The sequence below is a fragment of the Miscanthus floridulus genome, chromosome 1 (assembly GCF_019320115.1).
Source record: "Miscanthus floridulus cultivar M001 chromosome 1, ASM1932011v1, whole genome shotgun sequence".
NCBI lineage: Eukaryota > Viridiplantae > Streptophyta > Magnoliopsida > Poales > Poaceae > Miscanthus > Miscanthus floridulus.
In genome coordinates this window covers 16391149-16535327 of record NC_089580.1, presented here as the reverse complement: position 1 = coordinate 16535327, position 144179 = coordinate 16391149, and the positions used below count along the sequence as shown (strand labels likewise).

Here is a 144179-nt window from a genome sequence, read left to right as displayed (position 1 = left end):
TAGGTCAAGTAGCCTATTAGCAGTGAAAAAGGTAACTCTTCATTAAGTACAGGCTTAAGAGGTTGCACAGGGATGGGTAGTATGGATAGAGTCTAACAAGGTTCCTACTGGTTAATTGGAATTAACAACAGTTATAGATAAGGAGCCCCTATCCTCACAAAAAGAAGGAGACCCTAGGCCCAGGCACGCGTGATGATGTTTGCTCATACAGCTTCCACTAAACCCAGAAAACTTCAAAGATATGTAATAATTTTGTTAGAGGCTTGAAGCCATCAGCAAGGACATGCTTAGGCAGTTCATGACACATGTTATCTTTCATCTCCATTCATCAAACATCAGCATAAGAACAATGCCATACATTTAGAACCCTAAATAATGACACATATTTGGCACTCTTGATGCTTAAGCACCCAAGTCCATGTTTCAATTGATTTCTTAACAATACAACATGGACATTGGTTGATTAGTGATTCAATAAAAAAATGGCGTACCCAGTGCAGAGAGCTCCCGCTCTGTGCGGGGTCTGGGGAAGGGTGTCAGTGGCAAGCCTTACCCTCGCCTGTGCAATGCGAGGAGACCGCGACTCGAACCCGGGACCTTCCGGTCACAGGCGGTAAGACTCTACCGCTTGCACCAGGCCCGCTCTTCTGATTAATGATTCAATATAATCCAAAAATGAGTCAAACAATCATACCAACTCTGTTGTTAAAGAAGAAGATTACCTTTACAGTAATATAAGATGCTGGAATAAGACCAACTAGTGTTGCTGTGAAGAAAATATGGAAAGGTATGTCAACAATCGGTGACGCCATATTTATGAATGTATTGGGCAAAGTTGGAGTTATTCTCAGAAAAAGCATATAATTCAATAGCTTTTCTCTCCTCTTAGCAATCTGCATCAGAAACAATGGTATTTGTTACATAATAATAGTACATGACTATAGGTCATTTTTTATGAAATAAAGAAACGAACTTTGTGTTGCAGGAAGGATCTCAAGAAAATGTTAACCAACAGAACAGGCATAGCAGAAGATACCTCTGACTGGAAATATCTCAGTTTTTCAGGCCACAACCAACTAACCAAGGGTCTGCCAATCAGCTTGGAGACAAAATAGCAGGACGATCCACCGGCTGTGGCAGTGAAAACTACCAAAATGCCACCTTTAATCACTCCAAAAAGAGCCCCAGCAAGTAATGACATGAATATTGTTCCAGGGATCATGAATGTTTGCATGAAGATGTATATTGAGCAATAACCCAATATAAAATTTGTTTGATAATCTCTCGCGTAAACAGCAAGATTGTCTCTGCAAGTTTATAAAAACTTATTAGCAAACAGCAACAGATGTCTTATTCCCAAACTATATCCACTAATTTCATTCTCACTATACTCTACAAAGATTGCAGACATGAAAATTACTCACTCTGTTCCAAATTTTAAGTCGTTTTGGCTTTCCTAGGTCCATAACTTTTGATATGCACCTAGATACACGCTATGTCTAGATACTATAAAAGCATAAATGACTTCCAATTTTTTCATGTTATTATCCACCAATGGTAACAGAGTGTAAGTCTAGTAGAAAATCAGTTAAAACAAATTGGCTATGTGTTCAGTAACACCTGCGTTAAGATTGAAAATTCTGAGAATTCTATGGTTAATAAACTAGTACAAGTAAAATGTTCAAATAGGAAAATAGCATAGCATCAGATGCACTCAGCTTGTATCTTAGAAGAGGACTGTAATTGAAACGTAGGAGCACACCTCGGCATGCTAGATTTTGGTAAATACTCGCAGTGTCTCTTAGACACCAAATGAAATTGTTAAATTAGCCAAAACAAACAAAATGAGTGTCTGTGTTGTTGTAACAAGAAATGTAAGTAAATAACTGAATGTACTATGGTTTGGTGAGTAGTTCGCTGGTTGTAACAGAAATGCAAGGTCACATCCTAATTCATCAGAACAAATGACCAATTGGTAGTTATAACTAATTTTCAGTGAGTTCTTGTCTTGTTAAATTAGTAACCCAGAACTGAGGGATAGGCGAAACAATCCTACGACTTAGTTGATGGCGACAGAGATCAAATGTCTATTCTGTACTGTGAAAGGTGAGTACAATGCATAATAAAAGGGCGTACCCAGTGCAGAGAGCTCCCGCTCTGTGCGGGGTCTGGGGAAGGGTGTCAGTGGCAAGTCTTACCCTCGCCTGTGAAATGCGAGGAGACCGCGACTCGAACCCAGGACCTTCCGGTCACAGGCGGTAAGACTCTACCGCTTGCACCAGGCCCGCCCTTCGAGTACAATGCATAATAAACAACAAAAATTCAAATTGCTTGAATGTTCAGATTTACATTTAAAATAACTAAGTTAGGTTCAAATATCTATTTACAAGGTTAAATTGTGTTATCTTGATGGAAAACTACAAAATAAACCTAGCTCTTGAATCATATTAGGTCTAGGATCTTATATTAGTGCCAGTAACTTTACAAGATTCAATTTTTTGTATCGAATGCACAACAAAGCATACGCAACTTGTACCGAACTTCAACAAGAGGTATGGATAAAATGAAAATATTTACTTTATCTAACTAAATCGATATGGGTACAGTAGTCCAAAAAAACTGTAAATAATTAATTTGGTACCACACAGCATTGTCCAGTGTTTATATCTATAACTAAGTACTTCTCTAACATGTAGAACCCAACATAAATGTGGGTATCATCTTTCATCTTGTATGGATGATGGTAATGGGGAGCTTTGAAAAATTGACACGCAAGGCCAATATACTTGCAAACTTCCCCTGCTAATTAACCTGAGAAGAATTATAGTGGTACTGAGTACTGACTCCCGAGAGAGAAAATTTACAGCAAGAAAGAAAGCTAGTCGCTGTCCACGACAATTACAGCAAGATCGAAAGCAAGTTGCTGTCCACAACAACTATTGAAATTTGTACATCCAATGAGCGTCTAATCTTGCCTAATTCCTAACGAGGTTTTGACTTAGACAAAGTCTCTCATTGTTGCAGCCACTGCAAGATCAAATACGAAAGCAAGTCTCTTTTGTCCCCTTCCTTGAAATTAGTAACCAATATATCTGATGTTTAAATTTGCATCTACTAAAACATGTCTTGAGTATTATTTGATTACACCGCGTGTTCATCTTTGATGTTGAAGAACAGCCTAGTCCTCAGAAATCGGCATCCGAAATCACACCCAAACTAGCACTAGTGAATCAATAGATACCAAGCTTGTAGTACGCTACGCGTTTCAGATACCCGATTTACACTACGCGTCTCAGATACGCAATAGCTTCGATCCAAATAAAAATCGATCGGGGAAACAACGAGCAAGCGGGCAGAGATATGTTTACTTGAGAAGGCGGACGTCGGCGAGGCTGCGCGGGAGGCGGAGGATCTGCCCGAACTCGCCGCGTGGGGCGGTAAGGAAGACGCAGAAGATCCCGGCGGTGAAGAGCGCGAGCACGGCCGCGAACGCGAAGGCCTCGGACCTCGTCAAAGCCGGGCGCGCCCCTGCGAGCTCCGGCTTGCCCTTCTTAGCGGCAGGAGAGTCGTCGCTGCCGGGGCCGGCGCCGGCGCCCGCCGCCTCGATGTCGCGGCGCGCGAACGGCATGGCAATGCCGGCGACGGCGGCCGCGGCGGCGGGGCGGGGGACGCGACGCGGAGGGAGCGCCTGCTGCTGCTGCTGCTGCTAACGCCGGGGCTACGAGGCATGTCTCGGGGGCGGCCTCATGGGGTGGCGGGCGACGACACCGAACACGAGGTCGGGGGAGGCCGGTGGTGCGGTGCTATGTTCTTTGCCGCGTCGTGTTTTTTGTTCGGCTTTTCTTCGTTTTTTTATTTGGGTTGCCGTGTTTGATCCGGTGCGTCGATTGGTGAGTGTGGGATGTCACTTGACCTTTGACTTATTAAAAGGGCCGGACTTGGGCCGAGTTCTGTCCCGGGCCTTTGGTAACCAGGACTTGGACTCCTACTTATCCAAAAAAAGGACATGGACTCCTAGGCCCACAAGTATATTATTTTCATCTCTATCTTTATCTATAGGAAAAAAAAGTCCATTTTACCTCTCCCAACTATCATGAAAGTCAATTTTCTCCCTCAACTCTAAAACCATAAATAAATAGTTCCTCCCTCATCTCTCAAAACCAGCCACTTGACCTCCATGGCTATTTTCCTTGGTGGTTTTCCTTTTTTTCCTTTTATGTTTATTTTGGCTGAATCTTTAAAAAATCATAGTAAATCATAGAAAAATCATAAAATAAAAAATCCAATTATATTGGACTCCACATGAGTAGATCTACACAGTGAACATGTGATACACTATGCTTTAGCACAAAGTTTTTTTATGTAACTTTAGATTTGTGTTTTTCTGTAATTGGTTCATAAATGTGGTTTTTCTGGTCCAATTGTGGTGAAATTTATATGGTGGACTAATCATTACATGCTTGAGTTGTAGTAAAAATTTCATGCTCATTGAATCATGTATGATTGAGTTATAGATTTATCTAGGTTTATGTTTGTTAAACAGTTTTTAAATAAAATTAAATGTATAACTCAGTAATACATGATCCAATGAGCATGAAATTTTTGTATGGTGGGCTAATCATTACATGCTTGGGTTCTAGCTTTAGATCTAAACTTTTTTGTAATTAATTTATAGCTGCAGTTTCTGTTGTCCAATTATGGTGATTTTTTTACGGTGGGCTAATCATTGAACGCTTAAGATGTTGCAAAAATTTCATACTTATTGGATCATGTATGATCGAGTTATAGTTTTATCTAGATAAATCTATAAGTCAGTCATATATAATCTAATGAGCATGAAATGTTTCCTAAAGCTCAAGTAATCCACCATAAAAATTTCACCATAATTGGACCAGACAAACTGCAGATATAAATAAATTAGAAAAACAGAGATACAAAGTTATAGCAAAAACTTTGTTCAAAAGCATACCATAATTGGATTCTCTATTTTCTGATTTTTCTGTGATTTATTATGATTTTTCAAAGATTCAGCCGAAATATAAACATAAAAGAAAAAAATAAAACCCACCAAGGGAACAACCATGGAGGTCAAGTGTTGAGAGATGAGGGAGGAAGTATTTATGGTTTTAGAGTTGAGGGAGGAAAGACTGACTTTCGCGATAGTTAAGGGAGGGAAAATGGAGTTTTTTCTTATCTAGAGATATACTTGCCACTAATAAACTACATAATTGTCATGGGTTCCAACGGGTAGTGATGAGCAGACACACTGTTACTATCAATTTCACCTAACTTCTTGAGCCACACAATCTATAATCCGCAACATGTTGTAGTGCAATCGCATGATCTTCGGACCGATGTTGTTCGTCGCCACTAGCCTTCGTAGGAGGGTTAGAAGGCTGCTTCTCCCCCCTTGGGTAGGCGGGATGCCAAGGTGATGGAGTGTCGTCGCCCACAGTGAGCGACGATAGCCGTTGGGCAAAGCAGGGATGAGGAAGTTCACAGCGAGACTACCTTTAGGCCTAAAGATGTTGGTTGCCTACCATGCATGATGCATCTTTTACCATGCTGAGCCCTGGCCATGTCAGTGCCACGTCGCCAACCATGCCAACTAGGACCTCCTACCTCGGCGTCATGACCTATGGCGTCGAGACGTGTTACCTCGGCATCATAGGTCACCACGCCGAGCTTAGTGTCTAAAGATGGGCTTTTGACGCCCAGGAGTATAAATGTGGAATTTTGATAAAAAGGGATAAATTGAGAAAAAAACCATTATCTCGGAGATTCAAAACCCAAAATCAAAAGAAAAAAAGGGAACAAAAGAAAAAATATTATACGAGTTTTGTTTCAAGAGCCACCAAATCTGGTATGATTCCACCTTACACCACAAAATCTGGTAGGATTTCACCTTATATGAGCTTCCAATCTACTCCATTGGTCCCTTTTGGAGTGTTGCTATGGTATTTGTACTGGTCAATTGTTTTAAAGTTTGACTAGGTTTGTATAAAATGTTACCAACATTTATATCTCTAAATAAATTTATTATAAAAATAAATCCAACGATTTATCTAATGATACTAATTATGTACCATAAATATTGTTACTTTCTTGTATATATTTGGTCTAAGTTGAGTACTTTTAACTTATCGGGAAGTGAGAATGATAGTTAAAAAGTAATGGAGGGAATACATCTTAACACAGGCTTCTGACTCAAGTTACCATATTGCTATGGTTTGGTTTCCATTTCTTTCCACATGTACTCTCTCCATCTCCTAAAATAAATACATATGTCGCTTCTTGAAGGGTTAGACCTTTTAAGTTTCACTAAGTATGTACTCATATTAATTTTATATAATAAGTATCATTAGATTGATAGTAAAATATAATTTCATAACAAATTTATTTGGAAATATAAATATACATACTATTTTCAATACAATTTGTTAAACTTAAAATAATTTGACTTTTTAGAAAGCGAGGCATGCATTTATTTTAGAACAGAGAGAATACATCCTAATTTATGCTGGCCACGAATTTGAAGTCTTATACCTTTTCATTTATTCCTTTAGAACTAATAAACACTACTTGAGACATTTGGATAGTTGAAAACGCGAAGTGATATGGAAAATAAGTGATGAAAATTGACATTTGAGAGTGGGTTATAATAAACTGTTTTGGATCCCTTTGGAATGATTTTTTATGTCTCTTGCATTTTTCTATGAAAATGATCTGATTTCTGTAAAAATCTCTATATATTTCTGTAAAGTTGTTTGTTCTAAAGGGGCTCTTTACCTCTAATCTTTGGAAAACTCAACCGCGGGGATGTGGAATGGCATTGAAAACTAGAGACCACGTAAAACAATATCTTTGTCGTCTACTTACTCATTATTACTGCATCACCTCCCTCATCCCTTCCTACATTTTCCCTTCCCATCCTAGCACCACTTCTAAATGGCAAACACCACCTTCACACCCGTGAACCCATCGCGCAAAAGAAAAGTAGAAAAAGAAATGGGAAAGGAAGAGAGAGCTCCTCTTCCTACTCGAAAGCATCACTACCGTGGTCACCGCCGACACGTCGGGGTCCCCAGACACCTTCGATGTGCCCCCGCTAGATTTCTTCTTCGACTTTGTCATCGCCATCATGTCGGAGTCCTCCCTCCGTACCCTCATCGCTATTGCGGTGGGATACTCCAAATACCATTTCATCTCCACCACGGTGGGGTGCTCCCTTCACACACTCGTCGTCGTCGCGGAGGGATACTTCATCTATGGTAGGGTACTCAAAACCCCTCCTTTTCACCGCGGCAAGATCCTCCCTCAACATCCTCATCTCTGTCGCAGTGGGATACTCCATCTTCACCTCTATGGGGTACTCTCTGGAACCCATCCTCATCACCATGGCAGGGCACTCCCCAGAATCCCTCCTTGTTACCACAGTAGGATCCTCCCTCCTTGACAACCTCGTATCCATCGCAATAGTCTACAACGGATGATATATCGTCTTGACCATGTCAGGGTACTCAGGCGCCATCGCCTTGGTCGTCCCATTGCGGGGCCATGCCACAATTCCCATTCCCTCATTTGCTTCCGCTTCTACTAGCAAGGTTTGTCTCGTTCAAAGCATGCATATCTCATTTGCTTGTCATTCAACATTTTGGCAATTTCTTTCTAGAGTTTAGATCTTGTCCCTAAATTTCTGGCAATGTACCCCATCGACTGAAAAACATGCACCCCTAAGCTCAATAACAGTAGGCTGATAAACCGAATACATGCAAGGTGAGCACTAACTAGTGAAAGTCTATAGCCACTACAGGGTGTGATTAAAATATATGAAATTATATGCATAACTATATATATGCTTATGGTATATTAAATTATAATGTTGGAAAACTTTAGGAAACTCCTTTTGACATTTTATTGGATGATGTTGCAAATTCATTGTACAATGCATTGGAGGGTATCAAGGGGTTTTTAATTTAATTTAGAAGAATTATATGTCAAAAGGAAAGCTTGTAACCAAGACATAGGGCTATTTTATAATAAGTATTTTTTTCTCCAACAAATTTTTATCAAGAATCTAGTCTAGTCATTATATCTAGACACGTGATCTTTATCTAGATAGTGTATTCTCAAATAAGATGTGGTACCGATTTAAGGATCACCAAGCTATCTTACTCTCGAGATAGAGTCTGAAGGTTCAGTAAACTTGGACTTTGAGTCAAACTATGAAACCCTCAATTGTATTCTAGACCAGGAAGATCAAATAATGGTTGGGCTTTTAAAAGTAGTGGTGCATGCATAGACTTTGTAGCATCTAGCATTTAACTATAATTCTTATGTTGAGAAGTTAAAAGAAGCTTTTGTGTTGCTTATTTTGTTTACGAAGGCTTTGTGTTTTCCAAAATTTGAGAAATAGTTGCTGATTTGGGTATCAAAAAAAATGCAAGTATGTTCCCCTTGAGCACACTGTAATATTCCATGAATGGGGGAAGCTCTCCACTGTGTTTCATGATGGGAGGCATGAGTTTAGAAAGGCTAGTGAAATTGTGAAGTAGCATAGGCAAACATACGACAATGTCTGTGCACTGTCTAGAATAGTTAAAAAAATAAATCTATGAAAACAAACTAAAGCAACTAAGGGTAAGAAGAAGAACACTAGATGGGACGCAGAGAAAACTGATTCAAGTTTTGACAATAAAAGAGGAAAGTGTTACTAAATGTGGAGATCTGAGAGAATGAATGATTCCATTAGTAGAGATGACTATATATAGGAGCCATATAGGGCCATATGGGCCTATATTAGGTGGGCCTACTTATACTTAACACCCCCTTCAAACTCAAGGTGGAAGTGGAGGATATGAAGTGATGTTGCTCTTGTGTCTGTGCTTTACTAAAACAATCAGTTAACTACAACTCAGGAGGCATCGACACCAATGTGTTTGGTAAGTTCATGCTTCATAGGATCATTAGCGTTTTGGATGGCTCTTGTAATGTCACAAAGAAGAGGTGTGGCGGCATCACAAGAAATACCAAAATCAAAGCCATACAATCTCTACAATAGTAGTAGCAAGTGCTCAAAATTCTGCCTCTATACTAGAACAGAATACAACTGCTTGCTTCTTGGACTTTCAGGCAATAGGAGAAAAGCCAAGAAGAATATAGTATCCTATGATGGAGCGACGATCTGTTGGGTCACTCACCCAAGTGGAGTCCGAGTAAGCATAAAGCTGGAGTGGACTATCTCGAGCATATAACAAACATTTAGAGGATGTTCCACGTAAGTATCGCAGCACACGAAGTAAATGCCCAAAATGAATGTTAATTGGAGAACTGACTCAGAATATGGACTGCATGAGCAATATCAAGCCTAGTAACAATGAGACAAACAAGACTTCTGTTGGTATTTATTAATGACACTTAAAAAGAATATATATTAAGGAATTCTGCAAGCACCTAGATAATATACTATTGTAGTACTTCACCCAGGAGTATTTCAGGTATCGTTATTTATATTTTTATTTTAGAGAAGGACTAATAAAGAAAAATTATTGATAACTTATACCTATGATGGTGAAACCAACCATCTACTCTGAGCAGGGGTAAATCAAGAGATAGAATATAAGATAATAAATGATAGTTGATAAATGAACACATAGAGTACTCCTGATGATAGCAATAGCAAGAATAAGTAGATGCAATAGAGAAACTAATTTCTAAGTCATTCTTAATTATAAGTCAAAGCATACATTGATTAGTACAATTATACTTAATAATCATGGCAAGCGATTAACTTCATATCTACACATAAGGAATATTACCAAGAAAGATCAAGAATAGAGTTTGACTTCCTTCGCAACTAGATCCTACTTGGTGTAACACCCTAAATTTTGAATTTTTGGAAATAGAGCTAAAATGATTTAATTTGGAATTTTGTGCTCATGAAAATATAGGAAAATAAATTTTTTCATTAAATTAAAATTCATCATAAGGTAGCAACATATTTGAGCATATATGCCCTAGCATTTGATTTATTTGGTTGAGTGGTTTTGATTGAAAATTTAAAATGGTTCAAATTGCTTTTGGAAAAAAATTAGAAATGGCTTTGAAGTAGAAGAAAAGAAAATTTGAAAATAAAGGAATTTTTAATTTTGTAAAATTTATATTTGGGAGCATACCAAAATTTCTTATTTGTATTTGAATTAAAAAGGTGTATTTGAATTTAATTTGGTTTACATTTGAAGTTGGTTTTGAATTGAAAGCAAGATAGGAAAAACGATTTGGAAAATGGGAAGTCTTTTTCCACTTAATCTGGCCGCTCAGTCTTGTTTTTCTCGGCGGCCCATCTCTTTTTCTCTCATGAAGCCTGCAGCGCTACGTTGCCTGCTCTAGCTTCCGTAGGCCCATGTTGCATGCCCCACGGCCTAGCTTTGCAGCCCACCACTACAGCTGGCTGGCCTAGTCTCCTCCCCTCTCGCTCAGCCGCTCTTGCAGCCCAACCCCGCGGCCCAGCAAGCACACGCCCTCGCCGCCTCCCCTCTCCCGCATGTTGGCTCACTGACAGCCCGATCCACGCCCTGTGTCACTAACGTTGCGGCCCCACCAGTCAGCTCCATCTCCTACCTCCACCCATGAGCAACCCGGACTCCTCCGCCGCCGCGCCGAGTGTCTGCGTCCATCCCGTCGCTGCCTTGCCTTGCGACTCAAGTAGCATGGACTCATAAATACCAAATTCAAAGCCCCTGCACCACCTTGCCTGAGTCATAGCGCCACTGCAGAGCTGGGAGTCCACCGCTGCTCCAACTTTGCCCTGGTTCCCTCCGATTTGGCGTGACATCCATGTCAAGCTTCTTACAAAGCCTGTGACCCCTCTGCATCCATCTGCATCGTTGCTCTAGTCTTGGCTTCACATTGCCGCCATGTTTGGATCTCACCGAGTAGAGCATGTCCGCCCGTTGCCATGGAAGACGTCGTCCACTGCTGTGCTGATGTCCACGAGTTGTTGCCGAGTTTCGGGTATAGGTGAAGAAGCTACCAACGTCTTTTCCTCCTTCTCTCTTTCTCTCTGTGTTGTTCTCATCGCTGCTGTGGTACACATGCAAGCCATCATCCTCCTCTTTAAGCCTCGTGACGCCGCCAAGCCTTTTCTACCCATGGTAAACACCTAGGTGAGCACGCCGTCCTTCGCTTTGTCTTCCAGTGCTCTTAGTTTGGTTAACCATGGCCTCTGTGCTGTTTTTACTGAGCTCCGACGAGCTCTGGTCGTCACCGGCCATGGCACACGCATGCGCGACTCCGGCGTCGCCTGGCCGTGCGTTCTTTACTTGCTAGCTTATTGACATCATCGTGACATCACTCGTATTTATGGCAGTTTCCTTTAGAAAAATAAATCTAGAAATACAACTCCAAATACACCAATGTGGACCTGGTCCATGGTGGACTGCTCTAACCGCACCTCCACCGGTTCACGGCCCGGAGTCTCGGTCCACAGCATAGTGCACGTGCACTTTGCGTTCTAACCCCTGTACTTTTCCGTAATCGATATACTATTTTGTGAGTCTTGTATATCTTTCGAGCTAGCCCCTATCACCTACGGTTATTTCTATTTTAGCCCAGTCAGCAACCGTAGTCAGCCCAAGCCGCGCATGTTTTGCAGTTAAGACCCTCTGTGTTCGTAGTCTAGTTCAAAATAAATATAATTTAGTCCTGTTTTTATTTATTTAGGTCCCTGTGTTTTCCAAAAATAGTACCCGCAGTCCTGTAACCGTGTAAATTTATATTTTTAATTGTTTTAATTCAAAAATAAGTTCAGTTTATTTATAGAAATGCTATTACGCCTTATTTCTTGCGTAACTTCTCCGTTTTAACTCTGATTTGATCCGTTCAACTTGCGTTAGGTTCATAATTTCATAATCTACATATTCATACTACTATTAAATATGTTTTTAACTTTTAAAATTCAAGGTTATATTTAATCTATTATTTTATTAAAGGGAATCTTGTTTATTTCATATCTTCTGCGTTTTAACTCTGTTTTAGTCTATTCAAGTTGTGTTAGATTCATAGCGACGAGATCTTCGCATTAGTAACAGTGGTTACCATGTCTCTCTTTCTGGAATTTTATGGTTTAAATTCTAATTTGAATAATAATTATGCAACTGGGTTTTATAAATAAAATATGGTTTCTTTTACTTTAGTTTTATAATTCAAATCTAAATTTGACTTAAATTATAATCTCTATAAAATATCTTATATATGTTTTTATACCATTAAAACACTTGAAGCTAATAGTTTTATGAGTGGATCTGTCGATAGTTGTATCTTTTCAACCGTAGCTCTGATAAGCATGCCTCTCGCGTCTGTGTGATCGTAGCGATGCATAGAATCGTGTTTTAAACTCTTTTACTTATTTTTCTATGATTGGTGTACTATTCTAATTTAGATCTATTATTTGCTTCATATATGATTGTATGGATGTTTGTGTGGTGCTTTATGATTACGTCCAGTCGGTGAGATATACGTGGTGATCAAGAAGAAGAAGAACGTTGAAGATTAAAGCTTACCGAAGGATCGGTGTTTTAAGGCAAATATAGCATGGGATCTTCCTTGTTGTCCTATACACCTTTAATCATTTAATTCTTGCTGTATGTGTTTACCTTGACTGCCACTAAGGATTTCCTAGTACTTTGTACCTTGTACCTTGATACCTTTGGGTTATTGTATTAGGTAGTATGATGTTAGTGCTCAACTAAAGCCATGATCTTATAACTTGACTAATGGTATATGCAATAAACACTAAAAGATGCTTTTTAGCGACATGGAACAAGGGGCTAGAGCTTTAGGCTATTTTTATGGTGCTCTAGATTCCTCACCCTAAGAACTTATCTGTAAGTGATCATCCGGGACTTACAATATAACTGTGAGGGCTATATGGCTCTGGCTTTAGCTCAGTATGAGGACATTTTCTAGCTTGTTAGAGGTTACCTTTATGGTGCCAGAGGGGTGTGTTCTAGGTTGGATATAGTGCGGCCTCTGTCCATCAGTGTATAAGCTACGCGTCATTCTGCCTGTCGGAAGGGGAGCTCTACATTCATAGGCCACAGAAACCTAGCGGCCCTAACTTGTTAGATGAACCTTTGAAAGGCTTCATAGTAAACCCTGTCGACCTTCCTTAGTAGTGGGTCAAGAGGTTGGCCGCCTCGGGCGAAAGAGTAAATCATGACTCACAGTAAAAGTGTATAACCTCTGCAGAGTGTAAAACTGGTATATCAGCCATGCTCATAGTCACGAGCGGCCTTAGAACATTTATGGAATAGATGATGAACATAGATGATACTGATGATGAAAATGCTCACTAATGATTATTGTTTATGCTATTCATTATTCATGTTTACCTAATTATGTGTTTGTATGGGCTTGTGATAAACTTATTGCTACTCAATTGCTAAAATCATGACCCATTAAAAGCTATTTGCAGTTAACCAGTGTCAGCCTTTTGAGCCTCATGAACCCCATGTTATATTTGTTGAGTACGACATGTACTTATGCTTGCTATATTTTTTTCAATTGTTTGGATAAAAATCCCGGATGGGTACCAGATTGCTAGAGTTTTGAGGAATTAAGCTTGTGATCAACCAGTCAGTTGTCCTTATGGATTTGAAGTCTTCATCTAAAGATCAGAGTTACCTTTCCATTGTTTGCTATCTAAGGTTATATTCTTTATACTAAGTACGTTATATATTGAGCATTGTCTTTTAATATTACCCTTATTTATAGCTATATGTGAGATTTGACTTCCTAGGCTCACATATAGTATGTATCTAGTTTTGTTCTTAAAACCGGGTGCTACATTTGGCCTTTATTCAGGGAGTGGACTACAAAGGACTCAATGAGAGTGTCACACTCATGATCTACCACATGGCTCAAAATATAGGGTGTATCCATAGATAAACAACATATAAGCACCATGCTTACACAATATCGACCACTCACCCTGTGTACTTTAGAGCGAGCGCTTTGCGAACTTATGCATAAACATAATGATAATCTAGCTATACTAAGCATATAATCAAAGTAAACGATAAACATGATAACTAAGAACATAAATAATATCAAGAACAATGTCATAGCAAATGTAGCAAACATATGAATAATGAAAGATACAAGAGAGGATACAAAAGGCTTTACCAAGCCACGCTCTTGACAAGATCAAGAATCCAAGCATATGAATTGACTCTCTCTAGATCTAACTTATCTAGCTATGCCTAAATATTTGTAGAGCTCTGAGGTTCTTCTTGATGGAGGATGATCTCTCTTGATTTTTTATGATGCCCTAGGGGTTATGGGGGACTTATATAGGGGGAACCAAGAGTCCTATGGGCCCATGAATCCATGGCATCATCAAATCTGAGCCATCGAATCGAACCGACCTTGAGCAATAGTGTAAGATTGATCCTTAGAGGCGGTGGAGAACTGATGTTCAAGCAGAGGCTGACATGTGGACCCCACAGGTTGGCCAACCTATAGGTGGGGCTGGCTGGCCCCACATGGCAGTGTCCTACTGTGTGTCCTGGTGGTTTGCCTTTTGGAGTGTTCTAGAGTCTTCCTAAGTCGGTTTCATCGTGGATAAACATGATTTAATCTAATGATTGGGTCCACCTTGCTCATTTTCTAAATAAATCTTGCTAAAACTAAGATTTACTAAAACTCATGGAATTTGTCAGTTTAAACCCCTAAACCTATGTTGGTGATCATATTCATGCATCTATACATGTTATATTGATGGTTTATGATGAGTGTTAACTACCATCAAGAACTTCCCACTATATGCTGATATTGAGAGGAATCCTTAAGAGGTGTACCATCAGTGGGACATAACTGCAAGTGGAAATCCATAGGTGTGACAGTTGTGTGGTGATCAGTAATGCTAGAATGAGCAATAAGATCGTGTATGCATTTGGACTAAGAGATATAATATCCCTTGGTAGAGTGCAAAACCTCAATCCCTAGGAAATAACCGAGAGGACCCAAATCAGATGTCTATATATTGTCCTTGTACTATCCTTTGACATATATACTACAACCTATTGTGCAATCCAATGAGAATTAAAGCCATATTGCCACTTCCTCAGCTACTACATGATGGAGTGTGTTGTCATTAGCATGAGTGATATTGTCAATAGAAACAACAATGTTCTGTACAATATAATATGCACACATTTATACATGATGAAACTACACAAGATAGAAGATGAAGATTGAAGACCAAATGATAACCATACCTACGTTATTTGCTCTCTGTTGACTCCACAAACATCTTTGATCGTGATGTCATCATCATGCGCAAGTGCGAGCAACTTTTCTCTGGTTATGTCATGTGCTACAGTAGAGGGACAAACCATGGATGATGGTTGTGTCTTGGGATGGTGACAAATTCTCTTCCTGGTCTCCTTCTCCTATCATGCCAGATGGATCATCCATGGAGACGACAACATAAGGTCTAGCATTGGCCATTGGCAAGACACAATATAATCATGACGTGTGTGAGGAGCGAGCAGATGTGGACCAAGGAATCGAGATTACTTAGGATGGAGACAAGTCGACTGTTGAGCTCAATGTAGCATGGGAAGAGCCAAAGAGTTGATGAACCCAAGCTGAGCATCCATTCCTCATGAGCATCTGATTCGTTGTTGTCCATGCGTCGCACACTAAGGTTACGTACATAGTGGATGGAATCTATAGACATGTTGCAAGGAACTTTTTCCACTCCCACCACATTGGTGATTGAAGAAATAGCGCTACCATGCCCTTTCCTGCCTTCCTCTCATGGATCTCATCAATAATGCGACCATGTGCCCCAAAGATCCCCTCCCTTATCATTTCTTCTCCCAAACCATTCATGTGCCCTCCAATCAAGATGACATGTTTGGTCTTGATCTCAACTCGTTAGCAGCTCTTGATTTCCTGCACATGGGTTCCTACCAAGATATTCTTGAATCGACAACGGTTGTAAATGCAAGCAGAGGTGGTTGTGGTGCTTTTGGCACCCATGGCATTAGAGGTAGCCATGGAGGGTCCAACGAGCATGGAGGAACTAGGTTGTGGTGGCATTGGTGGATCAATGTAGGGTTTGCCAAACAAGTCCTAAACAATGACTAACCTTGGTGAGGAAAGCCACAGCGGGCACCATGGACCTGAAGGACGCTTGAAAGCCCTAGTTTGGTTTTGGATAATTAATGAAACCTAGAACCAACCTTTGATCTAAGTGTGTGAATTAGATAAGGTAGTCCAATCCAAGTGATGGATCTAGATGATGGTCATGGTGAAGGTGATGGCCACAAAAGAGATGATCAAGTGCTTCACATTTGGAAAAGAAGAAAGAGAAAAAAAATGAGTTCAAGGCAAAGGTATAATGATAGGAGCCATTTTTGGCTTGCACTCAATACACCATAGAGGGTATGAGTGGTTTAGGATTGATAGCCATACTATAAAGAGGGGAAATTGTTGGCTAAGTGGTTATCGAGTGCCACTAGGTGACATGATTCTTGCATATGCATTCAGGACCTAGTGTGCTAACATCTAACCCTTGTAAAATGCTTTTAAAAATCCTAACACACATGCACACAAGTTCTACACTTTGTGGTTAGCAACTTGGAAGCAAGGGTGAAGAGTTTGAGGAGTTAGAAAAAGAAAAGGGGATCACTGCACGTGATCAGACACGTCCGGCCAGTGTACTCTAGGTGGCGCGAGCGTTGGCCAAGAGAACCAAGTCCTAACCAGACATGGGACCTGACTCAATGTAGTCAATTAGGTCATGGCGCATAGAGAGAGTGTCGCTCAGTGGCACGATCAGACACGAGAGATGTCACGTGACCAGATGTGCAGGGGCTACGTCAGGTCAGCGCTGATGCAGGCATCGTATGCGAGCGAAGTGAAGACCGAATGCCAAGCGCATTAGGTCACCTCTTTGGTTGCTTACTAGACTCAACCAGATGTGCCTCGCTCATGAGTTCGGTCACTTCTTCGTCAAGTCCGAACACTTCTTCATCGAGTCTGGTCACACTTTAACAGCGTGAGTGATCGGCTAGTGACCATTGGAGATCAACACATGAGTTTCAAAGAGCGACACATGGATGGCCATGGGCAATCATACTCTAGCCGACTAGATGCTGTGGTGCATCCAATCAGTGCGTCTGGTTAAGCCCTAAGGCTCCAATGTCTCTCTAAGTCTTAGGACCTCTATAAACAGAAGTGCTTTTCTTTGGGCTCACTCTCTTAGACATTTTCACATGTGATACATCCTTGTGAGCCTAAGCAAACACCTCCCACTCATCTCCATCATTGATTCATCATCTTTGTGAGATTGGGAGTGATTCCTAGTGCATTTGCTTGAGTGATTGCATCTAGTGGCACTTGGGGATCATTGTTTCTTGTTACTCTTAGTGGTTGCCACCACCTAGATGGCTTGGAGCAGTGGAGGAGCATCAGCACGTGTTGGTGATTGTTCATGGCCATCTCCTAGTGATTGTGAGGGGTCTTGTACCTTCCCCGGTAGAGAGACAAAAGGTAACTCTAGTAAATTGCTTGTATCATTGAGTTACCTCACTTGTGGTTGGTTCTTGCAGCACCCTTGTGGTGGGCTAGGTGTGTGATACCTATTAGCCATCGAAATTTATTGGAAATTTAAATATGAGATGCAACTAATGAAATATGGTAAATAAATGCAATAGATAGAGAACTTACCTTTTTGATAGGCTCAAGGTCATTCGTCCTTGGGCGGAAGCATTTCCTCTTATTCCACATCGAAAGCCTTGTCAGGATTAGGGGATGATGAATTTGAGGATAGATCTTTCTTTTTACGGCACCTCTTTCTATTCTTCTTCTTCTTGATAGGCTTCTCTGGATATTCAATTAGCTTTGGTTTCTTCATCTTGATTCTCTTTGGATGCTTCTTATTTTTCTGTTTCTCATCAAAGAGGGGTTGTCTAGAGGCAAAAGCAAATATTTCTTTTCTTCCAGCAAAGTGGAATTAGATTTGCCCAGAAACCACATATATGCAAGCATTTGCAGTATTAAGGAAAGGACGACCAAGGATTAAAGGTATATCATCGGCGTTGCCCATGTCTAAGATCATAAAATCTATTGGAACATAAGCACTCCTAACTTTAACTAATAAATCAGTGGCTACTCCCTCGAGATAACGGGTGGATTGATCGGCTAGCTGTAAGTAAACTGAAGTTGGAGCTAAGGTAGTGTAAATGTGGCAGAACCACCCAAGTTATATGGCCCACATGTGCCTGACATTGTCCTTTAGACTTCAGACTACTATACATGGGAGCCAGACAACTCCGGTAGTCTATCGAGTGTCCTTGAGGAACCCCAAATCATCCACGTTTACCTTTTCAAGCAGGATAGATCATAGGAAGCATTGTAGTATTACAACAGTTGTACAAATATATTATATTAGAGTAAGTGGCGAAAGTCTTACAAACCATAAGTTTATAAACTATTTATTTAGTTATTACAACCCATAAGTTTTATCCATTCAGGCAGTAGGGTAGCAAAAGGGTATCACTTATACTACAATCAAAAGAAGTTCACCCTACCCAAGGGTGCACGACAACTGCTCTACTACTGAGACTCCTCTAGAACCATCATGCAACAAGGGCATAAGCCTACCTGCTCATGAGGCTTAGCTGCAACAAGGGTTTAACAAACCCTAAGTATAAGGTACTCAACAAGACGTAACCGACGAAAAGGAAAGACTCCAAGGATATGCAGGATTACGGAGAATCAAGGTAAGTCTATAGCAAAGAATTAAGATTAATTTTGCAGAAAAGCTTACTAACATTTGATCCTTACTTTCCATGTTTTAGCTCAAGTTAAATCATTATAAGTCTCCAATTTGCTCCTATTCTAACTCACTCACTTATTTAATAGTCTGTAACATGATCATAAGTAACATTGTTTCATTGATTAACTACGATGTAGAGCAGAGAGTCGAGTCTTCTTCTCCATGGAGCAATAGGGATTCGAATAGATTTGGCCCAGCTAGGGTTTCCTTACCACATGACATATGTAGGTCTAGGACTGGTCCTGAACCTACATATATCAACCCTCACTCGGATCCTCCAAAACATGAACAGGTCCAGCGCTACATGAGAGCACAGTACTCTACCTCCCTACGCCACTCCTGGTGGATTCATAGGATGGGTACATGCTACTCTCGCCATCTCTCCACTCCCAGTGCGTGGTTGGCCTTTCACATAATGGAATAGCTGAGGTATTAGGCTTACCGAAGTATGTGGCCAGTACTACAAGCTCCCGACTCACAATAGGTCTACAACAGTATGGTCCTTAACTGACATAGATGGGACAAGCACAACTAGGTAAACATATTGGCTTAACCTCTAGAGACATGACCCGTGTCCCGTTCGGTCTCTAGTTGAGACAATATTCATTATTAAGCTCTCAGGACATTTCCTGAGGAAAGAACCATTGCAAATGATGAAATCATCACTCGACTCTTATTACAAAGCAAGGCTAAGCATAACTAAACTTATGTGACCAAAAGGTAATAAGGAATAGTAAAAGAATATCAAGGTAGGTAATGCAGCAATTGGGAATCAATCAACTCCTATAGTACTTAATGCACCCAAACATGAGACTTATGTGAATAATATTTGTAAAACACAAGGAAGTTGTTGTATGCTCTGGGGCTTGCCTATGGTGTTGGGGTGGTCACACTCTTTAGGTGTTCCATAGATATAATCCCCCACCTCCTCTGAATGAAAACCCAACTCAGGAACTTGCTCAACTAATGGGTCACCACTCGCGTTCACTATACATAATTAAAGATGCATGCTTGAGAATGATGATACACTAACATACATATGAGAGGTGCAAACATAAATTAAGATGACAAATCAATATTAATTACTATGGCAAAATAACCCAAATTATGCTGGCCCATGTGCACCCATTATTGTCCTAAAGACCTTTGACTGTTGTACATGAAAGCCAGATAATCTGGTAGTCTATCGGGTGTCCTCGGGAAACCCCAAATCATCCATATTTTACAACTCATATAGGATCAACAATGGAGTTACCACAACATTATAACATTTGGTACAAAAATATCATACATCGGAGTAGAGTGCAGAAGATTTACAACATTAGGTTACAAACATGTTCAAGTACTTTTTAAGTAAAAACTTAATTCTAAGAGATGAGTAGAACTATAAGAAAATACCTAACATAGAAGAGAACTAGATCATATCGAGCCCACCGACATAACCTTGATTAACAGCACAAGTCAAAACCTACAATAGGGGTTAACAAACCCTGAGTACTTGAGGGTACTCAACAAGAATTACCCAACTAAAAGAAAAGACTCCAAGGGTATGAATGCTTAAGGGAAAGTCTGAAGCAAGAGTAACTTTTGCAGAAAAGCTTACTATGAGTGAATCCTTACTTTCAATGTTTTAACAGTGTATTAAGTCCATATCAATATCCAGTTTACACTTGATCTAAATCTATCACTTCTTTAAACATCTCAACTCATTTCTTCTCATATCCATAAGTCACCATGTTTCATTAATTAACTACAATGTAGTTCAGTTGATCGAGTCTTCTTTTTTGAGAACCAATGACGATTCGAATCGATTAAACCTAGCTAGGGATTCCCAACCACATGATATATGCAAGTCCTAGACCTACATATATCAACCTTCACTCAAATCCTCCAAAACCAAAATGGGTTCACGTCACTTAAGAGCATAGTACTCTATCACCCTACCCTATTCTAGTAGGGTGGGTACATGCTACTCTCACCATCTCTCCACTCCTAGTGTGCAGTTATCGTTTCCCATAATGGAATATCTGAGATATTAGGCTTATCAGAGTATGTGGTCGATACTACAAAGTCTTGACCACAAGTGGCCCTATAATGATCGGTCCTTAATCAACATAGATGGTACAAGCACGACCAAGCAACCCTGTCAGCTTAACCACCAGAGACATATCACATGTCCCATCCGGTCTCCATATTCATCATTTCATATTAAATCCTCAGGATGTCTCCTGAGTAAAGAACCATTGTGAATAATGAACTCATCACTTGACTCTTATCACTAAGCATGGTTAAGCGTCACTAGCCTATCACTACTAAAGGGTGACAAGGAAAAGTATTAGAATATCAATGAAAGTCATGCAGTAATTGGGTATACAACCAATTCCTATTTTACTTAATGCACATATCATAAGACTCGAATTATAAAAGTATTTGTAAATACAATTGTATGTTCTGAGGCTTGCCTATGTTGCAGAGAAGGTTAGATTCCATAGAAGGATCATAGAAGTCGAACTTGACATCAACATCACTAGAGGAAGAACCTTCTCCGAAGCTTGTCCATCACGAACCTCTCACTCTTGTTTACTACATGTAATAAGATGATGCATGCTTAGCATGATGGAATGCTTGGTATGACGCATGATGAGAGACACACAAGTACTTAGATGAACTCAAACATAGTTAACAAACTTGAGTACTACTTTCCTTCACGGTGCAATTGCAAGTAATTGACGTAATGCACTTTTAATTATTATTATCACTAATTTGATTATGAGAGCAACCAATAATCAATTACATTGCCATGGAACAATAGAGGTGAAAGTGTCCCAAGGTCAATAATCAATTCCAAAACATACCCAAGCTATTTCATGATTTATCCTAAGCATTTTGGTATTAATTAATTAATTAAAGCATGGAAATTAAGTGAATAATTAAAAATTATCAAAATAGTACCAAACGTTTTGTGGAGGTAGGATATTGCACATAACATTTACACAAAAAGTGACATGATTATTGGATAATTATTTTAGCCTACAAAAATCATGGATTAAGCATTTATTATTAATTAAAAGAGGTAATTTTTAACTATACCAAAACTACTGAAAATAACCATTTTGCATTTTACCTAGGTAGAGCACATGATAACAAAGCTACACAAAAAAATTATAATTTTATCAGCTCTAATTATTTATTTATGAAATAAACAAGAATCAGCTCATTTTAATTATTATCTGAAAAATAATAAACCAAAGAAAACATTTTGCACCTAGCCCCCTCCCAGCCACAGCGACTAACAGCTGGGCCCCGGGTCAACCCCGGTAAGACGCCGCACTGACTGGCGGGTACACACCACCGGTGAGGTGCCCGGTGACCAGACTAGCATCAATGTGACCGCGGTGACCTAACGCATCAATTGGTAGTGGTGGTTAATCGAGTTAGTGTTCGTGCTAAGCGTGGCCGCAGCCATGGCGCCTTGGTGGTGGTCTGCATGGTGGCGCGATAGTGGACTGGCGACTACAACGCGTTAGCGATAAAACTGAGATGACCAACATGACTAGGAGCTCACCACGAACACGCTCGGACTGATGGTTGAAATAGAGACACGGTGGAGATGGCTGTCGGTGTCAAGGGCAGACGAGGTGGCCTAAACCAGTGATGATGTCAGTGTTCTGGCATGACATGCATGGTAGCGATAAAAAGGATAGTACAATGAGCTTCTGAAGGGACCATGACGCCTAAGAGGGGGGGGTGAATTAGGCAACTTAAAAAATCTAACTCTAAACTATGGCCTCATTTTCTAACCCTAGTAAAACCTATGCAATAGATAAACTATCTAGATGTGCAACTATGGTTTTGCTAGTGTGTTGCTATCTCTACCGCAAACGTAGTAAAGTAATCAATGTAAATGCGGAAGCTAAAGAGCAAGGTAGAGATATGCAAACTCCCGTCGACGACTCCGGTATTTTTACCAAGGTATCGAGAAGCATGTAAGCTTCCCCCTAGTTCTCATTGGAGCCCCTCGTAAGGAATCCCTTGCAAGGGCCAAGCTCCCGATTGGGCAACTTCATGGATAGCCTCAGGCCTTCCCCACGCACAAGTGGGTCTCCGATGTGCCTTCCAGCAAGCCTCTCCTGGATGCTCCCTGCCGTCTTCACTATCAAGCTTCCAGCTGAAATGCCGTGGGCCTTGTTCCCTCTGGTACACGATGGCGGCCACACCACAAACGTGGTTGGTGTGATCTCACAAGACTTCAAGCCCCTCTGATGTACAACAATGGTGCTCGCAAGCACCGAGTGGTAAGAGGTATGCAAACCTTACTAAACACTAGGCCTAAACCTAGAGCAAGCGCATAAGCGGTGGTCTAATCAACCTAAGCACTTCGCAAAGCACCTACGCTAATCACCTGATGAATCACTAAGCACTATGCAAGTGGAGATCACTAAAATGATGTATCAACACCCTTGGTATGTTTCCTCAGCTCCACACCTCTCAAATGGCCGGTTGGGGGTTGTATTTATAAGCCCCATTGAGAAACTAGCCGTTGGGGTCAAATTCCCATGAAACTGTTATTGACTGGATGTTGAATCATCCTGATTGGACACGTTCGGTCGTCTCGACCGTTGAGCTAGCAATTTACTGATCAGACGCTGGCCAGTGTTCGGTCGCCTGCCACCGGACGCGTCCGGTCGTAGATTTGCCGCTCTAGAACCTTACTATACTCGATCGGACGCTGCTGTCCTACGTCCAGTCGGTTGCCACCAGTGTCTAGTCTAGTGTCCGGTCGCCTGTCTGCCGAGTCCTCTGCCCAGTGTCCGGTCGCTTATCTAGCGTCCGGTCACCTTAGTGAGCTCATTTATTTGCGATCTTGCGTACGGCTTGGTTCTAATCTTCGTGCTTGGACTTGCTTGATATCTTGGGTCTTCTCTTGTGCTTCTAAGGTCTTTCTTAAGGTGTTGATCATCAGATCACCATGTCGCATTCATCCAAGTCACGTCTTGCACCCTATTGAACTACAAAATAAACACTTGCAAATTTATTAGTCCAATTTGGTTATGTTGGTCATCAAACACCAAAATCCAAAGTAAATGGGCCAAGGGTCCATTTTCCTTATAGCTTCATAGCATGCCAAGGGATCCAAAACGACAAGAGTGGGAGCGAGAGCTGCTCAGGAATGAGCTAGCCACGGTGAGGTCGAGCTCGGTGGCCATGGCGATGCTGTGGCCACTCCTAATAGCAAGAGATAGCACAAGCGGGTCAAGGAGGTGCGCGAGGGCAAGGCAAAGCTATGGGTGCGAGTAATTAGATAGAGATGGCTTGATGGTGGTGAATTTCATTGGTGAACAGGATGGACGGTGATGGAGCAGAGAGAGGAAAAGAGAGGGCCGGTGGCCAACATCGGGCATATATAGACGCAGGCGACGAACTCCAACACACCAGCGTCTTCATGATCACAACCACGCGTCCAAAGGCATGAAGCGCCATGAAGGACACAGCGGACACCGATGAGCTGGGCGAGCACGCTGCTGCTGGCGATGTACTGTAGCAGGGACGCATTCCTTTTGCTCCTTATCTTTTCTCCCAAATCCAAATTGCAACTTCAAAAACTCCAAGAACAAAAGTTGTTCATCTAGACTAGATCTTCAACTTAGCCTTAAGGGTCAACCCCTAATTCGAACCGGTTAAAGAGCTTTTGAATTTTGAAGATGGAATTTGAAACCTGATTTTTGGTTAGGTTTAGTAAAACAACTAATTAGCTACTTTGGATAATTAATTGGGTGACTAACTAGTTGTCACACAATTTAACCAATAGCATAGTAGGAAAGTACAAACCTCATACCAATCAATGAAACAAAGGTTGCCCAACTTTTATTTGTGAAAATTAATTTAATAAATTCCCCAAAATTGAATTCCAAGACTTACCAAACTTAACTAAGTGCTTAATTTCAAAACTAAATTCAAACTTGGAGCTCAAATTTAAACATGTTTAATTTAGAAACATCATCAATTTTTGTTTCTGTATTATAAATCACTTTATTCTACAAAGTTTATTTTTAACAAAATTTTAATTGTTTAAACAAATTATTAGTTTATAAAATTATAAAGAACCTTAATTATTATTATTGCTAACATTTCATGGAACACGTGAAACACATCATAAGCAACAGATTCATGCAATAATTGAAACATGAAATGCATTAATGCCTTAATGCTTAATGGTTATGCATGATGATGAACATGATCAAGTCTTTATTAAGTTCGTAAGACCTAGGGTGTTACAGTTACTTAAGTACAACTTTCCTTCACCAATCATTTAAGTTAATTACTCACAAAATAATATTGTTATTATTGTAAACAAGTCAATCATAGGAACACAATCATGTAAAGTAATTGCCATGGAACAGTAAGGGTTTATTGTTCTAAGGTCCACACTCAATCCTAAAGTACACTCAATTCATTTAATAATTTATAGAAATCATTTTTGTATTTTTATTAATGCATAAAAGACATTTAACCTAAGTGGACAATTTATTTTTGTCAAAACAAAGCCAAACTTTTTTTGAAGGCACATCTAAGCATATGAAGCATAAAGTTTCATGATTTTTGGATAATTATTTTAGCCTATAAAAATCATGCAAGGTTCATTTATTAATTAAAAGAGAATTTTTAAGCATAGCAAAATTACTAAAAATGCTCATTTCATATTTTTTTTCTAGGTAGAGTACATGATAATAAGACTACACAAAATTTTTCATAATTTTATTAGCTTTATTTATTTAGTTATGATTTAATCAAGTTTCATGATTTATTAGCATTTTTAGAAAAATAAAAAAAATCAAAAACTATTTCCTCACCCACTCTCTCTACCCTCTATGACTAACAGATGGACCCGGGGTCACGCCCACGCTGACCTTGGCGTGCATGACTGTTGGTGTTTGTTGACGCACATAGAAAAATCCATAAGCGCACGGATACTGATATAGCTTTCACCCGGAAATATTTTAGAGTATCGATTTCCACGAGGAACGTGAAGTGTTCTAGTAAGAATCAAGGTCGTCATAGGGTAAAGATACGAAAGTGTTTTTGTGGGTAGAGAGGGATTTTCTATGCCTTATACTAGAGAACTAAGGATCAGGCTTACTATACTTTACTTACTTTAGAGTAACAGTACCTTTTTGACTCTCGAAGTAGGTGAGAAAAGGGTAGTTGGGGGAAGGCTGCCTAAGCTCTATGAAACACCAATTCTAAAGTGGTGGATTACAATGGCCTAACAAAGCTGTCACCTCTGGGGCTACCACAACTAACCGTAGGATTGGGCAGAAACTGAGGTAAATTCTAGCCTAGACACCACGTCTACAATAGGGTTTACTACTCTAATTACAATTTATAATTAGGGCACTCAATGCAAGCGGAGATCCCATAAATAAAGTATAGTAAAGATTGAATTCAATTAACTAGAGAACTTAAAAATACCAATAGAAGAACCTAAATGTAACTCGAAGATGAATAAGATCTGTAGAGGTACAAAGTCAAGAAGAATCTGACAGATCTGGCTTCTCCTCATCCCTCTCCTCTCCTCTCTCTCCCTATTTTCTATTATTCAACTAGATGAGAATCATCTAGAGGGATACTACTACAATTAGGGTATGAAATAATGAAGCTTTAGAGCATAGGGTGTGTAGATGTGTGCCTCCTAGAGGGGGTCTAGGCATCCTTATATAGGCCGAGGTGGAGTAAGGGGCAAGGAATTGCCACGTCATCAATCCGCATCAACTCCCTCGATCACCGTTGGATGAACCACCTTAAAATCGCCTTAAAATCAACGGTGCAGATGTTAGGAACACATATGAGGCGGCAGAGGCTAAACAACCTCTAGAGTGGGCCAGGCAACCTCCCTAGTGGGTTGGCCAGCCCACTATTGTGGTCATTTGCCCTAAGCTTTGGCGTGGTGTCCTCTAGAACCTTCTAGAGTTGTCTTTCATAGTTTTTGTGGGTTGAATCACTTGTTATCGTTGATTTCCTTGTTTGGAGTGTATAACAGTGGCCTTGGGGCTATTTTCTAGGTAAATTCTCCTGCATACAAATATTCACCAAAGCTCGTAGAATCCATTAGTTTAGACCTCTATCCTATGTTTGGTGATGGAATTATGTATATATGCAGGTTATGTTGATGGTTTATGATTGGCATTAATAACCATCAACAAGTTACCCCAAGCTTATCCTTTGCCAGTCCTTGAGCAAAGTTAAACTTGAACAATGGATCAGGAGTTGCTACAATGTTTTCACTCCTCAAAAGTACACATGCATTCAAATAAGAATTCTCCTCCTGATTAGAATAAACTGATCTGACTTTTCAAACTCACCCATATTACCATCAACCATGGGGCTTCTTAGCCTTCACTTGGTTCTTGAGCATTTGAAAGACAGAATGATCAAGTCAAGCACTATATCTCAAGTTCTTTGTTCAACCATTGTTCTAGAGTTTTTGTAAGTTTTCAAAATAAAACTCAAAGATTCCATTGCATGATACTCTCAAGTCTCTCTCTATATGCGGTATTTGTGGATCCTCACCAAGGTAAAAGTAATGTTATGTCTTTCTCATCCTACAACTATGGCTTATGTGGAGCTCGTAGGAGTGGAGAAAGCATGAAAGAGCATACTTGCAATACATATATTGTAAAGTCAAACAATGGATCCAAAGGGAGTTGAGTCATATAATCAAATCAAGATGTGCATGTGTATGAATGTATGGTGGATATATATATATGGTGTCTAACCTAATGAAATTTGGAAACATTTGCTAGAGAATAGGGGTTATCTTATTCATCTATCTTTCTTTTCTTCTTTTTTTGGCGGGCATCTAAGTACCCATTGTTTTCAATATCTCGGACACTTTTATGTCCATTTTTTCTCAACTTTTTTCTTCTTCTCTTTTTTTGAATAACTTTTGCATAGCTCCATATCTCTTTTCTACAACAAAACTTTGAGAGACAGCAACAAGAACTTGGAGCATTTATTTGGTTAATGGAAAACCTAACAAGCATATTTTTGTATTCTCCCAGTGTAGGAGTAGAACATTTTTGGGTGGATCTAAATGGAGAGCATGTTTCTACGCCTACCCCTAGTGTAGGAGTAGTGTATATGTGGGTGGTGTGTACGTGATCTTAATTTTAAGAGCATGACAAACCTCTCATAAGGGTCAACAAAGCTTGACTAAACTCAATGCAATTACAAATAACATATAAGTGGAAGTTTTCCTAATCTAAATATCATGTATGGCTCTAGTAGGAATTCAAGCTTTATCATACAAGGAACTCATCATATAGAATTTTTGTGTTTTTCAAAAGATAAATCTCCAGAACTTTAGTGTCACTTGGAACACGACAAATATTAGCTCAAACCTCCTATCATATCCGTCAATTGCCAAGACTTAGATCAAGCATATGCTACCCATGAGTTTCAAGTTCAGAGTAAATTCTTATATCAAAATAGTCGTATCCAAAACTTGAGAGAATTCAAGGCTGAAAACTAGGTACTTGAAAGAAATTACAATAGAGTAACTATTCATCATTTCCATTTAAAGATTATTCTGAGTCATCTTTATTCTATTCAGCTCTTAAGAACAAATTAAAGAAAACTAGACATGACTTTTTATTTTGTTTCCAATTACTGTAGGGATAACTATATATATATATAGTTATTTATTATTTTTTTCTTAAAGTAATAAAATAGAGAGAAATAAATACTTAGCTAGATATAATAAGGGTGCCTCTCCCCCAAGCTAGTTGTTGACGTGGTAGCTCATGATGTGCTTCAATGTTTTTTTTCGTCAATGGGAGTTGGCACGACCCTCACACTTCTCCAAAACTATACCGGGCTTTTATTCATAGACAGAAAATGGTGTAAACACAAGGGACTCTTCTAGTGAGAGATACCAGAGAGCCATAATTTTATTGAACTATTGAATTAGCCTAAGATCTAGAAGGAAACAAGAACAAGACTGAATTTTCTAGATTGGATCTTTAAATTGCAAAAATTCGATCATGTCAATTTTTTCTAAGTTTTGTGGTTCAAGAAAAACTTTCAAATGCTGACCATTTACCTTGAATGTGTTACTTGTATCATCTTGGAGCATGACAACTCCATGTGATGAGGCTTCAATCACTTTGAATGGTCCTTCCCATTTGCTTCGAAGTTTTCTATGACCGAAGAGCTTTACTCTTGAGTTGAATAGTAGAACCTTATCCCTAGGCTTGAACTACTTGTGCTTGATTCTCTTGCCATGCCATCTTTTAGTTCTCTGTATGTTAATCTTGGGGCTATGATAAGCCTTATCTTTCCATTCTTCTAGCTTAGATATTTGCATCTGATGATTCTTGCCAGCTAGATGGAGATCCATGTTCAATTTCTTGATTGCCCAATGGGCCCTAAATTCCAATTCAATAGGCAAATGGCATGTTTTCCATATACAAGCTGATAAGGTGACATACCTATGGGTGTTTTATATGTTGTTCGATATGACCATAGTGCATCATGAAGCTTGTACTTCCACTTCTTCCCCATCTCATCCATAGTCATTTGTAGAATGTTCCTGATTTGCTTATTTGATGTTTTAGCTTGACCACTTGTTTGGGGATGATATGGAGTTGCAATGTTGTGCTTGACTCCATATTCTGCCAAGAACTGTCAGAAAGTCTTGTCGATGAAATGCGGCCCTCCATCACTAATGACCAATCGAGGTGTTCCAAATCATGGGAATATCACTTCATGGAACATCTTCTTGGCATGCTTGGAGTCGGCGTTTCGACATAATAATGCTTCAACCCATTTGGACACATAGTCCACCACCACCAAGATGTATTCGATGCCTCTAGACTTTGGGAATGGTCCCATGTAGTCAATCCCCTAGACATCAAACAACTCCACTTGGAGGTTGTTCATGAGTGGCATTGCATCCTGAGCATTGATGTTTCCATGTTTCTAGCATCTGGCACATATTCTGACAAATTCCTTTGTATCTTGATACATTGTTGGCTAGAAGAATCCACTTTGCTAGATCTTAGCATTTGTACAGAATGCTCCATAATGTCCTCCATAGGGTGATGCATGACATCTCTCTATGATTTTCTTGGCTTCAACCATGGGGACACATCTCCATAGCAATCCATCAGCACAAACCCAATAGAGATATGGATCATCCCACAAGTGGCAACGACTTTGATACTTGAGTTTCCTCTTGTCCTCCCCTAGTCGTACATAACCTGCAACCATATAATTCATAATATTCACATACCAAGGGTCAGAGTCTGTTACCCTAAGGAGCATGTCGTCCCTCAGATAGCCATTAATAGGTGACTCATGTGTTTCCTTATATTGAAGCCTAGACAAATGATCGGCTACCAAGTTCTCTACTCCTTTTTTTATCTCTTATTTCTATGTCAAATTCTTAGAGCAAGAGAATCCATTGGATCAACTGAGGCTTAGCATCTTTATTAGTGAGGAGGTATTTAAGAGTAACATGGTCAGTATAAATAATTACTTTTACCCCCACTAAATAAGATCTCAACTTGTCTATTGCAAAGACAACAGCCAACAACTCTTTTTCAGTGGTAGCATAATTGAGTTGTGGCTCGAACAAGGTTTTGCTAGCATAGGATATAGCATAGTGCTTTTTATCCTTGGTTTGGCCTAGAACGACTCCTATAGCAAAGTCGCTAGCATCACACATGATCTCAAAAGGTAGCTTTCAATCAGGTGGTTGGATGATTGGAGCTAAAATGAGCGCCTTCTTAAGGATTTGAAAGGCTTCATGGCACTCATTGTTGAAAATGAAAGGTGCATCTTTGGCTAGGAGGCTAGTTAGGGGTCTAGCGATTTGAGAAAAGTTTTTGATGAAACGCCTGTAGAACCCTGCATGGCCTAAAAAGCAACGAATGCCTTTCATATTCGTGGGAGGTGGAAGTTGTTCAATGACTTCAATCTTTGCTCTATTTACTTCTATCCTATGAGCAGACACCTTGTGTCCTAGCACTATTCCTTCCTAGACCATAAAATGGCATTTCTCCTAGTTCAGGACTATATACTTTTCTTCACACTGTTGTAAGACTTTGTCTAAATTCTCAAGACAATCATTCAAGGTTTTACCATAGATAGTAAAGTTATCCATGAACACCTCCATGATTTTTCAATCATATCAGAGAAAATGGACATCATGCACCATTGGAAGAAGCTAAAGCATTGCATAACCCGAATGACATTCATCGATATGCATAAGTTCCATACGGGCATGTGAAAGTGGTGTTACTTTAGTCATCAGGGTGGATCAGGAATTGGTGATATCCAAAATAACCGTCAAGGAAACAAAAGAAAGAATGGTTCATGAGGCATTCTAACATTTCATCGATGAATGGCAATGGAAAGTGGTCCTTCCTAGTGGCCTTGTTTAGCTTTCGATAGTCAATGCACATCCATCACCTAGTGACGGTTCATTGAGGAATGAGTTCATTCTTCTCATTCCTAACAACTGCCATCCCTCCTTTCTTTGGCACAACTTGGATAGGGCTAACCCACCACTATGAGGCACGGGATAAATAATCCTAGCATGCAAAAGCTTAAGGACCTCTTTCCTAACAACTTCTCGCATAGGGTTGTTAAGCCTCCATTGTGGTTCCCTCGATGGCGAAGAATCAGGATCGATAGGGATATGATGAGTGCAAAGAGTGGGACTAATCCCTATGAGATCTTCGAGTGAGTAGCCTATGGCTGATTTATGTCTTTCTAGAATAGCGACAAGTTTATGGGTTTCTTCTTGGGAAAGCTTGTCGCTTATGATGACAGGAGTTTCTCGATTGTTATTGAGAAAAACATATTTCAAGCCAGAAGGAAGAGGTTTTAACTCAATTAAGGGTTGTGATGGCACCTCCATTTGGTCTAGCTCGATAGGCTCTGCCAGCTCTTCCTCTTCTTGAATGAAGTATTCATCATCGAAAGCTGGTTGGGCCATGTCTTCTAGAGATGCCATTAAAACATCCTCAACAGGGTCTTCGGTCTTGGGTTCTACTATAGCGTTATTTGAGCGTGCAAGCGAGATGATGATAGGAGACTTTCCTAGATTTACATTCAGGAGACCCTATTTTGGTCTTTCTTGAAAGAGTGTTCCTAAAGGTACACCAATCAAGAGAGATGTGTCTGAGATGTCATAGATACGAAAATCCAAGCGATACTCAGAGCCTCTTATTCACAAAGGAATATACCTTATGACCCCATAGCTTTCAAGAGTAACTCTAGAAGGAATTCTCAAAAGCTTATGAGATGGGATCAAGGACTCATTGGGGCAAAGTTTTTCAGCCAAAGCCTTTGAAATGATATTCATCCCAACTGTAGGACTATAGTGAGCCTCAATGGTTGTTTTCTTTAGGATGCAAGTTAGAACATCTAAGGGGGCAATGATTCAGGCTACCTCAATGGATAACTCCATTTCTACCAACCACTCATGACTCATGGTGGCCAAAAGTCCTTTGATGTGTTCCATTAAGAAGCAATCATTATGTGGACCATCGTCATCCTCAAACGGTGTAGAGTGTACTAGAGGCTTCACTTGGACTGGTAAATTCAAGGCGTTGCCAAAATCTTTAAAAAGATTTTCCTTGATTTCAAAGGGGAACATAGAAGGATGAGGTTCATCATCCTCTAAAGTGTGGTGTGTTCCCTCAATGGGAGGTTCTTTGGCAACCAAATCATCAGAAGAATTTGAAGGAATTTTAGATTTGGTTGCGTGTGCCTCCTCTTGTTGGTCGGGGCTTGGCTCAACTTCTTCTTTTTCTTCAGGAAACTCATCAAAAATGCTAGTGTAGAGGGTGTTTTTGAGGATTTTCTCTAGAATGGCTTTCCCTTCACTAATGGTTTTGTGCGAGAATGAACCTCCTGAAGATATGTTGAGGTAGAGAGCAGCTTCCTTGCTAAGACCAAGATGGAAATGATGTAAAAGGATGTGGTCAGGCAAGGAAAGGTTTGAACTAGAGTTAATAAGGCTTATGAACCTAGCCCAAGCTGCTCCTAATGTCTCCTCCTTCTGCTGAAAGGTAAGAACTTCTATTCGTAGAGCGACAATTCGAGAAAGAGGGAAGAAAACAAGACAAAATTTGTTTTGAAGTTCATCCCAATTTCCATTTACTCCTATGGTATGAGCATACCATTGTTTTGCTCTACCCAAAAGGGAGAATGGAAACAATTTTCATTTAATGGTCTCTTGTGTCATGCCAGCAATAGTCAAGCAAGAACACAGTTGCTCAAATTCACGAAGGTGGGTATAAGGATTTTTGCCTTCTATGCCAGAGAAGGATTGCTCCCAAACCATGGCTATGTAAGTAGGACAAAGCTCATAGCCATCTATAAGAATTGGGTGCAATGATGGTGGAGGCTCCAAAAATTCACCCTTTGGAGCCAAAAGTTGAATGATAGGAGTTGAATCCATGTGGTAGGGGTGGTTGAAAGAGGTAAAGGGATATATGGATGACTTGATTCTAAACTAGCATAGCTACCATCCTTGGCAATGGTGCCAAAAAGTGTAACACCCGATTTTAAGGACAAAACCTGATGCACACCATATGTGAGTCTTTAGAATCAAATCTCACATATAGCTACAAAAGAGGGGTGATATCAAATAACAAAGCTTAAATACATATCGTACATAGTATAAAAGTTATAACCTTAGGAACAATCAACGGATAGACAACTCTAAACTTCGGGTGCAGACTTCACTCCACTGGATCCAACTGACTGGTTGATCACAAGCCTACATCCTTTAGACTCTAGCAAACTGATATCCAGCCTGAGGTGTGGGGTAAATTGCAAGGGTGAGTCCATGTCAAACTCCGCAAATATAGCAACAAGGTAGTGTAGTCCATAACCACATGATCAAGTGTAATTGAATAATGAATTGCACATAAACAATTTAAATGAACATACAACAATTCCCTCAGTTTTCCGGGCCGCTCGTATCCATGGGCATGGCTATTATAACAGTTTTACACTCTGCAGAGGTTGTACACTTTCACTGTGAGTCATGATTTCCAAATGTATGGGTTTGCAAGGTCCAAAACACCGGAAACCATATAAAGCCACCCAAGAGCTCGTCTAACCAGCTAGGGCCGCAGGGTCATTAGATATAGGAACCCCCCTTCCAAAAATAAAGTAAAAGGCTGCTTCCAAAGCTAGGCTCAATAGGACAGAGGCTGTCCTATACCCAACTCGCAGACCTCTAACCAGCTAGAGAAGAGTTTCTCAAGCAACTAGAGCCAGAGCCATATAGCCCTTACAGTTGTACTGTAAATCCTAGCTTTTGCCAAAGGATAACATTCATCATTTATGTTTATATCACATTTCATTAAACAAGCCCAAGATCATGGTCACGGAAAGAAAACCCAAGCTATACTTGCCTTAAACACCGATCCTTTGGTAAGCTTTAATCTTCAACGTTTTCTTCTTCTTCTTCTTCTTGATCTCCAACTTCTTATAGATCACCAACGCAAAACTCACCGACTGGATAAGACCGAAAAGCACCACACAAGCATCCGAACAAGCATGCATAGCAAACATACTAGATTAGAACAATACACCAATCAATAAAAAAAGATTCGAAATCTAATCTACGCATTGCTACGATCACACACACGTGAAAGACACACTAATCGGAGCTACGGTAAAACAGAAACATCTATCGAAGGATTTGCGTTGAAAAGAAAACTATATGCTTTATCTATTTTAATGATCATAAAACATGTATAAGATATCTCAGGGGAATATCTAAAATTGAGTTAAGTCATTTTATACTTGAGTTATTAGATTTAGAAAACTAAGATAAATTAATCATATCTTAATTATAAATATTTTGATATCTTTTATGCAAATTAAATTGAAATATAATAACAAATGAGAGTATATATATTCAAAGTATATATGTCACATTTAAACTTGGCAAATTACAATTTAAAGACATACATGTTTATGTCACTAATTAATCATCTTTTATTAATCAACATATCTCATATTATATAAAGTATTTAAACTTTACTTTAGAAATATAAAACATGTGAGAGCAACTAATAGAGCATTTATATTATGTCTCATAATTGATTTAAGCAAGTCATAATTAAAAAAGGCATTAATGTTGGCATACGTCATATTTTATAATTATAAAAGATTATATATATACTTTTAGTCATTTAAACATATATAAATTAAAAACATAAATCATGTGAGGGCATCTATTCATACTTAACACATATGCAACATTCAACTAATTATAATCTAAGACTGTACTGAAGTTACTGATTAATCAGATTAACAGGTTATGTATAATCACCGGAATACAAAACCTATATTGTTTCTAGATATAAAACTAATTATAAGCATGTTAACCAATTTAATATTTAGCTATATATAAAAAATCATGTGACATGAAAAACATTGCCCCTAACATATCATTCACGTCAGCACGTACCAAACGAACTTAAACGGTGCAAAACGAAATTAGAACTTAAATTGCTCTTAATTAACAAGTTATTGAATAATCCTTAATCAAATTAATATTCAACTTATAAATTTCCAAGATGTGAGACATGTTAATCATCGCTGCAAACACGTATCACACACTGTGATGAACTCGTGCAATCGAATCGAAATCAAAACCCTAAATCGACTTTAATTAATCGGCGATTAATTAATTATAGGCATAATTAATATTTTAATAAAATAAATTCATAAACATGTGATCTAAAAACTAATAACGCTACTACGTAGATCTATTGGAACAGACTGAAACGAAATTAAAACGAAGGAACGACGAGGATTTAACGAACCAGTGGCATTCTTGTAAATACGATCATCTCCCTCCTTGGTCTATGTACGGAACGTACGTGGCCTCCATGTTCACTGAAGGCTGCTGCTGCTCACGCGCTGGTAGGGAGGGGCTCGGCTGGGGCTTGCTGGCCAGCCAGCGGCGCAGCGCCGGGACAGGGGCAGCGTAGGTCCACGACAGCGACGCGCTGGACCTGAGCCGGCTCAGCCGATGGCTGCCGGCCACTACACGCACGGCACAGGGTGGCGGCGGTCATCCTGCTTGGCGCGCTCACGAGCGGGGCGCGGGACGGGGCGGCACAGGGAGGCGCGGGGCGCAGGGCGCTTGGCCCAGGCTGCGGTGATGGACGGCCGACTGCAGGGGAAACTTCCTCAGCCGGAGAAAGGAAGAAGGTGCCGGCCATGGTGCTTCTCACCGGAAAAGAGGAAGATAGGTTAGGGAAATGATCAAACGATGGTGGATTCGGCAAACAAAGGACGTGCCGGTGTAGAGGACGACGAGATCCACCTCGTGGTGGTGACGGTTTTCGCTGGAGACGTCCGAGGTGGCCGGAAAAGCTCGCCGAAGATTCGCCGGAAACCTAGCTATGGAGAACTTCGGCGTCCGATCTGCGGGGCTACGAGTGGCGGCTCGAAAAACGGGCTGTACTTCTGGAATCCTCGTATTGAGGGCTACGCCGGCATATATATAGTGTAGGGTTTTGAGGTCGGTGAAAAAATAAGATATTTTATTATTTTCGGATTTAATTTATTCCGGGATTAAAATAATTCTAGAAAAGTCCAGAATTGATTTTTATCCCACGAAAAATACTCCGATGGCTCCAAAAATTCTAGGAAAATTCTTGAAGACACTTTTGAACATAATAAACCCAAATAAAGTTTTTAGAGCTCACGAAAAGATTGTTGCAAAGATCAAGGAAAAATATTAAGCCCAAAGAAAAAGGAATTTAATTCCAGAAAAGGTCGGAAAGGAGAGAAAGAAACATCGCTCTATCATATTTCAAAACCATTGGCACTCATAAACACCAAATGCAACCAGCATGAATGCACAATCCCGCATGTTGCTACTCCTATGATGAATTTTAATTAAAAAAATATTACTTTTCCTATATTTCATGAGCACAAAAACCGATAACCATTATTTTAACTCTATTTTCAAAAGTGCAAACTTTTAGGGTGTTACAATTCTACCCCCCTTAAAATGAATCTCGTCCTTGAGATTCGGAAGATGATGATCAAGACACTAGAATGCACACTACCATTGGATCTTCTCCACTTTCTCGAGTAGCTCCACCATCTTGACAAAGATTCCTCTTGACTTTGCACACCTGTTAACTTTTACTCCAAATAGCATACACGCTGATCCCCAAGATGTTGATAGGCCCTCTAATTAACTCTCAAGTATCCACCAACCAACTCCCTGGTACTCTTCCAATTGTTAGGCCTCTACTCTTTTCCTTTTTAACAACCTCAATGAACTGTTGCAGCTGGGTGCTAGCTTATTCTTCACACTGACACTCCATATGCTTCCCACAAAGACCACTTTGGAATCCATTGGATGACAAACTCTTGTCCTCACTAATTCCAAAATGTAACACAATACTTCTCAACATGTCTTGCTAGATTTTTTTTAGTCCAAGATATCAAATCGACTACTTCATACATCCATATTCCAATTGATCCTCATGTATTACTCTCTTGGTCCAAATTAGATTCCAACTTCAAAACACTATTAACTATATATATGCTCAGGTTGAGTTGTGACTCTCAAACACAAAACTTAATCCATGGTGTCGTTCAATCTTCTTAGCATAGCTCTTCCAATTTGCTAACGGCATTGGCAACGACTTTTATTTCTTCTAAAGATAACACATACTTCTAAACCAAAAACATTTAGTTAATTGAACCCAACACTGATGTCACAATCTCAAACCAACTTACTGAAAATGTCCCTTAGATTCTTATGGTTCACATAGATATCACTCTTCATGTCCAAGTAGATAATACCACTATGCTCCATAATGGATAACTCCATATCTCATATGTCAAATAGCCCATCTCAAGCCTCCATAGTTGACTTGATGCATAATTCACTGCTTTTCTTACATAGAGCACATCCATATCCTTGCCAACCGCTTTATAAAAGAAACTCTTGTGTTCAACACTATAATACCTCTAATGAACGTGTGATAGAATCTTACCATTCCGGGGAACTCTAAATCCCTCTTGCATACTTAAGCGGGTTCCAGCTCAACACATCTCTCTTGAGCGATTGTCCGTATAATTCTATCATTAGAGACATCCCACAACCAAAAAGATAACTCCATCCAAACTAAACTCACTTAAGTTGCCAAAGAACCAACTGTAGAGGAGTCCAATCATTATATTTTCGTATGCCATCAGTGCCAACTTGTCTTGAGTTGAAGATTGAACTCCCAAGTGATGATAGCTTGAAGCGAAGACCAATCCTGACAAAATATTTGAGCTCCTTGTAGATGATCCAACCTGTTAACAATCTTGAACAAAGATCCTTGTGTCTGATAGTGATTTCTCAACCGTAGGAATAACCGATACTTCCAAGTGAAGCTCTAGATTATATGAGACCTCCATCTTGTGATTCCTTTATGCCTTGGCTACCCCCCTTAAGAACACATCAACTAGGGGCACCAAAGAATAGCTTGCATCTTCTTCTAAATGAGATAGTTATCATGATGTCGTCCTATTATCCCGAAGTGACTCATGTGCATTGGCAAAAACCAGAACCTGCAGTTCCTCGCGAGCTTAAAAACAGCAGCATAGTAAAACTGGTATAACTTTTGTTATGTAAATCCAATAAAGTTGTACTTTATACCGTTGGAAAGCTTATAAAATCTTCCACAACTTTATTTTAGAACACTTTTCCAGATTCGGCAGTTAATTTGGTCAAAAACAGCACACAACAGAAACTGTCCCAGATTACAGACTGCACAGAAACTTCGGCTTGTGATGTTTATATCTCCCAAAATATATTAGCTATGGGGGTGATTCCAGAGGCACATGAAAGGTACATAAGTCTAGTTGTTCTCAGAAAAATTTCATAGACTTTGCATGAGCCAAAATTGTGTTCTGACCAGAAGACCACAGACTGCTCCAGATTTCTGACAGCACAGATACATCCTCTTATGATTTTCATAACTTCATAACCATATTAGCCATCAGGGTGATTCTTGAGGTCAGAGAAACATGTTGAAGTCTAGTATTCTCTAAAAGTTTACCATGATTTTTTTGATTGTCCGAAAATAGAGATATAAACCAAAGATGACAGGTTGCTCCAGAAAGATAGGATAGGAAAACAGGAGAAAACCAAAACCCAACTATCTATTCCTTAATCCTTATGTCTTATGCCTATAAACTAAATGAATTTGTGGAAAATCCCACAAAATCATTGCACTCATTACAAAGATTCAAAACAAAACATAATCATAATGACAAGCCAACAAGCACTTATGGTGCACAATTCAATCATTGACTTAAACTTGCGATACTATCGTCTTCTTCATATTATGGGTAAAGATCCTATAGCTTAACTTCAAATTGCGCGAGAAGGTGGTAAGACAAGATTCTAAAAGCATATCAAAGCAAGGAGTAGATGGGAACAAAAAGCTTTTAAAGAAGCATCAAGGAGGGGACGAATATCAAGGGTAAGAATGTAGTAGGGAAGAAAATATCAAGGTTTATAGAACAAGGATTTTTGTTGCAACTTTTAAACCTTAGAACGACTAGTTTCTACTAGGCTTGCGTCTTACAGTCAGCATTGCTTTGATACCACTTGTAACACCCAGTTTTAAGGATAAAACCTGATGCACACCATATGTGAGTCTTTAGAATCAAATCTCACATATAGCTACAAAAGAGGGGTGATATCAAATAACAAAGCTTAAATACATATCGTACATAGTATAAAAGTTATAACCTTAGGAACAATCAACGGATAGACAACTCTGAACTCCGGCATAACTATTATTACCTTGATTATTACCTTGATTATTCATATTGTTACCTCCTTGGTTGTTTGAGCGCTGATTCCATCCTTGATGTTGTGGTGGACGAAACCCATTGTCGGTGTTGATGAAGTTGAGGTCTTCCTAGGTCTTAGGACAGGAATTGCCCAAATGTCCAACATCTCCATGGACTTCATAGGTCATGTGGGATTCCATGGCTTTGAGTGTCTCTTGGGCACTGTTGGTATATATTAACACACATAAAATAATCCACAAGCGCATGGATATTATACTGATGTAGCACTTTACCGAAAGTATCCTAGTTTTATATCGAACTCGAGGAAACATGTGTGAGAATAACTAAATCTAACTTAACCCAATTTCACAAGAAGGCTTTGATAATAGGAGTATAAAGGAGATCGCAAAGGTCTTCTAGTTCTAACTTTGGTAAGCTATGTCTTCTATTGTTCAATTCTGGGGATATTACTAAAGAAAACGCAGGTAGAGTTTGTTTCCTATAGGCCTACAAACAGGAGGTGGACTACAAAGGATTCAATGAGGCTATAAGAGTCACCCTCATGAGCTACCACTGATCCAGAATATAGGGTACATCCACAAGTAATCGAGTCTAAGCACCATGCTTAAACTATGAATACTACTTTAACCCAGGAGCTACAAGGATTAAAGTACTCAAAAGAGAGTCACAATCCTGAAGAACAATATGAACAAGATGCTTACTTGAATTAGAAGTCAATTACCAGAGAATCTTAGAAGCAAACTCAAGAAGAACTTGATTTCGCCAGGGTACAAGCCATAGAGAGAGCACTGATAGGCTGGCACTTTCTCCAAACTCTTCCCCCACACTCTATCTCTAATACAAGACTAGATCCTATTGAGGACTAATCTTCTCTAGATTACTAGCTCTGATCCTGGTGGAAATATGAATTAGGGTTTTGGCCTTTAGGCTCTCAGGATCAAATGCATTCTGCCCTAGAGAGGGGGCTACAGGCAGGTATATATAGGGGCCTTCAAGCATCTTGGACCCTCAGATCAAACCAACTTAAAAGGACGACATAGATGTAATCCTTAAGGCGGTGGAGAACTAATGTAGCAATGGGAGGCTGACATGGGGGCCCACAGGCTAGCCGGCTGGCCTAATAGTGGGACTGGGTTGCCCTACATGTCAGTAGCTTAGGGTTTGCTTTGGTGATTCACCTTCTGGAGTCTTCTAGAGTCTTCCCATGTAGATACCATCGTGTCTTGAAGAAGTAGATGTGGCGGCAGTGGAGCGATCACCGGATGGCGAATGGCTTGGGCAATGTAAGATTGGTTAGAGGGAATAGGAGCTACTTCTCATGGCGGGATGATGCTTAGCGGTATGGGTACATCAACTCTATAGGGAACGATCTTTCTACCGGTCATTGGAACTTGAGAGAAGGAGAGCTTGGGTGCTGTTGGAGATGGAAGGCTTTGATGGAATGGCTATGGAGACAGGCAGGGGCTTGTTTATATAGGGGGAGAAACTTGCAGCAGGGGTTAAGATCTTATCCTTTAGGGTTTCATAACAAAGGAAAAACTAATGTAGCAGAAAACTATGGGATAGTAGAGGGGAAGGTTCTAGAATAGATGAGGGAATTGACTAGAGGCGAGGCGTCTGACAGGTGGGCCACCCAGCTAAGAGGTGGGGTCAGCCGGCCCCACATGTCATCTCCTTGTGGGGATTTTTCTCATGGTGGTTTCTAATGCCTAACTAATCCCGAAAAAGATATTCTCGCATTATGAAACATAAAGAGGAGGGTAGTGGTGTAAATCTTTGGAAAAATAAGAAAATCTACCTCATCCAAATTTTTTAGGTTCTAGAAAGATCTTGAGACGATGACCATTTACCTTGAATAATGTACCTTCATCATTTTAAAGTGTTACCGCTCCATGCAACGAAGTGCTTATAACCTTGAATGGTCCTTCCCATTTGTTCTAAAGTTTTCCATGCCCAAATAATTTTACCCTGGAATTAAAAAGTAATACCTTATCTCCTGGGGCAAATTTCTTCTTAATCCTCTTATCATGCCATCTCTTTGTTCTCTCCTTGTATATCTTGGCATTGTGATATGCTTTTTTCACGCCATTCATCGAGCTTAGAGAGTTGCATCTTCCTCTTGGTTCCTATAGCTTCAAAGTCCATGTTCCATCGTTCGATAGCCTAGTGAGCTTTGAATTCTAGCTCAATAGGTAGATGATAGGTCTTCCCATAGATGAGTTGGTAGGGTGACATCCCAAGTGGTGTTTTATAGGCCATTCTATAAGTCCATAATGCATCGGGTAATCTATCCTTCCATGCAGTCCCTATCTCATTGACCGTCTTCTACAGAATATTCTTGATTTGATTGTTCGATGTTTCTGCTTGGCCACTTGTCTAAGGGTGATATGGAGTAGCGACATTGTGATGGATCCCATGTCTTAACAAGTACTTGTGAAAGTTCTTATCAGTGAAGTGAGTGCCACCATCACTAATCACCATTCTTGGAACTCCGAATCATAGAAATATTGTCTCTTCAAACATCTTCTTGGAGTTCTTTGCATCAGCAGCTCTACATGGTATGGCTTCAACCCACTTGGAGACATAGTCAACTACCACCAAGATATATTCATAGTTCTTTGACTTTAGAAATGGTCTCATGTAGTCAATTCCCCAAACATCGAAGAGCTCGATCTAGAGGTTGTTGGTGAGTGGCGTGGCATCTCTTGAATTAATGTTTCTATGCCTCTGACACGATCCACACCTTTGGACAAAGTCCCTCATGTCTTCATACATGGTTGGCCAAAAGAATCCACTTTGCTAGATCTTTGAATGAGTGCGGAATGCACCATAATGCCCTCCATATGGTGATGAATGGCATCATTCTATGATCTTGATGCCTTCTTCTGTCGGTACACACCTTCTGAGTAGGCCATCAAAGCATACTCTAAAGAGGTATGGCTCATTCCATATGTGGAGACGACTTTTGTAGATGAGCTTCCTTTTGTTTTCCCCTGGTGGTACATATCCTGCAACCATAAAATTAACAATATTCGCGTACCAAGGGTTGGATTTCATGATCTTGAAGAGCATGTCATCCCAAAGTGAATCTTTGATGGGCAATTCCTATGGATTTTCAAACTATATTATGGACAAGTTATCGGCAATAGAATTTTCTACTTCCTTTTTATCTTTTATTTCTAAGTCAAATTCTTGGAGTGTCAAAATCCATCTTATAAGTCTAGGTTTAGCATCTTTCTTAGTGAGTAGATAATTTAAAGTAGCATGATCAGAGTAAACAATCACCTTGGCTCCTACTAGGTAAGTGTCGGTGTTTTGAGTAAACACCAATGAGTAAATTTCTAATATTGCGCATCTAGCTCGGATGGTGTGATAAGAGGACACAAGGTTTATACTGGTTCGAGCAAAATGTCCCTACATCCAGTTCATTGCTGATGTTCATGTTACTAGCACTGAAAAGTTTGTAGTAGGGGTTACAAATGGTTGAGAGAGGGACATGTCCTAAGTCTCTAGTGAGAGGAGTGAACAGGTGCCAAGAGCTCGGTAGCTGCTCAGCTATTTGTTCGAGGTTCGAGTGTGATGTGTTACAATGCTCTTAGATTTGATCCCCTTAGTGGGGTGTCATGCTTTCCCTTTTATAGGCCAAGGGAAAGCACTGCTTACAGCGGACGAAGAGAGGAGAACCAAAGGGAGAGGAAGTCCTTCATGGCCGCTGGGCCTTTCTTTTCCTTTGTGTGGGCCCCATCGACACTGCAGGTGGTGACAGGGATGGCTCCACACCAGAGTCCTATCTACCGATGATGCCATGCCTTGGCATTGTCAGTGGGTCATGATGTCCCACTCCGCCCTAGTGGGCAGTGCGGTGAACCAGCGTGCTGATCAGCGGCCATATAGGGAGTAGTGAAAGTGCATCTAGCCCTTTAGTGGGTTTTAGATGATTGAATGACAACATGATTAAAGGTTTAACCCATTTGCTAAGTGTGGACAAGTAATAGGTTATCTCATGGGTACTTAATGAAAGCCAAAATGATGCGTAGTTGTATAAACAATCTAGTTCAAGCACAAGACAACAATACAAATGGAATTCATGCAAAGGCTTATTTATTATGGGATTTCCATGTTCTATGTGAAAGCAAGCTCGTAAGAATTAATTAATGAGACATGAGAGATTGTATATGGAATGGTCTCATATTTGAAGCTTGCTAAATTAAAATGAAAAAGATAACAATACAAATGAATGGATGATTCAACACAAGATATGACTTGATGGCTTGAGATGGTGAAGATAGCAAGGAAAGGCTTTGAGGTACTAAGCAAGGGTGAAGGGCAAGCGACAGCTTGGTGGCTGAAGAACCTAGCTAGGGTGAAGAAGGAAGTACTTGCATTTAGTTGAGGTACTAATCAAGCTATGATAGTCATGTTAATGTGAAGGATCAAATCACTATTGAAGTGTTTGATGAAAGTGACTTGATACATTTGGGATTATTCAAAATTTGATGATTGGGATCAAGTCACGTGCTCAAGATGGCTATGCTCAAGTGAAAAGATCAATATCAACATGTTGGCACCCTCACTTGATGAAGATTGGAATACACGGCTTCGGTTGAAAGAGATCAACTTAAAAGGTTTAAATTTGTTATACTTTTAAATTTGAGTTAACAGGAATGTTGTACTATTAAGAGGGATGCATCATGTTGATAGATAATGTTTCATAAGTGCTCAAGCCAACCCATGTGAGTTTTGATTGTTTGAGAGACAAAAGAGCTAATCTATTTTTGCTAGCCTGGCAAGATACCGGACGTGTCCGGTATGTGCCCAGCCATGATAAAATTCTTATTGTTCTTGGGTTGGATCATCGGGAGTTCTAATGTGGGTTAGAAGTTCCAACGGTCAGGAGCTCTGGCATAGGTTGGGAGTTCTAACATTTCGTGCTTAACTAACCTAGAGGTTCACTATCCTAGTCATACCGAACGTGTTTGTTATTTATACCGGATGTGTTCGGTATGGACGACTAGAGGCCAATGGCTAGTTTTTAAAATGCCTTGAGGGTCGAGAGTTCTGATGTGAGTTGGGAGTTCCGATGGTCGGAAGTTCTGACATGCGTCGGGAGTTCTGACACCTCACAAACTTCAACTCAGTTACCTAGTTTTCAAATATGCTGAGGGTCAGGAGTTCCGATGTGAGTTAAGAGTTCCAACGGTCAGGAGTTCCAATATTCATTGGGAGTTCTGACGCCTCACATTGTCACTGTAACTTAGTTACCATTGGGGTAGTGTAAGTCATACCGGACGTGTCCGGTATGGCAACGGCTATAAAACGGCTAGTTTTTCCAAGGGGGGCTATAAATACCCTCAAGCCTCCACCTTTGGAGGCTGCTAATCCTCTAGCATGTTTTTGAGCTTTGCCAACTCTCCCAACCATCTCTTAGTGAGTGTTTGATCAAATTTGCCAAATCAAATTGTGGGTTGAGTGAAATTCAAAAAGAGAGCAATCCAACCACTTGAGCACTTGTGCATATTGTCAATCTCATGATTTGCATTCGTTACTCTTGGACTCTTCGGTCCTAGACAGTTAGGCATCGCTAGAGAGCACCCAAGAGATTATGGTGTGCCTCAGAAAGTTTGTAACGGTCGATTCCGCCGCCTCGGAATCAACTAGTGGAAGGAGGAAAAGGAGTTGGAAAAGACTCTGGCTAGAGTGACCTTCATGGTACCCTTTAGGGCTAACCTTCGCTGGGTCACCCATAGCCTCCTCAACGGAGAGTAGGACTCAAACGAGTCCAAACTTCGGTAAAACAAATATCATGTCTCAATTCACATTTCATTTGATATTTGTGTTGCTCCATCTCTTGTGCAAGTTCTCTGTGTATATTGTCATCTCTAGTAGGTACCTGCATTTTGGCTTGAAGATAGAAACCGAAAGGAGCAAGTTTGGGGCTGCTCTGCAGAAATCATGTATACCAGACATATTATGTATTTCCTACCTATGCTGAAAAATATTTATTCTCTATTCTAACTTTATGTTGTAGAGTTGTAGCTTCTAGATATATTTTTTATAACCTTTTTACTCTATGGCTAACTTATGAGGGGTGGTATTACTCTTAATTTAGAGTATCCATTTTGGAAACTCCCTTTTCTAATTATTTCCATATTTAAAGGTGTTAATTTTTAGAAACGCCTATTCACCCTCCCTCTAGGCGGCATCCTAGGTCCTTTCAATTGGTATCAGAGCGAGGTTCTAACCTAAAGCTTCACCGTCATGAGAAAAAGATGTCGACGCCTATAGAGTTGGAGCCGGTGCTTCTCCAAAATGATGATTCAAACTTTATACCTTGGTCAATTCATGAACTCAATGCTTTTAGGGATGTTAGTCCTCTTGTTGAGCATATTGTGGATGAAAGCATACCTCTTCCTATAGTTGATTGGAGCAACTACAAAAATTTGTCAAAAGAGGAAGAGATATACGTGCAACTCAATGCTCAAGCTAGTAAAGTCATGTTGAGTACATTGAGTGTAGAGGTTCAAGATGAGGCAATCTTCAATGGATAACCACCTCCAGAGAGTGCTCATCTCATTAGGACTAGACTTTTTTGATTTATATGGAAAATCCAAATGTGATGATGCACTTGAGATCGAGTCAATGGAAAGTATGTCCATTGTGTCTTCATACAGCGAAGAAGCCTCACAAGACCTCAAGAGCATCGAGCCGAACCAAGAAGTACAAGCAGCGCATGACCTATTGTCTGCCTACACATACCGGATGTGTCCGGTATGCCTACCAAACATGTCTGGTATGGCCATGGTAGTAGGACAGTAGGCTGTCTGTGATGATGAGGCTCAAGCCCGGTGGTGACCAAGTGATGAGTCAACCTCAGTATCTCATGATACTCATCACTTGTGTCTCTTGGCCAAGAAAAGCAAGAAGAAGAGTAACAAGAAAGATCAAGAAAAGGAGAAGGCACAAGCAGATGATCAAGATGAGAGTGATGTTGAAGTTGAAGACAACTACAACCTTGATCATCTCAACCACAAAGACAAGTTCATCATCATGAAGATAGTTGAAAAGAATGATGAGCTTGAAGAAGAGATTGAGAAGCAAGAGCAATCACTTCAAAAGCAAGAATTGTTTATCATCTCCAAGATGGAAGAACTAAAGACTCTAAGTGAAAGGTATGAAAAATTGTCAATTGAGCATGCTTTAGTTACTAACTCCTCTTCTAGTGTTTCACAACTAGAGAAGGAAAACTTTGAGCTCAAGGCAAGGCTAGATGAACTATCAAGCAAGTATAATGTGCTACAAGCAAACTATGCTCATCTAAAGTGCTCTCATGAGGAAGTAGTAGAATCAAGCATCATGCTTGAGGTAGCTCATGAGGTTGTGATCACATTGGTAAAATTTTCTCAACCTCTCACATATTCACTCACTAGTACACCATCTTAATCAAATATTTCTTGTACTAATGAGTGTGCTCCTCAAGCAAGACAATCTTCGATTGAGTTAAATCTCATATAAAACATAAAGCTCAAAGAAGAGGTGGTAGATTAAAGAAAGATATGATTTGGTTGAAGGGTAAGGAGAAGCACAACCTTCTCAAGATAACTGTGATAACATGGTGAAGAAGCTTGAGAAGGGTTCAAACCTTGCTTCCTCCAAAGACCAACAAAAGAATCACATCTCAAGTAAGGCCAACACAACCAAGAGCAAGAATCATGGAAAAAGATTATGCTATGGTTGTGGATTATATGGACATGAGTGGGCCATGTGTCCATATAAGAGTTGGGTCAACAAGTGTGAAGTGGTCGAACAAAAGGCCTCAAACAAGTTGTCCAACCAAAAGAAAAGTGATGGACAAAGCACTTGTCTCATGAGCAAGAAATTGGGGCATCCTACCCAGAAATGTCCAATGTACAAAGAGGCAAGAAAGGAAGCCTAAGTTGCAACAAGAAGATGCTATGGATGCAATGAGATGGGCCACAAGGTTGATAGATGTCCATACAAGCAAAGCAAGCATACAGCAAACAAAGGTCGCATATGCTATGCTTGTAGAAGAAAAGGGCATTTAAGCTATGAATGCCCAAATGGTAACACACCTAAGCTGAACATATTTGTTTATAATGATATGCTTAGGAAGACCACAAATGGAGTTAACACTAGCAAGGTGATATGTTCACCACAAACTTGTGCTAAAGCCATTTGGGTGCCTAAGCACTTGTTGACTAACTCAAAAGGACCCAACAAGAGTTGGGTACCAAAGTGTGCTTAGGTTAATGATGTAGGTACTTGGTGATGAGATGAAGGCTTCGAGGTGGTTGAGCAAGCAAATTGATAATATTCACTCAATTGATCAGCCAATTCATATCATAATCTCTTATATGGTTGACCCGAAGATAATTTAATGTATATATCATTTACTTATCTTCACCATTGGTAACAAGTACCTAAGCCTTATAGGATAGCCACTTTATTTGTTTTGTGCTCAATGACTCACAAATAGGCATATTTGTGAAAAATTGAAAGTGGCTAATTAATTTTACTTGATAATTAACATGTTTGTCATATGGTGCTTTTAATAGTTCTCTGGTAGAGCAATTCATTTGTTGAGATGCAGGTATACAAAAAATAATAAAGCTAAATGAAGAATCGCAAGTAGCGAATTATTTGTTTCTGTCCTGAACCTATCGGACGTGTTCGGTATTACTATCGGACGTGTTCGGTATGGCCAGGGATAGAGAGAAAATGTTTCTGTTCTGCATATTTTGGATGTGTCCGGTATACCTACTGGGCATGTCCAGTATTGCAGGAACTAGAACACTAATAGAATTGCAACTGAGTCTTTGATCCATATATTTTCATATATCCTCAATTTACTCAGAAGCTTGTGGTTTACCAAATCTAAGTGAATTATGAGCATCTCTGGAACTCAAATTTAAATATGGCAAATTATTTGGTTGTGGTTCAAAATAGAAAATTGACTCCCAAATTCTTAATAGAATAAAGTGCTAGATAAAAGTCATTCAAATTACTTAAAGCACTTACTTAGGGGGAACTCAGTTTCTATTTTGCACCTTTATGGACTAGCAAATTTATCTAGCATTCTTTGTAGTCCTTTGGATGAAAATATATCTAGCATGATTATTTGGCAATTAAGGTCAACATAAAGATTATCATGCTATGTATCTTCTTAGTGGTATTCTTGTGGGCTCAAGGCAAAGGTATGTATTTACATACATGCATTGTAAGTGCGTCTAAGGCCCTTTATATGTTAGAATGTGCATTTGTGTGACATAGGAGAGATGTTTTTCAAAACCCATAACTAGCATGTGTAGGTGGTGTGAATTTGAAGAACTATTTCAATCTTGGTCTTTGTGACCTAGCCTTGTCATGTGATAATTATAGCTCTCCTTGATTGTTTGATTGGTTAATTACATATGACATGGTTTTCTTAAGTCCACAATCTACTATGCCTCTCAATATCTCTCTCAAGTAATCAAAATCTATATATGCCAAATATTTAGAAAAGAGAAGTGAAATTTATGGTATTAGATAAGAAAAGTGATGATACTCAGTTTGGATCAAGATTATATACCTTTTTGGACTGAGAAATAACAGAGAAGGGGATTGGAAGAGAGAAAACACCTTTTGGAATAATTTGGGCCAGCCCGTGTATATTGGACATGTTTGGTATGCTACCGGACATGTCTGGTATGAGCGGGGCTATAAGACAGAGTGTACCCTTTCGGCAAGTCAGTTTTGTCTCTTTCCAACAAACCCAGCCGACGCCCTCCTCCTCTCCTAGGGTGACCAAGGATTTCACCAAGAAAAGGGAGAGAGGGAGATTGCATTAGACAAGGCTTGCATCAAGGTTGAAGGCCCAGGGATTTGGATTTCATGTCGCTTTCTCATCTCTTCTCTCAAGGTACCCTAATCCCAGACCTCGTTCGATCTATGTGGTTAAAGCGTGGTTTTGAAATTCCTTCGGTCAATATGCTGCATTGGTGATATAGAAGCAATGCCCAAAGTTTGGAATTGATCCATGATGGGTTGAATCCAGGAACCCTGGTTAGGGTTGCTGAAGCGAGCATACCGGACGTGTCCGATATGAGCCAGTAGAGCAGGCCACTGCTTCCCTTTGATTGAATCCAATTCAATAGTTGTATATTAGGCTTAGCTTCTTTTGTATCTACGTTTTGCAAACCTAGTGACAGTGGTATGTCAAGGTGATTGTAAAACAATGGATAAAAGAATCTATGTCTAATTGCAATTCGAGATTAAGCTATGGGCATATATCTAAAATTCTTTAGAAATCTTTTGGATACATGGCGGTAGCTATGAGTGGAAGAATGGAACCCAGATCCAAGTATAGGTATGATCTAGCACTAGAGAAATACAAGAAGGCAAGGCAGGAAATGCATCCTGGATTCAAGCCGGCCAGTAGGAGGTCTACCAGAGCTACCTCTAGTGCAGCACCTCAGTATGCAGAGGGGTTAGGGAGTTCTTCTTCTAACACTGATACTGATGAGTTTAGAGTGGAGCCCAAAGAAGATAGAAAGAGGAAGAGCATCGACAGAGGCTCAGAAGGTGACAGCTCAGATGAGGAGCAGGAGATTGAGGAGGAGGAGTCAGTACCTCCATTTCAGCACCAGCCTGGTCAGGGTATGCATTATGGTCTTCTTGAGACACATCTACCTAATGTGCCCTCTTATGTTTCTAGAGTTGACTACTAGGGAAAGGGCATGACCAGGAAAGCCAGAGATGAGAGAAGAGTAGATCCGAGAGGCTTACCTAAGGTTCAGTATGATCACCACTTCTAGATAGCCTTTCACATGGACTTCTACTCTAGTGTGATTCTCACCAAGAACCCTGCTGTAGCCAAATCTTAGTGGATAGACTGACAGTACGTCAGAGAGTTGCAGAAGGCCTCAGTTGATCATGCTATTGCCATTTGCCAGCGCACAGGAATTTATGAGATCATGGAGTTCCAGCATGACTGGAACATAGAGGTGGTAGCTTAGTTTTATGCTACTCTACTTGTTGAGGAGGATGAGAGGTGGATGCATTGGATGCTTAAGGGCCAGTGGTACAGTGTTGATTATGATGTATTCGCCACCTAGCTTGGCTTCTCAGAGGATGATCTTTAGAGGGATAAGATTCACACAGAATAGGTACTTCCTCTAGAGTAACTGGCCTACATGTACCCACCAGGAGGTGAGAGAGGAGCAGTGGGCAAGGTTCTAGGTCTTCACCCTACTTATAGATACCTAGACAGGATGTTCAGAAAGACCATTGATTGCAAAGGTAGAGATAAGGGAAACATCGCAGATTACTCTAGGAACCTACTCCATAGGATGGCACCTAATGCTCGGCCCTTCAATGTTTTTTACTCTATTTGGTGTGAGGTCTAGAGTGTAGGTAAGAGGCCCCTCAAGGGCTATGGATTTTCTCCTTATATCATGTATATGATTGAGCAGGTCACACTGCACACATTCGAGTATGACAAGATTCACAAGGCCCTAAAGATTGTTGCAGACTTGCCTAAGACAGGGATACCTCCAGCAGGTCTAGGGGAAGCAGTAGCTGCAGCTATGGTAGATGCACCTGCCGGTGGTGCACCAGTAGGAGGAGCTTCCCATCCTCCAAGTGGTTCTCACTCACGTTCTTCCTCAGGCTGTGGTAGTCCTCCCTTGTCTATCCATAAGTTCTTTAGTTCCATCTTTGGGATGTGCCGGGACATTCAGGTTAGGCAACGGGCATTGAGTCTAGGCAGAGGAAGGAGAGGGAGGCTAGGAGGAGGGACACCAGGACTCTAAAGCAGTTAGCTACCCAACTTGAGCTTAATCCTCCTAGGTCTCCTCTGTCAGATGGAGCAGTCTCAGCAGCTAGTGAGCTAGAGATTGAGGAGCAGTAGCAGGCTAGATATGACAGATAGTTTGCTGAGTTCTTTTAGCGACAGCAGACCCTACAGGAGTAGCCTCAGGAGCAGGCATAGCAGCAGCCACACCCTAGTGTGGGAGAGGAGATGGGTTCTGCTTTCTGGTAGGACATCTTTGGTAGTGACCCTAGGTACTATACTAGTGACTACGACTTTGGTGGCTAGGATATCTATGAGGGTATTGGTGCTCTAGGATAGAGTTCTTCTTGCCCACCCGATGCTTCACGCTCAGACAATGAGGGCAATGGTGATGGTGATGAGTGATGCCAGAGATCAGATATAGCTTGCAGCCCCTTTTGTGCTTTGTATGTCATTATTGGACCTTTGTGGTGATAGGTGACAAAGGGGGAGTGAGACTAATTAAAGCTTCAGGACATTTGTTTTTGCTTATCTATGTACCTGAAGATATATACTGTAGGCTGTAGTTTCTTGAGCTTCATTAATGTAATCTTTTGAGCTAGATTGTATCTTATGAGAGATGAGACTCACTTATGCTTTCTCTATGTATCTCTTGAGACATGATCTTTATTTATATTATATTAGTGGCTTGTGGACTTGAGAAAATGTGTATTGAGTGCTATGTGTGATATACATGTGTTTCATTTATTTTCATAAGGACTATGCATGCTAGAATAAAAATATTTGATGTGATGCCTTTATATTTATTCTTGTGTCATATATCTTGTCATATGCATCATGGTTTTATCTTGTCACACACACATGCACCCCATGGATGCAATGATTTAGGGGAGTCTCCTATATGTTTTAGTATGTGCAATTGACATTTGAGGTCATTTTGTGAATTCTAATCATAAGCACATATTAAGGGGGAACCTCTCATAAATCATTGAACCCAAAAGCTTAAATGTTTATATTCTTTTGTAAGCTTTAATCAAGTTGTCATCAATCACCAAAAAGGGGGAGATTGAAAGTGCATCTAGCCCTTTAGTGGGTTTTGGATGATTGAATGACAACGTGATTAAAGGTCTAACCCATTTGCTAAGTGTGGATAGGTAATAGGTTATCTCATGGGTACTTCATGAAAGCCAAAATGATGTGTTATTGTATAAACAATCTAGTTCAAGCACAAGACAACAATGCAAATAGAATTCATGCAAAGGCTTATTTATTATGGGATTTCCATGTTCTATGTGAAAGCAAGCTTATAAGAATTAATTAATGAGACATGAGGGATTGCATATGGAATGGTCTCATATTTAAAGCTTGCTAAATTAAAATAAAAAGATAACAATACAAATGAATGGATGATTCAACACAAGATGTGACTTGATGGCTTGAGATGGTGAAGATAGCAAGGAAAGGCTTCGAGGTACTAAGCAAGGGTGAAGGGCAAGCGACGGCTTGGCGGCTGAAGAACCTAGCTAGGGTGAAGAAGGAAGTACTTGCATTTAGTTGAGATACTAATCAAGCTATGATAGTCATGTCAATATGAAGGATCAAATCACTATTAAAGTGTTTGATAGAAGTGACTTGATACATTTAGGATTATTTAAAATTTGATGAATGGAATCAAGTCACGTGCATAAGATGGCTATGCTCAAGTGAAAAGATTAATATCAACATATTAGCACCCTCACTTGATGAAGATTGGAATACACAGCTTCGATTGAAAGAGATCAATTCAAAAGGTTTAAATTCGTTATACTTTTAAATTTGAGTTAATAGGAATATCGTACTATTAAGAGGGATGCATCATGTTGATAGATAATGTTTCATAAGTGCTCAAGCCAACCCATGTGAGTTTTGAGTGTTTGAGAGACAAAAGAGCTAATATGTTTTTGCTAGTCTAGCAAGATACTGGACGTGTCTGGTATGTGCCCAGCCATGATAAAATTCTTATTGTTCTTGGGTTGGTTCATCGGGAGTTCTGATGTGGGTCGGAAGTTCCAACGGTCGGGAGTTCCGACATAGGTCAGGAGTTCTGACATTTCATGCTTAACTGACTCAGAGGTTCACTGTCCTCGTCATACCGGACGTGTCTGATATGGATGACCAGAGGCCAACGGCTAGTTTTCAAAATGCCTTGAGGGTTGGGAGTCCTGATGTGAGTCAGGAGTTCCGATGGTCAGAAGTTCCAACATGCGTCGGGAGTTCCAACACCTCACAAACTTCAACTTAGTTACCTAGTTTTCAAATATGCTGAGGGTCAGGAGTTTCGACGTGAATCAGGAGTTCTAACATTCATCGGGAGTTTCGACGCCTCACATTGTCATTATAACTTAGTTACCCTTGGGGCAGTGTAAGTCATACCGGATGTGTCCGGTATGGCATGGCTATCAAATGACTAGTTTTTCCAAGGGGCTATAAATACCCCCAAGCCACCACCTTTGGAGGCTGCTGATTCTACTGATCCTCTAGCACATTTTTGAGCTTTGCCAACTCTCCCAACCCTCTCTTAGTGAGTGTTTGATCAAATTTGCCAAATCAAATTATGGGTTGAGTGAAATTCAAAAAGAGAGCAATCCAACCACTTGAGCACTTGTGCATATTGTCAATCTCGTGATTTGCATTCGTTACTCTTGGACTCTTCGGTCCTAGATTGTTGTTAGGTATCGCCGAAGAGCACCCAAGAGATTGTGGTGTGCCTCAGAAAGTTTGTAACGGTTGATTCCACCGCCTCAGAATCAACTAGTGGAAGGAGGAAAAGGAGTTGGAAAAGACTCCAGCTAGAGCAAACTTCGTGGTACCCTCTAGGGCTGACCTTTGTTGGGTCGCCCGTAGCCCCCTCAATGAAGAGTAGGACTCGAACGAGTCTGAACTTCGGTAAAACAAATATCATGTCTCAATTCGCATTTCATTTGATATTTGTGTTGCTCCAGCTCTTGTGCAGATCCTCTATGTATATTGTCATCTCTAGTAGGTACCGATAGTTTGGCTTGAAGATAGAAACCGAAAAGAGCAAGTTTGAAGCTGCTCTGCAAAAATCATGTATACCGGACACGTCCGATATTCATACTAGACACGTCTGGTATTTCCTACCTGTGCTAAAAAATATTTATTCTCTATTCTAACTTTGTGTTGTAGAGTTGTAGCTTCTAGATATAATCTTTATACCTTGTTTACTCTGTGGCTAACTTGTAAGGGGTGGCATTACTCTTAATTTGGAGTTTCCATTTTGGAAACTCCCTTTTCTAATTGTTTCCGCATTTAAAGGTGTTAATTTTTAGAAACGCCTATTCACCCCCCCCTTCTAGGCGGCATCCTAGGTCCTTTTAAGTAGGCAGCACAGTGACCACACGTCTATCATTGCGGGTGATGTGAGTTCCCTGGAATGACATGTTGTGGGCACGGTGCCAGAAGTTTGACCTTGGGTTGTACCTTCTGGCCCATAGTGGTTGGCGGCAGCTTGGGTTCCATTGGGAGCTACGCTCGAGGGGTTGAGCGAGATGGAGCCCACGGCCTTGGTGTTGGGCGAGGTGGAGCCAGCCCTTAGACGTCGAATGAGGTGGAGCCCTCCCTCAGACATTGGGTGAGGCGGAGCCAGCCCTCAGATGGTGGGTGAGGTGGAGCGAGCCCTTAGACATTGGGTGAGGCAAAGCTAGCCCTCAGATATTGGGTGAGGTGAATCTAGCCCTCAGACATCGGGCGAGGCAGAGCTAGCCCTCAGACATCGGGTGAGGTGGAGCTAGCCCTCATACGTTGGGTGAGGCAAAGCCCGCCCTCAGAGGTCGAGCAAGGCGGGCGATTCGGAGCTAGCCCTCAGACATTGGGCGAGGTAGAGCCAGCCCTCAGACATTGGGTGAGGCGAAGCTAGCCCTCAGATGTCAGGCGAGGTGGAGCCACCCCTTAGACGTCAGGCAAGGCGGAGCCTGCCCTCATAGGTCGGGCAAGGTGACTCGTGCCCTTAGAGGTCGGGCAAGGTGGAGCCTGCATACCTAGGGATTGGTTGGAGCTACAGTCGCGCCCTTAAAGGAAATAAGGCTTAATAGTCATTAGCCTCTCCTCTTCAGATACCCTAGTATTAGTCTCTGACACTAAGATCTAAATTTATCTATAGCAAAAACAATAGACATGAGTTCTTTTTTAGTTGTTGCATAACTAAGTTGAGGTCCTGTCAGAGTTTTGCTAGCATAAGCAATTGCATGATGCTTCTTATCTTTTGTTTGTCCCAAAACTGCTCCTAGAGCATAATCACTAGCATTACACACAATTTCAAAAGGTAGTGACCAATCAGGGGATTTAATGACTGGTGCAGAGATGAGTGCTTTCTTAAGAATTTTAAAAGATTTTAAACATGCATCATCGAATTCAAAGGGAACATCCTTGGCCAAAGGATTTGTGAGTGGTCTAGCAATATGTGAAAAATCTTTTATAAAGCAGTGGTAAAACCCCGCATGACCAAGAAAACTATGGATCCCTCTAATATTTATGGGAGGAGGTAACTATTCAATTACTTCAATTTTAGCCTTATCTACCTCTATCCCTCGTTCAAACACCAAGTGTCCAAGCATTATGCCTTCTCTAACCATAAAATGACATTTTCCCAATTAAGGACTAAATGCTTTTCTTCACATCTTTGCAAAACTTTGTCTAAATTATCAAGACAATCATCAAAAGTTTTTCCATAAACAGAAAATCATCCATAAAAACTTTCATGATTTCTTCAATCATATCAGAAAATATAGACATCATGCATCTTTGAAAAGAAGCTAGAGCATTACATAGTCTAAAAGACATTCTATGATAAGCATAAGTTACATATGGACATGTCAAAGTGGTTTTGCTTTGGTCGTCTAGATGGATCGGTATCTGGTGATAACCTGAATACCCATCAAGGAAACAGAAGAAAGAGTGATTTGTCAGTCACTCCAACATTTCATCAATGAAGGGTAGCGGAAAATGATCTTTCCTTGTTGCCTTGTTAAGTTTTCTATAATCAATGCACATCCGCCATCCTATGATGGTTCTTTGGGGGATCAATTTATTCTTTTCATTTTTAACAATAGTCATGCCTTCCTTTTTAGGCACAACTTGCAGAGGGCTTACCCACTCCATGTACAAAATGGGGTAGATGATCCGGCATGTAGGAGTTTCAAAACCTCTTTCTTAACAACCTCTCTCATTGTATTGTTAAGCCTACGTTGTGGCTCCCTAGAAGGTATATAATCGAGATCTATAGGGATGCGATGGGTGCAAAGAGCAGGGCTTATTCCCTTAAGGTCTTGGAGTGAGTAGCCAAAAGTAGAGCGATGTTTTTCTAAGACAGTTAGCAAGCGGAGGGATTCCTTCTGAGAGAGTTTATCACTTATGATCATAGGAGAATCCTGATCATTATTGAGAAAATCATATCTAAGATCAGAAGGCAGGGGTTTAAGCTCAATGGTGGGCTTTGGTGGTTCAGTAATTCATCTAGAGGTTCAGGTTGTGTAGGATTTTCTTCTTCTTGTTCAATGAAGAACTAGGCATCATCTTTAAGGTTGGGTTCGATCAAGTCATCAAGAGATGCAACCTTAACCTCTTCCATTGGGTCTTTGAAAGCTCTTGTTTGGTTTTAGTAAATTGATGAAGCCCTAAGTGCTAACCTAGTTTCTCAAAGTGATTATGAGATAGGTGGCACTACTCCAAGTGATGAATAAATGGTGAAGATCATAATGATGGTGATGATCAAATGCTTGGACTCAAAAAGAAGAAAGAGAAAAACAAAAGGCTCAAGGCAAAGGTATAAGTAGTAGGAGCTATTTTGTTTTGGTGATCGAGACACTTAGTGAGTGTGATCGCATTTAGGATTGATAGCCATACTATTAAGAGGGGTGAAACTTGTATCAAAATGCGGTTATCAAAGTGCCACTAGATGCTCTAACTAATTGCATATGCATTTATGATCTAGTGGAGTGCTAACACCCTTGAAAATATTTGTGAAAATATGCTAACACATGTGCATAAGGTGATACACTTGGTGGTTGGCACATTTGAGCAAGCGTTAGGAACTTCACTAGCGGAGTGTCCGATGGTGCCACCGGTGCTCTATACATAAAAGACGGAGGTCACTGTAAGTGACTGGACGCTAGTCTTGGTAGGACCGGTGTGTTCGATCAATGATAGCAGTGAGCGTGCGGTTTTGGTCTCATGACCGGACGCTGGCACAGAAAATGACCGGACGCTCAGGGACTGAGTCTAGTCAGTATGATGTATGACGACGTTGAGTGATTGGACGTTGGGTAGGCATGACCGAGCACGTCCGGTCATGATTTTTCGCTTCTGGTACCTTACTGGAAATGACCGGACTCTTGTGTTGGTGCGTCCGGTCACTTAGTGCAGCGCGTCCGGTCACTACTTAAAAGTACTAATGACCATTGAGATCGGGCAATCAGCATTTGAAGCCGATGACATGTGGCAAGCATCGGGTGACCAGACGCTGGGGACCTATGTCCGATCGATCTGACCGGAGCGCCCGGTCACCCCATGTTGTGCCCATTGAAGGGGTACAATGGCTCTATTTTATGGGGGCTTCAATTTAAGCCCCATGGATGGCTCTAGCTCATGCCCTTGGCCATTTGCATTGACATAGTAACCTTGTTAGCTTAGTCAAAGCCCTCCCACTCATCTCCATCATAGATTCAACATCTTTGTGAGATTGGGAGTGAATCTAAGTGTATTGCTTGAGTGTTTGCATCTAGAGGCACTTGGTGTTTATGTTTCACTGTGGGATTCACTTGTTACTCTTGGTGGTTGCTGCCACCTAGACAGCTTGGAGCAGTGAGGATCATTGAGTGGAGGTTGGTGATTGTCTCTAGCTTCAATCATGGTGATTGTGAGGGGTTCTTGACCTTTCCCTAGCGAAGAGCCAAAAGGTACTCTAGTGGATTGCTCGTGGCTTGTGTGATCGTCATCTTGTGTTGGTTGTGCAGCACCCTATTTAGGGTTTGGCGTGTGATGCCAATTAGCGCATGAACCTCCAAGTGAGTGAATCACCACAATGAGGACTAGCTTGTCGGCAAGTAAGTGAACCTCGGTAAAAAATCATTGTGTTCATCATTTGATTCTGAGGTGATTGGTCTTCATTGGTATTCATTCTTATGATTGATTGGCTTCTTCCTCGACATGGCCGTATAAACAAATTGCTCACTCTCTTTACATTACCGCAAACTAGTTGTCAAGCTCTTTAGTGTAGCTAGTTTTGAGAGCGTGTTAGTTTGGTTAGTGTGGCTCTTTAGTTAGCCTTCGAGTGCACACTAACTTAGTGTAGTGACATAGCTATAGTGTGGATAGAAACTATATAAACTATAATTATGGTAGGTGGCTTGCAATTTTAGTAGGCTAGCGCAACACTTGCTTCGCCTCATAATTGTCTAACCGGTTTGTTAAGTGTTGTTGTAGAAATTTTTAATAGGCTATTCACCCCCCCCCCTCTAGCCATTAGGACCTTTCAGTCTTGCTTGGGAATCAGCTCAGTCTCAGCATTTAGAGAATGAGTAATGGGTATAGAGAGCTTAAAGTTTTTTTTGAGGCTTATTTTCAATTTCCCTATGTGTCCTTCTTGGATAAGTCCTTCGATTGGTTGTCCTATCAACAGGTCAAACTCTATGATATCATAGATATAAAAGCTCAAATGAACCATGGTTCCTTGTACCTTGATAGGGAGGACATACAAAATTCCTAAATTTGGGAGAATGTGTCCTGAAAGACTTTTCAACAACTTTGTTGTTGGTGTTAATCGCATGTCTTTCAATAAATCATGAGCAAAAGATGCAAACATGGTATTAACACCCATAACTTGATTATAAAGAGAATCAAAAGGAGCTTTGTTAATTTGGCAATGAATGGATATAGAAGGTGAATCTAGATGAATCACATCAGAGGAAAGCTATGATTCTTCTAACCACTCATTACTTATAATAGACACTAGCTCTTTTGTAGTCTTTTTAAGGAAAGCTTCCTCAAAAGGGTTAAGAATTTCTTCATGAGATGATGATTTCCTAGGCTTCTGGGGTCTCCTCATGGTATTTCTGTATTCACTAAATTCAAGCATAAATTCTAAAATTGGAGTTTCCTCCTTTTTTGGTGGTTCAAGATTTGGGATAGCTGAAGTTGCTAATGGGTTAGGAAAAAGTTTTGGTTCAGCTATCTAGGGTTCCTCCTCTAACGACTTCTTGTGTACTTTTTTAGGCGTGTTCTCTAGGATTTTAGTAAGAATGCTTCTCCCCGAATTGGTGAAGACATGCAAGAATGATCCTCCTAAAGCTGTATCAAGACACTTCGAGGTTTTCCTATCAAGACCCATATAAAAGTGTTGAAGAAGAATGGGGTCTTGAATGGCAAGGTTTGGGCCAGTATTAATAAGAGCATTCAAATGATCTCATGCCATGCCTAGAGATTCTTTTTCTTCTTGTTTAAAAGTTAGAACCTCTAAATGACGGCTAACTACTCTAAAGATGGGAAAGAATTGCAAGGAAAAGTTAGAACACAAAGGTTCCCAATCTCCTTGTCTACTCCCTTTGGTGAGCTTGTACCATCATTTGGCTTTTCCCATCAAAGAAAAAGGAAAAAGCTTCCATCATAAGGTTTTGTCTGACATGCCTGCTTGTGTAGGCATGCACATGTTTGCTCAAACTCATTTAGGTGGGAATAAGGATTTTCATCATCTTCGCTCGAAAAGGATTGATCCTGGACTATGTTGATTAAACACGGGCACACCTCAAAGCCAGGTGCTAGGATAGGCTTTGAGGATTCTAGTGGCTCTAGACATGCGCTCGTAGATGCATCGTATTAGTAGATAGAAGTGGATTCTGAATCCATAAAGAAAAGAAAAGAAAAGAATAAAAGATAAAAGAATAATGATACAAGGTTAAGCTAGGTTTGAAGTTAACTCAGCAACCATTTCCCCGGCAACAGCGCCAAAATGTTTGTTGGTATATATTAATGCACATAGAATAATCTACAAGCGCACAGATATTATACCAATGTAGCACTTCACTGGAAGTATCCTAGTTTTATATCGAACTCAAGGAAACATGTGTGAGAATAACTAAATCTAACTTAACCCAACTTCACAACAAGGCTTAGATAATAGCAATATAAAGGAGATCGCAAATGTCTTCTAGTTCTAACTTCAGTAAGCTATGTCTTCTATTGTTCAATTTTGGGGATATTACTAAAGAAAACACAGGCAGAGTATCTTTCCTATAGTAACAAGGTCCTACTAGGCCTACAAATGGGAGGTGGACTACAAAGGATTCAACAAGGCTATAAGAGTCACCCTCGCGAGCTACCACCGATCCGGAATATAGGGTACATCCATGACTAACCGAGTCTAAGCACCACGCTTACACTACGAATACTACTTTAACCCAGGAGCTAACAGGATTAAAGTACTCTAAAGAGAGTCGCAAACCCAAAGAACAATATGAACAAGATGCTTACCAGAATTAGAAGTCGATTACCAAAGAATCTCAAAAGCAAGCTTAAGAAGAACTTGATTCCGCCAGGGTACAAGCCGTAGAGAGAGCACCGATAGGCCGGCACTTCCTCTAAACTCTTCCCTCACACTATATCTCTCTATCTCTAATACAAGACTATATCCTACTGAGGACTAATCTTCTCTTGATTGCTAGCTCTGATCCTAGTGGAAATATGAATTAGGGTTTCTGGCCTTCAGGCTCTCAGGATCAAATGCATTCTGCCCTAGAGAGGGGGCTATAGGTAGGTATATATAGGGGCCTTCAAGCATCTTAGACCCTCAGATCAAACCAACTTAAAAGGACGGCATAGATGTGATCCTTGAGGTGGTGGAGAACCGACGTAGCAACAAGAGGCTGACATGAGGGGCCCATAAGCCAGTTGGCCTAACAGTGGGGCCAACCGGCCCCACATGTTAGTGGCTCAGGGTATGCTTTGGTGATTCACCTTCTAGAGTCTTCTATAGTCTTGCCATGTACATACCGTCACGTATTTTCATGATTTACATTGACTAATAGGTCCTCCTTGGTGGTTTTCTGATTAAATCATGTTAAAAACACAGATTCACCAAAACTCATGGAAATTGTTAGTTTAAACCCCTAAATCTATGTTGGTGATCCATTTTAGTCATTTATGCAAAGTATATTGATGGTTTATGATTGACATTAACTATCATCAATAGGCACTCACCTTCGCATAATGTTCTACTCGCTTTACGAGCAGATCCATCTTAGATGCAAGCATGTCAATTTCTTTAACTGAATGTGTACCTCATTTACAGGGTTGGAGTCAACCATCGCTCCATCCTTGGTTGGAAACCATCTTCTCGATCAATGTCTTTGCATTTGTAACATTTAGCCAAAAGAATGCTCCACCAACAATGGCATTTAAATGGCTCCTATCTAATGGCACTAATCCATGGTAGAAGTTCTAGATCAAAAGCCAGTCTTCCATGCCATGGTGTGGAATGCAGAGACGTACTCTTACATTCATTCCCAAGCTTTGGGAATCAATTCATATTCTAGTTGTTGAAAACTAGAGATATTATTGTGAAGAGCGTTAGTCTTCCCCCATAAGGGAAAACTTGACTAGGAAAGCGTTGGAACACTTGTCCCATGTGTCTATAGCATTGCGGTTAGAGTAAAACCATTGCTTATACTTTCCTAACAAATAGAAGGGGAAAAGGCAAAGATGTATAGCCTCTTGGTTCACTCCCTTAATGGTGAATGTGCTACAAATCTCCAAAAAGTGTTGGAGGTGAGCATTTGCATCCTCGTGGGCTTTCCCACAAAATGAACAAGCCTGAACCATCACAATTAATGCTAGCTTAAGCTCAAAGTTAGCATCCCCATTGAAAACATTGGGTCCGGTGAGTACATTAGCAGCTGAGGGTGTAGAAAAATCATGAATGGACTTGTCGCCCATGATCGTGTAGGGTAGTGATAGGGTATATGGAAAAAGGATAAACTACTTAGGATAACTAAAAGACTAGTTAGCAAAGCTAGCAATATAAATTCAAGGTAGCACTTCGCTCGATGAGTAACAAGTGTTGAATTTATATTTTTCCCACATGAAGGCAGAAGGCTAGAATTTATATTTACTGGTAGATTGCTAAGGCAAGCCTAAGTGTATCCTAGGTGGGTGAATGATAGTGGAAGTTGAATGTGAACTATCTAAACTAAACTACTAAACAAGCTACACTAGAGATAGCTAGGTGGGAGAGCGAGTGATTTATCTTTCATTAACTAAGGGTAAGCTAATGACTAGGAGAAATGCGCTAGTACTTCGGGGCATAGCCCGCCTACCAACTAGGAGAGTTAAATAGACAAGATCTACCATGAGCCCTATGATTTAATAACTAGACCTATCATGGTGGAATATAGAGGATGGACAAGGCTGTCACCACTTGCCACCTACCACAATCTATCCGGAGGCCTAGCCATATCCACAAGTAATCTATAGCCTAAGCACCACGCTTAATCTATAAACTTACTACTTCGATCCGAGCTTCGATGAAATGAGATCAAAGCACCCTAACCAGATGGTGGAACCAATACTAACGAATAGCTACTAATTAAGAGATAACCTATGCTAATAATGCCAAAAAATAAGCACCTAAGCTCACTAATGATTACCAATAATGACTAAGTACTTAAGTAATGCAAAGCAATAATACTAGAATAAAGTATTGAAATAAATACCGAATAAAGTAAATGCTAAATAAAGAATTACAAAAGAGCTATACCAGACCCAGAAGACTCTTCTAGACTCTGAGAGAAGCTTCGCTCTTGGTCTACTCCACTACTAGACTACTACTCTATAGCTAATGCTAAGCTAGAAAGCTAAGAGAAGCTTGGAGAGCTTGGAAATGAATGGGGCACTTTTCCACTTAGCTCCACACCCTCTATTTATAGTGTAGAGAGGTATGGGGGTATTTGTAGGTAGCTAGGAGGTCGGTGGAGCACCTAGGGCATCGGGCGGCACAAGGGGGTGTCGGTCGGCCCTTGGATGCATCGCCTCTGCATCATAGTGCCATGGTTGCTCCTCCAATTCAGTTGTGAAGCCAGCACATGTCGAAATTCGATAGGTAAGTCAGTTGGTAAGGCGGTGGAAGCCTCCCAAGTCTATAACAATGGGCCCATGGATCCACCATCATCAAATCTTGTCCATTGATCAAACTAACTTGAATGAACGCTTCCCATTGGCTCTAGAGCAACTCCCATGGATCTGTGACATGGCATGGCCACCTAGGGGGTTCTAGGTGGCACCCTAGTGGGGTCGAGCGATGCTGCCAAGTGGGCCCAAGGCTCAGTGCCACTTCCACTTGCTTCCATGTGTCCATATTTGTCACCTTTTTGCTTATTTTTGTTTAAATTTCCTACATATATACAATTCTACAAGCACAAGTAGAACTAGGTGAATTATAAACAAAATTCTACACATGTGATGATGATTTACCTCAATTGGTCATGCTTTTGGGTGGAATGTTGATGGTCAAAACGGGTGTTAGTGATCGTCAACAAGCTTCCCCAAGCTACCCCTTTGCTGTCCTCAGCAAAGATGCGGGTTTAACATGGAATAGGTGTTGGATCAGGAGTTGCTACTATGTAACGCCCTATAGAAATTTATATACAAACAAATACTATCACTTGAGTTCAACATGTTATCACTTAGAAATTCACCATCAGTCTTAGCAATGTGGGACTTATAGCCTTCACCTTGACACAAGTAATTGCAAGAATGTGTAGCTAGATAGATACTTTTTGCCTACTTTGGTTTAGCTCAAATGTATTGGAGGTTTTCAATAAATTTTGAAAAAAAAACTTGCCTAAGTTCTTTAGATGGTACACTCAAGTCACTCAATGGTGTTTTGAAATCTCACCAAGGCCATGGTTCTTAACCTTAATTTCTATCCTAAAGCTTATGTGGAGCTCAAGGTAGGGGATAAAAGCATAGCCTACTTGAATTAAATTTATTGCTAAGTCAAACACTTGGATCACAAGGAGCAACAAATCATACTAATTGATCAAGTTGTGCGTGTGTGTGCTATATTTGGTGGAAGTGGTACTTCTTTGAGAAGTTTCCCTTCTCTAGCTTCTTTTTGAGAGGGCATGGCTACTTTCTTTCTCACTCTCTCTTTTTTGAACACTAGAGCTTTTTGCTCTTTATTCTCTCTCACTTTTTTCTACAGCCCATGCCTCTCTTTTTGATGTAAGATAGTTAAAGAGGTAACTTTAATTCTCATAGAGCAGTAATTTATGGAAAGCATATGTGGTTGCATATTCCTAGTGTAGGAATAGCATAAGTATGTGGGTGTACGTGATCTTAATCAAAAAGCATGATAAATTTCTCTACTCAGATCAACAAGGCTTAAAAAGCTCAAAACAATCAAGCAGCTTTTATAGTGGCTTTATCATGTATGAATGAATATGTATCTGGCTTTGGTAGGAATTTATCACCATTGAGGAACTTCTAGCAAGAGAGTTTTAGCATTTTATAAAACAAAACTCTAGGTTGTTTTTACCATCCCTCAGATAGGTTCAAAGATTTACTCTAATCATGGCTACAACATATCTCATAAGAGCATATTCTTGGTTCTAGCATTTGCAACCCACAAAAGCATTCAACTTAAGATGAACTCTAAGTTATCATACTCAAAACTTAAGAAGTATAAGGTTGTATGACAAGCTTTTGCAAAGTATCACAGAGTAACTTTTCATTATCTCCAATTAAATTATCATCATATTATTATAGCAGAGTTTCTTTTAAGATAAATTTCAAGGCACTCCTCTCTACATTCTATGATCATGAATATTGACATGTAAAACAAACATGAATGTAAAGAGAGGGTTTAAGATCTTTCATACCTGAGAGGGGAGAGATGTCTCCCCCAAGCTTGCCTTTTGCATAAGTTGAAATGTCGTCTAGTGGCTATTTTGATTCTCTTTTTATTGACTAACTAACACTATTAGAATACATAAATGACTAATTGACTAAACCTATTACTACTAGATAGCTTATTCAGAATAACTACTACTACTTATTATTATTATTATTATTATTATTATTATTATTATTATTATTATTATTATTATTATTATTATTATTATATATTACTTTATTTTTTATTTTTTATTTATTTTTTTAAATGCAAATCCTATACTAACATGCATAGCTACTACATGACTTTATTTATTAACATAGAGTAGCTTAATGCATCTAACTAATCATGCAATGCAAAGCAAATTTATTGGAAATTTAAATATGAGATGCAATTAATGAAATACGGTAAATAAATGCAATAGATAGAGAACTGACCTTTTTGATGGGCTCAAGGTCATTCATCCTTGGGTGGAGGCGTTTCCTCTTGTTCCACCTTGGAAGCCTTGTCAGGATCAGGGGATGACAAATTTGAAGATGGATCTTTCTTTTTATGCCACCTCCTTCTATTCTTCTTCTTCTTGACGGGCTTCTCTGGATCTTCAATTGGCTTTGGTTTCTTCATCTTGATTCTCTTCGGATGCTTCTTCTTTTCCTGTTTCTCATCAAAGAGGGGTTGTCCAGAGGCAAAAGCAAATATTTATTTTCTTCCAGCAAAGTAGAATTGGATTTGCCCAGAAGCCACATATAGGCAAGCATTTGCAGTATTAAGGAAAGAACGACCAAGGATTAAAGGTGTATTCTTGGCGTTGCCCATGTCTAAGATCATAAAATCTATTGGAACATAAGCACTCCTAACTTTAACTAATAAAGTAGTGGTGACTCTCTCGAGATAATGGGTGGATTGATCGAATAGCTGTAAGTAAACTAAAGTTGAAGCTAAGGTAGTGTAAAACAATCTATCATAAGTTTCCTTTGACATGATGTTAATACTAGACCCTAGATCATAAACAGCATTATGAAAAGTATGGGATCCTATCGAGCAAGTAATCATGGGGGTTCTAAGATCACCTTTCTTAATGGTAAATGGGGAGTCGACTAAGTAGGAACCCCAAGAACTTAAAGCATAGCCATACCTTACCGTAACAAGGTTGGTTGTCTCCATGGTTCCTTTAGGTTTGTCAAGAATTCTATCTTTTTCATAGGATGGGATAGCAGCAGCAATTTGAGCTAATTGGGATTCTATCATTTTATTAAAACTAAGTTGATTCTTTAAAGCAGAAGAAAACTCATCCAATTTAGCATCTATATTTTCCAACATCTTTTCATGAGCATGTAACGTTTTATTAATGCTATCAGTCATTTTACTCTGACTATAAACAAGATCTTTAAGGAAAGCATAACTATTATTACCTTGATTATTCATACATTGAAAAGAGTAATAATTGTTACCTCCTTGGTTGTTGGAGTGTTGATTCCATCCTTGATGTTGTGGTGGACAAAACCCATTGTCAGTGTTGACGAAGTTGAGGTCTTTCTGGGTCTTAGGATAGGAATTGCCCAATGTCCAACATCTCCACAGACTTCACAAGTCATGTGGGATTCTATGGCTTTGAGTGTTTCTTGGGAACTCACCTTCTCGTAATGTTCTACTCGCTTTGCGAGTAGATCCATCTTAGCTGCAAGCATGTCAATTTCTTTAACTGAATGCGTACCTCATTTATGGGGTTGGAGTCGATCATTGCTCCATCCTTGGTTGGAAACCATCTTCTCGATCAGTGTCTTTGCATTTGTAACACTTAGCGAAAAGAATGCTCCACCAGCAGCAACATCTAAATGGCTCCTATCTAATGGCACTAATCCATGGTAGAAGTTCTAGATCAAAAGCCAGTCTTCCATGCCATGGTGTGGGCATGTAGAGACATACTCTTGCATTCATTCCCAAGCTTGGGGAATCGATTCCTCTACTAGTTGTTGAAAACTAAAGATCTTATTACGAAGAGCGTTAGTCTTGCCCATAGAGAAAAACTTGACTAGGAAAGCGTTGGAACACTTGTCCCATGTGTCTATAGCACTGCGATTATAGTAAAACCATTACTTAGCCTTTCCTAACAAAGAGAGGGGGAAAAGGCGAAGACGTATAACCTCTTGGTTCACTCCCTTAATGGTGAATGTGCTACAAATCTCCAAAAAGTGTTGGATGTGACCATTTGCATCCTCGTGAGCTTTCCCACAAAATGGACTAGCCAGAACCATCGTATTTAATGCTGGCTTAAGCTCAAAGTTAGCGTCCCCATTGATAACATTGGGTCTGATGGCTACATTAGCAGCCGAGGGTGTAGAAACATCACGAATGGACTTGTCGCCCATGATCATGTAGGGTAGTGATAGGGTAAGAGGAAAAAAGGATAAACTACTTAGTATAACTAAAAGACTAGTTAGCAAAGCTAGCCATATAAATTTGAGGCCAGTTGCCTTCCCTAGCAACGGCGCTAGAAATGCCTGTTGATACTTCTTAACAACTCTTGGAGGAATTCTGCAAGCGCATAGAATTATCACATAGCACTTTGCTCGATGAGTACCGAGTGTTGAATTTATATTTTTCCCATAGGAAGGCAGAAGGCTAGAATTTATATTTACTAGTAGATTGCTAAGGGAAGCCTAAGTGTATCCTAGGTAGGTGAACGATAGTGGAAGTTGAATGTGAATTACCTAAACTAAACTACTAAACAAGCTACACTAGATATAGCTAGATGGGAGAGCGAGCGATTTATCTTTCAGTAACTAAGGGTAAGCTAATGACTAGGAGAAATGCACTAGTACTTTGGGGCATAGCCCGCCTACCAACTAGGAGAGTTAAATAGGCAAGCTCTGTGTTGACATTTCTTAGCATCACTCTTTACTAAGTTGTCATCCCTAGCTTGATACCAGAAATGTGTTGTTGGTAATTATTAATGACATTTGTAAACTCAGAGAAAATTATATATGTTAAAGTATCTACAAGCGCATAGATAATATTCTATTGTAGCATTTCATCCGGGAGTATACCGAGTATCATTATTTATATTTTATCCACATGGAGGAGCTATGGGATTGTTGGCATAGAGATATTGACAAATATGTATACTTATGATAAAACCACTCTCATGTTATGTCAGGTGTAAGTCAATTGATAAATAAATGATAAGTGTGAAGCATTGATAGTAATTCCAGAGATTGAAATAGAGACTCATAAAATGTAGTACAGCTAGGCAGGAGATTCGGTAAGAGCAAAAGATTCCTATGTTATACCTTATTTACTAAGCCTTTTGTACACCCAAGTATATACACTCTCATCTATAGCATAATTAACTTTGGATCTATGCATAAGGAACATTACTAAGGAAGATCAAGAACAGAGCTTGTCTCCCTTCGCAACCATGTTCTATTTGCTCTATAAATGAGGAGTGGACTATAAAGGACTCAACGAGAGTGTCACATCCATGATCTACCATATGACCTAGAGTGCAGAATGCATCCATAGGTAAACAATATCTAAGCACCATGCTTACATAATGCCAACCACTAAACCCACACGCGTCTTGGGCTAAGCGCGTTGCGAACATATGCATAGACTCATCATCAATCACAACTATGTCAAGCATATAACTAGAGCAAACTAGGAACATAATAAATAGCAACATAATATTGAAGTAGCATAAAGTCATAAATAAAGAGATACAATGGCTATACCAGTCTCCAGACGATGGATCCGGAATCCTAAGCAATAGCCCACACTCTACTTGAACCTTGCTAGCTAGCCTATACTAGAACTTTGAAGAATTGGAGCTCTATTCTCTTCTCTCTAGAAACCCTAATTTTTGGTCTACTCTTGACTTATGGCAGCGTCCTCTGGAGGGGGTTGGGGCTAGTTATATAGACCAAAGCATCAATCCTGAGCCCTCAGATCAAACCAACTTGAATAAATAGCGTAGATACAATTTAGGAAGCGGTGGAAAATCAATGTATCGACAAGGGCAGACATGTGGGCCCTAGGGGGCCAGGCGGCCTACAGATGGGGCCAGCTAGCCCTACCTATCATCCCCTCACGGTCTGCCTTGGGGGGATGCCTTCTGATGTCCTCTGGAACCTTTTGGAGTAATTTTCACCACAGAAAAGCAAAATTTTATTTGACATTTTGATCCCCTTGCCGATTTTCTAGAATAACCCTGCTAAAAACATAGATTCATCAAAACTCGTGGAAATTGTCAGTTCAAACACCTAAGACTATGTTGGTGATCCTTTTTATGCATTTATTCAAGTTATGTCGATGGTATATGATGGACGATAAGTACCGTCAACATGCTCCCCCAAGCGTATCCTTTGCTCGTCCCTGAGTAAAGCCAAACTTAGCAATGGATTAGGAGTCACTGCAATGTTTTTACTCCTCAAAAGTACACATGCGTTCAACAAAGAATTCTCCTCCGGATGAAAATTTATCGATCTATCTTTCAAACTTACCCATATTACCTTCAACCATGGGGCTTTTGAGCTTTCACTTGGGTCTTGAGCAATTGAAAGACAGAATGATCACATCAAGCACTATGTCTCAAGTTCTTTTTTCAACCATCATTCTAGAGTTTTTATAAGTTTTTAAAATAAAACTCAGAGATTCCATTGTATGACACTCTCAAGTCTCTCATATATGTGGTATTTTTGGATCCTTACCAAGGCAATAGTGATGTCATGCCTTTTCTTTCCCTACAACTAAGGCTTATATGGAGCTCATAGGAGTGGTAATTGTATGAGAGTGCATACTTGCAATACATATATTGTAAATTTAAATAATGGATCCAAAGAGAGTTGAGTCATATAATCAAATCAAGATGTGTATGTGTGTGGAATATGGTAGATATATATGGTGGCTAGTCTAATTCTACTATGCTCCTTGAAAATATATCTCTCATTTGGAACTTTGGAAACAATTGCAAGAAAACATGGGCTATCCTATTCATCTTACTTTTTTTTTCTTTAGGCGGGTATCTAAGTACCCATTGTTTTAATAATTCGGACACTTGTTCATTTTTTCAATTCTTTTTCTTTCTCTCTTCTTCTTTTTTTATAAATAACTTTTGCATAGCCCATGCCTCTTTTTGCAACAAAACTTTTGAGAGACAGCAACAAGAACTTGGAGCATTTATTTGGTGGAAAACCTATCAAGCATGTTTTTGGCGTCTTCTCCCAATGTAGGAGTAAAATATTTTTGGGTGGATCTAGATGGAATGCATGTTTTTGCCCCTACCCCTAATGTAGGAGTAGTGCATATGTGGGTAGTGTGTACGTGATCTTGATTTTAAGAGCATGACAAAACTCTCATAAGGCATCAAAAAATCTTGACCAAACTCAATGCAATGCAAGCAGCATATATGAGTGAAAGTTTTCCTAGTCTAAATATCATATTTGGCTCTAGTAGGAATTCGAGCTTTGTCATACAGGATTTTATCAAGTTGCATTTTTATGTTTTTGAAAAGATAAATCTCTGGAATTCAAGTGTCACTTAGAACAAGATAAATAGCAGCTCATACCTTCTCATATCATATCCATCAATTACCTAGACTTAAGATCAAGCATATGTTACCCACGAGTTTCAAGTTCAGAGCAAATTCTCATGTCCAATCAATTCCATCTAAAACTCAAGAGAATTCAAGGCTGAAAACTAGGTGCTTGAAAGGAATTATAACAGAGCAACTATTCATCAATTCCATCATGTGAGATCATCTTCAAGTTCTTTTTATTTATCTAGCTCTTAAAAATAAGAAAGGAAACTAAAACACATCTTAAGCAAACTTAATTAAACTTAAACTATATACACAGTCTTTTTATTTGGTTTTTAATTTTTTAGATCACGCTATAATATATATATATATAAGATAAATTTTTATCCTATTTTTGGTTATGCATTTTTTACTAAATAGCAAACTCAAAAAAAAATAAACTAAAGAAAATAATAAAATGTTAGGAAGGCAAAACTTACCTTCGGTAAACGGGGGCTCCTCCCCCAAGTTGGGTGTTGTTGCGGTCTCTCAGAAAGGCGAGGCGATGTGGAGACCCTAGAGCAAGTATCACCAATTCTTGTTCTCCTGCTCCTAGTGCTGCTGAATGGTGATGATGCGTTCTCCCATCTCCGCTTGCCACTGAGAGTGCTGGTGAAGTTGGTTCTGGATGTTATGTTGTGTCTCCTCGATAGCCGTCAGCCTATTGTCAAGGCAGGGGTGCTCCATCTACTGCTCATGATAGCCCATGGGCTAGTCATGGTAGCTATAGGTAGAGAAGGACATACGTCTTCCCTGATGGCCACCCAAGACTTCTTCATATGGCTGCTGCTGATAGTAGTCGAAGTTGCCATCCTGCCATTGCACACTTGAGCCCTGATGCTAGGAGCTTGTAGCATGTTAAGGAGTGGGCTACTCCCAACCAGCATGCTCGGGCTAGTGCATGTGGGAAGATTCCCACCAAGCATGCTTGGGCTAGTGCATGCGAGAAGAACCTGGCTGGTCCCAGCCTACATAGCTGGTGAAGGCAGGTCCTTAGGGAATTGGATCATCACCATGATATCTAGGCTACGGGTTGCGCATGAGTCTCTCAGAAGCGCTCTGATGAGGCGCTGCCTCCTTCACATGTAAATCAATGACAAAAGACTGCACCGCATACAGACCAAGGTTTTAGTCTGGTAACAGGATTTTGTTTGTATAATCCATATACATCATGACAAGTTTCACATCCTTTTTCTTCTTTAGAATGTGAGCTTGGACAAAATATTCATAATCAATAAACCAATGGGGAATGTCATCAATGTAAGCAACAGACCCAAATTTTTAGCTATGCGGGTGACCAAAGAAGTACACCCAACATCTCCCTTAAGTTCAGGGATTTCTTTCCAATATTTCATCATAAATTGGACAGGTAAAACCTTTCTTGTTTTAACCATGGTGTAAAGCAGTTTAAGTTCATCATTCCTCATAGTGCAAAAATCTTGTCTAGGAAATAAAGTAAATCCTAGCCATTTATGCATAAAACGCAGGGTTGGGTGATGAATTTCATTTGTGCAGAGATGATAGCAAGTAAGTTCTTTAGACATCTCCCTAAAAAATTTCGTCCTATCAAAGTCTTGTATAGCAGTGTCTACATCAATCACATACTATGCATGAAATCCTAGAAGTTCACTAAACTATTTCCATGGAATAGAAAAATCTTTTCCAAAAAGTCTAAATGAAACTTCCGAATTGGTGGGATTCAACGTGCATAAAAATTCAGCAGTCAAAAGCTTAGACCCTGGTTCATCAATTTCCCAAACATTCTCCCATCCCACTGCCTTAAAAATAATGTCAAATTCAGTGTTTATACCAATTGCTTGCATTAGGGCTGGATCATAGACGGGAGTGAGGATGAACCTCCGGGTCTTCAACAGCTTGTAAATGTTCTTATTTGTCTCGCCTCGGAGCTTGAGCTGCTTCTCTTGCAGAAGAATGTTTCTCTCCGTGGGGGGGCTAATCAGGACGGTGCTCCAAAAGCGGGAGATGGAGGATCGACCTCCATGTCAGAGCTTGCCTGGGACGATGAACTTCTCGTTGAGCAGAACGACACTGCACGCTTGTGCTTTCTGGCAATCTTGCTCATTTTCCTCCAAAATAGACAAAAGACAACACAACTCGTGGAATGGGGTTAGTAAAATGTTAGCGGTTAGCCATCCAAAAGTTAGTCGTCCAGAGGGTTAGTCATCCGGGATTGCCTAAAGAACTTTTCTAATCAATAATTTGGCATGACTTCCACCCTAATTCTTTTTAATTTTCTCTCTTGATTTGGACAGCACTACCACTCTTAGACCCTCTCTTTCTTGCTCAAATTTTAGTAGCACCTCTCTCTCTTACTCAAGATTCTAGCAACACTTTCACTCCCAACTTTCTCACTGTTTTCTCTCACTCCAAAACTACTTCTACCAAGAGAATTTTCAACTACGAAATTGAGAACTAGAATTTCAAACTTGGGAGTTGGTTTTGAGCTGTGTTTGAGGTCAAAAGCAACTAGGAAGGAGTGGTATTTATAAATGGGCGAGCAGTAGGCCAACCGGTCCCACTTTGTGGCCATTTGGCCTCCCCTTCCTTCTGATGACCTCTTGCTTTGTGGTTAAGCAAAATATCTGCTCCTTTCAGTGGAAATGTGGTCTAGACGGTGCAGAGTGGAGGTGAGTGGGAATGGTGGAGATATGGAGGTGATAATGGAGGTCGAGTGGAGATGGAAGTGATGGTGGTGGGTCCCAGGTGTCTATGGGTCTCGGTGCCCATATTTCTACCATATATTTAGGTATATATGTATGCAATAAAAATATTTTATGAAACTATGAAATATAAGAAGATGAATGATGTTATTTTTAATTTTTTATGCCTCCACAATAAATATTTCTTTACAGGATTTTTACGCTCATAAAAATTATTTATATGGGGCTTGAATTTTTATAATGTCGTGATGAGAATTTTTATTTTATAATGCATGTGTTGAAAAGTAAATATGTCGAAGTAAAATATAATGTGAAAAATGATTATGGATAACTACCAAGTTACCTCTCGGTGAGGGTTTGGCATTTTAAGTCCACCGAACTGGACTTCTCCGTCCATGTTTACTCTTCGGGTGTGTTCTTTGGTCCCAGAGATGGAGACCTTGACGGATGAACTTGTTTCTTACACCATTCCAAATTAGAGCATTGTTCTGGTCTTGACTTGAAGGAGAATCACTCTACCTTGCCGTTGATATGGAATTTGATTTTTCTAGAACCGACATCAATGTGCTCATTTGTAGTGCTCACGAAGGGTCTCCCAAGAATGAGAGGTGTTGATGAGTACAGGCCCGATCTTCCGAGAGGTAGCCGATAAGTTCGATTTGTGGAGATCTCGACGTTGGCGATCTGGCTTCAAATCAAACGTGATTCGAACCCTACAACCGTTACACCACTGCTCCGTTGGTTATCAACCAAGCACAACTTGATTGACCTCGCCAATAAGGCTTTTCCTACAAGCGAATCGAAGAGCACAAGCAAGAAGGTAAAACACGCAATCTGAAATTGCAAATATGAATGACGTGAATATCAATAGAGGATTCAAGAACTCGGTTGCAAAGGACTAATCGACACAGTGGAGGAGATCAAGAACGGGGGCCCTGAATCACTGTAAAAGGATTTGTCACCACAGTTACAATGAACGATTCAGTTTCTCGATGGAAAACTAAACTCTAAACAAAACCCAATTGTGTAGTAGCGGCGGCGGCTGTGTTTATAGTCTAAGACTCGACCTAGGGTTGGGGACGGCCAGGGGTTGGGCGCCCACAACTTGGGCTTAAGGCCCGGCACGATACATGGCCAAGTTGGCCCAAATAGGTGACGCAACACCTTGCCGTGGTCACACAGAATGATCCACGGACCTTCTGGAGCTAGGACCAGATCCAAAACGACGGCGTCGTCGTCCCCTTTCCAACGCATCCAAGAACAGCCCGTTTCGATGTCGTATGAGAAAGTTATGACCGAAATAGTGACGACGTGTCTGCTGAATCCGAGGGCAACGTGGCAGCTGAGTTGGGAACGAATTGCAACTTGGGGAAGACCATGGCATCAGTGTGTCCAGCGTGGCGATGTCCTCATCAGGTGTCTTCATGTCCTCCTGCATGTCAAGTACTACAAAATCTACTAGAACAAAGAAGTTTCGTACTTTTACCGAAATATTCTTGGCAATTCCTGTAGGGTAGCGGACCGATTGGTCGGCTAGTTGCAAACACATCGATGTTGGTGTGAGCGTTGAATAGTTGAGCTTGTCGAAGACCTTCTTGGGCATAATACTAATGCTTGCTCCAAGATCGCATAACATGTTCTCAAAGTTCTGGCTTCTGATGGAACTATCGATAGTGGGACACCCTAGATCCTTCTTCTTGACAGGTGATGTATTTAGAATGGCTGCACTACACTCCTCCATTAACTTGATTACTTCAGTGGTGGACAGTGGTCTTTTGTTGTTGAGGATGTCTCTGAGGTACTTCACATAGGTGGGTACCTGTATGGCATCTAGTAGAGGAATATTGATATATAACTTTTGAATTACCTCTACAAACTTACCAAACTGCTCATCTATTTTGGCTTTTCGATTTCTATGTGGAAATGGTAGGAACATAGTGTCATGAAAATCTTGTTGTAATTCTTGCTCTTGTGGCTCAACTTCTTCACCTTTACCGTTTCTCTTCTCCTCTTCCTGCATTACCACTTGTGTCTTACATGTCCTTGTTGGATACGGTGGATCACGAGTAGACTTGCCATCTCTTGTGGTTATAGTGTTGACCTTTTCAAGGTTAGTAGAAAAAGACAGAGCAGCGGCCAACTAGGCTAATTGAGATTCTATCTTTTTATTATAGCTAAGTTGGTCTTTTATGGCAGAAGAAAAACTATCCATTTTAGTATTTATGTTTTCTAGGACCTTATCATTAAAAGCAAGCTTTTTAGAAATATTCTCATTAATCCTAGATTGTTCTAAGATTAAGTCTCTTAAGGACGGTTGCTTGGGATTAAAATAATTATAATTGTTACCTAGGTACTTACCTTGGTAAGTTGACCATTGTTGTTGATTCCATCCTTGTCTCTGTTGTTATGAACCTAAATTGTTGCCAATGATGTTTACATCCTCTTGATATTCAGGGAATTCAACCCCAAATATTCTCTACAAGTGTTTTGAGCATTGAAAGCATCTTGAATGGCCTGATGATCTCTCTTGTAATTGTCTCGCTGTTCGAGCTAATTTAGCAGTACGTCCATCTTGGTTGACAGTGCACACGGTGGTTCTGGTACTTCTTCACTCTTATTGCATGACTGAATGTTGCATTGAGACCAACCTTGATTAGAGGCTATCTTCTCCATAAGAGTTTCAGCTTTTCCAAGGGTGAGTGACACAAATGATCCTCCAGCAGTGGCATAAAGTTGTTCATGAGCTTTTTGAGTTAATCCATAGTAGAAACTTTTCATGAGCAACCAATCTTCCATTCCATGATGAGGACAATCTGAAATATATTCTTGGAAATGTTCCCATGCTTCTGGAATGGTCTCTCCCTTCTACTATTGGAAATTGGAAATCTTTCCTCTTAAGGCATTGGTCTTGCCTATAGGGAAGAATTTTTCTAGGAAGACTTTTGAACATTTTGCCCATGTATTGATGTTATCTTTGTTGGTGTAGAACCAATGCTTCTCCTTTCCTACTAGTGAGAATGCAAACAAGCAAAGTAGTATGATGTCTTGAGCAACGTCCTTGATGACGACTGTGCTACTGATCTCTAGAAAATTCTAAAGATGAGCACTAGCATCTTCATATGCCTTTCCGCTGAATGGGGTAGCTTGCACCAAGTTGATGAGGCTTAGCTTGAGCTAGAACTCAAGGTTATTGGTTTTGAGTGTTGGTCTAGTGCGGATGTTCTTGGTGCTTGGAGTAGAGAATTCATGCAGAGTCTTTTCAATCATGGCTTTAGAAACTGGTGTTGAGCTTCCTCTTGATTGACTTGATTGTGATTAATGGAATCAAAACCAATCCAGCAATACCCTGTATAATATATGAACAAAGACAAACAAGGGTAAGCCTGCTAAAGCAGAGGTGTTATCATTTCATCAATAAGTATTTATTGGATCAATTCTCTATAGCCATATGCCTCTCCCCAACAACGGCGCCAGAAATGCTTATTAATATTTCTTAGCATCACACTTTACTAAGTTGTCATCCCTAGCTTGATGCCAGAAATGCGTTGTTGGTAATTATTAAAGACACTTGTAAACTCAAAGAAAATTATATATGTTAAAGTATCTACAAGCGCACAGATAATATTTCATTGTAGCATTTCACCCAGGAGTATACCGAGTATCGTTATTTATATTTTATCCACAGGGAGGAGCTATGGGATTGTTGTCATAGAGATATTAACAAATATGTATACTTTTGATAAAACCACTCTCATGCTATGGCAGGGGTAAGTCAATTGATAAATAAATGATAAGTGTGAAGCATTGATAGTAATTCTAGAGATAGAAATAGAGACTCATAAAATGTAGTATGGCTAGGCAGGAGATTCAATAAGAGCAAAAGATTCCTAAGTCATTTCATATTTACTAAGTCTTTTGTACACCCAAGTATATACACTCTCATCTACAACATAATTAACTCTGGATCTATGCATAAGGAACGTTACTAAGGAAGATCAAGAATAGAGCTTATCTCCCTTCGCAACTGTGTTTTACTTGCTCAACAAACGGGGAGTGGACTACAAAGGACTCAATGGGAGTGTCACATCCACGATCTACCACATGACCTAGAGTGCAGAATGCATCTGTAGGTAAATAATATCTAAGCACCATGCTTACATAATGTCAACCACTTAACCCACGTGCATCTTGGGCTAAGCGCTTTGCGAACATATGCATAGACTCATCATCAATCACAACTATATCAAGCATATAACTAGAGCAAACTAGGAACATAATATTGAAGTAGCACAAAGACATAAATAAAGAGATATAATGGCTATACCAGTCTCCAGACGATGGATCCAAAATCCTGAGCAATAGCCCACACTCTACTTGAACCTTGCTAGCTAGCCTATACTAGAACTTTGAAGAATTGGAGCTCTATTATCTTCCCTCTAGAAACCCTAATTTCTGGTCTACTCTTGACTTATGGCAGCGTCCTCTAGAGGGGGGGTTGGGGCTGGTTATATAGGGTGGAGCATCAATTCTGAACCTTTGGATCAAACCGACTTGAATAAATGGCATAGATACAATCTATGAGGCGGTGGAGAACCAACGTAGCGATGGGGCTGACATGTGGGCCCTAGGGGCTAGGTGCCCTATAGGTGGGGCCAGCCAGCCCCACCTATCATGCCCTCAGGGTCTGCCTCAGGGGGATGACTTCTGGTGGCCTCTAGAACCTTCTAGAGTAGTTTTCACCATGGAAAAGTGAAATTTTATTTGACGTTTTGATCCCCCTTGCCGGTTTTCTAGAATAACCCTGCTAAAAACATAGATTCACCAAAACTCATAGAAATTGTCAGCTTAAACCTCTAAGTCTATGTTGGTGATCCTTTTTATGCATTTATTCAAGTTATGTTGATGGTTTATGATGGATGATAACTACCGTCAACAATCTGCCATGAGCCCTATGATTTAATAACTAGACCTATCATGGTGGAATACAGATGATGGACAAGGCTATCACCACTTACCACCTACCACAATCTATCCGGAGGCCTAGCCATATCCACAGGTAATCTATAGCCTAAGCACCACGCTTAATTTATAAATTACTCCTTCAATCTGAGCTCTGATGAAATGAGACCAAAACACCCTAACCAGATAGTGGAACCAATACTAATGAATAGCTACTAATTAAGAGATAACCTATGCTACTAATGCCAAACAATATGCACATAAGCTCACTAATGATGAACAATAATGACTAAGTACTTAAGTAAAGCAATGCAATAATACTAGAATAAAGTACTAAAATAAATACTAAATAAAGTAAATGCTAAATGAAAGAATTACAAAAGAGCTATACCAGACCCAGAAGACTCTTCTAGACTATGAGAGAAGCTCCGCTCTTGCTCTACTCCAATACTAGGCAACTACTCTATAGCTAATGCTAAGCTAGAAAGCTAAGAGAAGCTTGGAGAGCTTGGAAATGAATGGAGCACTTCTCCACTGAGCTCCACATCCTCTATTTATAGTGTAGAGAGGCATGGGGGTATTTGAAGGTAGCCAGGAGGTTAGTGGAGCACCTAGGGCATCGAGAGGCCCAATGGGGGCATCGATCGGCCCTTGGATGCATTACCTCTACATCGTAGCACCATGGTTGCTCCTCCAAGTCAGTTGTGAAGCCAGCACATGTTGAAATTCAATAGGTAAGTTGGTTGGTAAGGCAGTGGAAGCCTCCCAAGTTTATGACAATGGGCCCATGGATCCACCATCATCAAATCTTGTCCATTGATCAAACTGACTTGAATGGACACTTTTCATTGGCTCTAGGGCAGCTCCCATGGATTGGTGACATGGCATGGCCACTTGGGGGACCGAGCGGTGCCCTAGTGGGGTCGGGCGGCGCTACCAAGTGGGCCCAAGGCTCCCTGCCATGTTCACTTGCTTCCATGTGTCCATATTTGTCACATTTTTGCTCATTTTTATTTAAATTTCCTGCATACAAATAATTCTACAAGTACAAGTGGAACTAGGTGAATTATAAACAAAATTATACATATGTGATGATGATTTACCTCAACTTGTCATGCTTTTGGGAGGAATGTTGATGGTCAAAATAGGTGTTAGTGACCGTCAGCATGGTGCAAGGAAGAGAAGAGACAACAACAAGAGCAAAGATTATGTAAGAAGATGCTACAATTATAAGAGCCTAGATCACATTATAGCAGATTGTCCCTATAATAGTGACAATGATGAGGATGAGAAGAAGAAAGAAAAGAAAGAGAAGAAGGAGAAGAAGATGACCTTCAAGAAAAAAGGAGAAGGGAAGTGGCTATGTGGTCACTTGGGATAGTGATGGCACCTCCAATGATGATGATGGTGACTCTAGTGATAATGACAAGAAGTCCAAGAAGAAGGCACTAGCAAGCATCGTCATCAACAACAAGCCTTCCCTCTTCGACACTCCTTCGACTTGCCTCATGACAAAGCCCACTAAGGTACAATATGATGAAAGTGATGATGATTGTGAAAGTGATGATTGTAGGAGTGATGATGATGAGGAGGACTCCAATGAGGATCTCATGGACATGTTGGAGAATGCCCACACGTGTCTTGAGATGAAGAGAAAGGAGTGCAAAGAATTGTGGAAAGAGCTCAAAGCTCTCAAGCAATCCTTTGATGAGCTCCAAGCCTCTCATGAGAGTCTAAAGGAAGACCATGAGGAGCTTGGCAATGCTCACACTAAGCTTGAAAAGGCTCACTCCTCTCTCTCCTCGAGCAAACAAAGAAGGAGGAAGTCATTATGACATGTGACAAGGGCTCTACATGTGATTTAATTAATGAATATTTCTTTGAGCCTATCATTGTTGCTTCTACTAACCCTTCTTGTAGCACTTTCACTTCTACCTCATCTACTAGTGATGGTTTCACTTGTGATGCCTCACTAATAGTTAAGAATAAGACCTTCAAGAAGGAGGTCAATGAGCTCACTCGTGCCCTAGGCAAGGCCTATGGTGGTGAGGATCGCTTGCTTATGTGCTTGGGTAGCCAAAGAGCATCTCTCTACAAAGAGAGATTAGGCTATACCCCCAAGAAAGGTAAAGCTATCTTTGCTCCTCACAAGACTAGTTTTGTAAAGAACAATGGTCGATATTGCTATAGTTGTAAGCAAGTTGGTCACAAAGAGTATGAATGCAAGAACAAGAAATCACATGCTAATGTATCCTTAATTAAGTTTGATTCTTGTTATTTGCTTACCAAGGGTGCCAATGGTGTGAAGGCTAAGTTCATCGATGCACCAATTGTGGGCTCAAAGGAGAAAGCCATTTGGGTACCAAAGAGCTTAGTGACTAACCTTCAAGGACCCAAGCAAGTTTGGATACCTAAAAAGAATTGATCTTCTTTTGTAGGTCAATTACAAAGCCAGAGAAAGGCATTGGGTGCTTGATAGTGGGTGCACACAACACATGACCGGTGATTCAAGAATGTTCAATTCAATCAACACAAATGATAGCAATAGGCTTGATAGTATAACATTTGGTGATAATGGCAAAGGCAAGGTTAAAGGGCTTGGTAAGATTGTAATATCCAATGACTTGAGTATTTTCAATGTGCTACTAGTAGAGAGCTTGAACTTCAACCTATTGTCGATAGCTTAATTGTGCGATCTTGGTTTCAAGTGCATATTTGGTGTGGATGATGTAGAGATCATAAGTGTAGATGGCTCTAACTTGATATTCAAAAGATTTAGATATGAGAATCTATACTTGGTGATTTCAATGCTAGAGAAGCTCAATTGTCAATATGTTTGCTCACTAAGTCTAGCATGGGTTGGTTATGGCATAGAAGGCTTGGTTATGTTGGAATAAAACAATTGAACAAGTTGATTAAGCATTATCTAGTAAGAGGCTTGAAAGATGTCACATTTGAGAAAGATAAGCTATGTAGTGCATATCAAGCCAGAAAGTAAGTTGGTAACACACATCCTAAGAAGAGCATGATGAGTACATCTAAGGCATTTGAGTTGTTGTATATGGACTTGTTTGGACCAACCACATACACTAGTATTGGAGGAAACAAATATGGATTTTTAATAGTGGGTGATTTCACTAGATATACTTGGATGATCTTTCTTGTTGATAAGACTGATGTATTTGCAACCATTAAGACATTCATCAAGCGAATTCACAAAGAGTTTGAAATGACCATCAAGAAAGTGAGAAGTGACAATGGAAGTGAATTCAAGAATACTAGAGTTAATGAGCTATGTGATGAATTTGGAATTAGGCATCAATTCTCGGCCAAGTACACTCCACAATCAAATGGCCTAGTTGAGAGGAAGAATAGAACCTTGATTGACATGGCAAGATCAATGTTGAGTGAGTACAATGTGAGTCATTCATTTTGGGCTGAACCAATCAACACGGCTTGCTGCTATAGCAACCGCCTCTATTGTTACCTAATAATGGAGAGGACACCATATGAGCTCTTGAATGGAAGAAAGACTAATATTGCATACTTTCAGATCTTTGGTTCCAAATGCTATATATTAAAGAAAGGCACTAGATTGATCAAGTTTGAGAAGAAATGTGATGAAGGCAAGCTTGGTTATTCCACTACTAGCAAGGCTTATAGAGTTTGGAATTTGGCTAGTTGTACTCTTGAGGAGGTTCATGATGTAGAATTTGATGAAACCAATGGTTTCCAAGAGGAAGATGAGAATATAAATGATGTAAGAGACACTCAATTGGTCAATGCAATGAAGAATATGGACATTGGTGACATAAGGCCTAGAGAGATGATTGATGTTGAAGATGATAAGAATCAAGTGCTCTCTAACTCAAATGTGCAATCTAGTGGTTCTCAATATCAAAATCAAGCTAGTACAAGTGATGACAAAGAGCAAGATCAACAACAAATGGCTAGTACATCATCTCAACCGAATGATCAACAAAGTGCAAGCAATCAAGTTCAAGTGCTCCAACCAATAAATATTGCAAGAGATCATCCTTTGGACTCTATAATTGGTGATATATCAAGAGGTGTGCAAACAAGATCAAGATTGGCATCATTTTGTGAGCATTTCTCATTTGTGTCATCCATTGAACCAAAGAAGATAGATAAAGCTTTGAAGGATGTTGATTGGGTGAATGCTATGCATGAAGAGCTAAACAATTTCACAAGAAATCAAGTATAGGAATTAGTTGAGGGGCCTAAGGATCATAATGTGATTGGAACTAAATGGGTCTTTCGCAACAAGCAAGATCAAGATGGGATAGTTATAAGAAACAAAGCAAGATTAATGGCTCAAGGTTACACATAAGTTGAAGGTCTTGACTTTGGAGAAACTTATGACCCGGTTGTAAGATTGGAAGCTATTAGGATCTTGTTAGCCTATGCTTGTGTCCACAACATCAAGTTATACCAAATGGATGTGAAGAGTGCATTTCTCAATGGGTACATCAATGAGCTAGTCTATGTTGAACAACTACCCAGTTTTGAAGATGACAAGAAACTCAACCATGTCTACAAGTTGAAGAATGCATTATATGGCTTGAAGCAAGCACCAAGAGCATAGTATGAGAGGTTGAGGGATTTTCTACTCTCTAAGGGATTTAAGATGGGTAAGGTTGACACCACTCTCTTCACTAAGAAGATAGACAATGACTTGTTTGTGTTACAAATCTATGTTGATGACATTATCTTTGGATCAACCAATCAAGATTTTTATGAGGAGTTTGGGAAGATGATGGTAAATGAGTTTGAGATGTCTATGATTGGATAGCTTAGTTACTTCCTTAGTCTTCAAATCAAGCAAATTAAGAATAGCACATTTGTGAGTCAAGGCAAGTACATCAAAGACATGCTCAAGAAGTTTGGAATGAATGATGCTAAAGCTATTAGTACACCAATGGGGACAAATAGAAACTTAGAAATTGATGCTAGTGATAATATGGTAGATTAAAAGATGTATCGGTCTATGATTGGAAGCCTATTCTATGTGACCGCATCAAGGCCGGATGTTATGTTTAGTGTATGCATGTATGCTAGATTTCAAGCCTCACCAAGAGAAGGTCATTTGAAGACAATAAAGAGAACATTGAGGTATTTGAAGCATACACAAAATGTTGAATTGTGGTATCCCAAAGGAGCAAGATTTGAGTTGATTGGATATTCGGACTCTGATTATGAGGGATGCAAAGTTGAGAGAAAGAGCACATTGGATACATGTCAACTATTGGGAAGATCACTTGTGTCTTGGTCATCAAAGAAGAAAAATAGTATAGCACTTTCAACCATCGAAGCGGAGTACATTTCGGTCGGTAGTTGCTGTGCTCAATTACTTTGGATGAAGGCTACTTTGAGTGACTTTGGAATCAAATTCAAACAAGTTCCATTGCTATGTGACAATGAGAGTGTCGTGAAGCTCACAAACAACCTGGTTTAACATTTAAGAACAAAGCTCATAGATGTCCGCCATTATTTTATTAGAGATCACCAACAAAAAGGGGACATTTGTATTGAGAGTGTGGGCACCAATGATTAACTTGTTGATATTTTCACCAAGCCACTTGATGAGAAGAGGTTTTGCAAGCTAAGGAAAGAATTGAACATACTTGATTTCTCAAATATGTGTTGATGCACCCCCATTATATGACATGACTCTCCTTCGAGCTAAGCAAGGTAAAATTGATTGACATGTCATTCATACATTGCTAAGGACTTGTTTAGTGCATCTAGTCTTTCCTCACATGTCTTAGGCTCATTCATGAAAATCAAATGGCTTTAATGCTTGTATGGTACCACTATTGCTTCTATGATTGAAATGATCAAGTGGTAGTATATGACATGTTTGTGGGCTTGTCAACCTAGTGTTTAATCTAGAAAATGAGCTATAAGTGTTTAACTCAACATGGTCAAGATAACCCTTGAAATGAGGTGTGAAGAAGCTTGCTCTTGGATCAAACCGAGCTAAACATCTTTTGCGAGAGATCTAGATTGAACCAAATTTAGGAAAATGATCCTCACTTAACATGGTTCACCCCAACCTATCTAAAATTTTGAGCTCTTTTGTGGTATTTGATGCCAAAGGGAGAGAAGTAATTCACAAAGATAGTAAGATAGGGAGAGCAAACAAATGAAATGACATTGGAAGGAGATCAATTAAAATTTGAAGCACACAAGTAGGGGGAGCAAGCTCATAAACTTGTATGTTGCATTTGTATGTGCATTACATATGTTTGCTTGCATGGTACAAGTTTTAAATTCCATACCTATACTTGTGTGGTGTATGCTAGATAGTAGAAAATGTTTGATGAAATGAAAACTAGCATGCATAGGATGATAGATAGATATTCACTTCCTTTTTCAAGTGATACTAGAGCATTGCTTATAATGTTGATCTCATGAGGTATCTAGTGTTTTTTCTTTACAAGTGGTATCTAGCAAATAATAGTGCTAAGGATGGTATTATTGGCTACTCCATTGGCATCATGCTTCAAAGGTCCATTCTTTACACCTTAGCATCATTTGGTAGACATTACTTCCCCACAATTCCTAATCTATGCATATGTGCAAGCCTTCAAATCCAAACTCTTAGCACATATATAGGGGGAGTTAATGCTACCAATTTGGGTTTATGAAACTTGTCCATATCCTTTAAACATGGTAAAATGCTTGGGCAAGCAACATGAATCCAAGAAAATTTTACTGAATATCTTTGAGAAAATGTTGTCATCAATTACTAAAAATGGGAGATTGAAAGCCCTAGCTTGGCTTTGGATAATTGATGAAACCTAGGACTAACATTTGATCTAAGTGTGTGAATTAGATAAGGTAGTCCAATTCAAGTGATGGAGCTAGATGATGGTCATGGTGAAGGTGATGGCCACAAAAGAGATGATCAAGTGCTTCACATTTGGAAAAGAAGAAAGAGAAAAATAAAAATAGGCTAAAGGCAAAGGTATAATGATAGGAACCATTTTTTGTTTGCACTCAAAACACCATAGAGGGTGTGAATGGTTTAGGATCAATAGTTGTGCTATAAAGAGGAGAAATCTTTGGCTAAGCGGTTATCGAGTGCCACTAGGTGACATGATTCTTGCATATGCACTAGGGACCTAGTGTGCTAACATTTAGCCCTTATAAAATACTTTGAAAAATGCTAACACATGTGTACACAAGTTCTACACTTTATGGTTAGCAACTTGGAAGTAAGGGTGAAGAGTTTGAGGAGTTAGAAAAAGAAAAGGGGATCATTGCACATGATAGGACGCTGGTCTCGGCTTGATCGGACACGTCCGGTCAATGTACTCTAGGTGGGGCGAGCATTGGCCGAGAGGACCAAGTCCTGACCGGAAGCTGGACCTGACTCGGTGCAGCATCAGGTCATGGCGCGCAGAGGGCATCGCTCGATGGCGTGATCGGACGTGGGAGACGCCACGTGACCGGACACGCAGGGGCTGCGTCAGGTTAGCACTGATGTACGCTGATGCGGGCATTGTATGCCAGCGAAGTGAAGGCTGGATGCCGGGCGTGTCAGGTCACCTCTGACCGGATGCGTCCGGTCAATAAAAATCCTCTCTAGTTGCTTACTGGACTCGACCGGACGTGCCTCGCTGGTGAGTCTGGTCACTTCTTTGTCAAGTCCGGTCACTTCTTTGTCGAGTCCGGTCACACTTTAACAACGCGAGTGATCGGCTAGTGATCGTTGGAGATCGACGCGTGAGTTTCAAAGAGCGACACATGAACGGTCGTGGGTGACTGGACTCTGGCCGACCGAACGATGTGGTGCGTTCGATCAGTGCGTCCCATCAAGCCCTGAGGCTCCAACGGCTCTCTGAGTCATTGGGGCCTCTATAAATAGAAGTGCTTCGCTTTGGGTTCACTCTCTTAGACATTTTTACCTGTGATACATCCTTGTGAGCCGAAGCAAATACCTTTCACTCATCATCATCATTGATTCATCATCTTTTGTGAGATTGAGAGTAATTCCTAGTGCATTTCCTTGAGTGATTGCATCTAGTGGCACTTGGGGATCGTTGTGGCTATAGATTTCTTGTTACTCTTGATGGTTGTCGCTACCTAGACGGCTTGGAGCAGCGGAGGAGTATCAGCATGAGTTGGTGATTGTTCGTGGCCGTCTCTCGGTGATTATGTGGGGCATTGTACCTTCCGCGATGGAGAGACAAAAGGTAACTCTAGTAAATTGCTCGTGTCATTGAGTTACCTCATTTGTGGTAGGTTCTTGCGACGCCCTTGTGGTGGGCTAGGTGTGTGATACCTATTAGCCGCCGAAACCACCTAAGTGTTGGTCAACGCAACGGGAACTAGTGTGCCGGCAAGCACGTGAACCTCGGGAGAAAAATCTTGGTGTTCATTATGATTGGAATTCTCCCCATGATTAATTGGCATACATATTGTGATTTGTTCATTCCTCGACACGGCGGTATAATCGTCCTACTCACTCCCTTACTTTCTTTGCAAACTTGTTGTGTAGCAAGCTCTTTAGTGTAGCTAGTTTTGAGAGCTTGCTTGCTCATGTAATTTTACCTAGTGGAGCTCTTTAGTGTAACTTTATTGAGAGCTCTCAGTGAGTAGTGACTTAGCTCTTGTGTGCTTAGTGATCATAGAAACTATAATTATTGGGATAAGTGACTTGCAAACCTTTAGTGCTAGAGCAAAATTACTTACGCTATTTAGTGTACTAATCAATTACTCTAGTATTTTTATAGAGATTTATATAAGTTATTCATCCTCCTCTATTCAGTACCTTTCAACGCTGCGGCTTCAGCGTCCGTGTTGAGACCTTGTGGTACGCCGGCTTCACCGTCCACGTGGAGATGTAGGCAAGGAAAGACACAAAAAAAAAACAAGTGTCGCGGATTTGCTACAAGAAAATCACGGCCATGGGTTGCTCAGGTAGAGGCAGGTACATATGAGGTTTATCGTCCAAGAAAAATAGTACTCCCTGGGTTTTCAAAATTATATGTTGCTATGACTTTTTTGCTACATCAATTTTTCTATATATCTAGATATATATTATATTTAGATACGTAGCAAAATAAATATTTCAAAAAAAATCAAAACGACTTATAATTTAAAACAGGGAGTAGCCTACATCAGCCGGTCATAGTAACACGTAGTAATAAAAAAGATCAAAGAAAGATGTCTCCTTTGATCTCAATATACTCTTATTTTTTAGAGGTCATTTTACATCAAGTTATTTTTTTGTACGAGCTACTGTTATCCTCGTGTATATATATAAGATACAAGACACTTTTTTTTAGTGTCTTTCTAAAAAAAATGCTCAACCGTGTAAGAGGAGTAGGTATGAATCTTTTTTTTTTTTTGAAAAAAAATAGATGGCATGATTTCAATAGAATTACGTGTAAATGGCTGTATCGACCTTCGCATCAAACTAGACCTGCCATCATCATGTATGGTTAGGCAGACGTTAGATTTATTTTTTTATAAACATTCAAGTGATAGGATAGGTCATATATACTCCGTCCTATAACACAATGCGTTCTAAAATTTGTAAGACAACTTAAGAGAGTCTTTTTACCCCTAGATAAATTTGCTTGTCTGAAGAGGATCAGTCAAAACTCACATGGATTAAGTGACATTTGGATTACGCTGAAGAATATCAATCAGCAACCAACGCTGACCGCATCTAATCTAACATACTGCTAGTATCGCCTTTCTTGCACGAGGCATTCTCTCTAATCCGCTTGACTCGCCGAAGAAACGTCCTTACGCAAAGCCGGACGCAGCACCGCAACCTGGAGCACCAATTTCTCCCGATCCGCCTCATCTGCCCACCAACAACACACAAGTGAATCATCAATCCCTGCACCGGCATGCGTACGCGTACGTACGAGGAAACCAAACAGTTATATCAAATTCGCCATCTTACAGCGACGCCGTCACCGCCGCCGGCGACGGGATGACCCGCCTTCCATTTGCCCCACTCCAGAAACAACGGCGCGCTGCTCTCTTGCCCCCCGCGTCGACGCCGTCGCAGCTGCTGTGCGTACGCGAGCAGCAGCGCCCGGCGGCTGTAGCTGCCGGCCTGCCTCGGCGCCGACGCCTTGGCCCGCGTGGCCGCCGTGGACGACGACGCGACACGGCTGATGGGACGGCGCCGCCGGCGCGGCAGCTCCTCGTAGGTGGACACGATCACCTTCGCGTCATCCATGAACGGCGCTGCCACTGATGCCATCCACGTCGTCTTTTTCTGATCGTTTTGATGCGGATGCGCGAGGTTGCAAATATAGGGGAAATCGTTTAACGACCGCGCGCGCTGGGTCTACGCGCATTTGTGGGCTTGTGGCCGGAAATGGCCAGGCGCTACGAAGTCGGGGACTCGGGGCCGCGGGCGCGGGCCGGCCGGTTCCTGGTGCTGTGGTGCATGCATGGGATCGATTATTTGGCTGCCGTGTCGGCCATGCAACAGCGTACGATTGCGACTTGCGAGAGCACAGTTCAGCTCGGTCCCTGTCACGGTGTCACCGTACCAGAGACACCGGATCGGCCGGAATAGGTCCGAGCTGTTAAACTTGCTCAATCTCTGCTCGCAAAGGAAGCCGCCGCATGCAAGTTAATACGAAAGGGACGTGCAAGTCAAGTAGTAACGGAGGGCTCCAATCCGGATGGCAGAGATGATCATAGTGTTATGGGATGCTTTGACTAGCGTGGATGAAAACATAGGATCTCTTGAATGGTCATTCAAGGACAGTCGTATTGAATGTCCTGTTCGCTTGGCCGATAAGTCATAGCTGAAAGTGTTGTTGACTGATTTGTTGTGTGAGAAAAATACTATTTATTGACTGAAAAGTACGACTTATAAACTAAGCGAACAGAGCGGAAATCACCGGGTCAAACCCACCACAGCTTTACCCATAGTTTAGTGGTGTCGGAAAGGAGGCTATTGGTTGACATCACTACCATCAGCTGCTGGACTCAGTATTTATTTAGTGCCTCGTCAGTTTGTCACGTTACCGAAACAGGCTTGCCAGCGCACGAACATTCAGACGGATAGGACATCCGGACGCCCGCGCCCGTAGTCTTTTTCCGCGCGTGTTTCGCGTGCCAGCGCGGGCTCCACGTTGCCCCGAACGCCACCGGCATTGAGGAGAGGAGGAGAGGACAACATATGCCTAGTCGGCGTTGGGAGGAGGAGGAGACACCGGAACGAGGCAGCAGAAAACGAGGAGGGGATGCAACACCCGATTTATTTTTGAAACATTCATATGCAACACTTGAAAACATTTATCTAAAACACTTGCAAAAACACCTGGAAAACACTTGAAACCGTTGCAAAAACATACGCAACCTCCAGATAAAAACACTTGCAACACATGTGTGAAACATATACAACATTCCTGAAAGAATCAAGATGCCCAAGAGGGGGGGTGAATTGGGCTAATTCTAAATTCACTTGCAATAATCAAATCCTACGGATAGCCCAATTAACCCCTTATGCCTAGAAAAGTGTTTATATCAAACTAATGCACAACAACCTATCAACCTTGTTCCAAACTTACTCTAGCAAGCAATTCTATGGATGTAAAACAAGTATTGAATTGCTCAAAGTAAATACTCAAAGTAAGTGCTCAAAGTAAGTAGAGAGAGAAAGGAACGCGGCGATGTTTTGCCGAGGTATCGGAGAGTCGCCACTCCCCACTAGTCCTCGTTGGAGCACCCGCGCAAGGGTGTAGCTCCCCCTTGATCCGCGCAAGGATCAAGTGCTCTCTACGGGTTGATTCTTCGACACTCCGTCGCGGCGAATCACCCAAAGCCGCTCACAACTTGAGTTGGGTCACCCACAAGCTCCGCCGGGTGAACACCAAACTCCCAATCACCACCAAGCCGTCTAGGTGATGGCGATCACCAAGAGTAACAAGCACGAACTCTCACTTGACCACGCGAAGCCTAATGAGAAGATGGATGCACACTTTGCTACTCTTGATTTGCTAATGAGGCTACTCTCTTGGATTCTCAAATCACAAACATCTCACTAGGATCTTGCTCTTCTTGGCACTCACAAACGTGTTTCTCAGCTGTTGCAATGAGCAAAGGATGCTCCACTCACGAGTGGAGCTTCTATTTATAAGCCAGCCTGAAAAACGAACCGTTATGAGCTTCTGTGGGATGACCGGACGCTCCGGTCGTGATGACCGGACGCTCCGGTCAGTTCAACCCGCGAACTAGCATTCAAGTGATGACCGGACGCTGTCAGGGTCCGGTCAGTACCGACCAGACGCGTCCGGTCGCTCTTGGATGCTTACTGTAAACGACCGGACACAGGATACTCAGGGTCCGGTCACACTGACCGGACGCGTCCGGTCACACTTTTCCAAGTCTGGACCCTTACTGGAGTTGACCGGACGCTGGCCCTCAGCGTCCGGTCACATGACCTCCCAGCGTCCGGTCACACCAGACTTGATCTTCTCGGTCAAATGAACTGACCGGACCCTGCGGCCAGCGTCCGGTCGCACCGGAGCCAGCGTCCGGTCAGTATTTGACCCTCCATTCACTTCCAACTTCCGAACATATGTGAATGAAATTTGCTCCAAAGGATCTTAGGCATTCATAGGAGCTACCTAGAGCTAGTTTTAACAAGTGTGCACCACACCTAACTCACTAGACTCAACTAGGTCAAGCTACCCGTTCATACCCCCCTTCATAGTACGGCCAAAGGAAAAAACAAAGTCCTAAACTACTCTAAGTGTCTCTCCAACTTCAATCGACACTTAGAACTAGTTATCCTTAACCTTGTCGTCCATCCTTTGAAAACCGAAACGATTTCCATCGTAGGGGCATGACAACCTCGATTGCCCAATCGATCTCCATTACCATGATCTAACTTAATTGCCTCTGCAAAACACACGTTAGTCATAGTAATCTTGTATTGATATTAATCACCGAAATCCAACTAGGGGCCTAGATGCTTTCAATCTCTCCCTTTTTGGTGATTGATGACAATACCACCTCGAGTATGTTATGGAGTGAGGTTTTTGACGGGCTTGGTTCATATAAGCTTTTGTCAATAAGAACAAAAGAGTTAGTCAAGCTTATATGACCCAAGCCAACACAATGTACTCAAAGGATATGAATTAAGCATGAGTACAAATAACAAAGCTCATTTGCTTCGAAGTAAAAACGCGGAAGCAAAAGCAAATGAGCATTCCACAAGTGATATGACATATAGATAAAGCAAAGTAGAAATCACACATGTCAAATATCACAATCATGTAGATAGCACTATCACATGTATATATAATAGTATGCATGAAAGAAAACACACGAATGCATAAGTAATAGTGTATCACACAAATAAAACTCCGAATGTATATAATAAGCTAATACTAGATAACTAGCTCCCCCTAAAACTCGCTCCCCCTAAGTCTACATACTCAAACCCTCTCCCCCTTTGGCGTCAAACACCAAAACCTAAGGGTTGGTCGGTGGGGCTGCAGCGGACGAGTCGGGCGCTGAAGTACGTGGAGCAAGGTGGAACTGGGCGCCATCATCATCTGACCCTGAGCTCTGAACTGACTGACCCTCTGAAGCAGGAAGAGTCGCTGAAGCGGTCTGGGTCTGAGCTGGTGCTGCTTGTGAAGCTGCAAGTATGTCTGTCGTAGGATCTGACTAGGCGACAGACGAGGGGAGCCTCTGAGTGGTCATGATAGCTGGAGCTGCTGTAGACGGACCGGCAGTATGCATGTGAGGCGGAGTAGGCATGCCGGTCAACTCGCTGAATGATGCTCCAAGACTCCTAGAGACTGATGACTCAGGCACGAATAGCGAGGAAGTCTGCTCTGGTGAGAAACCCGTGTGATAAGGAGTGAACTGTGGGGCTATACCAGGTGAAGCTAACCACTGGGACACCTGTACAGGAGGTGAAGTAAACTGAGCTGGAGGCTGTCCCTGACTTTGAAGCCCGATGGGCTGTACTGCTGGAGTCGTCGAAGTGGTAGGAGGCTGTGCAAGCTGGGGCGAAGTCTGTGGCAGTGGAATCCCAATGGCTGTCACTACATGCTGCATGAATCCCATGAGCTGCTGCTGCATGAGTAACTGCTGGTGCTGAAGGAGCTGCTGCTGCCGCTGAAACTCGTCCTAACGAGCCTAAAACTATGCGAAGTTTGTAGCTGTCTACTGTGCCTGTCGTGTCTGATCCTGCTGCATCCGCTCAAGAATAGCAATGAGAGCGGGGTCTGTCTGTGGAGCAGGTGGAGCAGAACTGGAGCTACCGGCCTCTGCATCGTGTCTACGTGGAGGCATCTGAGGTATAGGCTGGTAGTCATCGTCAGAGCTATCACTGTACTCACTCACTCCTTGCTGTGCCTCTAGCTCCTCCTCCTCAGTGGCTGCAATCCCTCTGATGATCTCGTCCTGCTGAGCTGCAGACTCTGGCACATCGGGGCGACGGCTAGGCTGACTGGGTGCCTGAAGAGTGGCGTGTCTGATCCTCTGTGACAGGTTATAAGCTGGGAACTCTGTAGTGGCACCTGTATACTCATCCATCATGCCAGGGGGCTTATCAATCACAACTCTGCGGATGAGGAACGTGATCCAGTGAGCATAGGGAAGCTGCCTGCAACCCTTGAATCCCTCAGCAATAGTATCCTCCATCTCTGAAAGAAGGAGGTCCCAGATGTCAAACACTGTCATCTGCATGATGGCATTAAGAAGCCAGAGCTGTAAGCGAGTCAGGCCCTCCCTGTATCCCAACCTGGGAAGTAGTGTCCTCCTAATGATGGCCTCTAGTATCCTCGCTGTAGGAGTCAAGTCACTGGGGTTCCTGCTCGACCCCTCACTAAACGGCTCCTTGAAGCAATGGCGCACTAAGTCTGTAGGGGGCACCAACCCTCCATGAGGACGCCTAGGAGGCTCCTGATGTCCATAGCAAACCTCATGCATCCTTATAGGCTGCTCCTATAGTCTCAGTATCTCTCTGGCCCTGCTACTCGTCACTCTATAGTCTTTGCCGTTGAAGGCAAAGTGAATGAATCTGTGAAGAGGATCGATGTAGAGCGAGGCATAAAACTGACGAACCCAAGAAGGTACATATATCCCTGTCCGTCCAATCAGATCTGACAGACCTGGCAAATATGACAAGTATTGCCGAATGCCCTCTCCGGCTGCTGCCACAATGGACTCTATCGGACAGACCCTCTGTGATCTGAACACTGCCCCACTGTTTAGATATGCATTGTAGAAATCCTCCTGCAGTGGCGTGTAGAACCCCTCAGCTGCTCTCTCATCCCTCCTCGGAGGGAACCAAACCTCAAACTCAACAAACCGCAGCTGCTGAACCTGCCTGGCTGTAGCAGCCCTCAAGTCGAGGTGAACCACTGGAGGTGAACCCTATGGTCTGGGCGGAGGGCGTGAACCCCTGCGCCGTGTAGCTGGCCTCGGTGGAACTGTAGCACTGGTACGACTCGAGCGGCGTAGCTGAGGTGCCGGCTCGGTCTCCTGACTCTCTTGAGTCTCCTGGGCTAGCTGAGGCTCTGCTGATGGAGGCTGCTGCTGTGCTGACGGACCCTCCTCAATGGCAACCCGTCGTCCTGCAAACGTGGCAGTCCCTACTGGACTACCATGACGACGCTCAACCTCCTCAATCGCAGCTCTGACTGCGGGTGAAACTGGCTGATCTGCAATGACAACTTCGCTGCGGGTGCCACCTCTCTCGGCACGCTCTGCGGCCTCTACAACAGCTGCTGCTCTGGCTATCTCTGTGTCAGGGTACTTCCGCTTCTTGGATGTTACTTGCTTGGTTGATTTGCCCTTGGATCCAGCTGGCTGACGAGGCGGGGGCCTCCGATCATCTTCACCTGGGCCACCACCAACATTCTTGGTGCGAGCCATCTGAATAGACAAGATGGTGAACTGACACTGATGAAGATCAACTGTCAAACTGTCGCTTTCGAGGCTTGGCCTCGATCCTTACTCATGAGCTTGGCTCTGAGTTAACTGCCAACTGCCAATTGAAACACAACGGAACCGACTCGCTGCACGATAGAATAGATGGATATACAAATAAATACCATATATCTAATAGATGCGAAATCCTAATAGAGAAAGCAATTTTAGATGCGAACTTGAATCGAGTGGCTTTCTACCTGACGATCAGCGATCCGAGAATAGATAAGACGTCACGTGGGGGATCTCGAAACCGGTTAGGGTTAGGTCAAACGCCCTGAATGCAATGGGGAATCAATGTATTTAGAATTTGATCTAGGTCACAATTGGAGATCAAGATTGAACCACAAGATTTGCCTTACCAACCAATGGGAGGATAGGGCAAGAGCGGCGAAGATTGGTAGCCTTGGCAACGATGAAGCAACGAGCTAGGGCGCGAGGAGGCCGGCGAGGCACTGAGCAGAGGCAAGGCAGGGCCGGAGCTCGGTGGCGCTTGGCTGCGACGGACCGGTGGTGGCGCGGGACAGGGGCACGGAGGTGCGCGGCTGGGCAGGCGTGGTGGCACGGCGAGGCTGCGGCGGCGTGCGGCTGCTCGGGCTAGGGCTGGCGAGCGAGGCTGTGGCGGCGTGGCTAGGCAGGAGGTGGCGGCTTGGTTGCGGGCTCACGGAGGCGCTGGTAAGGCAGGTGAACTGAAGGTCCGGATTTATAATTCCCCAAACGCGACAGAAAAGGAAACCGAAAAGAGACTTGAAGTCGCGCGAGATCCACTGACCGGACGCTCCGGTGGTAGCGACCGGACGCTACCACCCAGCGTCCGGTCGATTCCAGAGAGGTCCAAATCCTCTGGAATCACGACCGGACGCGTCCGGTGGTCCATGACCGGACGCAGGCAGGGTCCGGTCAGTTTAACTTTGTCATCCTCCGATCGACCGGACGCTGAGCCCTTTCTGACCGAACGCACAGACGCAGCGTCCGGTCACTCCTTCATCAGCAGTTCACCTCCTGTGAACTGACCGGACGCTGGACTGCAGCGTCCGGTGCAGCGTCCGGTGCACCTTTTTCAGCAATCCTTCAACCTTCCTTTGCGCTGCCTGTTCCCAATCAAGTCCCAACTTGAATAAGATCCAAATAAACACCAATTGGGACTGATGTGAGTGACCTCTCTCAAACCCTCATATTTTTCAAAATATTTTGCCTTAGGCTATAATTCTTTTTAAGAAAATAGGCAACAAGAGGGCAAATGGAACAAAACGACAAACAAACATTCATGCATATGTAATGCTTGTAAGTAAATCTAGTTGCTTGTCAAGTTTGATCCAAGGTTAAGCTTCTTCACACGCTTTTCGGCGATTATCTTAACCATGTTAGACAAGCCCTATATGCATTGCTACAAATTAAACATGTTGTATATTACAATGAATGCAAGGGACAACACAAGCTCAATTTTTAGTGAAGTTACTAAAATCAAGTACATTGAGCTCATTCCGCAATCTACAAAATGTAGCTTCATCTAACGGTTTAGTAAAGATATCCGCTAATTGATCTTCGGATCTTACACCCTCTAGTGATATATTATTTTTGGCTACATGATCTCTTAGAAAGTGATGGCGGATATCTATATGCTTGGTGCGAGAATGTTGAACCGGATTATTTGCAAGTTTTACCGCACTTTCATTGTCGCACAAAAGAGGTACTTTCTCTAGAACTACTCCATAGTCTAGTAAAGTTTGTTTCATGTATAATATTTGTGCACAACAAGCACCCGCGGCAATGTATTCCGCTTCGGCGGTGGACAAAGCCACACTATTTTGTTTCTTGGAGGACCAAGACACAAGTGATCTACCAAGCAAATGGCACCCTCCGGATGTGCTCTTTCTATCAACTTTGCATCCGGCGTAGTCCGAATCGGAATAGCCAATTAATTCAAATAAAGCTCCTTTGGGATACCAAAGGCCTATGCTTGGTGTGTGCTTAAGATACCTAAGGATTCTTTTTACGGCAATTAAATGTGTTTCCTTAGGACTAGCTTGAAATCTAGCACACATACACACACTAAACATGATGTCGGGCCTAGATGTGGTTAAATATAACAAGCTACCAATCATAGAACGGTAGAGAGTTTGATCAACCGAGTTACCTCCCTCATCTAGGTCGAGATGTCCATTGGTAGGCATTGGGGTCTTGATTGGCTTACATTCATCCATCTTGAATCTCTTGAGAAGATCTTTTGTGTATTTCTCTTAAGAGATGAATATGCCTTCTTTCATTTGCTTGACTTGAAAACCGAGAAAGAATGTAAGCTCACCAATCATTGACATCTCGAACTCCTTAGACATCAATTCACCAAATTCTTTGCAAGAGTCTTCATTTGATGATCCAAAGATGATATCATCAACATATACTTGACAAATGAAGATATGCCCATCAAGCTTCTTGGTGAATAGTGTGGTGTCGACCTTCCCAATGGTGAAGCCCTTTTCAATAAGGAAGTCCCGAAGGCGCTCATACCAAGCTCTTGGGGCTTGCTTAAGTCCATATAGTGCCTTGTACAACCTATAAACATGATTAGGATATCTAGGGTCTTCAAACCCGGGAGGTTGATCAACATAGACTAGTTCATTAATAAAGCCATTTAAGAATGCACTTTTCACATCCATTTGATATAGTTTCATTTCATGATGTGATGCATATGCAAGAAGGATACGGATGGCTTCTAATCTTGCAACCGGTGCAAAGGTTTCTCCAAAATCTAGACCTTCAACTTGAGAGAACCCCTTTGCCACTAGTCTTGCCTTGTTCCTCACAACAACACCTTGATCATCTTGTTTGTTGCGGAACACCCACTTTGTTCCAATGACTCTTGCATCTTTTGGTCGCTCTTCAAGATTCCAAACTTCATTGCGAGTGAAGTTGTTCAACTCTTCATGCATGGCATTGATCCAATCCGGATCTTTAAGAGCATCTTCTACCTTGGTAGGCTCATAGCAAGAGACAAAAGAGTGATGAGCAATAAATGAAGTAAGCTTTTGAGATCGAGTCATCACCCCCTTTGTTGGACTCCCTATGATGAGATCTTGTGGATGATCTTGTAGGAGAGGTGTATTTCTTCTATTGACCACTTGAGGAGGAGGTTGTGGAGCATCAACATCTTGTGCTTGTACCACCATTTGCTCATGGGAGATATGAGTATCTTCATTTTCTACTCTCCCAACTTTTTCACCATCTTGTGGTACATTTGATAAAGAGGGTTGATTAATGACTTGTACATCATCTTTATCATCTTTTGGCTTGATGTCTCCCACCGGAATATTCTTCATAGCCTCCCTCAATGGTTCATCACCTACATCATCAAGATTCTCATGTGCTCCTTGGGAGCCGTTAGATTCATCAAATTCCACATCATATGTTTCTTCAACCAAGCCGGTGGCATGATTAAATACTCTATATGCTTTGGACTTCAATAAGTAACCAACAAGAAAACCTATATCACAACACCTTTGAAACTTCCCTAGGTGTTGCCGCTTCTTGTAGATGTAGCACTTGCAACCAAACACCCTAAAGAAGGAGACGTCCGACTTCTTCCCATTTAGCAACTCATATGGTGTCTTGACAAGGAACTTTTGAAGAAATAGGCGGTTGGATGCATAACATGCGGTGTTGATTGCTTCCGCCCATAGAGCTTCGGGGGTGTTGTACTCATCTAGCATTGTCCTTGCAAGAGTGATCAAAGTCCGGTTCTTCCTCTCAACTTACACCATTTTGTTGAGGAGTATAGGTTGCGGAGACTTCATGTTTGATTCTAACTTCATCACAATAAGCTTCTATATTTGTGTTGTCAAACTCTTTGCCATTGTCACTCCTTATCTTCTTGAGCTTCACTTCAAATTCATTTTGAGCTCTCTTGGCAAACTTCTTGAAACAAGATGCAACTTTGGATTTGTCATGAAGGAAGAACACCCATGTATATCTTGAATAGTCATCCACAATCACAAGACAATAGAGATTTCCTCCCAAACTCTTGTATGTTGTTGGTCCAAATAAATCCATGTGTAGGAGTTCTAGCACTCTTGTGGTTGACATGAAAGCTTTGGTTGGATGAGTGTTTGCAACTTGCTTGCCGGCTTGACATGCACTACAAAGCTTGTCCTTCTCAAACTTCACATCCTTCAATCCTCTCACCAAATCATTCTTCATAAGCTTCTTGAGTGAGCTCATCCCAACATGAGCAAGTCTTCTATGCCATAGCCACCCAAGTGTTGTTTTGGTGAATAGGCAAGTCTTCAAGTTTGCATCTTCGGAGGTGAAGTCAACTAGATATAAGTTGTTGTATCTAAATCCATTGAATATCACTTGATTGTCATCTACCTTGGACACAACCACCTCCTTCTCGGTGAATAAGCATTGAAAGCCAAGATCACACAATTGCCCAACGGATAGCAAGTTGAAGCTCAATGAAGCAACATAGAGTACATTGGAGATGGAATGATCATTTGATATTGCCACTTTGTCCAATCCTTTAACCTTGCCCTTTGAATTATCTCCAAATGTTATTTTCTCTTGTCCATCTACCTCTTCATCTAGTGAGGTGAACATACGAGGATCACCGGTCATATGTTGAGTGCAACCACTATCAATAACCCAATGACTTCCACCGGTCTTGTAGTTCACCTACACACAAGAGATTCAAGCTTTAGGGATCCAAGCTTGTTGAGGGCCCTTCACCTTCTCAACAAGTGACTTAGCCGCCCAAACTTTCTTAGGCCTACTCTTGTTGGGGGGACCTAAGAACATGACTTTCATCTTTCCACTCGAATCTTTTCTAAGCATGTAGTGAGCATTGAAAGCAAAGGGTCTAGCATGCTTGGGCAAGGGTTGTGGTGGTGGAGTTTGACACTCATAAGCAAAGTGACCTTCTTGTCCACACTCAAAACATCTCTTTGGCTTTGGCTTTGGCTTTGATTGTTGGTGTTGAGCTTGAGCCTTCTTCTTCTCTACACTTGCCATATATCCAATGCCACTTCTATCCATCTTCATGACGGTATTCATGAGTAGCTCACTTTGGAGATGCTTGCCTCTAGCAAACTTGCTCAATCCCACCTTGAGATGCTCTTTCTCCATCTTGAGCTTCTTATTCTCTTCCTTGAGAATATCATTGTTCTTCTCCTCCTTGAGTTTCTTGATTTCTTCTTTTAGCTTCTCATTCTCAAGGATCACCTCTTTGTCATGATCAAGAGTTTCTAGCACAATGGTGTTGTGACTTTTCATCTCTTCAAGATCTTTCATGAGCTTCTCATTGTCACTCTTGAGCTTGACAAACTCATCATAGTCATTGCACTCAACCACTTGCTTGCCCTTGCTACTAGATCCATACTCAATGCTTTCATCAATTAAATCATCACATGAGGTAGCTATATCAATCTTAACAACATGGTTAGTAGCATCATGTGGCTCATTTGGTAAGAATTCTTGTGCAATAATAAGGGTATCATAATTGATCTTTAGAGTTGTATATTCATCTTTTAGCTTATGGTGACTAGTGACAAGCTCATTGTGCACCCACTCAAGTTTATCATTTTTATCTTTAAGCTCTTTCTTAGAAGATTTGAGCTCCTTGAGTTTGGATGATATAGAATCATTTGTTTCTTTGAGCTCATCATTAGCCTTTTCTAATGTATCACACTTAGCTAAGAGTGAATCATTTTTAGCATCAAATTTTTCATTTGTAGCTCTACTCTTTCTAATGATCTTAGTATATTTTCTTAGTATTTTGACAAGATCATCATATGTAGGTGAGTCATCATCATCGCTATCACTATCATCATCACTAGCATGTTCATCATCACTACTATCATCACTCTTAGTTACCTTGCGTTCACCTTTGGCCATAAGGCATAGGTGTGTAGAGGATGATGGCGATGGTGGCGGTGAAGATGCAAGATCAATAGCAATGGCGGCCACCTTTTCATCGTCACTCTCATCATCGGATGATCCACTTGATGAATCAATGTCCGTGAGCCAATCACCGACAATGTAGGCCTTGCCACTCTTCTTCTTCTTGTAGAAGTCCCTCTTTTTGCCATCTCTCTTCTTGTATGGCTTGTTCTTTTTCTTTTCATCTTCATCACTTGAATCATCTTTCTTGCCCTTGTTCTTGAACTTGTCTTTCTTGGGCTTTGTGCATTGATGAGCTAGATGGCCAAGTTCGCCACAATTGTAGCAATCCATCTCGGAGATTGGCTTTCTTCTTGAGCTTGTGAAGAACTTCTTCTTCTTACCATCAAACTTGATGCCACTCTTATTTAGCCTTTTTAGCATCTTGGTGGTCTTCTTCACCATGAGGGCAAGGCTTTCTTCATCATCTTCATCACTTGAGCTCTCATGCTCAAGTTTTGCTTTGCCCTTGTCTTGGCTAGCTTTGAATGCTAAGTCCTTCTCTTTCTTCTTTGTAGAGGATGAGCCATCTTGTGGTGTGATGTGCATGTACATCTCATGAGCATTGATCTTTCCCAAGATTTGTGTCGGTGTAGCGGTGGAAAGATCACCTTGATGTAGCACGGTCACAATGTGCCCATATTTATCAATGGGGAGGACACTCAAGATTTTTCTCACAACATCGGATGGTGACATTTGAGTAAGTCCAAGCCCATTGACTTCCTCTATAAGAACATTTAATCGAGAATACATCTCATTAGCACTTTCTTTGGGAAACATCTCAAAAGAATTTAGCTTTTTAATCACAAGATGATAGCGTTCCTCACGCTCACTCTTGGTTCCCTCATGGAGCGCACAAACGTCCGACCATAGAGCATGGGCGTCTTTGTGGTTCCTTACACGATTGAACACCTCTTTGCAAAGGCCTCTAAAAATGGTGTTGCGAGCCTTTGCATTCCATTTCTCATAATTCACTTCATCGCCTTGAAGTTGTGCGGCATTCCTAGGTGCGGGGAACCCTTGAGAGACGGCTCTAAGAATTCCAACATCTAGAGCTTCTAAGTATGCCTCCATGCGGATTTTCCAATATGGAAAATCATCTCCCTCAAAGATAGGAGGAGGTCTATCCCCGTAAGACATCTTGCTCTAAGCGATTAAGCTTAAAAACGTGAGCACGAGGCTCTGATACCAATTGAAAGGATCAAGATGCCCAAGAGGGGGGGTGAATTGGGCTAATTCTAAATTCACTTGCAATAATCAAATCCTACGGATAGCCCAATTAACCCCTTGTGCCTAGAAAAGTGTTTATATCAAACTAATGCACAACAACCTATCAACCTTGTTCCAAACTTACTCTAGCAAGCAATTCTATGGATGTAAAACAAGTATTGAATTGCTCAAAGTAAATACTCAAAGTAAGTGCTCAAAGTAAGTAGAGAGAGAAAGGAACGCGGCGATGTTTTGCCGAGGTATCGGAGAGTCGCCACTCCCCACTAGTCCTCGTTGGAGCACCCGCGCAAGGGTGTAGCTCCCCCTTGATCCGCGCAAGGATCAAGTGCTCTCTACGGGTTGATTCTTCGACACTCCGTCGCGGCGAATCACCCAAAGCCGCTCACAACTTGAGTTGGGTCACCCACAAGCTCCGCCGGGTGAACACCAAACTCCCAATCACCACCAAGCCGTCTAGGTGATGGCGATCACCAAGAGTAACAAGCACGAACTCTCACTTGATCACGCGAAGCCTAATGAGAAGATGGATGTACATTTTGCTACTCTTGATTTGCTAGTGAGGCTACTCTCTTGGATTCTCAAATCACAAACACCTCACTAGGATCTTGCTCTTCTTGGCACTCACAAACGTGTTTCTCAGCTGTTGGAATGAGCAAAGGATGCTCCACTCACGAGTGAAGCTTCTATTTATAAGCCAGCCTGAAAAACGAACCGTTATGAGCTTCTGCGGGATGACCGGACGCTCCGGTCGTGATGACCGGACGCTCCGGTCAGTTCAACCCGTGAACTAGCATTCAAGTGATGACCGGACGCTGTCAGGGTCCGATCAGTACCGACCAGACGCGTCCGGTCGCTCTTGGATGCTTACTGTAAATGACCGGACACAGGATACTCAGGGTCCGGTCACACTGACCGGACGCGTCCGGTCACACTTTTCCAAGTCTGGACCCTTACTGGAGTTGACCGGACGCTGGCCCTCAGCGTCCGGTCACATGACCTCCCAGCGTCCGGTCACACCAGACTTGATCTTCTCGGTCAAATGAACTGACCGGACCCTGCGGCCAGCGTCCGGTCGCACCGGAGCCAGCGTCCGGTCAGTATTTGACCCTCCATTCACTTCCAACTTCCGAACATATGTGAATGAAGTTTGCTCCAAAGGATCTTAGGCATTCATAGGAGCTACCTAGAGCTAGTTTTAACAAGTGTGCACCACACCTAACTCACTAGACTCAACTAGGTCAAGCTACCCGTTCATACCCCCCTTCATAGTACGGCCAAAGGAAAAAACAAAGTCCTAAACTACTCTAAGTGTCTCTCCAACTTCAATCGACACTTAGAACTAGTTATCATTAACCTTGTCGTCCATCCTTTGAAAACCGAAACGATTTCCATCGTAGGGGCATGACAACCTCGATTGCCCAATCGATCTCTATTACCATGACCTAACTTAATTGCCTCTGCAAAACACACGTTAGTCATAGTAATCTTGTATTGACATTAATCACCGAAATCCAACTAGGGGCCTAGATGCTTTCAATTCCAATTAGCACACTTGCAACATTCAAATTAGCACAGATGAAACATTGGGAAAGCAAGCTTGCAACGTACGTGTACAACCATTGCAACATATGCAACACATTCCGATCTATTTTTACAACATCCATATGAAACACTTGTAATATACTTATGAAACATCTAAAACACTTGAAACATAGACTTGCAACGTGCATTTATAACCCTTCTTCTGTACGATGCAGCGCAGAGTGGGGGAACGGCTGGTTTCGGCCAGCCGGTGCCTGAGGATGGTGGGCGACAGCTGATGGGAGGTCGTGTCGGCCAAGCTGGTGGCGGACCAGGCGCCGGAGCTACAGAGGATGGAGGACGACGGCCATGAAGTGTGGGCGGAGGCAAGGAAAGATGAGCGCGCGAGCAGAAGGTCGACGACAGCTGTTGGGGAGATGGGAGGTCGCGCCGGCCGGGACAGAGGAGGGTCGCCAGCGCCGGCCTGGGCACTGGAGCTGCTGAGGATGGAGGACGATGGCCAGGAAGCACGAGCGGAGGCGAGGAAGACGAGCACAGTGGAGTCGGACGCGGTGGATAAGGCTGCAACAGGTGAACGAGCGTCCATTTTTTTTTAGTGGAGAAGCCGTCCGTCCGGACGGACGTGGAGCATTGCCGTTACCAAAAGTAATGATTCAGAAACCAGAAGATTGCAGAGGTCGTGCACTAGGAAACGTTCAGCTAGTAGTATTGGCAGCACAATGCACAATTGCACAGAATTTGTAACATGAATTTCTTTCGAGAACGTGCCATTGCAACCCAAATATCTGACAGTGAGGAGGTGTCTCGAGTGGGTCTGGAGCTTGACCATCACCGGAGTCACTGCTGTGAACAACAATATGTAATCTCTCCTCGCAAACATACAAAGGCCAGCTAAGATCGAAAATAAACATATGCTAATTGAGGTAAACGACGTACGGACCATCATTCACAGGAGCGGAAAGAGCTGGCTCTGACAGAAACGTCACAGGAATAAACAACTCCCGGGAGCCGATCGACTTGCCACGTGGGGCCACCTCGGTGCTAGCCGCCACCCGCATTATCAGAGCAAGTATAATAGCAGGCTTTAAGCCGACTAAATGATGAGGTAGAGAAGGGAGGGGAGGGGAGGAGAGAGATGAGAAGTGGGTTGTAAGTTTACAGCCGGTTTGGGCACGAGAATCAAGAAAGTTTATGAGAAAAACAAGTAGGCCATGTATTAACTGTAAAGAGCTAACTACTATATGAGTAGGTTAAGAAAAAGCTATAAAAAACCTTACAGCCAACAAGCCAGCTGTATTATTAGACCGGCTGTCAGACGGTGAGTCCGGGTGGGAGGGAGGCGTGCGTTGGCGAGAACGTGGCGCTCGCGCATCGCGCCAGCATCGCCGTTCCGACGGGGCGCCTCCGCAGGTGGGAACACATGCGCGTCGCCGTCGACTAGCACGTAAACCAACGCATGGGTAGGGGCCACGCCGGAGAAGGGAGAACGTTCAATTCGGTTCATCAGGCGGTCTCTCTCGCACAAAACACAGCCAGCGCCCAGGCCCAGCGATTAAAATGAGTGAAGTTTCCAGATTATTGCGATAGTTCATTTGGCTATGTTAATTTCTCTGTTTCGAACGAGCGTCGAGAACACATCTCGGACTTTGGTGATGCATGTTAGTAAGTTGCTGGACTAATATAAAGTAGTATTACCAATAGCTGTAACTTGTTTGGAAAATTGCGATCTTTTCCATTTCCTACCAGAATTAAGCCTTTCTCCCTAATTAAAATCTTTGTCACACGATTATGCGAACCTCCAAGTTCGAGACATGTACTCTCTACATCTGAGATATCTAAGTTTTTTTTTTATCATGAGATATCTAAGTTTGTCATAAGTTAAACTATGCTATTTATAATTTATCTATTGAAACTAATTTGATATCGCAAATATTATATTTTTACTATATACTTGGTCAAGCATAGTTTGATTTAAAATAAACATGTATCATTTTATATTTTAGGATACAGAGAGTATATAAATCAATAATTAGTGGGGTGCCTTGGATCCTAATTGCTAGTTGTTAGTAGTTAATAATATTAGCACTTAATGATACAGAACACACCATCTAATAGCTCAAAATGAACTACAAGGCCAATAAATACCTATCAGTTGGTTTCCAAACTAAATACTCCCTTTGTTCAAAAATAGTAGTCGTATTTGACCAAAGAACAAGTCAAAAGTTATAAATTTTGATCAATAATTAGTCAAAATATGCATGTTTAGAGCATAAAACTTGCATCAATAGATTTACATTCAAAGTACTCTAAGATGACATTCGTTTTTTAGCGATTGACTATTTATTATCTTAGAGAAATCGAGGGCCAAAATCTAATTTGTATGACTTTTTCTTTGGTCAAATGCGACTAACATTTTTGAACGGAGCAAGTACTACAAATTAGCGAGAGGATCCAAATGTGGTTCAACTAATAATAGCACCGCTAATAAATTGATATTAGCTGACTTCCTCCTTAATAGCAACTAGTAACAATTTAGCAGCCTGCAGGCGCTAAGTCCACAATTTCAACTAATAACCAGTAAACGAAACACTGACAGGGAGTTTTAGCACAATCCTCACGTGCTGTTTTCCGATCCAAAGGCTAGGACTCGGAGTAGCGGCTGCTGTGCTATCGCAGACTCGCAGTCCCGGGCCAGCTCCTTCCAAATTTTCTTGCCTGCCTCACCGGCAACCGCCGCCATGCGCCACAGCCGTTGACAGCGCGGAGGATCAGGATTCAGGCAGCAGCCCCGTTCACACGCTCCCGCCCACACTGACCTCACATCCACGCCAATGGCAGCCATTTACTCTGTGTTCTTCCACTGACGCCCGGGCCCCGCGCGGGTCCGACCCGACCCCTTCTTTACCGCACCACTCCTTCGTCGTCGCAGTCAACCCGCGTCCGGCCAGTCCTCCGCCACTTCCTTAAACCCACCCACGGAACTGCCATCCCCTAGCTTCCACGTCTCTTACACTGGGCCCTGTGTAACTGTAGGACAACCTGGCATAGACCCAAAAGCGTGTTCAGCCTCTTGTGTATTGTAAAGGGAAATTTCACTTCCCACCACGACGCCACGGCACCCTTCCCGCAAGCAGCCGAGCTCCTCCCCCAATCCTTTCCCCGATGCTGCGGCGCAACAGCGGGTGCGAAATCCAGTCCGAATTCCGACGCGCTCCCATGGAGCTCAGGTTTTAGGTGTGAGCTGCGCTCCTCGTATGGATCCAGATGTTCTCGTGGGGCCGTAAGCAGTCCTCCTCCTCCGGCTTGCCCTCGTCGTCGCCCTCCTCCTCCAGCCGCCGCCGCGGCGGGGCGGACGCCTCCATGGACTCCAGCAGCCGCGGCGGCGGCGGGAGCGGGAGCGGGAGCCGCGGACGGAGCCCGCGGTTGGATCGCCGCAACGCGGTGAAGCGCATCGAGTACGAGGCGGGCGCGGGGGCGTCCGCGTCGGTGGGCGCGTCGTGGTCATCCTCGTCCTCCGCGGAGCAGCAGCAGCGTTCGCCGGGGCTCCGGCCCTCGCGCTCCCTAGACCTTGCCCCCGGCGCGGACCTCCGCATCAGCGGGAGCGTGGAGGGGGAGGTCGACGAGCTCTGCCGCAGCCTGGGGCTCTCGGGGCCCGAGGATTTCGCCGTCCCCGTCGCCGCCTGGGAGGCGCGCAAGTCGCGGTCTAACTCCGACCTCCTCCCGCGCTCCCGCCTCGACCCGTCCACACCCGCCGATGAACCCTCGCCAATTGCGCGCGCGGTCTCGGCGCCCGATGTTCCGCCGACTCGCTCCGTCCCTGCCCCCATTCCTGAGGAGTCACTCCACTCTTCGTCCGCTTCCACCGCCACCGACTCGGCGGAGGAGCCTTCCGCTGCGGCGCCCGAGGAGTCACCTAAGGCTGCCCCTGCCGTTGCTATTGTGGCTCCCGCCGGGGATTTGCCCCTGCCTTCGCCAAGGAGGGGAGGCGGGGAGGTAGGGATACGGGGTGCACGGCCGCCTTTACTCTCCCCGCCTCCGCCAATTGGTGCACTCGCTCCTCCCCCGGTGAGGAGGTCCGTCGTTGACGATTACATGACTGGGTCCGCTTGGGACATTGTGCAGTCGTTTGCTCCCAGGGAACAGGGAAGTGAACTGGGAGAACGTGTGGACACTCGTTGCAATTCGGACACAGAGGAAGAGAATGAGGTTGAGGATGGGGTGGCAGCAGTGGAGGGCGAGCTGAAAGAGTTGAGGATAGGGGAGACCTTCGAGGGGTTCACTGGAACTTCTTCATTGTCGACGACGAATGATGATGACGCGTCCAGTACAACCACGGAGGCCATGTTCATCATATCACCGAATGGCAAGTTCAAGCGGAAGATCAAGTCATGGATGCGTGGTGCTCTTCTGGGAAGCGGCTCATTTGGGATGGTGTACGAGGGGATCAGTGAGTAAGTGCCAGTGCTTTTGAATAATATTACTGTGAGCTCATTTTGTTTGCGTATTTACTTTGTTACTCATCAGTCACTGCAAAATATACGGCAGCCTTTGGTCTAATATAGGCATATTTTATAAGTTGTCCTGTTATTTAGACTTAGTCAAACAGCCCCTTGTAATAAGCTTGAACAGCTTTTTCATTTGGTGCCTGAGTTTTCCTCCAGTAATGATTTAGGTAGTGAACAAGATGTTATATTTTCGCAATTTATTTAATATATATATTGAATTAAACTAAAGTTCCATAGCTCATCAAGGAAATTGGAATTCGGGTCACAAAGTTTCCACATTGTTGAACGGATATGTTTTACTTATAGAGAGCACACTTCAAACTGACACCTTTTGAACAAAGATGAAGGTGTGACCAACAAAAGGTTCTTTAGTAACCCCTTTTATTTGCAAAGCACTAAGAATGCACTGACCAACATATCATAATAGGCAGAGTGTTGCCCTTTGGTCTGTCCTGTCTCATTAGTCAATACTCACCACATTTGTCATGTTGGTTTATTATTTTTCTGAACAAATGCTGATATTGCTATTTATAATTTGCATGGTTTTTCATACTTGTGAACTTATGGCACCATTGGATTTGTATGGTAACAAGTATTCTCATAACAGACCTTTATCTATCCATTTCCAACTCTTTGCCATGAGTAACCTGCTAATGCTCCAGTAAACTTCATGGTACCTTGTCCTGAAAAGGATCTTTGTAGTTGGAAATCTCAACCTTTTGAAGATGTAGTAACTGATTATCAATAAATGCAATTGATGGGGTCAGGTGATCCTTTGCTTTAGGTTGTCTCTAGTCATCTCTAGGGGTGTGTGTGTAGGTGCTAACTGCTAAGAGTTTCTACTCCTTTCCCTCTCCCTTGTATAGTTTCTTCTCTCTTCTTAATGAAATGATACGCAGTTCTCCTGCATGTTCGAGAAAAAAATTATCGATAAATGGATGATTAAAATACTTTACAAATTGAATGCTTGATTGAGCTAAAAAAGATTCTTAGGAGTGACATTGAGAATGTCTTTCACCTGAATACCTGATTATAGAATTTAAGTCAAACACCACTTGGAATAGTGTAAAGTGTGCTCTTCATTTTGTTGCTCCATTAGAAAATATCTTGAACTTATGCCAATGAATCTGCAGTGAGGGTGCGTTTTTTGCTGTGAAGGAAGTATCTTTGCTTGACCAAGGAAGCAACGCACAACAATCTATTGTTGCACTTGAGCAGGTTATAGCTGCTGATTAATCATAATATCATCAGTTGTTGGTTAGGCTACATTTGTCACCAGTTACCAGCTCTAATTTTGTGTTTTGTATTTTTCAGGAAATTGCACTCCTCAGTCAGTTTGAACATGAAAATATAGTCCAGTATTATGGAACTGACAAGGTACTGTGCTCTTCTTTTAATACTCCCTGTTTATTCATTTAGTTAAGAGATGATTGAATTTAACTGATTATTATTCCATTTGCACCCTCTTTTATATGCATGTCTTAGTGATATTGATGAACTCATGTGATCTGTTTATGTTTCAATGCAGGAAGAATCCAAACTCTATATTTTTATTGAGCTTGTCACACAAGGATCTCTTTCATCCCTCTATCAAAAGTATAAACTACGAGAATCGCAAGTCTCCGCATACACAAGGCAGATTCTTAATGGATTGGTTTACCTCCATGAGAGAAATGTGGTCCACAGGTACAAAGCTGACCATCATCTAGTATTTTATGGGGATAATTTAATGTTTTCAATGCTGTAGTGGTAACAGCTTGTTTTCTAAATTTATGTCCAACAAAGAGTAACGTGAGGGAGGAAAAGATGGTTTTTTTTAGCCCATGTGTTATTCTGCTGTTAATTGCATATTCAGGGAAACAAATCTATTTTCCCATCTCTACTTCAAGAACTACCGATTGCCCTGGTCCACCTTTTTATGAGTGTGCCATGCAGTCATACACCGTAGAGTCATGGAGGTTACATAAATAAATAAAGCTGTTCATCCTGGATGATTCTAAAACTTTATACTGATAATTGTGAAATAGTAAAGGTAGTGCATTATCTTAATGGTGTCCATTACTTTTGTGGGGCATGGATATGTCTGCATGATCCTTCCATTCGACTCAGTAATTTCTTCAGCTGAAACAATTGCTTCATATGCAGAGATATCAAATGTGCCAATATATTGGTGCATGCTAATGGATCTGTAAAGCTTGCAGATTTTGGATTGGCAAAGGAGGTTAGCCTTCGTCTTTCTGCTCATTATTTCCATGTTCTCAGTGTCAAATTGTCTTATGGTTGTAGTTTTCTTGTTCAAGTTTCAGATGTCAAAAATTAATATGCTAAGGTCATGCAAAGGAAGTGTTTACTGGATGGCACCTGAGGTAAAAGTTACAATTTAACATTCTGAGTGGCATTCTTGAAAAAGACAAGAAACCAATGGAAAAATCCGCAATAGCCCCTTAACATTCTTATTACTTTTGTGTAACTACCATTCTTTGTATTGAAAACTATCTATTTTGATGTTATTTTTCACAAGATAATACTTGTGCATCTCTTGTCTGGAACATTCTTACCTTCTCATTTTCAGGTTATTAATCCTAAAAAGATGTATGGGCCTTCAGCTGATATATGGAGCCTTGGCTGCACCGTGTTGGAAATGCTGACCCGGCAAATACCATTTCCTAATGTCGAGTGGGTATGTCATGTTTTGATTTTCCATATTACAATCAAGTAACATTAATTTACTCATACCTTTCAAATATCACCATGTTAAGATGTTGTTTACTGTACTGGCCTTATCTAATGTCTAGAATGTTGAACATTTGGTTGAGAAGAGTCTAGAAGTTATGGTGAAGAGAAAAAAAAAATCCTCTATTAGACTCTGCAACAAATTAACACTAGAATGTCAAAAGTTTCCTCTCTTTTCTGTCTTTTAAGGTCCTTTTTTTTTTGTCAAGTCTATTGGGAAAGTCATTGTTTGTTTTCCTTGCAAGCTCGTATATCTTGTAATCCTACGAAGATGGACTTGCTTCTGTCAAGTCTTTTCCTTGATTTGATCACTTTGTGCGAGAATATAGCGCCTTTACTAGTGCATGAGATCATTATATATATAATATGCTTCTCCCCTGAAGCTGTAACCTAGTTTGCCCAGTGTTGGTCACCGTGTCTCTATAATATGCTTTGTTACTTGTAGACAAATGCTTTCTTCATGATTGGAAGAGGGGAACAGCCTACTATTCCCAACTATCTGTCGAAGGAGGCACAAGATTTCATTGGCCAGTGTGTAAGAGTTGATCCTGAGAGCCGACCTTCTGCATCACAACTTTTGGAGCACCCATTTGTTAACAGACCACTGCGAGCTTCATTTGAATCTTCATCTCCCCCTGCCATCAGACTATAGTATTGATATAGTGGGGTGTTTCTCGTTGTGAGGCCAACGCTCAGGTCACGTGTTGGTAAGTTTCTCCCTTGTACAAGGGGAATGATCAAGCTTCCAAACACTCAGCTTTTAAGGCTGACACTGATGGGCATCTATGCTTTGCAGATCTTTATGATTTACACTACTGGTTCCAGAATGGAATTATGTGGGCTTGTTTAGGGTATAGTTTAGCATCTGTAGTCGGTAGTCCGTAGGGTTGGTGGGCAGCATTGGCTCTGTGTTTTTGTATTCTTTGGGTGTTCATTAGGCAAAGGGTTTTCTTCCTGGTTATTTACGTAGATTTGTGTACGCTTGTAGGTAAAAGGGTTGCAATTGCCTCTGGTGTAGGCCGGGTTAGCTGATGTTTGTGAATGTTTGACATCACCATTCTTTACTTAATGGTTTGTTGCTCTAAAAGCATCCGGGGCATTGAATCGCCTGGTGTACCTGTTTTTCATCGCATAGGAAACTGGTTTTTCTGGTGTTATCATCTACGGGATTATTGTGTTATCCAGTTCTATCATCTGCTGCTTATGTCATGCTACATGAACTCGTCAGCACCATAACAACTCGCAGTGGTTCAGGAATATGGACGCACCATCTTTGTGAATGGATGGCTCCTTGCATCCTCGGCTTTGAACTGTACTCGGGGGTCGTGTCTCTGTGTCGACGCGGGGCTCATCGTGCAGGCCTACCGCTTCTACACAGAGCTCCCTGATGTCGGTGGTGGTCACATGCATCGGGTGTGGGTGCAGAAGTAGAGGCGAGTGCGATAATGGAGATGTCGAGGAGGCCGTGGCCGACTCGGTCTCCTGGCCGGCAATAGGCACTGCGGCCTGCCGGCAGCCTAGCCGCACTGAGGCTCGGACAAGACTGGGGCGCGACTGGCCGGTGGCTCAGTGCTTGGCCATGCTGTGCGACAGCAGAGGTGCGGCATGTATAGGCAGGGCGGCGAGCAGCGTGCAGGGCAACAAGGGCGGCGTGGGAAGCCAAGGATGGGGTACCTGCGGTGCGCGGTTTGGGGGCCGGCCGGGGTTCGGCTTTGCCGCAAAGGAGGCAATCGGCCTGGACAGGAGCAGAGGCAGCAGAGGACCAATGCAGTGCGGTTGACGAGTAGTGGCCTCATTGCCACTTGTTATCTTGTCAGCAAAAACCAGTAAACCAAAGTTGAAACCAGTTCAACGGCCAAATATAAATGGTTTTAAAGTTGGACGATCAAAATCGAACTCCAGCTTTAGTTGAATGACTAAAAACGGACTTCTCCCATCGTCTGGCTACAAATGGACTTCTCCCATCTTCAAAGTGTCACGACTATGCTTCCGAGCATGAGTGTTGTGGCGCAGAACAACGAAGAGTACTTGCAACATCGGTGGTAGGGCAGTGCGCTATTGCAAATTTTGTGCACGCTTGTGTGTGTGTCGAGCGGACAACCGAGTAGTTGGGGGTAGGGAGTGGTGTGCCATAGGCGTTGAGACGGGACAGGTTGTAGTGCTAGTGTGTGCAATAATAGACTGAAGCGAAATGACATGGGACGAGGAAGTCCTGGTGCTCTCGTTTGGCAGCAAGAGGAAGAAGCATAGGTGTAGCTAGGATCTATAGCAAGTGTGGTTCATTTAAGATGTAAAATTAAATTATAGAGTGGTCCATGTGTAATTTTTCATAATGTTAGAGAGCTCATCTATTATAATTTAAGCTTGAAGTAAATTTTAGTGTGGTCCATGGGCCACATGTCCATGTAGCTAGCTCCACCTATGGGAAGAAGCCCGATGATGGTGAGCTAGGCTGCAGTTTGGTGTGGTCCAGTGGATGAAGAGAAAATCAAATAGAGGAGAAAAATGGTTGGAATAACTTGAGATGCATCTCCAAGAATGCTTATAGAAAAAAAAGGTTTTAAAATTTTATTTTGGTCTTATTACGGAGTACTAAAAAAACAGGTGTCCAATAGTACCACGAACCACCAGCCTAAATTTATGATCGTCTCATTCTGTTCGTAGGTCGCTCTTAGCCAAACCCTAGTCCTTTCTAATCAAGCACAAGCCACCCCTTGCCAGTCCTAACCGCCCTGTTTGGCTATGGTTGATCGGGGTGGCTAGAGGGTAACTGCTGCTCCTCTTTTGCGATTCGAGTATGGTAGCGATGAACAAAGCTTTGCGATAGAGGCCTACACACACTGTAGAGATACTCATATATGCACGTATATTCGTATCTTCAAACAGTGGCGGAGCTGGGCTGGCCCAACGCCTAGGGCCACTCCATGGGCTCATTTTGGTAGATTAATTAGGCCTCTTTGAAACAGTATGCTACAGTGTAGAGAAAATAGGCCAACGCCTAGGGCCGTGGCCATAGTGGCCCTAGGCTTATATCCGCCACTGTCTTCAAATGATAATGCTTGGCCACCGACGTCCGTCCCATCTAGACACCGCACGCCTCAGTCCGCCTCGTTGCTAGGGGCGGAGACAAGGGGGGCAGGCAAGGCCCAGACCCTTATGAACGTGATTTTTTCACTAAATTTTAAAATTCAAATAAATTTTGAAAATTCAACACTATTGGCCTCCCTGACATTCAAAAAATCAACTTCCTGACTCTGCCCCTGTCGCTGCTTTCTCCCACCGCGCGTCTCACCTCGTGCCGCTCGCTCGCTCGCTCCTTGCTCCCGCCCATCGTGCGTCCCACCTGCGCTGCTCGCTCCTCGCACCCAACCGTCACGCGTCCCACGATTTTTTTTATATTTTTAATCCTTTTTATTCAATATTTTAATAATAACCGTGTCTAATTTTTTTTTTTTTGCAAATCTAACCCTTTTGATCGCGCCGTCCCGCTAGCGTGACCAAATAACGCTGTCGCGCCACATGGGTTGGCACGATAAGATATGCCACGTTGGACGTCGTTTATGATATGGAAAACATTGTCATGTCACTCCCGTTGGTATGACAGTGCTGTCTTGTCGCGCCACCGAGGGTGGCGTGACCAGACTCAACTTTCAAAAATTCATAACTCTTCAATACAACGTCAGATGAAGATAATTTTTATATGAAAATTGTAGAGCTCGATGAGATCTATAACTTTCTAGTTTTGAATTTTTTTCATTTTAAGATGTTAAGATGCTAAAAAATATAATATAAAATTTCAGCAGCATAATAATCACGTACTAGCGCTTGCCGCATTAGCAAAATAATATCTTTTTTGTATGGTGTCAAATGAAGATACTTTTTATATCCAAGTTGTAGCTTCCATTGAGATATACAACTTTATAGTTTTGAGTTTTTGCATTTAAGGTTGTTAAGTAACTCAAAAAATAATATAAAGTTTCAGCAGCATATTGGCCGTGTACCATGGCTTGTCGCCTTCCGAAAATTATATTTTCTTGGAAGGTGTCAAATTAAGATACTTTTTTATATTAAAGTTGTAGCTATAGATAAGATTTACACTTTTTAGCTTTGAAGGTCTTCATTTGAGATCGTTAGAATGCTGAATAAAAAACAATACAAAATTTAAGGGGCATTAAGGTTACCTTCTTTAGAAAAAATCATATATTTCTGATTTCATGTCGCATAAAGATATTTCTTAAATGAAAGATGTAGATCTTATGGAGGGCTACACCTTTCATTTCAAAAGTATATTTATTCAATATTAAAGATATGATGTTTTTTAAAAAGATAAGCTTTGGTGGTGATTAATATGCCGCTTAGATTTTGTATTATTTTCTTGAGTATCTTAAAGATCTCAGACGAAGAACTTCAAAACAAAAAACTTGTAAATCTCATCGAAAGCTACAACTTTGATATAAAAGGTCTCTTCATTTACACCGTTTAAGAAAAAAATAATTTTCGTTAGGCGAGAAGCCCTGGTGCACCACTAACATGTTGCTGAAGCTTTATATTATTTTCTCGAGCATCTTAACAACCACAGATGTAAAAACTCAAAACTATAAAGTTGTAGATCTTATTGAGAGCTTCAACTTTGATATAAAAAGTACCTTCATTTGACACGATACAAAAACGATATTATTTTTTACTACGATAAGCGCTAGTACGTGACTATTATACTGCTGAAATTTTATATTATTTTTTTGAGCATCTTAACGACTCTGGATGTGAAAACTCATAACTATAAAGTTGTAGATATCATTGGGAGCTACAACTTTGATATAAAAAGTATTTTCATTTGACACCATACATAAAAGATATTATTTTTCTAATGCGACGAGCACTAGTACAAGGTTATTATGCTCCTAAAATTTTATATTATTTTTTGAGCATCTTAACGCTCTCAAATGGAAAAACTCAAAATAAGAAAGCTGTAGATCTCATTGAGAGCTACAATTTTCATATAAATTTCATCTTCATCCAACATCAAATCAAAGAGTTATAATTTTTCAAAGGTTCAGTCTTGTCACGCCAGCGGGAGTGGCGTGACAGTATTTTCTACGTCGGAAACGTCGTCTAACATGGCAGATGTTGTCGCGCCAATGCATGTGTCACGATAACTTTATTTGGTCGTGCCGACGGCACTGGCGTGACCAAAAGGATGAGATCCGCAAAAAAAAAAAATTAGGTGTGATTATTATTAAAATATTGAATAAGAAAGGATTAAAAAATAAAAATTCTCCGCGTCCCACCTATCGCTCGCTCCTTGCTCTGGCCGCGAGCCGCCCGCTCCCTCTCATAGCGCGCGGCCTGCCTAGTCGGGGGCGGTGCTGGTGGTGGTTGTGCTCGCGCGCCACCGGATCCCACCCCGACGACCGGAATCGATCATCCCGACATTTTTCTCCTTATGTTGCAAATGTATGTTTCAAGTGTTTTAGGTGTTTGAGAGATATGTTGCAATTGTTTCATATGGATGTTGCAAAAGCGGATTAGGATGCTGCACATGTTGCAAGTGTTTTAGAGGTACGTTGCAAGAGTTTGTTTGTTCAAAATATTTCATTTATTTCAGACGTATGTTGCAGGTGTTTTATCTGGATGTTGCATATGTTACAATGGCTATGTTGCAAGTGTATGTTTCAAATGTTTTATCTGTTTTCAGTCGTATGTTGCAATTTGTTTCATCTGAGCGTTTCAAAAGTTGATCTAGATGTAGGGTGCGAGGAAGAGAGAGCTAGCGTGGGAACCATAGCGACATCGGCTGTAAGATGGAGGCAACGCTCCACCGGAGGACGGCGTCTACACCGGTGTACACGGCCCTAGAGTGGGTCCTCATCACGCCGCTTCAGATCAATGGCATGCTCGGGGAGCCATCACGGCGTGGTGACGCCGGCGCAGTGGGCTCTCATATCACGTGGGCGCGACATACACGTGGGAGACGGGACAAGGCGCGTTAGGTGCGTCGAACGGAAGTTGCGTCCGGATGTCCGAACGCTAGCCTTGTAGATCTTTAAAAGACAAAGACTTAGCCATGAGATTTCGAGATTCATGAAGCCATCCCAAACAATTCCCTATCCATGGACATATATCATACCTATCAAAAACAACGATATTAAATATTAAAAACTCAGAAAATTGTGAACCCGTGTTAATGCTGGACTTAACTAGGTGCGTAGGTTTTACCATAAGAAATCCAGCTAAGTTACGCGCTCGTTGATGTGGTCTATTGTTAAAGGTTTTGGATACAAATGTAGGCCATTTGTTTTTCTCCGCTAAGATACAAGGACTTTGTAAGGAAATTTTCGTCTTCTTTTTTTTAAAAGGCGTTGTTGTTAGAGTTGTGAGTTGTCTAACGCAATCCCGTGCGCCAGTTCCCTGGCCACACGAACCAGATGGCGCATCGGACGTCCACAGCTCGTGCCCGGTCCCTGTCGTCTCGCGGCTTTGTGCCTTTGTCCGGTTCGGCTCCTGAATCCCACTCCCGAGCGCTCGTGTGCCGCCAGCTGACTGACCGTCACCGGCGTCGCTTCACACGGCAAACTCCGCTTGGCTCGACCCGGAGAAATTAAACCGGGCGCTTGCGTCCCGCGTCCGGAGCGCGCCCTCTGCCCCTCTCGGTCTCGGCACCCGCAGGGGAAAAATCCAATCATGTCCTCGTCAGTCGCCGCGAGAAAAACGCGCGAGTAAATGCGCGCAGGTGCAGCAGCGCCGCGCTTATTCCGGCGGAGGACACGACACGCGGCTGCCGCCTCGCCTCCACGGCTCCATCGGTCCACCCCCCGCGACGCACACGCACGCAAACGCAAAGCATGCTCACGCATCCTCCTCCCTCCGCCGAAGTGTAGTAGTAGCAAACTACTGGCATTTGGCAAACAGGCAGACCGACACCTCGGGAGCCATGAGCTTGCACGCCGCCCGCGGCGGGCCGCACGAGGATCTGAGCTGGAGCGTCATGGGGCGGCGGCCACCCCGTGACGTGACATTCGGTGATCGAGAAGGAGGAGGAGGGATGAGGAGGGCGCAGCAGGGGCAGCAGGGGGCGGTGCGGGTGGATGAGGCGTCGTCCGCGTCCACCTTCCGTGAGCTCGACGAGGCCTTCCTGCAGGTGAGGTCCCGAAGCTTTTCTGTTTGGTTGGTTGGGGTTCTTGGGGGAACAGGGAGCTAATGGAACAGTGAGTGTGCTTGCTTGGACCTCCGGGCCACCGCGGTTTAGTGGAGTGCCTTCCGCCGTGCTTGCTGACGGACGCCTCCTGTATTGGTGCCAGATTATCCAGTGATTCCGTTCGTGGCGGCGCTAGCTCTTGATTCAAAGGGTTCGCACGCCAGATACTATACAGGATCCCTTGTTGATGAATTCGATTTTTTTGTATTACTAGTAGTTAAGAGGGCAACATGGACTAAATGGTTGCCGATTGAATTCTTTATCGCTGCGGTTGCATATGAGGTTATTTTTGGCTGGTTTCTGGCACTTGGACTTCATTAGAATGTTGAGACTTGAGTAGAATACTACTTCGCACTTGCAGTTGCATGTCTCCCGACGTTGAAATTGTGGCAAAATTAGACGTGCAGGGGAGTTTGGGACCATGTATCTTAGATATATGAATATATGATGCTGTTAAAACAGATGCTTTTCAGATCAATCAGTGGGCAGTAGAATTTCTTTCATAGGTTTTTTTTTTTTTTTTTTTTTTTTTGGCCATGTTTAGTCGTGGCTAATGTCAAAATGGGCAATGCTTGCCGGACCATTTCTCTATATGTCAACAGAGTTAGTAAAATATCACATCTGTTTGATCCAATCTCTTCCTGACAAAGTTAAGGGCATGACAAATGGTCCTCGCCATGTAAAGCTAATTCAATACTACAGGAGACATTGTGCAGTGTAATTTCATTCTCCAACATGTCTTAGTTTCTCAAAAATTGTATTTGCATTCGTGCAAAATCATATGAGTAAAGATGATATATATAAAGCAACATACGGGCAGACCTAGTGCCGGAGGCTCCCACATGAGTGGGGTCTGGGGAAGGGATAAACCGAGACAAGCCTTTCCCCTGCAAAATCTGCGGAGAGGCTGCTTCGAACCCATGATTTTGCGGGGAAAGGCTTGTCTCGGTTTATCCCTTTCCCAGACCACACTCATGTGGGAGCCTCCGGCACTGGGTCTGCCCGTATGTAGCTTCATTCCATTAAATCTCTGAAGTTTTGTTAAAAACACAATACAATCTAGTGAGGTATAGCCAATTCAATTGCTACGGTTTATAAATAAAATGCACTGGATATACAACTATTCTTAGTGTTTGCTTTCTCCTTTTTGTTGGCACTGTCCTCATGCAAAACAAACATTTTGTTAGTTATTGTTTCAAAAGAAAACTTGTTAGTTATCCTGCTTCTGTAAACCAGAGATTACACATGCTATTTTAGTTTATTTAATCATTTACTTACTTTGACATCTCAATTTATTTTCACTTTTGTTTCAGACAAAAACAAAAATCTGGCTTGGAGAAGTTCTTCATGTTAGGTTTGATGAAGACACTTTAGTTGCTGATCTTCTTGCTGACGGAGAATTACTGTAAGATCAGTTTCTTCATGAGGTCTCCCTGCATGAACAAAAGTAATTAGCACGTGTGTGCCATGCATATGGATATTGTGTAGCTACAGAAATCTAGGATCCCACTGATCCATATATTTTTGCTCAGATAGTTTTGTCTCTTTGCAAGTGTCTACTTGCCTAGGATAAATGGTTTCTGAAAGAATTGAACTGTTTTATGATTAATTGTGTACTTCTCTCTCTGATATTTATTATGTTCATCTCACCTGTTATATTTGTGCTGTTAGGTTTCAAGTTTCCAAGATAATATGGAAAAGGTTACTGAAAAAGAACAGAGAACAATTGAAACAATCAAAAGTTTATATTTTTGAGAGATTATCCTTCGGTACGAGCAGTGGAAAATACATGCCCTATTCAAAAGTTGACTCCTTTCTAAAGGTATGGATCATTGCACATTTTCCCTCTAGACGCTTTAGTTCTATTAATATCTTTTTGAGCGAAAGTTAACTTAATGTGTTCAAGATTTTTGTTAACTTGAAGTGCATTAATTTGGTAAAAGTGAACTGTATATAAATCCTTCAAAACTTTTTTTTCCATCAGAGGAGCTTGAATGAAGCTTTTTTTTTCTTTTCTCGAACACATGTGAAGCATTTTTCTAGCATGGGTTCCATTTTAAGTAGTCAGTCTGATGAGTTTGATCAGTGTAAATTGTCTGTGACGCATGAAATGTTCTGCCAATATTTGTGCATGAAGAGTTCTGAAAACCAGTATTGAATCTGCTATAGTCTATAGATGGTGTTTTGTGCTACTTCCTTGTGAGTTATGTACGCTCTACTGACTAACATTGCTGCAATGGAATTGAATAAGCATTAGGTATAGCTACAAATCTGTCTATCAGTGGGGGTCTACCTTGCTGTACATTTCGCTCAAAGAAATGAAACAAATTTGTGTATCTTTGCTTTTTTGCTGTGAACTTCAATCATTTTATTTGTTTCCAAGGCTGTCTGCCTATTTTAGATCAGCTGTAATTTGTACAAATTCCCAGTAAAAAGTTGTACTCCCTCTGGTAAAACACTTGTCTCATTTGACTTTGCACGATCTTTGATGCATATCTTTGGCCACTAATTCCTTCTAAAATATATTCTTAAAGTCTCTCAAATTTGTGAGATTTTGTAAGTATTCTTACACATATAATCTACAGGTTTTCAAAATAAATGCGGTTTTTAAGCTTTGACTAAATATTGTCCTAAATGACACGCTTTTATGACCGGAAGGTGGTAACTTATGTAAATCGGATTAAATTGTTTCTGTGATAAGAATAGGTGCTGGTCTGCTGGATCTTCTTAGTGTCCTAATCCTGCATAGGGCCAACTTTTAGGTGAAGAAAACACCCAACAAAAAATTCCAATGGTGCTAAGTTTGGACCTGGTGGAATTTTAACTACAGCAAGATAATGGCCCCTCTTCTACCCACGACCTAGACTTAGAAGCATGGCAGGCATAGATGTGTGGGTGCATTTGTGTTTTCTTCCTACGCTACATCGACAGCTTTGGTTGATACTAAAAGGCTTCAAGCATGATGTGGTCACATATATACTTTACTGGCTTAGTTTACATTTCTTCTGAAATGGTTGCTTGATAATTAGTAATCTCTGTTCTTTTCAGATATGTCAAATCCTTGGGCTAGCTGGAATTGATCTGTTTACCCCTTCTGATGTGGTCGAAAAAAGAAATGTTCGGAAAGTCTGTATGTGCATACGATCGGTGTCTAAAAAGTCTCACATCATGCACCTAAATGTAAGTCCTAGGTTCTTCCTAAGCATATCTAAGAAATGCATTTTCCAGTGACTTACCTACTGTAATAACTTTAATTTATGTGTTTCTTCTCTGTGATCGTAGGTGCCTGATTTTGATATAGTCACCTACACAATATCCATGCCAAACTATGTTGTTGGAGGTATTTGTAGAAGTCTGGAGCAGCCACAATACAGCTCATCCAGTTCAAGTGGATACAGTCCACGTGCCGGTTCTAAAGCACTACAGCAGCAGGCAGGGTCTTGGAAAGGGTTAATTGTATTTCCACACTTGTGCTTAATGTTATTCACTTAATATATATTTTTCTCAGATAATATTTGGAGGGCAGAACGACCAGCACGAGGACACACATTATGACTCTGATGAAGCAGAAAGCAAACTCTCTCTTCTAGAACCTGAGGACTCAGTTGATGAAGATAATTTTGCAGCCGTGCTTTCACAATTTAGTGATGCCCCCAACGAAGAAAGTGAAGGCTATGGAGAAAGTGGACATGACAAGCATGAAGAAAAATCTCTAGCTGAATCAGTGGGATCACTTAACATTGGCATTATTGATTCTGAGTTCATGGATTCAAGTCCTCTAATTCATAATAAACAATCATGTTCTACTCATTCTGCAACTGATCAATGTTCAAGGACTAGAGTGGCTAAATGTTCATTAAGTTCAGAAGAGTCAGATTCCACAAGCAGTCATTTGGCGTTTGACAGTGGCAAGAATTATTTGGAGTTGAACAATCATTCTTACACAGATTCGGAAAGGATTTACGATGGACATGCCAAGTCTCTAGATCATTATATTCAGGGAAATGGGGATACATTAGCTGATCATCCAAAAAAAGAGGAAGCTGACCTCCAAAAGGAGACTGGCACCATAGTTCAACATTGTGATGCCCTTGCTTGTGATAGGGAGTCTGTGTGTTCAAGTTGTGAAGAACCGAGATATGGATTAAATGGCGAGCCATCAGACTTGAGCTCAGAATCATACTCAGGACTGACCCCAACACATAATACAGGCGGCAAATTGCCGATGGTTTCCGAACATCCAGTGAATAATATAGAGCCAAATATGACTAGGGTGACAAGTGATAGCACGTACCGGGAGCTGAATCCTGAAGTCAGCACTAGGAATGAAATGGTGACTCCTGAAATGCTCCAAGTCCAGCTTGTCACTCTTGTAATTATGCTTCCTGCACACAGAAGTGCTCCTAACACTCCTCTGTCATGCAGGACGGTTCCGAATCCACTGATAAACCAGTGGAATCAGAAGATATAGCTCAGGATAGCATCACTCGAAGGCCTGAAGATGATGTCCCCAAATCAGGGAAAGGGGTTCTGAAGTCAGTTGCTGGAGGAATTACCCTTGTTGGCGCAGTGTTCTTCATGATCCATCTCAGGTGCGCCATCATGTTAGCACTACTTTTACCAAATACGCTGCAAAGTAACACTAATATATCTTCTAAGATAATCCATCAGTGCCACACTGCTGCAGAAGAAGCAAGGAGAGAAGCTTTGCGACAGTTATACCATCTCTTTCAGAAAAATCAGTTCGGAGCAACTCAAGGGCCAAGAACATGGACAAAGAAAATGTCCCTGATGTGTACCCCGGGGGATGGCTGAAGGTTTAACAAGATGATGGATACGGGTCGCGCACGCTGCCTGGAAGACAGAGCATAGTCTACTTATAGCGGCTTAACAGAATCTGGATAACTTTTGTCGAGTCACCAGTTAAGTTAAAGTCAGTACCCTGCATTCTTCATGTACAGAACGATATAGCCATATCATATGATATAGGTGATAAATTATAGCAAATAATGGAATAAATTTTGTACAATTGTACAGGGGTTAATTGAGATCTTGCAACGTGAAATTCTACGTTGGTGCGTGCAGGTTTTTTTTTAAGGTAATAAAGTCTAGTTTTCAACCTCCAACGTTTAAACCTAGACAGTGGTTGAAAAGCGGAACGGCGTTGTGTTGAAGTCATCACTACTTTTTTTTTTCTTGCACAAATCAAGAGATCATGGCGTTGCTTAGGTTAGCATTTTTTTTTGTTAAAAAAACAGGTGTTTAAGCTAGCCAAAAACAGTCCTGAGTATTAAGGGCTTGGCAGAGCTTTTACTCGGCTCCGGCTTGTCTGGTGGAGCCTTGCCAAATTTAAGGAGGAGGCGTTGTCTGGTGGAGCCTTGCCAAATTTAAGGAGGAGGCGTTTTCAGTGAACGGCTCTAGCCCGGGGTAGCCACGCCAAAGCTCAAATACACATGCACTGACGCACAGTGGAGAACCTACACATGGAGGCATAAAAGCACACGTGGGAGAGGGAGCAAGACAGTGGCACATGAATCAGAAGCTGAGAGCCTGAGATGCATTAGAAAGAATCAGAGGACGGGACCAGATGAGCACACACACCAAAAGAAAAAAGGGCCAGGCGAGCAATTGGAAAAGTTCGGTAGATCTTTCCCCCATAAATTTACGGCAAAGCCAATGAACTTTCGGTATTTGCCGTTTTATAACTTGCACAAACCGTACTTCGCACCGTGTGCGAGTTGTGCTCGGACGCGCCGCCGCGGTCCGCGACAGACGGCAGACGAGGTCACCGACTCGCTGTCCCACCCGATCGGAGACCCGAATTTTTTGTTCTTTCTTGTTCTTTTTTTTAAGTTTTTCACAAATATTCTTAGAGATATGCTTTTAAAATCTAGACCCTCACCTTGACGCCAATGTTATTGGAGCGAGCTTACACATCTCGACGCCGGAGCATTTGACGCCAAGGTCTTAGGTCGACGTAGGCGTCGACGCAAACGTGGCGGTGACATGACAGCCACCTCAGCGCCGGGGTCATTAGCGTCGAGCTTGGCGCTAGGATTATTGACATCGAGTTTGGCGCCAAGATCTATGGCGCCGAGGTGGTATTTTAAATCAGCATTCAACCTTCCTGGCCGATGCTTCTTCCTTTTCTTTCTCTCCCCTCTCGGATTTTTGCTCTCCCCACTTCGCGCATACCTCATGAATCGGCATATTGGACCTTGGAAACTTTAATTTGATCTGTAAATCTTCGAGAGCAAGGTATCATCGCTCCCCTCTTAGTTTTTTTTCGCACCGATTCGGTATATATTAGTCGGATTTTTCAACCTAAGAATTGTCATTACTTAGGGTTTCATGCAATTTTTAATATTTGTATTATACAACCGTAGAATGTCAATGCGTGAAAAAGTTAGCAAACCAAGGTAACATCAGCGCATGTTGTTATATTATGGGTTTATTATTGTGCATCAAATGAAAAACCCTAGGTTTAGGGTTTAATGTTAATTGCTTTCGATTTTTAGAACGAAATTGGTTTAATTGTAGTTATGGCCGGATGACCGAAAATGTCTTCGACCCATTGCCTCTGTCTAGTGGTGTTCCAGTACCCATGTGCTTTTGCGGTGATCCTTGCAAGATCGTCAAATCCAATGAAGATGACACGTATAGGCAGAGGTATTGGATGTGTTCCAATTTTGCGTTTGAGCCTATACTTCGTCAGCACCGCATTAACAAAATGACGAGGAATTAATGTTGTGTAATAATTATTATGTGTCATATGAAATCTTGCATGATTTTTTTTTGTTTTGTAACAATTGTATTTGTTGTAGACATCTCCACCACTCTGTGATTTTGTGCAGTAGATTGACACTGAGATCAAGCTTGAAGATAAAGAATGGATGCAGAAACTATTGTGGTGAGAGACAGAGGATAAGAAGATAATAGAGAAGAGACGCAGAGAGGAGGCTGCAGAAAAGAAGCACAAAGAAGAGGAGAAAAGGAGGCGTGTTGCCGCGTACAGGGAGGAGAGGGAGAAGAAGCTTGAGCGTGCGCGCCGAGGGAAAGCAGTGATGGAGGAGAATTCTGATGCCCTGAGAAAGGAAAAGTGGCATCGTTGCACTCAGTAGTCTTCATGACTTGCTAGTTGTATGGTTTATTCATGAACAATATTGTCTATTCTTGGACTTTTTATTGTGTTGTCATGTAATGCACTTTAAGTATGGGCGTACTTAGGTCATGTACTATGTTATTTAGCTTGTCGCCATGTACTTATATTATTATTGTGTTGTTTAATGTGTCATAGTATTGGACTTTTCATTGCTGTTTTCATTATCTGTGGTCATAATATTCAATTTAATCTATGAATGGGTTAGGTGGATGGCGTCGCTTAGTGTCTGCAGGCTGTGTAGGCTGAGTCGAGAGAGCGTCCTATAGCTGAGACGGTCTAAGCTCCTCATGCCTCTGGTCCACCTCCTCATCGTCCTCGTCCTCGTCCTTGTACGCAATGCCTATGGACCCTGTAGGTGCTTGGCTAGACGAACCTAAGCCTCCTCTGCTTATGGAAGGAACGAGCAGCCGCACGGCGTAGGCGAAGTGACAGTCTCTGTTGTACAAAATCATGTTAACGGAAAGAATTTAATGTATTAATATTATACTTGAAAGAATTTTTAGAATCTTACGTTTAGGAAGCTACGCGTGTCGTTGTCCCTGACTCTCGGATGAAAGCGCTCAATGTCTTCAACATGGCGAGGATAAGCTCCCAATAATGAGGAAATATGAGGAAAGAATGAGAAAAATGGATGTAAGAAAGGGGGTAAGCTCCCAATAACGATACAGATAAGACATTTACTCGGATGATTCCGTGTCAAAGGAATCTCATGAGGAGGATCTGCCACAACATCATGAGTCCGACAAGCATCTCCAACAACCTCATTGAGGGTAGATTGAGCATCGGGAACCGTAGGTGCAACCTCCACATCTATATCAGGTTCTAGGATGGGAAGGTCAAAGTGTGCCTACTGACCCATTTTCGGGTGAAAGGATCAAGATGCCCAAAAGGAGAGTGAATTGGGCTAATTCTAAATTTCTTTGCAATAATTGAACCCTATGGTCAGCCCAACTTCACCCCTTGTGCCTAGAAAGTGTTTCTAATGTTCTACCGCACAAAAAATCTTACAACCTAAGTTCCAATTCTACTCTAGCATGGCAATTCTATGAATGTAAAGACAAGAATGGAATTGCTCAAAGCAAATGCTCAAAGTAAAGAGAGAAAGAGGAATACAACGATGTTTTGCCGAGGTATTAGAGAGTTGCCACTCCCCACTAGTTCTCGTTAGAGCACCCGCACAAGGGTGTAGATCTCCCTTGATCCGTGCAAGGATTAAGTGCTCTCTACAGGTTGATTCTTTGACACTCCGTCACGTTGAATCACCCACAACCACTCACAACTTGAGTTGGGTCATCCACAAGCTCCGCCAGATGATCACCAAGCTCCCAATCACCACCAAACCATCTAGGTGATGGCGATCACCAAGAGTAACAAGCACAAACTCTCACTTAACCTGTTAACCACGACAAGACTAATGAAAAGGGTGGATGCACACTTTGCAACTCTTGCTTTCACTAATGAGGTCACACTCTTGGATTCTCAAATCTCAATCATCTCACTAGGACCTTGCTCTTCTTGACACTCTCAAAGATGTTTCTCAGCTATTGGAATAAGCAAAAGTAATCTTTTGAGTGAATAGAGGAAGTATTTATAACCCCTTATTCAAAACGAACCGCTATGTGCCTCTGCGGGGTGACATGACGCTCCGGTAAAGGTGACCGGACGCTCCGGTCAGTTCACCTGCCTCTGTGTAGTTTAAGTTGTGACCGAACACTGGCCAACGTCCGGTCACAAAAACTACCCTCTGAAACCGTACTGGTGTTGACCGGACTCTGGCACCCAGTGTTCGGTCAGCACTGACCGGACGCGTCCGATCAGGATTTTCCTTCTCTGGACCCTTACTGGAGTCGACCGAACGCTGGCACCCAACGTCCGATCACTCACCTCTCAGCGTCCGGTCGCATCCAGATGACTTCACCTTGATCAAATGAACTGATCGGACTCTGCACCAGCATCCAGTCACACCAGAACCAGCGTCCGGTCAGCATTTGAACCTCCATTCACTTTCAACTCGCAATCATATGTGAATGAAGTTCGCTCCAATTGATCTAAGGGCTTTTTAGGAGCTACCTAATGCTAGATTAGACAAGTGTGCACTACACCTAACCCACTAGACTTATCTAGGTCAAGCTACCCGTTTATACCCCCCTTAATAGTATGGCCAAAGGAAAAATAAAGTCCTAAACTACTCTAAGTGTCTCTTCAACACTAAATGACACTTAGAACTAGTCCATCCTTAACCTTGTCGTCCATCCTTTGAAAATCAAAATGATTTCTATCGTAGGGGCATAACAACCATGATTGCCCAATCAATTGCCATTACCATGACCTAACTTAATTGCATCTGCAAAACACACGATAGTCACGGTAATCTCGTATTATCATTAATCACTAAAACCCAACTAGGGGCCTAGATGCTTTCAATCTCCCCCTTTTTTGTGATTGATGACAATACCACCTCGAGTATGTGAAAGAGATGAGGTTTTCAACATGCTTGGTTCATATAAGCTTATGACTATAAGAACAAAGGAGTTAAGCAAGCTTATATGACCCAAGCCAACATGATTGACTCAATAGATATGAAATAAGCATGAGTATAAGTAATAAAGCTCATTTGCATCAGAGTAAAATGTGGAAGCAAAGCAAATGAGCATAACACAAGTGATATGATATATAGATAATTCAAAATAGAGAGCACATATGTCACATATCACATAAATATCACAATCACGTAGATATCACTATCACATAAATATAGTTCGATGCATGAAAGTAAACACATGAATGCATAATAGTGTTTCACACATAAAAAGCCAAATATAATAGATAGACTCCTCCTAAATGTATTGCTTCCCCTAAGTCTAACATACTAGATCCCTCTCCCCCTTTGGCGTCAAATACCAAAACCTAAGGGTCAGTCAGTGGGTCTGCAACGGACGAGTCGGGCGCTGAGGTGCGAGGAGCGAGCTGGAACTACATGCCATCATCATCTGATCCTGAGCTCTAAGCAGTTTGACCCTTTATAGCTAGAAGCGATGCTGAAGCTGTCTAGGTCGGATCAGGAACTGGTGCGGCCTGTGACTCTACAGGTATAATTATGGCAGGAGGCTCTGATGATGCAACTGAGGAAGAGAGCGTCTCTATAGTCCCGGTAATAGGTGCAACTGTGGAAGGACCAGGAATATGTAGATATGGTGGAGTAGGCTGCCCTGTCAACTCACTAAAGGTAGCACCAAGGCTCCTGGAAACTGTGGTATCTGGCGCTAGCAGCGAGGAAGTCTGAGCCGATGTGAAGCCCGTCTGAAGAGGTGTAAACTACGGGGCTGGTACTAGCAAAGCAAACCACTGGGACACCTGCTCTGTGGGTGAAGGAAACTATGTTGCTAGCTATCCCTGACTCTGAAGCCCACTGGGCTGTAAAGCTAGAGTCATAGAAGTGGTGGCAGGCTGGCCGATCTGGGGTGAAGGCTGTGGCGGTGGAGCCCCAATAGTAGTAACTACATGCTGCATGAATCCAAGTAACTACTGCTGCATGAGGAGCTGCTGTTGCTGCATGGCCTGCTGCTGCTAGATAGCCTACTCCTGATGCTAGAACTCGTCCTATCTAGCCTGAACCTGTGCTAGAGCAGCTGCTGGCTCCTAGGCCTAGCGAGCCTGATCCTGCCTCATCCGCTCAAGGATAGCAAGTAGAGCGGGATCTGTCTATGGTGTAGGTGGAGCTGAACTAGAACTACTAGCCTCATGGTCATATCATCGTGTAGGCATCTGAGGGATGTCCTGATAGTCATCATTAGTACTATCACTAGGGTGGCTCTTGACCATATCCTCTTGCTGAGCATCTAACTGCTCTTCCTCTATAGCTACAATGCCCCTCATAGTCTCATCCTACTAGGCTGCAGTCTCTATCACCTCTGGACGACACTATGGCTGACTAGGTGTCCTCACTGCACTATGGTGGAGCATCTGAGTCACATTATAGGCAGGAAACTCTATAGTAGCACTACTGTACTCTGCTAGCATCTCAGGTGGCCTCACTGTAACTGCTCTATGAATCAAGAATGTGATCCAGTGAGCATAGGGCAACTATCGGTGACCTCTGAACTCCTTTACAATACTATCCTCCATCTCAGATAGTAAGAGATCCCAAATATCAAATACAGTCTACTGCATCAGAGAGTTTAGAAGCCACAACTGAATGCGAGTTAAGCCCTTGCGATATCCCATCCTTAGAAGTAGGGTCCTCCTCATGATAGCATCAAGCACTCTAGTTGTAGGAGTGAGGTCACTAGGTGTCCTGCTCGATTCCTCACCGAATGGCTCTGAGGAGCAATGGCAGACTAAATTAGTAGGAGGCACAAGACCGCCATGTGGATGTCTGGGAGGAGTTGTCTAACCATAGCATACCTCATGTAGCCGGATGGGTTGCTCCTGAACCTTGAGAATCTCCCTGGCCCTAAAGCTCATCAGCCTGTAATCTCTGCCTCTAAAAGCAAAGTGAATGAATCTGTGTTGCGGGTCAATCCAAAGTGTAGCATAGAACTCTCGGACCCAAGATGGAACATATCTGCTTGTCTGTCCGAGTAAGTCTGTCAACCCTGACAAGTAAGATATGTAAGGGCGAATCTGCTCTCCAGCTGCTGCTATAATGGACTCAATGGAGCAAACCCTCTAAGACCTAAATGCTACCCCACTGTTAAGATATGCATTATAAAAATCATCCTGCAGTGGTGTGTAGAAGCCCTCAGATGCACGCCCATCCCGCCTCAGCGGAAACCACTCCTCGAACTGAACGAACCTGAGCTGCTGCACCTGCTTGACCGTGGTGGCCCTCAAATCTAGATGCATCACTAGAGGCGGACCTTGTGGTCTAGGAGGCAGACGAGAACTCCTCCGCTGTGTCTCTGCACTCGGTGTCACCTAGGTACGGGTATGACTAGAGCGGTGAAGCTATGGTGCCGGCTCTGTCTCCTCGACCTGCTTGGTCTGCTCTCCCTCCTAAGTCTGCTTTGATGGTTGTGCCTGTGGCTATGGCTCCCCCTGAGACTGACTTTCATCTATAGCGACACGACGTCCTCTAACCATGGCCATCCTAGCTGGACCATCATGACGACGCTCAACCTCTTAGACAGCGGCCCTCTGAGCAGGTGAAAGCTGATCTGCAATGACTACAACACTCCGAGCACCTCCTCTCTCAGCAAGCTCTACGGCGGCTACAACTATAGCTGCTCTCGCTGTATCTGCATCTGCATACTTTTGCTTCTTTGACGTGAGCTTCTTCATCACCTTGCCTTTTGCATCAGAAGGCAGGCGAGGCAGGGGCCTTGGATTCTCATCACCGGGACCACCTCCGATGTTCTTGACATGAGCCATCTGATGGAGCTAAAAAGAACTGCACTAACAAGAATCAACTGCCAAATGTCACTTTCGAGGCTTGGCCTCAATCTGTACTCACAAGCTTGGCCCTGAGTTGACTGACAACTGCCAAAGAGACCTCAGAAACACCGACTCACTGCATGTTTGAATAGATTAGATATATGAATAATTTCAAAATATATCTAGAGATACGAAACCCTAAGAAGCAAGCAACGAAACGGGGAACCACTAGGTTGGCAACTAGACGTCTAGGGTTAGGGTTGTGGCAAAGTTCGGCGATCGAGCATTGCAATGAGAGCACGAGCGCAAGGATGGTAGTAGGGTCTCCGACGTGGAGCACGACGGAGGCGGTGCTGGTGAGTGCTGCGGGTAGCGCTAGGGCACGGGAGAACTCGACGGTGGCGCTGGTGAGTGCTGCGGGCGGCACTAGGGCACAGAACCACTCGATGGCAGTGGTGTGGCAGCGCTAGGGTGACTGCGCAGCGGCATGAAGGCATAGGTGTATGGAGCATAGGCGCAGGCTTGGACAGCACTAGCGTGGTGGTGCAGCACGATGGCGCGCGGGCGGCGCTGGCGCAGGAAGGCGACACTGGCGTGGGAAGCAGGGCGGTGCGGCGAGCGGCGGATTGCGACGGTGAAGTCAGCGTTGCACGTTGGGATAGGACTTGGTCAAAACATGGCGTGGTGATGTTATATGGTGGCCCACCCATGATAGAAAAAGAAACAGAGAAAAGAATCTAGAACCCGCATGTTTCCTATTGACCGAACGCTCCGGTGGCAACGACCGGACGCTACCACCTAGAGTTTGGTCGACTCTAGAGAGGTCCCAAACCCCTCGAGCCACGACCGGACGCATCTGATCACAACTGATTGGACGCAGCCAGAGTTCGGTCGATCCTAACTTCGTCTTCTTCGCTTGATCGGACGTAGGATCACCTTCTGACCGGACATAGGGAGAACACTATTCTAGCATCCGGTCACTCCTTCGCAGCAAAGTTCACCTCCTGTGAACTGACAGGACACAGGGGAGCAGAGTCTGGTCACTCCTTTTCAGCAATTCTTCAAAGTTCTTTGTGCTGCCTGTTCCCAATCAAGTCCCAACTTCGATAAGATCCAAATAAACACCAATTGGGACTGATATGAGTGACCTCTCTCAAACCCTCAAAATTTTCAAAACATTTTGTCTTAGGCTATAATTCTTTTTAAGAAAATAGGCAATAAAATGGTGATTTGAAGAGAAACGACAAAACAATATTCATGCATATGCAATGCAATACTTGAAAGTAATTCTAGTTGCTTATCAAGTTTGATCCAAGGTTAAGCTTCTTCACACGCTTTTCGGTGATTATCTTAACCATGTTAGACAAGCCCTATATGCATTACCAAAGATTAAACATGTTGTATATTACAATGCAATGCAAGGGACAACACAAGCTCATTTTCTAGTGAAAATGCTAAAATCAAGCACATTGAGCTCATTCCTCAACCTACAAAATGTTGCCTCATCTAGCGGTTTAGTGAAGATATCCATCAATTGATCCTCGGTCCTTACACCTTCTAGTGAAATATTATTCTTAGCAACATGATCTCTAAGAAAGTGATGGCGGATATCTATGTGCTTGGTGCGAGAGTGTTGAACCAGATTCTTAGCAAGTTTTACCGCACTCTCATTATCACACAAAAAGGTATTTTTTCTAGAACTACACCATAGTCTAGCAAAGTTTGTTTCATGTAAAGTATTTGTACACAACAAGCACCCGTGGCAATGTATTCCGCTTTGGCGGTGGACAAAGCCACACTATTTTGTTTCTTGGAGGACCAAGACACAAGTGATCTACCAAGCAAATGACACCCTCCAGATGTGCTTTTTCTATCAACTTTACAATCGGCATAATCCGAATTGGAATAGCCAACTAATTCAAATATAGCACCTTTGGGATACCAAAGGCCAATACTTAGTGTGTGCTTAAGATACCTAAGGATTTTTTTCAACGGCAATCAAATGAGTTTCCTTGCAATTAGCTTGAAATCTAGCACACATACACATACTAAATATGATGTCGGACCTAGATGCGGTTAAATATAACAAGCTACCAATCATAGAGCGGTAGAGAGTTTGATCAACCATGTTACCTCCCTCACCTAGGTCGAGATGTCTATTAGTTGGTATTGGTGTCTTAATTGGCTTACATTCATCCATTTTGAACCTCTTGAGAAGATCCTTGGTGTATTTCTCTTGAGAGATGAAAATCCCTTCTCTCATTTGCTTGACTTGAAAACCAAGAAATAATGTAAGCTCTCCAATCATTGACATCTCGAACTCCTTCGACATTAATTTACCAAACTCTTTGCAAGAATCTTCATTTGATCATCCAAAGATGATATCATCGACATACACTTGACAAATGAAGATATGTCCATCAAGCTTCTTGGTGAATAGTATGGTGTTGACCTTCCCAATGGTGACGCCCTTCTCAATGAGGAAGTCTCGAAGACGCTCATACCAAGCTCTTGGTGCTTACTTAATCCCATATAGCGCCTTGGATAACCTATAAACATGATTATGATATCTAGGGTCTTTAAACCCAGGAGGTTGATCAACATAGACTAGTTCATTAATAAAGCCATTTAAAATGCACTTTTCACATCCATTTGATATAGTTTCATTTCATGATGTGATGCATATGCAAGGAAGATACGAATGGCTTCTAGTCTTGCAACCGGTGCAAAGGTCTCTCCAAAATCCAAGCCTTCAACTTGAGAGAACCCCTATGCAACTAGTCTTGCCTTGTTCCTCACAATAACACCTTGATCATCTTGCTTGTTGCGGAACACCCACTTTGTTCTAATGACTTTTGCACCTTTTGGTCACTCTTCAAGAGTCCAAACTTCATTGTGGGTAAAGTTGTTCAACTCTTCATGCATGGCATTTATCCAATCCGGATCTTGAAGAGCTTCTTCTACCTTAGTAGGCTCAAAACAAGAGACAAAAGAGTGATGTTCAATAAACAAAGCAAGCTTTTAAGAGCGAGTCATTACTCCCTTTGATGGACTCCCTATGATGAGATCTTGTGGATGAGCTTATAGTAGAGGTGAATTTCTTCTATCAACCACTTGAGGGGGAGGTTGTGGAGCATCAACATCTTGTGCTTGTACCACCATTTGCTCATGGGAGACATGAATGTCTTTATTTTTCTACTCTCCCGTCTTTATCACCATCTTGTGGCATATTTGATGAAGAAGGTGGATTAATCACTTGTACATCATCTTCATCATCTTGTGGCTTGATGTCTCCAACCAGAATATTCTTCATGGCTTCCCTCAATGGTTCATCACTAATATCATCAAGATTTTCATATGCTCTTTGGGAGCCATTAGATTCATCAAATTCCACATCATATGTTTCTTCAACCAAGCCGGTGGCATGATTAAATACTCTATATGGTTTGGACTTTGATGAGTAACCAATAAGAAAACCAATATCACAACATCTTTGAAACTTTCCTAGGTGTTGCTACTTCTTGTAGATGTAGCATTTGCAACCAAACACCCTAAAGAATGAGATGTCCGGCTTCTTCCCATTGAGCAACTCATAAGGTGTCTTGCCAAGAAACTTTTAAAGGAATAGGCGGTTGGATGCATAGCATGCGGTGTTGATAGCTTCTGCCCATAGAGCTTCAGGAGTGTTGTACTCATCAAGCATTGTTCTTGCTAGTGTGATCAATATCTGGTTCTTTCTCTCAACTATACTATTTTATTGAGGAGTATATGTTGCGGAGACCTCATGCTTGATCCCAACTTCATCACAATAGGCTTCAATGTTTGTGTTGTCAAATTCTTTTCCATTGTTGCTTCTAATCTTTTTGAGCTTCACTTCAAACTCATTTTGTGCTCTCTTAGCAAACTTCTTAAAGCATGATGCAACTTTGGATTTGTCATGAAGGAAGAATACCCATGTGTATCTTGAATAGTCATCAATAATCACAAGACAATAAAGATTTTCTCTCAAACTCTTGTATGTTGTTGGTCCAAATAAATCCATGTGAAGGAACTCTAGCACTCTTGTGGTTGATATGAAAGCTTTTGTAGGATGAGTATTTACAATTTGTTTGTCAGCTTGACATGCACTACAAAGCTTGTCCTTCTCAAACTTCACATCCTTCAACCCTCTCACCAAATCATTCTTCATTAGCTTCTTGAGTGAGATCATCCCAACATGAGCAAGTCTTCTATGATATAGCCACCCAAGTGTTGTTTTGGTAAATAGGCAAGTCTTCAAATTAGCATCTTCGGAGGTGAAATCCACTAGATATAGGTTGTTGTATCTAAATCCTTTGAATATCACTTGATCATCATCCTTCTTAGATACAACTTCTTTCTTGGTAAATAAGCATTGGAAGCCAAGATCACACAATTGTCCAACGGATAGCAAGTTGAAGCAACATATAGCACATTTGAGATTGAATGGTCATTTGATATTGCCACTTTGCCAAATCCTTTAACTCTGCCCTTTGAATTATCTCTAAATGTGATTCTTTCTTGTCTATCTACTTCTTCATCTAGTGAGGTGAATATACGAGGATCACCGGTCATATGTTGTGTGCAACCACTATCAATTATCCAATGACTTCCACTGGTCTTGTAGTTCACCTACACACAAGAGATCAAGCTTTAGGAACCCAAACTTGTTGAGGACCCTTCACCTTCTCAATAAGTGACTTTGCTACCCATATTTTCTTAGGCCTATTCTTGTTGGGAGGTCCTAAGAATATAACTTTCATCTTTCCACTAGAGTCCTTTCTAAGCATGTAATGAGCATTGAAAGCAAAGGGTCTAGCATATTTGGGCAAGGGTTGTGGTGGTGGAGTTTGACACTCATGGGCAAAGTGACCTTCTTGTCCACACTCAAAACATTTCTTTGGCTTTGGCTTTGGCTTTGACTTGTGTTGCTGTTGTTGAGCTTGAGCCTTCTTCTCTTGGTTTGCCAAGTACCCAATGCCACTTCTATCTATCTTTATGACGGTATTCATTAGTAGCTCACTTTGAACATGCTTGCCTCTTATGAACTTGCTCAATCCAATCTTGAGGTGCTCTTTCTCCAACTTGAGCTTCTTGTTCTCTTCCTTGAGTGCATCATTATTTTTCTCTTTCTTGAGTTTCTTGTTCTCTTCTTTGAGCTTCTCATTCTCAAGAATCAAGTCACAATCATGATCAAGAGTTTCTAGCATAATGGTGTTGGTGGTTGATAGCTTCTCAAGATCTTTCTTTAGCTCCACATTCTCATTCTTGATCTTGATATACTCATCATAGTCATCAGACTCAACCACTTGCTTGCCTTTGCCACTAGATCCTTGCTCAATGCTCTCAACAATTAAATCATCACATGATGTAGCTATATCAATCTTAATAACATCGTTAGTAGCATCATGTGGCTCATTGGATAAAAATTCTTGAGCAATAACAAGATTATCATGATTTATCTTGAGAGTTATATATTCTTCTTTTACCATATTGTGGTTAGTGATGAGCTCTTTATGCATCCGCTCAAGTTTATCATGTTTATCTTTAAACTCTTTATTAGAAGATTTGAGCTCCTTGAGTTTGGATGACATAGCTTCATTTGCTTCTCTAAGCTCAACACTAGCCTTTTCGGCTATATCACATTTGGCTAAAAGAGAATCATTCTTAGCTTCTAGCTTGTTGTTCTTAGCTCTAGTCTTTCTAATGATCCTAGTATATTGATTTAGCAATTTAACAAGATCATCATATGAAGGTGTTTCATATTCATCATCATCACTATCACTATCATCATCATTAGCATGTTCATCACCACTACTATCATCATCATTTGATACCTTTTGTTCACCCTTAGCCATAAGGCATAGGTGTGTAGAGGATGATGGTGGTGGTGTCGGTGAAGATGATGAAGAGTCAATCACAATTGCGGCCACCTTCTCATTATCACTATCATCATCAGATGAGCAACTTGATGAATCAATATCCATGAGCTAATAACCGACGATGTATGCCTTCCCATTTTTTCTTCTTGTGGAAGTCCTTCTTCTTGCCATTCTTCTTCTTGTATAGCCTATTTTTCTTCTTCTCATCTTCATCTTCATTACTTGAGTCATCTTTCTTGCCCTTGTACTTGTTCTTGTACTTGTCTTTCTTGGGCTTGGTGCATTGATGTGATGACCAAGTTCTTCACAATTGTAGCAATCCATCTCGGAGATTGGTTTCCTTCTTGTGCTAGTGTAGAACTTCTTTTTCTTGCCATCGAACTTGATGCCACTCTTGTTGAGCTTCTTTAGCATCTTGGCAGTTCTTCTCACCATGAGAGCAAGACTTGTGTCATCAACTTCATCATCACTTGAGCCCTCATACTCAATTCTTGCTTTGCCCTTCTCTTGGCTAGCCTTGAATGCTAAGTCTTTGTCTTTCTTCTTGATAGAGGATGAGCCATCATGTGGTGTGATGTGCATGTACATCTCATGAGCATTGATCTTTCCCAAGATTTGAGTCGGTGTAGCGGTGGAAAGATCACCTTGATGGAGCATGGTCACAATATGCCCATATTTATCAATGGAGAGGACACTCAAAATTTTTCTCACAACATCGGATGGTTGCATTTGAGTAAGTCTAAGCCCATTGACTTCCTCTACAAGAACATTCAAGCATGAATACATTTCATTAGCACTCTATTTAGGAAGCATCTCAAAAGAATTAAGCTTTTTCATAACAAGATGATAGTGTTCCTCACGCTCGCTCTTAGTTCCCTCATGGAGCGTACAAATGTTCGACCATAGTGCATGAACGTCCTTGTGGTTCCTCACCCGGTTAAACATATCTTTACAAAGGTCTCTAAAGATGGTGTTTCGAGCCTTTGCATTCCATTTCTCATAGTTCACTTTATTGCCTTGAAGGTGTGTGGGATCCCGAGGTTTTGGGACTCCTTGTGAGGCGGCTCTAAGTATTCCAACATCTAGAGCTTCTAAATACGCCTCCATGCGGATTTTCCAATAAAGAAAATCATCCCCCTCAAAGATAGGAGGAGGTCCATCCCCATGAGACATCTTTCTCTAGGTAGTTAAGCCTAAATATGTGAGCACGAGGCTCTGATACCAATTAAAAGGATCAAGATGCCCAAGAGGGGGGGTGAATTGGGCTAATTCTAAATTTCTTTGCAATAATTGAACCCTACGGTTAGCCCAACTTCACCCCTTGTGCCTAGAAAGTGTTTCTAATATTCTACTGCACAAAAAGTCTTGTAACCTAAGTTCCAATCCTACTCTAGCATGGCAATTCTATGAATATAAAGACAAGAATTGAATTGCTCAAAGTAAATGCTCAAAGTAAAGAGAGAAGGAGGAACACGGTGATATTTTGCCGAGGTATTGGAGAGTCGCCACTCCCCACTAGTCCTTGTTAGAGCACTCGTGCAAGGGTGTAGCTCCCCCTTGATCTGTGCAAGGATCAAGTGCTCTCTACAGGTTGATTCTTTGACACTCCATCGTGGTGAATCACCCACAACCGCTCACAACTTGAGTTGGTTTATCCACAAGCTCCGTCGGATGATCACTAAGCTCCCAATCACCACCAAGCCGTTTAGGTGATGGCGATCACAAGAGTAACAAGCATGAACTCTTACTTGACCACGATAAGCCTAATGAGAAGGGTGGATGCACAATTTGCTACACTTGCTTTCACTAATGAGGTCTCACTCTTGGATTCTCAAATCTCAATCATCTCACTAGGACCTTGCTCTTCTTGGCACTCTCAAGGGTGTTTCTCAGCTGTTGGAATGAGCAAAAGTAATCCCTTGAGTAAATAGAGGAAGTATTTATAACCCCTCATTCAAAACAAACCGCTATGTGCCTCTGCGGGATGACCGGATGCTCTGGTCAAGGTGACTAGATGCTCCGATCAGTTCACCCGCCTCTGTGCAGTTTAAGTTGTGATCGAACACTGGCTAGCATTTGGTCAGCATAAAAAATTGCCCTCTGGAACCTTGCTAATGTTGATAGGACTCTAGAACCTAGCGTCCGATCATTTGCTGCTCAGCGTCCGGTCAGTAGCTAGAACCTGACCAGTATCCGGTCAGCACTGACTGGACGCATCCGATCAAGATTTTCCTTCTCTAGACCCTTACTGGAGTTGACCGGATGCTGGCACCCAGCATCCGATCAGTCACCTCTCAGTGTTCGGTCATGTTCAGACAACTTCACCTTGATCAAATGAACTGATCGGACTCTACACCAGCATCTGGTCACACCGGAACCAGCGTCCGGTCAGCATTTGACCCTTCATTCACTTCCAACTCGCAATCATATATGAATGAAGTTCACTCCAATTGATCTAAGGGCTTTTTAGGAGCTACCTAGTGCTAGATTAGACAAGTGTGCACCACACCTAACCTACTAGACTCGCCTAGGTCATGCTACCCATCCATACCCCCTTAATAGTATGACCAACGGAAAAACAAAGTCCTAAACTACTCTAAGTGTCTCTTCAACACCAAACGACACTTAGAACTAGTCCATCCTTAACCTTGGCGTCTATCCTTTGAAAATTGAAACAATTTCCATTGTAGGGGTATGACAACCATGATTACCCAATCAATTGCCATTACCATGACCTAACTTAATTGCATCTGCAAAACACACGTTAGTCACAGTAATCTCATATTGTCATTAATCACCGAAACCCAACTAGGGGCCTAGATGCTTTCACTAGGGAAATCCCATGAGGGATGCGATCAAGTACCACCCAACGCACAACCACATTCAAACTTTGGAACTAGCTCTTCATAGTCGATCTCGCATATTTCTCCCACTAATCCGCACACCCAATTGGGATCATCTTCCTTAGGATGTTGGGAGAGGAACCTAGGTGAAGTACACCCTCGACTATGATGCCATCATCTCCATGGCAATGTAGCTCCTCCCGAGCCCTTGCAACTAACTCACTAAATGAAGGCTTTTCATTGAATAACATAGGCACGCTTTCCGTATCAATAAACTCAACATATCCATAGCGATCTCTTTCCACAGTGCCTCCATGATATATGCTCACTAGGTTGTCCATCTATTAGTTTATACACAAATTCAAACACAGATCCTTTAGTCCAAAGTAGTTTCATATAGTACCTATCTAATACATACTAACTAACTACAACCTAAGTAAATAGGTTAATATCCAAGTATATAGATATAATCTAGTAACTAAATAGCTAAATCCTACATAAATAACAAAATATACAACTAGCTATCTAACTATATCTATGTACCTATGTATCTATGTATGTATCTATCTACATACCTATCTCACTAAGTAAATCAACTACCTACGTCATCACATTTACCAATAAGTACCAAATAATCAAACTAGAGCTACAATTCAATCTAACTAAGTACCTACGTTGCATATTCACAAATTTTACCTGTCCGACGAATGCAACAAACAGAGCAGGCGATGTTGGAGGCGAAAAGCACTAGCCAAACTTGCCGGCCATGGTGGGTGCTATGGCCTTGCAGTCGGACACCAGCCCCTCCCTTTGTCCCTTTCTAAGGGCCACTGCCCTCGGCACTTCGAGGGCAAGCGGCAACAATAGAATGGCCGGTGGCAGGGATCAGGCGGTCGGTGGGGTGGAGCCAGCTCGTGGACACCAGAGCAGGGGCCAGGGTCATGCCCATGCGTAGCAGACCTACCACATGAACAACATGAGCGACGATGAGGTCGTAGTGTGCCGGGAGTAGGAGGACGGGGTCGGCGGGTGGACGGGATCGACGGCCGAGCGGATGGGCTGGCGTGGCATGGCATGGATGGTCGGGCATGGCTCGGCGAGCGTGGTGGCACGGATGGCCACGGCCATAGCGCGACAGGCACGGCACGGTGGGTGGACCGCGGGGCATGTGAAAGCTCCTTGTTTGGTTTTGGTAATTGAGTGACAACCTGAGGTGGACTAATATGTGTTTGAGTGATACACAGGTGATTAGTCCACAAGTATATGCGTGTGAGCAACATATGCCATGACAGTGAAGATGGCTCAGAGTTGCTGCAAGGCTTATGAAATGACCTGATTTCTGCGAAGGGAAATCCACAGAGTTGAAGTGTATTATGACCATTGTAGATCATATTACCCAAATTCCAGTCGAATACCACATCCATACAACGATAATATCAGAGTACAAATAGTGCAGAATTACATAATTTATTACATCGCCGCATTAGCGAAATCAAAAGTAGCATTCATTCAGAACAGTTTGAAGATAAGACACCAAACTCGAGCGTAGGAACGAACCCCTCAACTGTCAAACTCTTCAGAGCTATACTCCTCAGCAGAACCTATGTGCCAAAATTTATCAGTATAATTTATACTGGCCACTCCCACCCTATGAGCATTGCTTTGTAGAAATTGGATGCAAGTTGGATATAATCAAAAGGAACCTATAAGGCTGGGGTTCCCATATTTTAGCATATCAAGTATATATTAGTAGTTAGTCAAGTTTTTAACACCATTCCCACACATATTTCACCCCATTTCCATCTAGAGCCAGGTTTTAATCCTAGGATCGATATACCACCATCTCCACATCATCACCATACCATCGCTCAGTCGATAGGCCAACTCCCTCTTAGCACTATCACAAGGCCCATAGCCACTAGCTACGACCGACACTCTCTCATGGGGGAAGAAGAGAAGGACTCATCTCGCTATCTAGTTTAAGCGAAACCCAGGAAAGATCCATAGCCGACAAGTCGTCACATGTATCAATCGATCAACCATACACTCTGCAGAGGTTTTACATAACCATAAGATCTGCCTTCTTCGCTGACCGTCATCAACTGGGCTGATTCCGGCCGCTTGCTAGCCTAGGATAATGCCACTCTACCATTCAGCCCTGGTACACCCCAAGTCTAGTCTGGGGTGGCTGAAACTGTGAGTCATGAGCTACGTCCATAAGGTCTCCATGAAGTCTCAAAAGGGTGTGGGAGAATCCTCCATGCCCCGTACCTCCTTACACTGTCCGCTATCAACCTAGCAGTAGTGGCAAAATCCTACCAAGTAGTCTGGCCGTCCCGCACCATATAGGGCGAGTGGTACGTAAGGCTTCCCGGTGAATCTGAGTACTAGTAAGTCCTTAGGGATGACTAAGCCAGAATGTCTTCATTAGGGTTTCCATTTACCATGCCACCACAGCACCTCCACCCCAGGCTCCTCCCATCATAGGTTCACACCCAGGACCACCTTATATACCATTTACCCACCATAGGTATCCATTTCTAGGGGTGCCCAGGTAGCACCCCATGGAAAGACTTGCCCTAGGCTCATCGTACACTCTGACTTGGTCGACACAACCCTCACCCTCCACACACCCAAGTCACGCAGCAGCACTCTCCTCATAGTCCAGATAACACCACGCATTAATGTAGTATAAGCATAGTAGAAGTATAAGCAATGAAATATAGCAGTAAGCGCATGTCTAGCCTAATAGTAGGGTATGTCGGGGTAAGGTTGCGTCAAGGTAAAGGCCATCAAGTAAGCATACTACCATGCAAGTTCTATCATAGTATGATTATAACAGTAAAGTAAAGCAATATCAGTTCTATATTAGCCATGTGTAATAGGTGCTATGAGATTGGGTGGGATGTGGCACCTTTAGTGTAGTCATCTCTGTACTCCTCACGGTACTCACGATCCTCATCTGTCTGGTTCTCCTCTGAGTCTGCATACAATCGAATTATAGTCGCGTTAGCGACGTCTATAGAATAGCACAAAGAAGCAATGAAAATTCAAAAGAGCCAAATGCACTCAAACATGGGTTCATTGTGTAAAGTTTGATTTTAGAGGAATTTTGGTCCTAGTTTCGTATTTTTCTGAGGTCGTATAAATTAGTTATGAATTTCTGAAGTTTAAATCATCTCTGAAAATAGAAAAGGCTGAATTAATCCTGGGCTGACACTTGTCACACTGTGACTAGTGCACGTGGCATGCTGACGTCAGCATGACATCATCAGAGCTAAATCGTGGTTGACAGGTGGGTCCCGTGGATGTCATCACGACGTCAGCATGACGTCACCTCCTGACATGTGAGCCCAGAGTCTCTGTGTCGCTGACTTGTGGGTCCAGTCAAAGTCAACGTCAAGTCAACGGCCAATGGATCACAGTCACTGACAGGTGGGGCTAGAGTTGCTGACATCAGCAGCTGACGTCATCATGATGTCATTCTGACGTTGTCTCGGTAGTTTCATCCTCTAACAAGTGGGTCCAGCGGCTCTGTGTCATTGACCTATGGGCCCGGTCAATAGTCAACGCTGACCGATCAATGGTCAATCGGATTGGGTCTCAACTAGGCTTTGGTGGGCCTATACAGGGCTAGATTTGGGCTAGGTTGGGCCGGCCCGGGTCTAGACATGTGTCGTGCTGCGAAGGATGCCACATGGCGCAGTTGGGCTCCCAGTGGGCCTCTAACGGGCTTTGGTTTACAGGCACGGTCCACGGTGGACTCAGGGGCACTGGTCCATGGACCGCGGGCAGGTCTACGGTGGACCGTGTCCATACGGGCATAGGCCGTGCGGTGCATCGTGCACCCGGTGCACGTGGTGACGAGAGGCTCCCCCCCATTTCTCCACCGGTGTTCTACCAGAGCAGAGCTCTCACCGGCAGTGAGGTCATGCGTGGGGGCTCCCTGGTGGCTCGACTGTGTGGATAAGGGCCTCTATAGATTTGTGGGGGCACGGCGAGTGCATCTAGGGGCTCAAGGCGGGGCTTCAGGTCCCCATGTGGCCGGTAGGGGCACTACGGTGTCCGTGGCAGCACGGTGACGATAGCGAGGCATGCAGGAGCGCTATGGGGCACCAGCGAGGTGGTCTAGGCATTCTACGGCTTCCCAAGATCAAGGCAAGTCGATCCATCCTACCTCTACTAGCTTGTATCAGATAGACCAGCTCCGCCATGGTCGTGCTCCGGCCATGGCGAGCGTGCTCGGTGTGCGTACAGGCTCCGATGTGCCCAGTCCTTCAGGGCTTGGCAAGGTGGTAGGTGTGGTCATGGATGTGTGCATGAGTGTGCCATGCTCCGAGGCAGTGAAAGGTGTGGAAATTTGGGCCTCCCAGGTGGGGAGATCATGTCGGCGGCCATGGTGCACACGGTGATGGTGAGCAAAGGGCGGTGCGTGGGCTCACCTTCGGTGTCGAAGGTGAAAGGATGGCGGTGCAGTGGTGGGTCATGGCCGTGTCGAGACCTTGCTGTGCCGTGCTGAGCAGCAGCGTCGACGTGGTTGATTGGGGCGACGTCCTCCGCTCCGGCAACACTGGTGACATCGGACGGCTTCAACGCTCCTTCTTCTTCCTCTTCTTCCTTTTCTTTTTCCCCTCTCTCTCTCTTGGCTCGGGTGTGCAGTGGATGGCCACAAGGTGGCGATGGGGCTTGGGAACACGCTAGGGCTCTAGGGCTTGGTTTTTATAGCCAAAGCTCGGCCATGGCATGGAACGAGCGGCTGGGGATAGCCAAGAGGCACGCGGAGGGCTGTGATCTTGTCGAGGCTAGGGCTTCAGGGTCGCAACGTGGCCACGGGTGCGATGGCAAAACTAATTTCGCATTCCTTGATCAAAAAGGCGGGGGATAGGGAGGCAACAGGGTCATGGCTCAGCCATGGCCATGGCAGGCGCGCATGGTAGCGGTCACGCATCGTGCGTGACCCTATCGGGTAGCCAGTGCCAGCGTGGCACCCATCCAGCGGGGCCTCGCAGTCGGTTGTGAGGCACGAACAGCGGAGAGGGGCCGAGGTGGCATCAGATTTTTTCCCCACGGCACCTGTGCTCTATTTTCTGGATGCAGAGGAGGGGACCAAGGTGGGGGATGACGAGGGTGTCCCACCCGTCAGCCAGC

General features: G+C 42.2%; 4 protein-coding genes and 1 non-coding gene across 8 annotated transcripts in view; 3 read left to right on the top strand and 2 right to left on the bottom strand.

Annotated features, from left to right (window-relative positions):
- The window catches only part of LOC136474322 (uncharacterized membrane protein At4g09580-like), a 4299-nt gene extending 491 nt beyond the window's left edge, over window positions 1-3808 (bottom strand). The window contains exons 1-3 of the mRNA XM_066471918.1: window positions 3369-3808; window positions 1037-1307; window positions 723-893 (exon numbers count right to left, since the gene is read on the bottom strand). Of these exons, the coding sequence (XP_066328015.1) occupies window positions 723-893; window positions 1037-1307; window positions 3369-3628 (702 nt within the window). The 5' untranslated portion in view covers window positions 3629-3808. The remainder of the gene's footprint in view (window positions 1-722; window positions 894-1036; window positions 1308-3368) is intronic.
- A 72688-nt stretch (window positions 3809-76496) lies between these two features.
- LOC136511141 (small nucleolar RNA R71) lies at window positions 76497-76603 on the top strand. The gene has a single exon (XR_010772651.1). It is a non-coding gene; the product is annotated as a small nucleolar RNA R71 (small nucleolar RNA).
- Window positions 76604-88243: 11640 nt separating this feature from the next.
- LOC136474313 (uncharacterized) lies at window positions 88244-88921 on the bottom strand. Its single transcript, XM_066471909.1, has 2 exons — window positions 88607-88921; window positions 88244-88504 (listed from the first exon to the last, which is right to left on the bottom strand). The coding sequence occupies exons 1-2, from the start codon at window positions 88910-88912 to the stop codon at window positions 88364-88366; spliced, it is 447 nt and encodes a 148-aa protein (XP_066328006.1). The 5' UTR covers window positions 88913-88921; the 3' UTR covers window positions 88244-88363.
- A 17507-nt stretch (window positions 88922-106428) lies between these two features.
- On the top strand, window positions 106429-111722 carry LOC136551381 (mitogen-activated protein kinase kinase kinase 1-like). Of its 3 annotated transcripts, none has more exons than XM_066543076.1 (9): window positions 106429-107771; window positions 108959-109043; window positions 109140-109202; window positions 109354-109511; window positions 109971-110046; window positions 110132-110191; window positions 110398-110505; window positions 111004-111265; window positions 111355-111722. In XM_066543076.1, the coding sequence occupies exons 1-8, from the start codon at window positions 106585-106587 to the stop codon at window positions 111208-111210; spliced, it is 1944 nt and encodes a 647-aa protein (XP_066399173.1). In that variant the 5' UTR covers window positions 106429-106584; the 3' UTR covers window positions 111211-111265; window positions 111355-111722. The 3 variants fall into 3 exon arrangements, with proteins under 3 accessions (XP_066399173.1, XP_066399061.1, XP_066399122.1); XM_066542964.1 differs by having other exon boundaries at window positions 110126-110191; XM_066543025.1 differs by having other exon boundaries at window positions 110126-110191; window positions 111004-111722.
- Window positions 111723-117186: 5464 nt separating this feature from the next.
- On the top strand, window positions 117187-122782 carry LOC136551591 (protein OPAQUE10-like). 2 transcript variants are annotated; one of them, XM_066543173.1, is made up of 8 exons: window positions 117187-117696; window positions 119067-119158; window positions 119425-119575; window positions 120802-120933; window positions 121036-121185; window positions 121262-122086; window positions 122179-122345; window positions 122441-122782. In XM_066543173.1, exons 1-8 carry the CDS (start codon window positions 117490-117492, stop codon window positions 122574-122576), a joined length of 1860 nt encoding a protein of 619 aa, XP_066399270.1. In that variant the 5' UTR covers window positions 117187-117489; the 3' UTR covers window positions 122577-122782. The 2 variants fall into 2 exon arrangements, with proteins under 2 accessions (XP_066399270.1, XP_066399320.1); XM_066543223.1 differs by having other exon boundaries at window positions 122425-122782.
- Window positions 122783-144179: the final 21397 nt, after the last annotated feature.

What these genes read in the sequence shown, in the direction of transcription:
- LOC136474313 (XM_066471909.1), bottom strand. Translation starts at nt 88,912, where the DNA reads ATGGCATCAGTGGCAGCGCCGTTCATGGATGACGCGAAGGTGATCGTG. An exon ending in GCGGCGGTGACGGCGTCGCT is followed by an intron (nt 88,505 to 88,606) that starts GTAAGATGGCGA and finishes GTTGGTGGGCAG; the next exon opens with ATGAGGCGGATCGGGAGAAA.
- LOC136551381 (XM_066542964.1), top strand. Translation starts at nt 106,585, where the DNA reads ATGTTCTCGTGGGGCCGTAAGCAGTCCTCCTCCTCCGGCTTGCCCTCG. An exon ending in CTATTGTTGCACTTGAGCAG is followed by an intron (nt 109,044 to 109,139) that starts GTTATAGCTGCT and finishes TGTATTTTTCAG; the next exon opens with GAAATTGCACTCCTCAGTCA. An exon ending in ATTTTGGATTGGCAAAGGAG is followed by an intron (nt 110,047 to 110,125) that starts GTTAGCCTTCGT and finishes TTCTTGTTCAAG; the next exon opens with TTTCAGATGTCAAAAATTAA.
- LOC136551591 (XM_066543173.1), top strand. Translation starts at nt 117,490, where the DNA reads ATGAGCTTGCACGCCGCCCGCGGCGGGCCGCACGAGGATCTGAGCTGG. An exon ending in CTAAAGCACTACAGCAGCAG is followed by an intron (nt 121,186 to 121,261) that starts GCAGGGTCTTGG and finishes TATTTTTCTCAG; the next exon opens with ATAATATTTGGAGGGCAGAA. An exon ending in TCAGCACTAGGAATGAAATG is followed by an intron (nt 122,087 to 122,178) that starts GTGACTCCTGAA and finishes TCTGTCATGCAG; the next exon opens with GACGGTTCCGAATCCACTGA.